Source organism: Corvus cornix, chromosome 2 (assembly GCF_000738735.6).
Source record: "Corvus cornix cornix isolate S_Up_H32 chromosome 2, ASM73873v5, whole genome shotgun sequence".
Lineage (NCBI taxonomy): Eukaryota > Metazoa > Chordata > Aves > Passeriformes > Corvidae > Corvus > Corvus cornix.
In genome coordinates this window covers 131,223,749-131,367,165 of record NC_046333.1, presented here as the reverse complement: position 1 = coordinate 131,367,165, position 143,417 = coordinate 131,223,749, and the positions used below count along the sequence as shown (strand labels likewise).

The window sequence follows — 143,417 nt, the reverse complement described above, 5'->3', positions numbered from 1 at the left end:
AAGATCCATGCAGCAGTAAGATCCATGCAGTATTTTGTTGCAGAAATTTAAAGCTATGGAGACAATGACACAGACAACTATAATTAAAGATGGTATCATAAAGCATTAGTTGCAAGGACAGCCTTAATTTTGATGTTTTTCAACTTCAAGCACTTTGTTTTGTAGCTTGAATGTTTTTATAGCAAAGGTTTTTTTAATGTTGTTCTTAATATATAATGCCCAACGTGTCCCATTTAACTAATTTCTGTTGTCTGGCCCTGGAAATCTGTACCTATATGAGGAATGCTTACAGACATGAAAAAATCACCAGAATTAGCTGACACCACTTATCACCTCCTAACTTATGGGAGTAAACAGATCCTGAAGTACTTGCCCATTTAATTCACCGAACATGCTAAAGTTAGTCCAGATTTGTGTGCAATTAATGAAAGTATTTTAAAACAGTATCTGCTACCTCTTGCCTGCTTCTACTTTATTGTTCAGATATAAATATATTTTAAATAAATATATATTCCAACAGCAAGTGAGCATCTGTCTGTGTCATCACAGCTATCTGGGTTTTTTGCATTTCTGTTGCTCTCTCTGTTGGTGTTGCTTTTGCCTTCTCAGGATGGAACTGGATCCAGAGCCAAAAGAATTAAATAAAGATGTGTCCAGGTTATGCATGTTTCAGCATATTTATTCCAATTTCAGGATATACATCCTGTGAGCATCAAAACAAATTAGTCTACAGTACAAGGAGAGTCCATGGTCTGGCTGTTTTCAAGAGAAAATGCAGCTGGACTTTTCATGCTAGAGAGAAAGCTTCATTTTCCTGCAGCAAGCTTTTATTTTTTGAGTCTAATTGCAAACTCCTCAGGTATGTAGAAAGGCTGCTTCTTAGGGGTGAAATGAAATAATAACCACTGTCCCTCAGAGCTTGTAGAACAGTCTCCAGGGGAAGTCTGGTACCTGGGTGAGAAGGACCACCATGCCATGAGGTGGTGTGGTGTGGGGCTTCCCCGGGCTGGAGTATCCCTAATTTTGGGTTTCTTAAATCAAAGAGTACTTAGTACACATGTTCTCAATAATGACCAGCTTTCTAAGATAGTAAAATGGCAATTATGCAGGGCTGCAAGCAAGGGATAGATTCTGAATGAGAGAAAAGTGGTTCAAAGCATGTGATTAAATAGTAGTAGGCTTAAGGTCTTAATTCTCATCTCCCCCTATGTGAAGCAGGAGTAACTCATTTGTAGTCAGTGAAGCTACAGAGATGTAAAACAGCATTGAAGGAGAATCAAGCCATTGTTCTCTGCAAAACTCACTGATAAGACATTAATTACTAAATAGAAAATGCCGTCAAAGTATTTTAAATGCTTTGCAGAATTCAGGAGACAAACTCATTAAATGCTATGTCATACAGGGAATTAGTTCCAAATTTGTGAATGTGGAGAAGGCAAATGCTGCACTACAGATAAATGAAAGATTGTCTTGAAAGCCTTCTTCAGAAGACCACTTGCTTTTGGAGTGAGAGCCAACCCCACACATTACATCCAGAGATGTGAAACAATTCCAGATAAAATAAATCAGCCTGAACCTTGATCCATCTCACATACTGAATCCCAGCCAACTGCAGTTGTTTAAGGTTTGTAGAAGTTCACTGGACTCTGTTTCCTGCCCAGCCTGTCTCCCCTTCCTCCCCTCCACTCATAGCTCTTGTCTTAGGTCAAGCAAATCTTGGAAGCTGAAAAGTTAAACACCAGTCAGACAGCACCATGTGCGGTCTTTTTAACTGAACACCCAGTTAAGGCATAAGAAATCTCTGGGGGAAATCCCACCTCCAGGGATTTGATAAAATCTATGGTAAAATTCTCATTTGATCTCTCCAAGGGCAAGATTTTACCCTCCTCCTCAGGATAATGCCCAGACAGTTTTTCAGACCCTAACTGCAGAGATAGGTGACCAAGGATTTGAAGATTCTGATGTCTTTTTGAACAAAAGCTCTGAGCAGTTAACCCTCAATTAAATCCTCCATGGAGGAGATGAAGCGTATTAGTATACAAGAAGGAGCAGCAGAGGAGTTATTAAAATGACCATGTCACCGGGGACAGTGCTGCAAGCCCCAGCCACCACATTGTGCTGTGCCCTGCTGGGGGATCCTGGATGCTGAGGGTCTCAGTCCAGCATCATGGTTGTCTTGAAGGCACATTTTTCCCCCAGGCTATTTGCTCCTGGCATGGGCAAAACCCTGTGGCAAGATGCTGGGAGTCAGGCTTCTCAGGCTGAGTTCCACATCGGGCTGTGTGACGGAACAAGGGAAGCAGGACTAGAAGATATACTTGTCACATGAGACAGGGGCAAGGTGAAGATGCCATGACAGTATGTCCCTAATACATGACCTGTGTGCAGCACTGTCCTGGGATCTGATGGGGTGACTGCATTCCTCTCATGAGATCTGTGTGAAGGAGAGAGCCCTTTGAATGTCCCTTACATTCCAGCTCTTTCTTGTCACTGTTGTTCAAGCCCAGCCACTCAAAGCAGGAGAAGGGTCACACTATGCTATTGGCGTCATTGTGTACTGATCATACTTTGGGACTGGTGGCAGGAGCTCAAAAGGATTATTCACAGTCCCTCGAGCTGCCAAAGAGGCTGTCCACTGCAGAGCAGCAGGAGTGGTTCCCTGGCTCACAGGAGAATGCGTCTGCCAGGACAGCAATGTCCTCAGCTGCGGGACACGTCTGCCAGGACAGCAGTGTCCTCAACTGCAGGACTTGCCTTGTCATCACCATCCCGTCCTGGGCACCTGCAGTTTAAATTTCTGGGTGACAAGAAGCATAACAGGTGGTTATAGCAGTGGTCAAAGTGGTCATAAGAACACAGTTTCACTCCTCAAAACAGAGGTAACTTATGCATCGACCAGAGACTGCTCTGATTTTGTCTCTCAGTGGATGGTGCTGCTGCCTCACAGATGTAATTTCCATCTTGAGTGGCACAGTGAAACTGTTGCCTTTCCCTTGCACTTTGGGATGGGTGCTCTCCTACTACCAGATAGTTCAGACTTCTCCTACACCAGGTAATCTTTGAGTTTCCATGGTTTGGATGCACTTGGTTTGGAGCATTGCAGCTGTCAACCCTGTGGTATAATTCTGGGCAATAGTGCAGATGCTCAAGGAGATCAAGTCTGACCAAGTGAGTGTAACCACAGAGGCTCACAGGCAGAGTCCCTGGAGCTGCAAAGTCTTAGACACAATGTGCAGATTGACCTGAAGGGTGTCCAGCTACACAGTTTGAAGAGGGTAGAGGTTTTGGTTGTCCTGTTACAGTGGTAATGGTAGCTGTGAGCACACTGGTGCCAGACTGCGTTGCTCACTCAGGCAGCATGTGCCCAGGCTGGCTGACTGCAGGTGTTTGAGACCATGGTGAGAAAGGAAATGTGTGCCATTGGCTAGAGAGATGTACAGCATGAGGCCCTTCAATGAAGATAGCCACTGTCTACGTGGAGCATGGTTGACCTGGCCTCTGTTGCCTGTGATTTCCTGAGGCAGCGAGAACATGTGGTCCTGGATCAGGGTAGAACCCAGAGAAGGTGTGGGCCAGAGGAACCATCTAGTGATTCTGGGGAGGACCAGAAGTCAAGACATATATCAAAGGTCAGGAAAAGGCTTAGCCACAGCCACAATGGGCTTAATTTAACAAGCGTATGAATTGCAAGCACCGCCTGGAGCAGCTGATCATCACACCAACATGCAGCTCCAAGGCTAGCCAGGAGAGTGTCCTTATCCAAGAGCAGGTCACAGATCGAGGAGACATAGTAGAGTGTCTTCTTTTGTGAATGATATATTTTGAATCCAAATCTACATGGGACCTATTTTAATAGTAAATTTATACTAAATTGAGGAAAATCATAGAGGTATCCTTTTACTGTTCTTGAAAAGGCATCTTTTCAAAACAGGCCAAAAAATGGATTAATAGTATGGAATAAAAAAGAATTAAAACAGCAAATGTCTGTGCTGCTGCAGTGTTTCATCAGTGGGCATCAGCTTGCTGGAACTGTGTCCATCCCAGTGTTTTGTTAAAACACTGCATTGGGAACAGTAATTAAACAGATTCTGATGATGGTTTTTAACACATGCCAGCTGGCTCCCAGCCAATGTCGAAGCAGAAACATTGTGGAAACTCATGGTCAATGATGACTTTGATCTTTGAAGGGCTTTGTAGTGGCGGAAGGAAATGGGAGGATAGGAGGGAGGGAGGGAGAAGGATGCAAGCACTAGGGAGAAAAAAGACTAATATTCATTGGAGTGGGAATTATCACCTTGACAGAGGCAGTGGGTGCTTTCTTCCTTCCCCTCTTTCTTTACACGGGGTAGTAGGCACAGTCATAAACTTTATGATAAAGACTCATGTTTGTTAATGGCAACCCATATGAGCAACAGAAGTCTCTTGAATATTCCCACGTGTGTGTCACTGGGATTGCTCTGTGAGTGCCTTCCTCTGCACACCAGCTTGCAGTGGCAGGCCCTGCCAGCACATTAGTTTGCATTGGACACTGCGTAGTGTTGGAGTCCTTCAGGACAGGATCCAGGACAAAGGTGAAGAACCACTCTTCTGCAGCCAAGAAAATCATAAACACACATGCTGTTCAAATTATCTGCTTAGACATTGCCTGAAATGCTACAACAGCTCTTTAGGCACAAGGAATATTATTGCTTCTGTCCCACAAGGTTCACTGCTTAGACGTTTCATGAATGAGGAACAGGGATAATGGACAGCTACATCTGGGATGAACGAGAACAGAGGGATGTTTCTACAGTTTTGACCAGTTAGTTGAAATTTGGTATGACTTTCCCATGTTAACAGCAATAGGCACGAAGAAGGAGAATCATATTGTCCTTTTTAAGCCTTAGAGACTTAAAGAGGTAGAGGATGTTGCTGATTTTCAGGTGTAGTGCCAGCTGTGACTCGGTCAGAAATGAGCCCATGTTCCCAGCCTGTGCTGGAAGGCTCTGAATACTGGTGTGGTCTCTCTAAAGTAAACCTCACTTCTGAGATCACAGGTGCTTTCACACTATTGTCCTTAGGAAATTCTTTACAGAGTAAGATTTGCTTGACAGTACGAGATGCAATGCCTCTGTAGAACCCCAGAAAAGCTGGAAAAACTTGCAAATATCTTCACATTGGAAAAAAAAATCTATTTGCCTTCCAAATTCTTCAATAATGTTAGACGGTGACACTTGAAGATTTTTCTTTCTTTCTTCTTTTCGGTAGTGAACAACATTTTAAATTCATTGAATTCCAACTCTAGAAGGACACATTTAGCAGCTGCAGGGTTTTGGTGCAACTCCTAAGAATTTCAAATAAAAAAGTCCTTAATGAGTTCTCCTGTGCTTTTGCACACACAAAAGATGCTGTCAGTGAGAATAACCTTTATTTTAGTTCAAGGGCTCCAGCAGATAACTGAGTTAAGTAACTAACCTTGCATCAGCTGAGCTCCTAAAGACGTCAGTAATCATTTATGTGCACTCCTCACCTGCTCTAATTGCAAGGTGAGGCAACTCAGCATGAACTCTGGTGGGAGCATTTTAAGCTAAAGCATTTCCTCCAGAACTGAATGACAGTAGTTCAGTTTTGTATCTGAGTCATAAGAAAACAATAAGCTGGAAAAGATAACCCTGTTGTTTACAGGATGGTGTCTGGCCCCACTGCGAAGAGACCTTGAACTGGAATGAAAGTACAAGCAATCTGAGAATCATTCTTGCCTTTTATATCAACCTGTGTGGACATATTTAATTGATTTACAAATTACTAATAGCAAAGAAATTTATGTAAATCAGTTATAAAATAATTTAAGTGTGCAAGATATATCTCATCCTCTTAATTAAAAACCTATTAATTAATGTAATTTTTTTTGGTGTTTATACAATACATATTGGAAACTTTTTCATGTAGTCTACCTTGAACTCTGACTGCAAAAACAACCATGGCATTAAATGCCCCAGCAATAGGCAGAACTACAAATGCCATGCCCAGAAAAAAACATCCTGGCAATTACACCCACCATGGACTCTTAGGTAAGATATTTTTCTGTGTGCTTCTCCAATGTGCCTCACATAACTTGAGCATCCGTGCTTTCTGAATTTGTTTGTATGCTGAGGCAGGCCTGCAGAGATGTGAGAAAGGAGGGCAGCAGGAACTCAGAGGTGCTTCCTCAACAAATGGAGCATGTAGCCACTTGGTCTCCCTGTTGCCTTGCAGGAAAGAGACTTGTAATCATAGCAGAGCTAACTAAAATGCTCAGCCTCTTGGTCATTATTTCAGTGTTATGACAAAATCCTTGTTTAAAAAACTGAAAATAAAGAATAACTGTAGCTGCTGCAGTAGTAAGGACTGAAGCAGGTCAGCAGCCACTGCTGGAGAAGCAGCCTCTTCCTACGGGGCTCCCGCCTCCTCTCACTCCCAGGTCAGCAGCCATGGGTGCTTCCAGGCCCCTGACATAGGACAAACCCCCTTAATTTTACCCACCCTGTGAAGAGCCAGGCCTGCAGCACAACCAAAGGAGTAACTCTTTTCAGAGGGTGCATGGGTGCCTCTGTCTGTCCCAGGACACTGCTGCCAGCACTGGGAGGAGCTGCAGGGCTGCACTGCAGATGGAGTACTGGCCACCTGCATTTTTAATTGGGTTTCTCCCAGGTGGGTAGACATTTAGCTGATTTTCTACAGCAAGGTGTGGTTTTGCTAAGTGAAGACAGTAAGGCAGAGAATCTTGGTTGGAAGCAAGGGCTTGTTTACTGCAGGTGCGAAAGGGAAACAAGGCCAGGATAATAATCTTCTACACCACTGCCCGTGAAGCCACTCTGACACCAGCCAGGCCTGGGGATGCATGGCAGGAGGGGCTTGTACCTGTGGGGAAGTACAGGCATAGTTGTGCTGTCCACAGACAGCTGAGGCCGTGTGTCACTGTGGGAAGGGGTCCGTGGCACAGGCAGGGGAGTGACAGCCACACGTGGCTTAGAACAGCCTTGTTGCGAGACCTCAGCACCAGGCTGGGAGCTCTGACCTCGGGCCTCTGCCCTGCCAGGAGCACCTACTGTGAGGCTGAGCCTTCAGGTAGCTCAGCTGCAGGTGGAAGGACAAGGAGTGGGAACACTTCTCTACTGCACAGGAAGAAACAGGGACAGCGCACTGTAGGCTGAGAGGCTGTCATGTAGCAGGAGCAAAGTGTCTACAGCTTTGTGTTTTGTTGGAAGTCACAGTATGATTGTCTAAAAACTCACATCTGCATCCCAGTGCAGAGCTAGACAAAGCCCAGTAAGAGTAGCATTTCTTGATGAGCCTTCCTTCCTTAGCTAAGTATTATTTCCCAAAATTATGAAACTAGAGTCACCATTTTGCTTGGAAAACTAGGTTGCTGCTACCCTCATTCTTCTGGACTGCTGCTTTATCCATGTGAGAGGTGAAAGGGAGTTCCTAGGAGATCTTTAGTCACAGTTTAAACAGACCTTGCTTTTTCAGTGGAGTGTGATGTCTCACAGAAAGTTACTCCTCCCTTAATGAGCCCCTGGGGATCCAGTTGTGTATTTTTTCAAGATCTGTGATGCACATATGTATCTATATGGCATAGTCCCAAATCCTTTCAAAGATTAAATGTGAGATGAACATCTGGTTTGCACTATTACAATCCTTATTAAACACTAATTTCTTCTTCAGAAAAGCACCATCTGCCACAGCTCAAGCCCTTGTTTTCTAACATGGGTTTTTCCTCAGAAGTACACAATGAAATAAATCTTCACCAGTTATCGTCCCCAGAAATTTCCTGAGATGAAAAAGCACAGTGACAGTAGTAGACTCCAAGAATTGAATTGTTTCAAAAATCCTACATTATTATTTTACTTCGTAAGAAACCATATTATCAAGGATACTAGCTCCACATTATAAGGAGTTCATTTAAATGTTTTGATAAATCCCTTGCTGAAGGATTTGATACTTTTTCAGCAGCTTAGAGCACTACAACTTCAAGCCTTAATAGCCAAGGTGCGGATTTAACAAAATCTCTCTTGTTTCTCACAAAATTTCTGGAAAAGAGATACAGCTTGTTATAGATATTAGAAAGGCAATTTTCATGCCAGTTCAGTCTGTCTTTATGACCCCTGTTCTTCAGCCCAGCAGTACCAAAAAAACAGGAGAGGACAACACCTCTGGGCCATCCATCATCTGCTGCCTCGTTCAGAGGCAACAGGATTCCCTGCATTTCCTGTGGTTCTGAGTCTCTCAGGTCTTTTACATGACATTGGAAGATTCACCTCACTCTGCTCAGGAGCTTGAGTGTCTAAAAGGATTATAGTCCCCTGGGCTCTTAGGCCCTTATTCTTGCCCGTTACTAAAGCAAATCTAAATAAATGCTATTAAGAAGCTAAATTCAATTTGCTGTCTCTTGGTGTTCTGGTATTACACCAGTGAGAAGCTGTGTGCATATCACTCTGTGCCCAGGGAGCACCACATAATCAGCACCCTTAAAGGCCTTTGTAAAGTGCTGAGTCCACAATGTCATGGTGCTGGGCAGCGATGGTGCATGACTCCAACCTCTGCAGTCAGTCCTGCCTGAAGAAGATAAAGCTGAATGAGCATGTTTAGCCTGATTTCAACCCTGCTCAGGTACTGGCAGCTGGAGGGATTTTCACAGAAAGAGCTACTGCCAGGCTCAATGTTGGATTTAGATAGGAAAGGAGGAAGACCAAGGTGGACTCAGTCCCTCCACCTGTAGATGGCTGAGGATCTGACTTGATGAGGCCAGACAAGCCCCTGTAGGGAGTCCTTCTCCAAACATGATACTATGGGTCCTTTCTCTCAAAAGAGACCCCAAACCTGCTGAATGGCTGGTGTCAATGGCAGGAGAGAGTATAGCTGAACTCCACAAATGCCTCACGATGATGCTTTTCCTCATGTCAACATCCAAGACCAGCTTACTGGACTCCCAGATCTCTCTGATGCCAACATGCAGCTACTTTTGTGTTTGAAAATTCTTGCTGCATTTTGATGCCTCTGTAATTCCCAGGTGTTGTGTGGTCCACGGTGCAGCACAATATGAGCTCAGCCATGGAGACCAGGCCTCCTGCTCTTCTCTGCAGCCTGCTCTGCTGAGCTGCCTGTCCTGCCTGCACACCTCTCCCAGGAGTTTATGGTCATGGCAGCAACAAAAAGGAAATAAGAAAAGTAACCTCACTGTGATACACCTCTGTGGTGTTAAAGGATATTCTACATACTACAAAAGCCACATTTTTCTATTCTGGACCTCCGCTTCGAAGATTATTAGAAAGCTGTACCAAGTAGTGACAGTGCAAGAGATGAGGGTTGTGCCTTTTTAATGTAAATCTGAAATTGATCCCAAATGTGCTGCTGATAAAAGTGCTTCAAGAAGAATGCTTGGGAGGTATAAACAGTGTAGGGATTTTCACCTGTTGGGTGGAGGTTCACATCTGTGTCAGCTTGACAGTAAATTTTACAAAAATGAGGGATTAACAGGTAGAAACTGTGATTATAAAGAGTGGGTGAGCATCATATGGAGCCAGAAATGCCTGCTCACACCATGGCGAACATGAGGAAGGCACAAGTGCTGGCGTGCCGACTTAAAGGAAACTGTACTTTTTCCTGCAGATCTGTATCTGATCCAAAATCTGTACACCTGAGGGGAGAGAAAGGTTCAGCCTCACATGGAAATTGACACCAGCAAGAAAGGGTCAAGGGAGACCCAGGAATGGCCACAGCTATCTCAGGAAAGAATGACCCTTTCTTAGTGGTCCCTGGATTTCAGTGTTGATCCAGCTCAGATAGTCCTCACTTGCCCTCTGGCGCCTGAACCAGACCCTGAGGTAAGGTTCAAGAGAGCAGATGAACCACTGCACCGCTCCTGTTGGACACTCTGCCCATGGTGCTGCCCCTTCAAGAACCATACTGCTGCAGAGCAATTTCAGAAGCTCTGTATTTATCTCAGCAGGAAATGGGGCCAAAATCACAGTGGATTCAGCGCATTGGTATCTTCTCCAGCTGTGCCTATTGCATAAAAATCCTCCTGTTGTTCCTCCAGTGATACATCTTTGCCAAACAGCCAGGGGTCTCAGTATACCTGCTACTAAAACTGAAACACAGGCAGGTGGGAAAATTTGCTTCAGAACCACAGGAAATCCTGTTTTTGAGGGTGGCACTGGCAGAGCAGCACAGGGCTGGCAGGCTGCTGCTCCGCCCATCACCCAGCCGGGTTCTTTAGGGGAAGGGAGGTCAGAGGTGGAGGTCGCCTCTGTGTCACCCTCCAGGTCAGGGATCAATCCTGTGGCATTCCTTGAAAAACAGAAGAGTGAATGTGTAACCTTAGCAATGTCACCAAAATTCCTTTTGACCATTAAACAAAATGAAAGAGCCATCCAGAGCCACTGGAGTTACTGTGCCTGAGAATTACCTATGCAACACTGTTGTATGGTTGTTACCAGCTGATGGATTTTCACTGCAGTTTTACGTACCCCAAGTGTGAAAAATCCAGTACAAACCCAAATTCCTCAGGACTTATTTCACAGCAATTTCAATTTTAAATGGCTCTTGCACACAGGCAGACTTTGAATGAGAAGCATATGTCCAGAACTGATACCTTTCGTGAAGCCCATGCATAGGACGATGAGGCACAAAGCAACAAACTCTGAACTGTGTGACCTGAGTTGGTTGTGTGAGCCACTTCCATGCGCTGAGCTGAGAGTTTACAGGAACTTACTGCACTGACTAATTCCAGCAGGGTACGAGGAGTTTCATCCCATTGCCTGAGGGAGGTTTGATTACTCTGTACTGCATGTTGCAATCCTCAATCAAAACGTTTCACTACATTCAGTTCACCGAATGGGAACATCTGGCAATTTACAGCAGAACGTCTTGTAGCATTTAATGCCCAAGTATCTCTCTCCTACAACCTATTTTCATTTTACTGAACAGAGACCCAATTTCCTGAATTTTTAACCAGACTTGCTAACATAATCAAATTACCATGACTCCTCGGCAGTGATTTCAAAACGTCGTAAAAGCGCTGTTCTGGCTTTGCAGTGAATCCCTATTACATGTAGAAGATTTTGTAAACACTTTAAATAGAATGCTTTTAATTCAATCAGACGAGTAAACAGTGTTTGGTTTTGACTATTCAATGTATTTGAGCCACAAGCATTTTTTCAAGTGAGTGGCTATGGGAGTTTGTAATGCAACACAAAGCAAACACTGCGAATAAAAAATCACACTTGTTCAAACAGGATTAGAGAGTTTATTCTAGCAGAGTTTCCAAGGATTTCAAAGAGAAAATAGCAAATTTTTTTTTGCTTAGAAAGGTGGAAAATATGTGATGCCTGGTCAGTGATTGTACTTGGTAGAATCCCAGCAATACTGCGCAGTGGTTCTTGCTGGGTAGCAGGGCAGGGATGCCATTCAGTTTTTAGTCTCCCAGCCCTTTGCATCTGTCTCCAGTTCTGGCTTTGCTCAGCAATTGCTTTCATTGTATTTCGTTAGCATGAACTGGAAGCCGGCAAAGAACTAAAAGCCTATTTCTGGCATGCATACAGCAGTTGCTGAAAATAGGAACTACTCCACGTGTCTTCATGTGTGCTTTTTGCTTGCCATGTGTAAGATATGGTGGTAAGAAAGGGAGCAGTTTCCTTGTCCTGGGGCGTGGGTACAGTGCCTCAGCCCTTGCTTGGGCAATAGCTCTTGCTCCCATGCCCACGCCCCTGTACCACTCCCTGCATCCCTCCTCCCTCACCATTCCACCCTGTGGCTCTAGCAAAGGTCTCCAGGTACCTTTTGCCAGCATTTCCCAGCAAAACATCCTACACAGCACTGGAAATATCCAAAAGGATAGAGTGAGCATCATCCCTCCTCCACTTTCAGCTGTGTTGGACTGCATGGTGTCTGGCCATCCCCTCTCCCACAGCCTTGCTCCCCAAGGCAGTGGTACATCAGGGTGATATCAGAGCTTCATAGGAAATGACTGCAAAAACCTCACCCCGTTCAAAATATTAGGCAACACAGAGAGGTCACTGCAGACTGCTCTAAAAGTATTTATTTCCTAGGTACTGCATTCCAATTTTCCACGATAGTAAAGTAGATGTTGTGGGGGTATGTCAATCCTTTATCCTGGATGGTGGTTAGCAGGTCAGCTTGTGAGCCCTCACCCATTTCTTCAGAGGTGCTTGTTATTTGTAAGCTGACACTGAATTTCTTGAACACGATTTGTAGAGTATGGGTTGTGCACAAACTTCTTGTTTGTTTGTTTCACCCGCTCACAATTCAGGACTTACTTTGTGCAATTGGCAATTTAAGTGACACAGTGTCATTTCTGATCCTGGATTAGATGGCTGAAGTATTTTAAAGAAAAGAGGCGAGAACAGCAGACAGAATACAATGCCATTCTGCTGTGAAGACAATTTCTTCTACAGCTCATCATCAATTTCCATGGAATTTTTGTAGGCATGAACAGTGGTCCAAATACTGTCAAAATGTCAGTAAGACAATTCCACTGGACCCAGAGTATTAAAAAAATATATTAAAAATGTAGATTTCTTTTACCAACTGGCCTCATGTGCCTGCATACACACCCACATTTGTATAGGGACACGTGTGGATGCAAAATCAGAAAAAAAGTATTAACCTTGTGCAAATACCATATGCACAAACAGTTTCTAGGCATTTACTGTAAAAATATACAATTTTGAGACCCCTCTGCACAGTTTGAGGAAATGTTTAGTGTTACTAAACTAAATAATTTAGTTACAAACTATATTATTGTGCAGAATCTCTAAATGCTGCCTAGATTTAGTACTCTGTTAGCAGCCTAAAAGCCTTATCAAAAAAGGTTAGAGAGCTGCATTTTTATTGTCAATTTCCTTAAAGTTGATGTTTAGAATCAAATAATATTTAGCCACTGCAGTGGTACCTAATTATTTCTCCTTTTGTTCAGGACACTGGAGTGCTCTAGAGAGCCTGGGTAATACGAGTGAAAATTTATGAGTCATTACCATTAACAGCAGCTCTGATGTAAGATAAAACCAGCTATTCCACAGAGGTATTTCCAAAATAGGGTCAAAGTCATCCCAGGCATTTTGGGTCTGGGCAGCAATTCACTGTGCCATGCCCCCCTCACTGCTCCCCAGCTCTTCATGGTGAGGGCTGAGCAGCTCCAGTGCCCAGCAGGATTTCGAGGCTGTGGAAAAGCAAAAGCTTGGCAGTGCATCCTCCCTGCAAGTCCTCCCCACATCAGCAGGTTCCAGAGCTAACAAAAAGTGAAGGTTAGGGTTCCTTTTCACCTCATTGATGATCTAATGCTCATTTCCATTTGACCAAACTAGGAAGGATGTGCTTAAAATAGGGGAAGTGAATGCCTCCACTGGAATATTTAGATTCTGAAGAGTTATCAAATATATTTGTCACACGGGTGGGAGAATTTCCCCATACAGCTTGCACGATGATACTGCAAAAAGACTACTTATAAGGGTAATATTGGGCAATAGTCATATTTTTAGCAACATTTAAAATAATTTAGCATCTGGAAGTAAGGAGAGAGAATCACTCCCAAGTGATTAATATTGGAGGATCTGCTTTGTAGGCCAGAGTTTGGGATGCTCTCTGCTGTCAGTAGTTATTTCTGCAACAGGCTCCAGTGTGATACCATGAGTCATTCAGCACCAGTGTTTAGTGCTTTCTCAACAGCCTATACCCATGTCAGACCTTTCTTAGAACCCAACTGCAATGGCAAAGCTTGCACAATAGGATCTTCAGATATGAGACTGTCTCAGCCTAGAAAATAACCTTGTTCACAAATCTAATGGCGAGGAATTCCTTAACTTTTTTCTCAGCTGTCTGCATGGCATTCCTTTGACACTGGGGGGACGTGAGAAAGTCTATGGCCCTAAACAATGGTAGTGGAGTGAGTTAAATCGTAACAGTTCTCCTGCTGGAAGACCTCTTGCAGCTTTTCAATCTCTTTTTCTTGGTTATTTTTATTTAGGTAAGTGCAATATAAATTAGCAAAAGAATTAGAGAATATTTTGGAAACAAATTTCAAAACTTTATAACCAGCTGATATAGTTGGCTGTTTACAAAATACTGAAGCAATGAGGTTCTCATTGCATTTGTTAAAAAAGGGAGGGCTAGGGTATCTATAGAATTTATTTTTCCCTGACCAAACCCATGCTCACAGCACATTACATGCCTTGTACCCAGGTGTCAATCATATTTTTTTTCTAGATCAAAGCCCTGGTAGGGTAGGATTGCACCATATCAAGATCACATAAAATAAATGAAACCCTCCTTTTCCAAAGCTGGATGTTACAGCATCCATGGTGCCCACTGCCGGGGCCTCCAGTCGAGGCCAGCAATTCACTGACACAACAATTTAGATGGGGACACTGGCAGCTAGTTAGGCACAGTATGAAACTTTCAATTCCTGCCTTTTATCATTTTATCTCATCACCTTGTCGTGGAGGCAGCATTTTATTGGTACGCTTTGGAAGCCAGTAAATAACACTGTTTAGAAAAGTGGTGTGAATCCTAATTGCCAGTGGGCTGAGATTTCAACAACCTCTGCAGATGGTAGAAGCAGGAGATAGGCACTGGGATGTCTGCCTTTTTTTTTTTTTTTAAGTTTTGTTTTGGTTTGGGTTTGAGGTTTTTTTGTTTAAACTGCTGCAGGTTGTGTCGTTCAGTTGCAATTAAAGTACCAAAGACCAAGTGGCCCCAGGAACAAAGTCATTTCCGATTGTGCCAGTGAAAGACAAGATTGCTGAAATTTCAGTAAATGTTATTCATAGCCTCTTACTTATCAAAAGAACCATGCTATTTAGAGGTAACTAATGGATAAAATATGAACAAAGATTAAACTACAAAGGCTAAAAAGACTATTTAGAGTATTACCATTATGCAAAGTCCTGACATTAATATTTAGACACTCATGAATCCTTACATAACTGCAGCTTATTTTTAATGGTTTTCTATCTTGCTTTGACAACAGGCTGCCAAAATGTAATTTAGGACTATAAGCTGTGAGCCCCACATGGAGAAGAAAAGCCTGTAGTTCACATCATGCACAGGCTTTTAAGACTTAAGAGACGATAGCAATTGTATGGCAGAGTGCAGCTTGCAGGGCAATATCCATTTACATGCCATTCGAGCCCCTCAGGCTACACGAAGCGCTGCAGAGTGCGTCATTAAAAAAATGGGATGAAAAGAAGCCGGTTTAGTTACAAGTGAGCTGACAGGAAGGCAAATTAATTCGAAAGGTAAGAGGAAGAAAAGAAGTCCTGGTTCTGTCAGTGCGGCCACATACCCACTGACTCGGGCACATCTGTGACTTCACTTTTTGTTGTTGATTCATCACACCAGATTTTCTGTCCTTCCCTTGGTATAAAACTGCAGGAAGGGGGTAAAGCATCAGACCAGTGTTTCCCAGGCAAATAGAAAGTCAAGCAGAGCCAATGTTTTAGAAAAACCTGTGGTTTGTGTGTACTAGGAAATCAAGGTTATTAGTTAACATTTGTTTTTTCCTCATCCAGCCTGAAGTTAATAATTATTAAGCCTGTTTTGAGAAAGACAGGGCCAGGGCTTGACCCCTGCTAAGCATGGATGCCACCAGTAATTAGCCAGGGCCAACTCTGATGTGATCCCTGGGAACTCAGTGTGGGTGACGGGCTGCAGAGGTGCTGCTGCAGCACCTGAGTGGCTGATCTGCCTCTGGTTTGCATTGCTGCAGCTGTTTTGCTCTTGGAGGAATCTGTTAGTGGTTCCCTGAGAAAGACCCTCAACCCCCCATGTGTGATTGTGCTCTGAAGTTTGCGGGTGAAGCGCTGCTCCTGCTGTCCACACTCGGGTGCAAGGAGTCGGGCACACAGGGTTGCGGACACTGAGACCAGGTGGCTGCTGCAAAGAGAGGAGCCCCAGCCACCCTGGGGTGAGGGCTGATGCTGCTGCTGTGCTGGGGCATGTCCAAGGGTGGCTGGTGGGATGTGCCACCTTCCCCTTGGTTAGTCCTCTCAGGAGCCAGTGACCTCTGAGGAGTTGAATGGGAGTCCCATCTCTTTGTTTGTCATGGTATGTCCTGTTTGTCTCCAGTTTTATGGCCACATGATTTGGCCTTGAATTTATATGCATAAAAATAAGTGTTTATATTCCCACTCTAACAAAGGTTGGCTTTACTCAGGGATTGCAAGCAAGAGAGGGTGAGTAGAAAAGTAAGATGAAGACAGAAGAGATGACCACACTTAAATGCACAGTTATACATATCTGCCATCAGTCAAGGTCTTTTGGTGCACTACATTTCCAACCTACTTCCCAACCTAAACTGCCAGTGGATACTCATGGTGGCATGTCGATCTGGGTCTTGGACACTCTGGGAGAGACCTCAGACATTGTTCATCTCCTTCTCCCAGAGCTCATCAGGGAGCTGAGCAAGGCTCTGGTTCAGTGCCAGGCTCTCTTTAGCCAAGCCCTGGAGCCTGGGCTGCAGATCACCACCGGTGGCCAGCACTTTCCACTCCTCATCCTCTTTTATGGGTAATGAGCTCTCAGATGGGCTGTTTGCTTTATGCTGGCTTTGCAATAACTGGTTTCATCAACACCTTCATCCACTGTGTTTGGCTACAGATGGAATGAAGCAACAGGCAAGATTACAATCCCTCTGTGTGACCTCCAGGCCTGCCTACCACCTAGCACATTCCAGACCAGCATAGGTGTCCTGAAACTGGCTGAGACCTGGCTCTTCCTTTTGTTGATGGAACCCTTCTTAGGAAAACAGCCCTCTAGAAGGTGCTTCGTGGCCTCACAGCTTTACCAGATCACTGAGATGGTGCAGTCCATCTCCATAGTTAAAAGAGGCCTAATAACAGTGGTGACATGCTAAAGAGGTGTTTGCCTCAGTGTCCATGCAAACTGGAGGGGGGATTTGGGACAATCTTGGTGGATTCATCTGGGAGAAGGATGGGCACCTGTGCTTTCTGCTGAGGCTGCTGGAGAACACCCTTCCCCTGAAGATATACTTGAGATTTCCATAGGATTACATCACTTGTCATTTGGGCAGTTCAGCCCAAGGGTGTGATCTTAAGACAGACATGATGTGATCATATGGCTGCCTCCCTCAGCTCCTGCTGCCAGCAGATAACACAGGCATCTCCTGAAGGACTGACTCTCCCAGATCAACCACTGCTACAGAGAGGACAGTGGCTGATGGCTCTTTGTGGTGTTAATGCAATAGTGTGGTGGTGTAACTTCATGAGTCTCAACATGCCACTGTGTTATTGTATAAAAATGGCTGTGAGAAAAACTTCACATCTGACAGTTGTAATTTCTTTCTTCACTCCTTGCTATAAAGACAAACCCTTCCTCTCCCATCCTTTTCTGATCATCTTTACTGAGAGGACTTGTGTCTTGAAGACATTTGTAGTAGGGAGCCAGAAGCCTCCTGTTTAATGCGTGACAGGCAAAGGAAATCGCCCAATGCAAAATTAACTTTACAGAGGACAGGCTGACCTGGTCCTGCAGCTGCAGCAGGCACTGCTACAGCTCTGTCAGAAAAGAGGCATCAGGCAGAAAATCTGGGGAGCCTGAACTGGGGTTGCACACAGAAACAGCACCACATGGTACAAGCTGGGAATAGCTACATTGCCCTACACGGAGTCATATGTGGCGGCCATTGAGCCTATGAAACAAGGGACAAAGAGAGGCCACTAGTAGGAGAGTCCCTAAGATCAGAGAGCCTCCCGAGGTTAGGATGAACAGAAAAGGCTTCCCCCAGACGGCTCTGCTTTGGTATGCTAATGTACCCCAGTTCTGATTCCCTGGCCGGCCCGTTGGCCTCCCCGCCCCTTTGTACCTGATATGTCCCTGCCCTAGAAAGTTCTGCACTCCCGGTTTCTCCCATTGGCCTTTGCCCCTCCCCAGTGCCTCAGAGTTTCCCCATTGGCTCCCATTCCCCAGTCCCGCCTTCGTACCGCTCCCGTGCCATCAGAGCATTGGGCCCTGGGGCTCGATCCGCTCCCGGACTTAAACCTGGGCGCTCCATTGTTCTTTGTCTTCGTCCCTGGAACCTTTTACGGTGTGGTTGCAATAAACCTCATCCGCGGAACCCCATACAGAGACCCTTCCCGGCTCTCTGTCGTCCATCCATTCGTGGAGCTATCCATGTGTGTGTGTGTGAGCGTGTGCTGGGAGTGGCTTCGCTTTGGAGACGCTTTTAGGAAGGTCGCGGCATCTCGTGCTCTGGCATCGACAAGCCGCGCGGTCCGCGACAGTCATAGGAAACAATAGGACAACTACAGGTTCTCCACCCATCAAGGGTTATTGTGGAGAGCATGTCCTAAACCTGGAGGGTGTCTGTCATGTCCCTGCCCAGAGGGCTGCTGCTTTGGAGCAACAGAGAATGCTGAAAACGGGGTGAACAAACCATCAGCTGTGAAGAAGATGAACATCTGCACAGAAAGTGGAGAAAGTGATTGGAGGTGTTTGCTCAGGCTGTATGAGGATGTCACCTTGGGTGTGCAAAGTTTCAACTTCTCCAGACTGCAGGAGGGGGAAGAAATGCTCCTGAGATAGTCACTCTGCCTGAGAAGGCTCCAGAGACAGCCGTGGCTGCTGGTGATCTTATGCCTGACAACATGATGTGATGTGGCGTTACAGAACTGAGCTAATGAGCTCCCTCCCCAATGATACCAGGTAAGCCTCACAGGTCATGAGACTGGACAGCTGCTGCCTGCCCTTGGACCAGGAGCCTAAATCCCACCAGAAGTACCAATTCTGGGAAGGAGGAGGCAAGAAACTCTTGAGCCTTCACTGACATCTTGGGCAAACATGGCAAATTACAAGGTTTTTTAATATGTGTTAGGATTTCTGTTGTGTTACTAATAATAATATTAGTGACTTTTTGGTTAGGCTGGAAAGGGCAAGGAAGAGGTTGGTGACGGCCCTACAAGAGGCCCATCAGAGCCAATTGCTGTCTTGTGCAGCAGCTCATGTTAGCCCTTGTTATGTGGTTTTGACTCAGACTCAGCAGAAGCATATTGGTGATGATTCTGTTGCTAAAAGAGGTTTCTAAGCACCACATCTATAACCTGCTTATATTTTTATGTGTGTAAAAACATAAGTGTATCACTCCAGTTCCGGACAAACTATGCAAAAGTCACAGGTAGAGTGGCTGTTAGCCCAAGCACTTCAGCAGATTTGGAAGAGGGATGACAAGAGATGCTGGGGACTGCACTCATTTTTCCTGGGCTCTTAGGAAGCTGGTTGTTGGTGCTGTTTGTGAAGTTTATGTCAGTGCCGTATTCTCAACACAAGGTAGTCCATTAAATATCAGATCACAAATCAATGATGTGCAAATGCTGTGTGCCACAGAGAGACTTCTGCTCATTTCCTGTGTGAAACTGTTTATTTATTTCCTTCAAAACCTGTAGACTGGAAATTCAGGTTTCTAAATAGAAAGTAATTCTTCCATCACAGCAGGATAGCTATCATATTCTCCACAAAACCATCTGTAGTAATAAAAATACAACATAAACTCAAGCCTCACAATGAAAAGTCCTCCTCATTTTTTAAACCTTCTTCTTTGCAATAGTGATACTCTTCACTTCCCTCTTGCTTACTGGTACTGAGAGCCCAGATATGTCTGCCAAACTGGCTTAATTTTCTCTTTGGAATATGAAAAATATTTGCTACCAGGCATACATTGTTTTTAACCTGCTAAAGAAGGACTCCTTCCACAGTATGACAGCTGCTGCTTTCTTCTGTCAATCTGAGTTAACTTCTCTGTTTATGATGGACTGCACACCAGAGGAAGGGAAATATTTTGGGGTGCTGCAGAGTAAGATGTTTCAAGGATGTTTGGCTATAGGAGTGTTGATCTGCTGGAGGGTAGGAAGGCCAAGGCTGGGCCAAGGCCAGTGTGTGAGGTTCCATAAGATGAAGTGAGGAGTTCTGCACTTGTGTCACAAGTGCTACAGGCAGTGCTACAGGCTGGGGACAGAGTGGCTGGAAAGTGACTCATTGGAAAGGCCCTGGAGGTGCTGGTTGGCAGTGGCTGGATGTGAGCCAGCATGTGTCCAGGTAGTTAAGAAGGCCAATGGCATCCTGGCCTGTATCAGAAACAGTGTGGCCAGCAGGACCAGGGCAGTGATTGTCCGCCTGTACTGGGCACTGGTGAGACTACAACTTGAATTCAGTTCAGCGTTCAGTTTTGGGCCCCTCATTACACAAAAGACTGGTGTCAGAAAAGGGTAACAGGGCTGGTGAAGGGTCTGAGAAGCAGCCGAGGGAGCTGGGGAGCTGGGAGCTGAGTCTGGAGAAAATGAGGCTCAGGGGTGACCTTTTCACTCTCTACAACTGCCTGAAAGGAGTTTGTAGTGAGGAGAGGGTCAGTCTCCTCTTCCAAGTAATAATCTCTATGACAAAAGGAAATGGCTTCAAATTGTGCGAGGGGACGTTTAGATTGGATATTAGGAAAAACTTCTTCACTAAAAGGGTTGTCAAGCATTGGAACAGGGTGCTCAGAGAAGTGGTGGAGTCATCATCCGTAGAGGTATTTAAAAGACGTGTAGATGTGGCATTTAGTTTAATGGTGCACTTGGCAGTTCCAAGTTAATGGTTGGACTTTATGATCTTAGAGGTCTTTTCCAACATAAACAATTCTATAACTATTTATTTTAAACATTTCTTTCCTTGGTCACTCCTCAGCTGTCAGACCACAGGGCAACATGGTCAAGGAAGCCCCACATGAGTCTTGTCCCCACCGTGGTCTGCAGAGCAGCACAAGTAACTAGTGAGAGCCCTTGCTGCTCAGATGCCTGAAACTTCACTCCTTCCTGAGGTCCTGAACTCATCTGGGGCATCCCCATGCTACAAGCTTGATGCTTCACTGTGTCAATGGAAATTGAGTCTTTCTGGGGGAAGAAAAAGCTTTTGTTTGGGTCCATGAATATCCTCTGAGTCCGCTTCATTAGGTTTCCGGTAGGCAATTTTGCCTTGGATTTCATCAGGGATTTATCTTGATGCTCTCTGGGTCATTTCCTTGGCTTTACCCACTGGCGTCAGGACTGTGGCTAGAGGCAAATTGATTCTCTGATGTCCTTGCAAATGAATTAAAAAATCATTTCAAATACAGTTGAGAAAGGTTTTTCAGGTTCCTGTGACCACCGACCTTTCAATGCTAAATGATTCCGGCTCCAAATCTTTTCCTTGAAAATACCTTGAAAATAAACACAGCGTCTCATAAAATCATTTAACTTGAGTAAGACTGAATGCATAATTGCTGTTCATAATAAATGACTAATCCAATGAAGGAAATTTTAGCATTAGCTCTGTTTTAATTTTCAAAATAGAAAATTATATCAAATAATAAAATGGAATTGTTTTTCTAACACAGAAATTACAGGGATGGATTTCCCCCTCCTTTACACAGACCTGGAGTCCCTCTGGGTGAGTGCAGTATCCATAAGGGGAGAGCCTAACTTACAGGTTCAGGTGTAACCAGACCCAGGCCTGCTGCAGTCAGTAGGATGTTGCCCTTCACTTCGGGATGTGCAGACTCTGAGTTTTAGATGTACGTTTTCCTTTAAAGCAGTTGCACACCAGTTAATTGTTTGTGTGTGTATGTGTGTGTATGTGGACCAGATGCACAGATTTGCAGACCCCAGAGAATATCAATGCTTTCAAAGGATGTGATGTAAAATTCTGTACACTAAATTTATTTCTTCCCATGCAACTGTGTACAATCAGTTCTAATAGGAACTAGACACTTCCTGCACGTCTGTTTTTTAATGGAATCTGCTAAGTTTTACAAGGGCCATATTTAGCTGTACATCCTCTCAACTGTTAACTGTATTATCCTTTTAAGGAAGTCATTAGCTGCTTACTAAACACTCTTCCTATAGTGGTTTTACAATGCATGCACATCAAAATGTAGTGCTCTGCAGGCTAAATAGTTCTCCGTAGTAAAAGAGTGCATATGTATGTGACTAGAATAAATAAGGAGAACCTCTAAAATGTATGGCACAATTAGCAAATGATTCCTTCCTCTATACGCTCCAACAGCTCCTAAAACAAACTTAATATGCTTAAATAATTTCCTTTTTTTTTATTCTGATCCCAGGACTTCTGCTCATGCCACCCAGACATTATATTTTCTGCTACATTTTTGTTTCAGCTTGAAGGAGAGGAATGATTTTCACATCCTGACTGGTTCAGCATTTGCAGCTGAAGCTGTTTTCTTCCTTGTGTCATTCTGGACTAGCTTCTACATTTCATCTCACACCATTCTGTTACGCTTTGCATGTACAAAGTGGAACCATCAACTTTCAGCCTAAAAGGTCTATTTTAATATGCAGGGGAAATAAAATGAGGAAGATCATAAGTGAAGTCTCTATGAAGAAGTTCACTGCACTTCCTCTTTCTGAAAACAAACTGGAGGCTGCCTCTGGCAAATACGAGGTTTGTTTTAATGTGACTGTACAGGAAAGACCTTACTCCTTGAACCTGCCACAGTCCTGCTCTGTGAAGTCTGCATAAAGTTTACATGGGAGTTATAAATCCGGAGGAGAGAGCACTGAAATAAATGGTCTTTACTTCCTATGGGATAATGGTATTGTACTCTGCCAAACTGCATGTTGGATTTTTGCTGTACCTCTTATTCCCTTGAATAATCAAATACCAAGAAATTAGAATCCACCTTCCTTTCTTTACTTACCTGCATCCGCTTCCTTTACAAAAGCAAAAAATAAAGACCCCACCAGATCTTACTTTCCAATGTATATGTTTTTGTTCTAAGTTTTGTGGTTCTTCCTCCCTCTAACTGAGACTTGTGGAAGTATGTGAGCAGGTGCCTAAACAATTTCAAGCATTCCCACATCAGGAAAACTTCCCTTTCCGACTCTGGGGGACTCTGCAGCCCCTGCAGAGTCAGTGGCAACAGGAACTGCCCATGGTCTTGTATAATCCACCTACTCTGCTGTTCACTTTTGTGGACTTCTCCCACAGCAGTGGTAGACAGTAGACAAAAATAAATGGCAGAAAAATTATTCTACCTTACATTTTTGAGAATTTTTATGTTTGGGCTCTTTCATCCTGTCTGAGTCTGTCATGGGCAGGTCAAGGATGGATGGGGTCACAGTCCCAGAGCAGAAGCAAAATGCTGAGGCATGGACACAAAAACAAGACCTGCTCTCCCAGTTGGCTGGCAACATGTATTTGGAGATACAGTGAAGGGGCTGGGGAGGATGAAACCTTGACAGTGTGTGTGCTCAGAACAGGCTAGTAATGAGCCTTGGGCTCACCCTAGGATGCTGGTGGCATTGTGACCTCAGTGTGATTTGTGCTCTGACGTGCTCTAACCAGCACAGGGGACAGGGAAGTGGGAAGGAGCTGGTAAGTCTTGTCTTCAGTCTGGCAAAAGGACACCTCATGCACTCAGCCTCTGTGAAGCCAAGGGGCCACACCACATCATTCCTCCCGAAAATGCAAATCCCAGGAGTCTGATAACTGGGAAAATCCAGGGTAAAACATGAAAAAACTTAGAGAGTTTTGCCTTCATCTGCATTTTTAGGAGGTGTGATCAAGCTCTCAAGGTTGTTAGCCTGACATTTGGCATCCATTAAAAAAGTATTTATTTTCATCATCCACATAAACAGGATCTTTTTTTTTCCCCCTCCCTTCTGAAAGAAAAAAATACTGGCTGATACGTTTCTAGGAAGCTAACAAGGTCAAGAGTGCATACGAAGCTGGATATGTCCACTTCCCACAAAGTTCTGCTGAGTTCTGGTGTTTGGAAGACTTGGTCCTTTATGAATGAAAACAAGAGAAATTAATTGAATTCAACATGACTTAAAGCAAAGATTCCTGGAGAAACAATGTTAGAACAATGAAAAGAAAGTATTTCCATTTTTACAGAATTATGGAAAAAACCACTTTCCAAAAAATCCCCAAGCTTCTTTTCAAAAAATCAGAAGTCAGAATTAGTCAGAACCTAATTTTTCAAAAATTCTTGTATGTTTTGTTTTGCTAGTTGGAGACTACACCCCTTGATGGAGCAAGGAAAATATCAGGATCGCCATGTGTGTAGCAGACATGATTCCAGTCACACAGAGGACTGTCATCTCCATGTTAGGCTTCCAGGGAGAACCCAGGGGCCTCATTCACAGCTTGGACCCCTCCAAACTAGGCCCTGCATAAACTCCCTGAGACATGCACAGCCAATTTACTTTAAAGAGCAGAAATATACAGCAAGTCATTATTATTATTATTATTATTATTATACAATAGGAAATGGATGTGGAGGGTACAGTTTTGATTAAGGAGCAGGAATAGATGACTACACAGAGTGGAGCAATGGAGAAAACAGTCTTTTTGATGGAGATCTTCGGTCTAAAAGCCAAAGGTTGGTGTTTAGGGTAAAGGCAGATCCCTGCATGACGGAGCTGGTGGAGAAACCACTGTGCACTGACTCTTGGCAGATGCAAAGGATGAGACTGCCTTGCTTCTTGACCAAAGGCTTCTGACAATACTCCCCACTAGAGCCCTCAGGCAACTGCAGGCTTGGTTAAAAGAAAGGAAACAAACCACAACTTTTTTACAATGGAGGAAGGTCACCGAAAGACTAGCAATTTGTGCTGGGACCTGCTGATCAATAGACTCACAAATGACCTAGGCAGAGAGGTGGGCAGCAAGACGAGAGCATTGTCAGATGATAGTAAGTATTCAGGATAGCAAGGCAGCCTGCATTTCCCAGGGCAGGGTTATAAAGTTCAACCTGATGCATAAAACACATGAGATACAAACTGAACATGCATTGCCTAGTGGCAATGCTGGTAGCTCTAGACTGCCAGTGGTGTGTTGTATGCATAACTACACTGTAAATAGATTTATTTCAGTTTATATTTTAATTAAATTCATGTCTGTAAGCTGCAAAACCGAAATACTTCCTGGGGACTCAGAGGAGCTGTGCCGGATGGAATGACGTTCTTCAGCTTTGAATCAGATCTCTTGGCTAGTGAAAGAGTATGATTAAGAAAGACTAAAACATCTGGAAAACAGCTGATGATGATGTCCCCCCAGGGGACATCATCAAAATATCCTGAAAGAATATTTTTGTTGCAGAAGCAAGGCCAGTATCGCACACACAGAAGTATTTTTTCTTGGGAAAATAAAAACCCGTCCTCATCCAGGAGTTTTTTTCTTCTCTCTATTAAAATTCAGGAAAAAAAAGTGAAATAGCAATTCCTCTTTTTTGGGATAATGAAAACAAATGCTTACTAATATTTCCATATTTAGACAGGACAGTATACTTGGGGGATACAGTCACTCATTTGGTATCAAGGGTTCCTTTGTTTGAAGAAGCAAAAATAGCATTTCAATGACCCTCATGGACACTTGGGCCTTCAAGCATAACGTAGCTGTAATACAAAATTGCAAGTAATTCAAACCCCCTTTGAAATTTATGTTGAGATTCAGCTCATTGAAAAGTTGCTGGAGGGGCTGGCTCAGGAGGGGTTTGCAGGGTGTTTGGGTGTCCATCAGCCAAGTCCCCTCAGGTTCATTCCCAGAGCTGCGCCTCTGGCTGGTACAGTGGCTCAGGCGATGGCTAGCAGCCTTCTGCAGGACAGCCCTCACTAGCCTTGCTTCTTAATTGGACAGAGAGATAACTGGACATCATAACTGCACATCAAAGCTCCTTCCACAAAGGAAGAGTGACCTGCTGCTCTTGTCTTTAAGGCCTGAACTCGTTTCCTCCCTGGCAGAGTCAGACACTTCCTCTTGTTCAGTGACACAGGGCTCAGCTCTGCCCTCCACGGCCACGTGCTCGTGGGATGACACAGAGCCAGCATGTCACCAGCACAGCTGGTCAGGACAGAAGCAGCACAGCTAGACAGCTCTTTGACCTCCATAATGAAGGGAGTAACACCTCAAAAGCTTCCTGAAGAGCATTTCCACCCCTCTGGCTTTCTGGCTGTCTCAGTCTCCTCTTAATAGACAGGAATGCATGAGGCTGGCTGCTTCAGCTTAACAAAGTGAGACCTTGGCTGCTGCTCTCTGTAAATTCTTACCTCACCATCCAAGGACATGGAGGTCATGGGTCAGCTTCCTAGTTGGGCAGTAGGGACAAAATAAGCTGATGAGTTTTAAGATGGAGCTTGATCCTTTTAGTGAAGGACTTCAGTGAGTTGTTGGACCTAGGAGACCCAAGTTCCTAGGAAGCTACGGGCTTTGTGTTTTTCCATCTACATGGTACCAGCTGTGTTCGCCGAGGATCAGACAGCTGTCTCATGGAGTGTTGTACAGGGTCACAGAAATGCTGGCCAATACTGTTTTCAGATATTAACCTTTGATGATGGCATTTAGTCAATCATTGCCCTTATGTGGCATCAAAAGGCTCCTCCTTATTCCTCATTATGGGTATTGTTGAGTTCTCTTCTATTTCTAAGGTAGTTTTCTCCACTTCTTTTACATTTTCAAAGAGGAAACCAATTATTCAAATGGCCTTAAACCAACCTTTTTTCAGCATGGTATTTTTCCATTATGTCTTGTGGTCAGCAGCCTCTTGTGCCTGCCTCCGTGGGATGTGTTTATCCCCTCATGGCAGTATTAAGTTTATACAATCCTGCCCTTACCTGCAGTGTTTCCAAGATGAGTCAGGTAATTTTGGTGGGATCTCAGAAGCAGGCATCATAGGCTGCAGCAATTTCTGGCACATGGCAAGTACCCCATTCCAACCTGCCAGAAGCAATTATCTCTTTAATGCAAAGTTAGTCTCCAGTCAAGGTAAGGGAACTGAGAAAATGGCAAGGAAACAGGAGAGCTGCAATCTAAAATTCTGTGTAGTCAGAGCCATCTGAGATCCCATGCTGTGAAGATTGGACGTGATATCTAAGGCTGCATCACTTCATGCCTCAGTCCCTCTTCACATCTTCATGCAGTTCTGCTGAAGCCAGGGATAGTCCATGCAGGTTCTGCTATTTGGAGTTTCAGGATTTTTGCCTGAGTTTCAAACAGTTACCAGAATGTAATGGGAAATGTGATCACAAGGGGTCTGGACTTGGTAGCTTTCCTATTTAGTTAATAAACCCATTTATTTAGACTTAGAAATTTCCTGTGGTCTGCAGCATATTTCCAGAAAGGAAACTCAAGTGCTGCTGTACAACTGCTGTCTATAAGCAGCACCACAGAAAGACAATACACAAGCCACTTTTATTTATTTCACAATTCGGAAGTAATCACACTCCTTTGTAGTCATGTGCTTTTTACTCAAAGCTCTCTGTGTACTTCCCCTCAACACAAAGTCATGTTCTGTTGCTAAAATTAATGCTTCCTGAATAGTGATCTCATGCAAGAAGAGCTGGTAACACCACTGAGTCTGAGCCACCCGCATACATCACTCCGCCCAGCCAGCACCTTGCCAGAAGAAGTCAAACTGGCCCTCAGTTGCAAGCTGACCCATGCAGAGTCCATTCCCCAGCACCCTACCCAAGGTTCCTAATAACCTGCTTTGTTTCCAGCCCCATAGCACAGCACTCACACTGTCTTAGTCCATAAAGAGGTACCCAAAAGAAGATTTGACTCAGCCTGTCCAAGCTGGGTGTAGGACTGATGGCCTCCTGATTTCCAGCCGTGAGTTAAATTCCCACCTGTACTACAGTGGTGTTTATTTAAAACAATAACAAACTCTCAAAATAGTGTAGCATCCTGTTGTCTAAAACCAATCCATTTATGAAGAAGAGCATCATCACTCAAGACTACAAAAATAAATAGAAAAGGATAGTTACTTGGGGTATGTTACAACTGGTTGCCAGCTCCAGGCAGCTCATGCTGTGCCATCAGACCTTCTCTGAGTTCATCCCTATAACACCAATTAAATCAGTTGTCAATAATCTGGCTAAAGACGGCCCATGGGGATGAGTTAAAACAGAGGAAAGAAAACTACAGCAATAAAGAAAAGTGAATCTGAGATAATATCCATAACAGTAAACAGCAAGAAACCTGGCTCCTCTTTTCAACACCATAAACGGTTATGAAAATTCCGTGTGATCATTACGGGGGTGTGTGTGTGCACGGAGGAAGCGTCAAATACTTACAATCCAAATTCTTGCAGAAGATGTCAGCTTTTAATGCAGGCACTGCTGAGAATAACCCAAAATGCTGTGCTGACTTCCCATGTCGCTGGCCCTGTGCAAGCCTACACTCCAAAGTACTGGTAGTTTGGCATGGGGAAGTCTGGGAAAGGATCTCGAAAACATGTTCACAAAGATGTTATTTAAGACAAAGAAATTCAAACCAGCAAATTTGTGGCCAGATTTTATCATAATACTTGTATTTATTGCTTACCCAGAAAACAGACTAATTAACAATTCTTCCTGTATCCACAGTAACTGAAGTATTTGCACAATTTCAGTGACTCTGAAACCAAGCTGAAGTTTGAATTTCTAGCCAAGGCTCTTCACTGAGACCTTTGCCAGTGGTGGCTTTGGAGTGAAACAATCTCCCCATCCTTCCTTGGAAAGACTGTCTCTTAAGCCCTGAATATGCCACATCCTCTCTTCTTTTCCCTGTTGTTCCCACACCATCTCTGCACGTACTGCCACCAAGACTTACGATTCCTTGCCAGTGGCAACTACTCCTCATGGGGAACTGATGGGAGTGAGAAGAGCAGGCCCCAGCTGAAGGGAAAAATATTGCCCAGGGTCAAGCACCTGAGGCCAGCCCCAGTCTTACCCATGCTGTTGGATACAAACAAGATGCCTCATTTAGGCTGGCTAGCAGTGGGGCAGGAGCAGGTTAGGTACCTGGGAACTTCCACAGGCTGGTGTGGATGGCACCCAGCCAGGCAGGCCCTGCCTCTATCCATCCCAGCAGCCACAGACAGGATGTGCTCACCCACAGCAGCTGGAGCTGCTCAGAGCTGGGGATAAGCAAGGACACCAGTGGCCTAGTAATTGGAGAAATATTGACACATGGGTGGACTTTAATTGGTGCAGGCAAACTCTAAATATCACTGAATTGAGGGCAATTGCATACTGTTCCTGCTTTTCCAATTAGTCTGAGGTAATTTCATTGGAAAGCACTTGGTTTCTCACATGGGGGTTTTTGGGGTTTTCTCTGAAGCATAGACTGGGAGGGACTTTTAACTGGCTTTTGAGGGTTCCCCCAGGGGGCTCCATGGGAGGAGAGTCTGAAGGTGCTGAGCATCACTGTGTGGATGCTGTTTTATATACGTGTGGCGTTAGCAATGCTATCCCTCCACACACAGCAGAGCAGGCTGTCTTTCATGTGCCTTTCCAAGCCATCACAGCATTTTATTTCTGCTTTTAGCCTTAGAGAAGATTGAAATATTTTCTCCAAGAGCAGCCAGGTTATGGATCTAAACCTTAGCTTCATTTGGTGCAGAAGTCCAACCAAAAGGAAAGTGGCATTACAAAAAACTTGTCTTCATACTATTATTGCTGTCTCCTTTTCTTCTCAGGCTAAGGATTTGTACTTAGGTTAACTCTACATTTCTAACTGTCTTTTTGATTTAACAGGGTTGGCAGGGAAGGGAAGAGCTGTCATAAATTGTTTCACCATCCTTTTTTTTTAATTCTAAATCAAACAAACTCTGGAGGAAATTGTTTTACTAACAACAAAAAAATCTTTAATAAAACTTGGAGAGCTGTCGTGTCCCAGTTTCACACTGATTTCTGGAGCAGTCACTCACACATAAAAATATGCGTGTAAAATGCTGAAGAGGATCTGGTTCTGGAAAACTTCATCTAACCTATGTCTTGGAAAGTATGTTATATTATGAATGCTAAATATAAATATACATATAAGATTTTCAGGCCAGTACTAATACCCAGGATGTTAAAAGATGGCCCATTGTGTCCATTTCATGCAACAGAAAAATTGACAGGTGATTGCTACCATTTTCCTCATGCTTGGGTCTGAAATCACCTCCTCTGTTTGCAAATGCTTTGGAAGAGGTTGCTTAAGAAGAGAAGGTGTGAAGTAAAACCCAGCTTGTAAGACATTAACACTCGTTGGATTCAGAAGAGAAACTACAATGGCAATTAGATTTGGCCATTGACAATGGAGCAGCTAATCACCAAAGCTAAAATCAGATTACCCAAAATGAAAATCGTGCCTGGCTGCAGCTGAGTTTCAGATGTTCTTATTGTAAGTGTACCAAGAGGAATTGCAATCCTGTTATCCCGACAAGGACCAAAAGCCCAAATCAAATTCCAGACAGATTAAACTGTGGCTTCCCATGTCCCCTCCCTTCTGCTGAGCCCAGAGCCAGGCACTGCCCCTCCTTGGACATCTCCTGCCAGGCACTGCCTTCAGCTCTCCACCAGCAGCCTCTGAGCCAACTCACAACACCAACCTGCAGATCCAGTTTAAAAGATGATGTAAATTCAAACTGGAAACTTTTTGTCTCGTTGGTCTCCTCAGCTTTTCCACTCTTTGTGTTCACACATTGGTTGCAAGATTGCACATAAATTCAACAGCAAATTTTGTCCTCTGCTGGACAGGCACACTGCAGTCAGAGATGGTGCAATATCATGTTGGCAAACATTTGAGCCCTTGGTATTTTTGTAAATTTATTAGTATTCAGCCAAAGTTTGCAGAAGGGTTTAACTAAAAGGTCAATGAAAGAATATCTGCATATTGTAAATCTAATAATCAGAGAAGAAGTAATTTGTGTAAATTTGTAAAAAGCCAAAGTAAACACTTTTAAGAAATTGCTCATATATCTGAGGCTAGAGTTGGGGTAATAAAAATAGAAATTATGTACATAGGACCTATTGTGGTACAGAAACTGAACCTCAACATATTGATCGAGGCAGTTCTTTTCCCTGAATTAATATATGCCTACAAGTGAGTATTTGTTTTAGGAAAGTTAAATAGAAAGGCCATGAATAAATATAAAGGCTGAGATGAAATAGCCATCTGGACTACATTAGCCCAAAATACGTAATTGAAGCAAAGAGAGCATGCATCCTTTGATCCAGTCACGCACAACTGAAATGAAAGTCAATGGGCAATTCCTCTTATCTAATCATCGGAGAAGAGTTTGCAGCACATGTGGGTGAGAAGGACCACAGGAGGGCTCCAGCTGGGGCCACCTCTGCAGCAGGAGGACACCAGGTACACAGCAACAGGTGTCCTCATGTCTGGTGCTCCATCAGGGCCAGGACTTCAGTGCAAGCCCTAGCTAGGCTTATGTTTAAACTGCTAAAACCACGTGTCCAGCCTTAGTATCGCTGCAGTTCCACACAATTAGCAGCAGACCCATATGGCACAGCAAGCTTGGCTCTGTGCAGCTGGAAGAGGTGGGGTGGCTTTGCAGTGCTCTGTTCAGCCAAGGTGGGGACACCCACACAGTGAGCCAGGGTGGGCAGCCAAGAAAGGAAACACCAGCCCTGTTTTAATCGAGACTGGTCTTGCAAGCAATAGCATGGAGAGGGGACATGCAGTGTTGTACTGCTGCCTTGGAGTATCCTCCATTTGGTTAAAAGTGAGGACATGGAAATGGGATTGTCAAAAAAATGATAATGGGAGTGAGAGCTTGTACTTCCAGAGCTTGAATTCTGCCTCAGCCTTAGAATTCAGGGCTGGCTCTGGTCTTCAAAGTGCACAGGTGCAATTAACACTAAGGTGAAGGAGCGGACAGAATTGAGGTCTTTGAATAGGATTTGTAACCTACTGTTGAAATCCCAGCCAGCTCCTGAGTGAGCTATAAACTAATCAGAAACTGCCTTCAGTAAGCTCTGCTTCCCTGAGCACCGCCACCTCTTTGCCCAGGCCATACACGGCCCATCATCAGACCAAAGCCTGGAGAAGGTGGCTCTGCCTCCTGGCCCCTTGGTCTCTTGGTCAAAGATGTCCTGCTTGTCAGGGCTGTGAGTACCCCTGGTCCTAGATCAACAGTGTTGTGCTGGCAGAAGTCTAGTGTCAAGCCATCAGAGCGTAAGAAACTTTTCACTGCTTTAGATGGCTCAAGGGGACCGAATGGGGGGCTGGTAGTCAGGGCACAGCAGGGGGCCAGGAGGCAGAGGCACCTGCTTGAGAGCCAAGCAGGAATAAGATGCCTGTTGATTTGGTGATGGGCAGCACGCTGCCTGAGTGAGGAGACAGTGGGGCTCAGGAAAGCAAAGCTTGCTGAACGCAGCTTTGATTAGTTTTTCACTCGCTCAGGAGCTGGCTGGGATTTCAACAGCTGGTTCAACCACAGTGAACCAAACTGTCTCCTAGCAGAGGCCTGTCTGGAAAGGGGTAAGAAGAAATTTAGTTGAATCCAAGGAAATAATTTTTCAAGATCCTGTTGTCAACTGCCAGCTTCTTGAATAGCTTTTCCATTTCTCCTGTGCTCCTCAGTTCTGTGCCTGTGGTTAATGTGAACAGGCAGAATGTAAAGTCAGCCCTTCTGTGCCGAGAACAGCGGCTCTGTGGCCAACAGCATAATATTATCTAATAATCTTTCTTCATTATCTTCCCAGCTCACAGAACAAGGGAAATGATATGCAATTGTTCACATATATATGCACACACATACACACACCCCTCTATATATATATGTATTTTCTGACATTACAACATTAAATATTCATGTGGAGAGTTTATTTCCCAAGTTCAAGCCGAAATATCTTAAATGGGTTTGTCTCACTTACATTATGTAGAGAATGTTATAGTTTTTAAGAGATAGAGATGATAATTCCAGAAAAAAAATGAAAAAGAAATGCCAGAGCCTGCTGATTTTGAGAGTGGAAAGCTTTTAAAAATTAAAATTTCAAATTCTTGAAAAACTCTTCATTGAGTAACTTTCAGACTAAGACAGACCCGTTCCAACTAGCTATGTTTTGCAGTGGCAAAACTGCCTGAGTAATTGAGAGATGTGTTTGATATCGCTCTCTTAATGCTATCAAAAATTATATAATGAGTCCTGTACATACTGGTCATGATCGATATTCTTTGGTAACAACCACCAGTCGAGTGAATGTGCGTGCTGTCTTCCAGTTAGTTAGGAAAGTCTGTGTGCCAGGCTGTTACATCCAGAGTAAAGACCCAGCAGTACAGAAAGGGCAGCTGAAAAAATACACTACACCTTTGAATAACAGCTCTGAGTCCTGACAGCTCCCTTATTTAAATCCAAGCTGGAAAATAAGATGAAACAAGTTTTCTGTCTGGGACTGTATCACCCACTATTCTGTCCATCCTCTCATTGGAGGATGTCTTCCCTTTGTCCTCAACAGTTTGTAAGAATGCTTCTTTTTTTGCCATTGGCATTTCACCATATTAAATGAGTAAAACTTGCACTAGGGTTCAGAAGAAAAGAGGATGCCCCATATCCCTGCACTCGCTCTTTCCCACAGAGCCTGGCCACCCTCCTGCACTGTCCATCTGCCAAGTAAAATTCAACATCTCGGAGACAAATGGCAAGGGGGGAAGATTTTTCATGAGAAATGGTGAATTTTCAGAGCAAATATTATATTCATATTTGTCAGGAACAAAAAGTACCATTTATAGCCACGTGTGGTTGAATATAAATGAGTTTGCACAGCTGAGTTAACTTTAACCCTGATGGGGAGGAAGAGATTTAGCTCAAATGGAAAACCCCACATCAGATTTCTCCAGCCACAGCCCCATGCACTCCTGTACTGGCCCTTTTGGTCACACCACTGCAATCTGCCAGCAGCCTGAAAGATTTGTAAATGAAATACCATACTCCAGGGGAAAGAAATACAGTTGAAGATTTTTTGTACCCCATTGAATCCAAGCCGAAATGCATTTGCAAACCTACCAGGAAAGCCCTCAGTGCTCTTACCCAGACTTCATCGTGGTTCCAGGAAATCTGAAAATGTTGTCTGAAAATGAGGTCAGGGTGACCCATCTGAAACACGAAGGGTGAAGTCAGAGGGCAAGGCAAACAAACACAATTGCTACCTTTTGTCCCATTTCCAAGTCAATCTCTCAGGGTCTATAGTTTCTCATCTGGAGGTGTGGCTTCAAGTTCCTGCTCTGACCCAGCTGTTGCCATAGGCGTTTCTGATAGAGCTGGCTGGTTTCTTGGCCTGCTCTAGCACTCACAGCACCTCTACCCACCCGTGAGGTAGCTGGCTCTGCTGCTTGGTCAACAAGACCCTGTTTCACTCCTGCAGCCTCCCATCAGGCCTGGAGAATAACCCAAGCCTGATTTGGGGCTCCCTGGTAGGACTCCCCACTGCTGCTGTGGAGCTGTGTGTGCCAGGCTGGAGAGAGGATGTCTGCATGTGACAGTGGCTGAGTGTGTCACGGGGAAGCCCAGGGGAGACCACAGGGTCTCTTTGATGAGGTTCAAGCTCCGCCACTTTCTTCACCATTTGTCGAGGAACAGCTGGAGATACTCAGGATACACTGTGATTAGCTGATGTGGATTCACTATCAGTCAAACACAGGCTGCCAGAGGAAAGATTCAGGGATAGAAAAGAAGGGGAAAACAATGTATCTGGAATTTGTCCTCTTTCCACCCCTCTGCATGTTGCCTGTGTTGAGTTTCAAGGCTTTGTACATGTGCCTGGCTGCCAGCTGAGAGCAGGAGCAGCAGCTAGGCTGTGACATCCTGCAGTGCTGGGGGTGTGCAAGCTCCAGAGCAGCGCAGGACAGGAGGTCCCAAGCTTTCTGGGCATGGCTGTCTCCCCCGCTCTGGCTGGGCCCGCTCAGGAAGGCAGCAGCTGCTCTACAAGGAAAGGCGTTTGTGTGGCTGTAGGCTGGGGGAGCTGATGCAGTCATCCCTGTGGAGCTCGTAGGTCTGATGTTGCTGGAGACATTGAGCTGTGATATCAGTCAAGTGTCACAGGCACCAGATGACAACCTTGCATTAAGCAACTTCCCCTGCCACCCCGCAGGGAGAAACAGGTTTGAAAGAGAACGTCTTCAGGACAGTACATCTTCTAGTTCATTCTTTGAATCAAAGCTAGTAAGCTGTGCGTGTAAATAGGTGACCCAAGTAACTTGGCCTCAGAATGCACATGGATGGATGGATGGATGGATGGATGGATGGATCCACCTTTGGTACAAGTCCCCCAGCGTTGGTGGCCTTGTCCTAGATCAGCAGCTGTCCACATCTGGTTCCAGCTTGCTGACCGCTGGAAAGGCTGTGATTCCCCTAAGAGTTGGACCTGATGATCCTTGTGGGTCACTTCCAACTCAGAATATTCTATGATTTTGTGATGGAGGAGCTTCTCCAGAGTTTTAGTCTGTCCAAGGCCACTTGAACATCAACCATTAAAGTACATGCAGTCCCTAGAGGGAAGGTGGAGCCCTGGACTCAGCAGGGGAGCTGGCAGGCACTGATTTAGTCCTTGATCCCTACACAAGAGAGGAAATACAGGAAAGCAAAGAACAGTTTTTCACAAGAAAAAGAAAAAGAAAAAGGGAGGGGGAACAGTGAACTTGCACACATGATTTTTATATCGAGATGCACTTGTCAGGAGCCATGAAACCAACACTTCACTAAGAAAGCAGAAGCCATGAAGGGCTCATTTGCTGACAGGCTCAGTCTCCTGTGGCCATTGAACTCAAGACCTACAGGGAGGTGAGGTACAATCATTTTCATTGTTCAAAAAACCACTGGCTTTATCATGGGCTGCCACAGGAGTACAGACACCTACAGATCTGGGAGTGTAGCTCAGATCAATGGCAAGACTAGAAAGGAGGGAAAACTTCCCTGGGGGTACTGAAAGCAAAACAGCCCCCCAGTCTTCAAAGGCAGCTCAGCAAGAGAAACAGATCCCACAAATTGATTTCTGCAGGCTCTGCTTATCTTTTCCAGTGCTGGAGGTTTCACACTTTAAAGACTGACTTCCTCTACGGTGCTCACACAACATCAGTATAATAATATTTCCCCCTCCTCCCTGGTGTCAGTCATTATCTTCCAGCTTCCCATATGTCTTACCCAGATCACACTCTTTGTGGGCTCTTCTGCAGAGTCACCCCTTCACACAGACAAACAATAAATAAATGCAAATCATTCCCAAGGTTTGTTTTCCCGGTGCTGCCAGATTTTCTCAAACACTATAAAAACCATGCAAAATGACTCATCCTGACCCATGGGCAGTGATGCTCATGGCAAGGGAGCTGTTAACTGCAGCCTGCCATTCTCTCCTCCCCCTTTCCATCCACTCAGGTGTCTGTCTGTCCGTCCTGCTGTTGTCTGTCAACCCACAGCCCCTGGCTTTTGGGCAGTCAGGGGTCTGGCAGAGGTGGCATGGGAAACCAGGCAAAAATCCTGCTCTTCACCCCTTCACATGCATCCATGAAAATGTTACAGATAGTAGTCCTGATATTTTCCTTGCTTTCAGAAGGCTTTCATGGTCTGGGAATGCACAGCTCTGCCCCTTTCTAAGTCATCCTTCCTTTTAAGAAAGTTGAAAGCCCACTGTTTTGTATGTCATGTGCAGAGACAGACAGAACAGACTGGGTCCTCTGCAGAAGAAAGACAACACAAGAAAATTAGTAATGTTTGGGGTGACTTTACCCAACCTATTAAGAACTGTAGTTCTGACAAAAGATAAATTACCAGAAACTGAAGATGGCATAAAAAGGAGGACCTGAAATATCCTATATTAGCATGTGTGTTGGCTCAGTAAATTATCTAATTTCTGGTTTTTGGTCTTTTGTCCCTGCCTATCCACTGCACTACTTCATGCAATAATAAATATTTTTCTAAATAAAATTTTTAGCTTTCTAAATAAAGCTCCAAGCCCAAAGAACCCACTCTGGGTAAATTAATGGAAGCAAACAAGCAAGCAGCTAACTGGAGCTAATTATACATCTGCCAGCAGCCTTGCTTTTAAGCGCCTTACAGGTGAACATTTTAATTACTTAATGTGCTCTATTGTTCTGGAATTAGATATAAGAAAAATAACATTGATCCAATCCTTTTTTATTTTTACACACTGGAGTTGGAAGGCAAGTGGCTTTGTAAGGGGATTATGCATGCATTAATCCTCTTTAGCTATGATAAAGTTCTGTGCTTCCTAGTGAGGTTGTTTAACCCTCTTCTAACAGCTGAAGGAAGCTGGAGAAGATGAGTTACAGCTTGGGAGAGTTGAAAGCAGAAAGAAAGAAATGTTTGTTTCTTATATTTTGCCATGCTGAATATTACTTATCACACTAGTAGGAATCCAGCCTCAAATTTAGCAGGTCCTGTAAGAAAGCAGGTGAATGTCATGCCAGCACGGAACCCTTAGTTTCCTTTTTATGCTGTAATGGGCTCAGAGTATCAGCACCATTGGGAAGAGGGGTGGCACGTAATTCCCATCTCATCAGGTGGAATTATCCATTGCTGAAGTACATTATTCCTGCATTTGGAAAACAGCATCATGCTGTGAGGACCAATGGGCAAAAGAGATGGATGCCTCAAATCAATGGAGCAAAGGGAGCACGTGCCTGGACTCATCCCTGGTAATTTGGGTGCTTGCAGGAGGTGATGCAGTGTGAAGGTTGGTATAGCTGCATGTCTGCTCTCAGCAGTGGAGGCTCCTTCGGAGGCCACCTACAACTCCAGAGGATGATTAAATCATCTACAACCTCCCTTGCTCTTTGAAGGTGCCTATGGAATATTCTTGACTGGCAAGGAAGGCTATGGGGACTCTGCACCTAATTAAGGCTCTTCTGTCAATTGTCTTAAGTGGAGATGAATCCAAGCATCCCATCCTGCTGCTGGGAGAGGCTGACTGCCAGGACACATCTATCACCCACTGAAAGCTGAAGACTTGTGGGACCACATTAGGTGGAATGACAGAGATGAGCCAGGAACCCAGCTCAGAAACCAATGCTTTATTTTAGTTCCTTTTTCTTTTCACTTTAAAATGGCTGTTATCCTCTTATCAATCAAAAAGTAATTAGTCCTTAATGAAAGATCTCTGATGTGTCAAGGCAGAAGAGCATGGCTGATGGAAACAAACACCAGGGTCTGAACAGGTTCAAGAACAGTATTTAAAAAGAAGAAATTGAAATTTTTAACCTGGTACAAAGACACTTGGGTCATCATCTCTTTAATTCTTGCTATAACAAAACAGTGAAAACACCCTGATGCAAAGAGGATCAGTCCACTCAGCAATTACAATAAATGCAAAACCAAAACCAAGAGGGCCTTATAGTCCTGGTGTCAGTGGTAGGGCTTTACCAAACCATCCACTTTTACAAATTACAGTTTCTTCATGCAGGAAGGCATTGCATGCCTGGGTAAAAAACCCACAGCAAACAGGTTTCTCTGGAGATGTCCAACCAAGAACTGTACTCCGCACTCCAGGTGGGGTCTCACCAGAGCAGACTAGATGGGCAGAATCCCCTCCCTTGCCCTGCTGGCCACACTGCTTTGGATGCAGCCCAGGACACAACTGGCTTTCTGGGCTGCAAGCACACACTGCTGGGTCATGTCCAGTTTTTAATCCACCAGAACCCCTAAGTCCTCCTCCACAGGACTATTCTCAATGAGTTCTCCCAGTTTGTATGCAAGACCTACTTTGTCCTATGTGTGTTGATCCACCTTTTGCAAACCCTAATTTTACATCAACAGCCAAGGTATTGGTCATGAAAGCTCACTGGAAAAGGCAGGTAAAGCAAAGTAAGCCAGTGAAACAAAATGAAATGAAGATCACAATACAAGAATGGAGGGGGTTTCACCTTGCTCCTATTCCATCTTGCATTGTATTTTCATTTTTAAGGACTAAGAGACATGGATAACATTCTTGGATTTACTACAGAAGCCCTTTTTTCAGGAAGTCCCATGGTAATTTTCAGGTAACAGCATGGAACCCAAAGGTCTGGAATTTTACTCTTCTCTTTGTCTTCAGCTTCCTGGGGAAATGCAGACAAGTGACTTACCCTTTGTCCCCATTTCTGTTCTTTAATGTGAACTTACTGGCCACTCCCCCCATCAGGTTTGCAATGTCCTATGCATTGTTTCAAAGAAATTTCTTCAACATGGAACTGGTATGAGAAAAAAAACTCTACAGCATGAAAGATCATTACTGGTAATCATGTTACCATCCCGTGAGAAGCACTGGAGCTGAATGAACAGCGTGTACTGCTGAAACCTGAAGTCACCAAGTGGAACATTTCACCCTGAGAAATATTTTGGGATGTTTAGAGAACATGTCACCAGGAAACTGCAATTCAGCTCTATCTGGTTTCTCCACACCCAACTTCTGTCCCGGTATTCCAGATGCATTTTAAGTGTGGGCACATGGAATGCATAGATGTGGATTTGGGAGCCAAATATGGCAAAGTCAGCAAAAGGGCAGAAATAATAATATTTAAAAAGTTATAAGCATCATTTTGCATCACCTACAGCCCTTACAGCACATAAATAAGAAAAAATGCAACGCTAAATGTCTCAGCTAATGTAATAAAAGGTCTTGGTTTTCTTCCAGGTTATTTGATTAATGGAAATACATATCTCTTAGCAATATTTGTCACTGCATTCTTTTTCCTCTCCATTATGTACTGGAGTCAGGCTACAACAAAACCAATACAGGTTTACTTGTATTAGTGGCTGCCCCCTATGCAGAACCAGACTGAGAAGAATAAGGACACTGTTTCCGGCTGCAAGGAATGAGGGCTGCAATTTCGTCTTCCAGCTGACCATATAAAAGTTAAATGATTTTCCCCCCCAATAGCCATCTTAACATTAAGAGATAGAAGTCGTAGTAATTGGTACAAGTTGGGTGCCTTGTTGAGGTTTGAGACCAGAAGGATTTTCCAAATCTTTAGAAAAAATGGCACTTAATGGAAAAATGGGAATTCTTTGCAGATGGTATGAAGTTCTGAATACTTGCTGATATATACTCTGAGCCATCCAAAACTCTGAGCCACATAAACACATGAAGCAGTAACAATCTGCACCCAGTGGCTTCCTTGTCCCAAAGAGATTGGTGGGGATGAGGGACAGGCTCATCTGAAAGGAGATAAACTCACAACTTTATGGCTACAGACACAAACTCAAGGGAATGGGTAGCACTGGAGAGCATGCCCTGGGTTCAGCCAAGTTCCTGGGAGCAAAAACCAAACCACCTTTTCAAACAGCAGTCATCCTATCCCAGCCAATGCCCTACACAAAGGCCAGTGGAAACAGGAGGAAAGCCAGAAGAACCCTGCCCAGAACTTCATCCCAAAGATCCTCTGGAGAAAGTAGTGCTCCCTTCAAATCGGGAAGGTACTCAGACAAGAAATTGGTAGTCTGTGTATGGTGGAAACCAGAACAGAAGTCTATTGCTCTTGCTCTCCAAAGACTAGAGCTATCTTTAACACTTTAATTAAAAGTCTTCTCAAAGCTACTAATTTGATTTTATTTTGCTTTGGTTATTCTGTAGCAAGTTTGACAACACTGGCACTTTGCAGGACTGTGCGCATGGCACTTGTAATTAAAGTCAACGGGAGTGATGAAATCTTTAAAACCGAGCCAGGGTGGCTAAAGCCAGTAGCCCAAATTTAGAAGCAACATTTGAAAATCCAGTTCACATTCTCTGTGTGTCAGTGTTACAGCATCACCTAGGGGCTGCAAATGAAATTAATGCCTACTCCTCCTGGACCTTCCCGGGGTACAGACAAGACTTGGATGCTTCCAAATGTTCAGGCATACTGTAGTCATTGTCACAGAGACTGTACTGAACCAGGCTCTGAGCATTTTGATGAGGAAGTTCATCTGTAGATTTATATGTACATATACAAACACACACAAGTATTTTATGCATGTTTTTTTGAGCAAGAACCACTAAAATACTGAACGGGAGGGCACAGCAGTTGCAGAACATACTTTGGATCACAGCCATAGGAATGCTGCTGCTGTAAATTCCCCTACTCTAAAAACATTAAATAAGCTATCCAGTTATTTCATGATCATCTGAAAACTGAGATCCTCAAAAACGATGAAAATTGAACCCATGTGTATCCTTAGTATAGTCTGGCACTTACATTGTTGCTGATTATAGGAATTCAATGTTTATAATTTACATTCTTTCCCACACTTGCTTTTTTTTTCCCACATTGAAGTAAAAACTCATTTGGTCTTACCATAATATAATTTAGACTGTTGAGGGCAAGGCTGCTCTTTTGTGAGAGAAACAAAATCCAAGCATGAGAGACCAATTCTTGTCTTTCACTGAGAAATGATGGAAACAGAAGATACAGTTCAAATTAAAGACACAGGAAGGAGCTGGAAATAAAAATTAATACCCCAAATTTCCAAAGTCCTTTGAGATAATCATGACCTGGACTCAGAGTATGAAGGAACTTGATAAATTTTGAGCAGCTGTCCAAAGTGAACACAGGGGTGACAAACATACAACAGAAGACTCGTGCAGGATCTACTCTTTGTGATGTTCTTCAGATGGATAGCATATTGCCAAAAGCAATCCTCCAGAAACAAACAAAACAAACAAAAGTACTTTCTCCAGGCCCAAACCAGGTTCCTAGAGCTAACCTGATGCTTTATGCATACAGCTCTCATGTACAGGGAGGTTACTGGCTTCATTGGTACAATATAACTGCGAGCAAGCCTGAAAGCCTACTCACTATCTTCACACTGTCAATGGTAAGCTGTGCTGACAAGTCTGAAAGGTGTATCACTTAGTCCAAAAAAAGCTGGAAGTAGCAGAGCCTGATTACCAGCTGGCTTCTGGGGGGGCTCATACAAATGAAACCAGCACAGGGGAAGGCACCTGAGGTGCACCTGCAGCCATAGCACTGACAGATGAGTGAGCAGGCATAAAGATAACAGACCACATACCCTGCTGGGCATAAGCCAGGAGTCTGGTTGTCTTTGTACTTTTCAGGCCACTGTATGAAGAGCTTATGCTTTTCTAGTCCTACTTTCTTTCAGTAATATGCATGTGCCCAGTTCCTGACAAGACACACTAAAGCTAAAGCAAAGTGAGTAATGTGAGCAAGGTGTTTGTCCAAAACACATTTCCACTCAACTGAGAAACTGCACCTTTAGGGAACTACCTTAAGTTGCTGAATTAGGACCAGGGCCTGCCATGGCTCCAGAGAACAAAACTGTGGTGTGGATAAGAAGGAAGAATACACTTGCAGACAAAGGGAGCCAGAGTACTGCAGGAGGTGTTTTGAGCACACAAGAACTAAAATCAGCTCAGAAACCTCTGGTTAAACCTGTGTGTTCCTTAGAGTGCTCCAGCATATACCAGAGGGAACAGGCGGCCCAGGAGAGCAGTGCTTAGGCCCATGCCTATGTTAACAGGATGTAGCTGAATGTGAGCACTCAGACACCAAAGTAGGCACACCAACACCTGTTTCAATGATGATGCCAGCTTTTGGCTCCAGCTTCTAGTCTGTGCTGAATCATATGAGCTTAATAGTGTGCAAGTTGTGCCAGAGGGCGACTGAGCACAAATGAAGCCACTAGGCCCATGTGACACTGCTGATTAAGCTACACCCTCAACAACTAAGAAGACAAAACAAAGATTGATCCTTCAAATGTAGTAGAGCTCCATGCTTCTAAAGGAGCACATTTTTGAAGTGTTGCTTCTTAAATAAAGTTTCTTCCACTGTTCCAATTTTTTTTCCCAGTATTTTTAATGCTTTAATGAAGAATGAAAAGATAAACACTCCTCCCTCCCCAAAGTAGTAAGCAGTGTTCTGAGAGAGGTCGCTCTCATAAATTTTTTAATCAGGTAGTCTCCCAGCCTTCAGAAGAGGTTTACAAACTGAACACTTGACTTTTACCTGTTCTTCCTAGACCGTGAACGAGCTTAAGTCCTTAAGTTAGGCTATTCCTAACTTAACTACAACCTCAGAATTTATGGCCTCTCTGTAAACCAGTATTCTAAAAGAGAAGTCATGTTGAAGAAAAGCCCTTCCCAGCAAATCAGAAAGTCATGTTATTCAATGTCTATACAGCGAATGAACTGAGGAAGAAAAGGAAAGCCATGCTGCTTTACAAACTGTACATCTTACATCTGGCTCTGAAGAACAATCAACACCTCACAAGAGGTTCTAGGTATAACAAAACTGGAAACTGCTGTTGTGGGAACTGTCAGCAGTGGAAGCCAAAGAGTGCCAGTGGCACCTTTATACTGGCTGTTTACTTGACGACAGCCTGTCCTATAGTCCTTGTAGAGAAGGCCTCATTTCTTCTTTGAAGGTCTGTCATGAGACCATCTTGCAACTCAGCTCTCCCATCCAATAGTAAATAAAATCCAAAAAGAGCAGTTAAGACAAGAACTTATCTTGTACACTAGAAAAACTTCAGAAGCGATAATGCAACTGTTCACATTATCAGATCTGCTGCTCCAAAATAATAAATTAGAGCAAAACCTTAGAGTGCACTGTAGGCTGCTCAGGAACCACTGCATTTTTCAAAATTCATTTACTTAGAATAAAACATAACAGCTTCTAAAGGCAGTATGTCATCATTTCCTATGCCTTACAGGTACAGACAAACACACACTGGGTGACATGGGTTGATTTACTCAATTATTGCAAAATACAATACTTTGCAATCAATACAGAGCAATTCTATTCAAAAATTATTAAATATGTGGTAACATCTGTGTCCTCTTGTGATAACAAAGTAAAAAAAATTAAAGTTTTAACAGCTGGAACATCAAGTGATGATCTTCACAGAAGAGTAACAAAAGTATTGGTCAAAACCACGCTCCAAACATTTAATTAGATGTGGTGTATGATCTATGCAGCAACATTAATACTGGAATTCAGTATTCAACATGAGCTCTGGTTCATTGTATACCTGTATTTTAAAACTCCCCATTTTTTATTTAATCTACTACTTAAAGTTCTTGCCACTACCCTCTGCTTACACCATGCTGCCTCGAATTAGCCTCCCTTCAATGACTGACATTGATGGACAGCCTCTGGAGGGCCAATTCCGATCTCTCCATAGCAGCACGGGAGATCACTAGAGGGCAGAGAAAGAAAAGAACATCAGAAGCAGGGAAGTAGGAATAAGAGGCTGTGACAGAACAAGTAGTTAAAAACAGGACAGTGCATCCACGACTGCTACAAAACACTGTTCAAGCAGCAGAACTCACACATGGATGCTTGATGTTTAACAGCTCAGTGATTTGTCATTATAGGTGTTACACACATACAGAATTCCGCAACAGCACAGTAATTGACAAAACTCAGATCACTAATTTTACAGCAGTGATCAAAAGCACCTTTCCAACGCCTTTCAGTGCAAAGCTCACATCCAAAGTGATGGGCTGAAAATACAGTTGTCAGTCAGTGGAGGACTTGTGAGAACACATGTGAATTCCAGCCAGAACTGCTGACAGAGGAGACGAAATGCCTTTTTTCAAGCAGCATGTGAATAGTTTACTTAAGTTTCCCTTCTCCCTAGCCACCTCTCTCTTAATGTGAAAAAAAGAAAAAACCCCAACAAACCCCCCCAAAAAAACCAAAATAAACCAACCCAAGAAAACAAACCTCCAAAACAAACAACAAAAAAACCCCCAAACCAACACCCTCCCAACCCCCGCCAAACCAAACACCACACAACAACCAAAAAAACCCAACAAAACACAAAAAATTTAAAGTAAAAAGACTTAACTGGAAATAATTTAAAGGTGTTGTCAAACAACATTTTTTCAAGGCCAAGGTGTTGTGTTAGTATACAGAAGTCAGCTTCCAAAAAGATGACATTTCAATATTTCTCTTTCCAGTATTTTTAGGGTGCAGTTCAGCAATGTGAGCACCAGGTCTGCATTTACAAAATGTGTGCTTGTCCCCACAGGCAGGTAGATGTTGTAGTTCAGCATCTGTTTACACATGTAAGCTTTGTATACATAGTTGGTGTGTATACCCCTTGCATGTACAAAATAGGTTCTTGTGGGATATGCCCAGCCACTGCCCTGGAGGGATGTCTGCTGAGATAAGAGATTTCGCAACCGCCCAGCAGGACTCCCTGGAAAGGACTTTTGAGTCATGGCGAGGAAAGGTAGACCCACAATCCTTTGGGATACCCTATGCAGATCATTCTGTAACCCACTGGTCTATCCCAGACCCTCTGTAATCCATTGGTCCCCTTGCTGATCCCCTGTATCCCTGTAAAAGAAGACCAATTCGCCTCTGTGGGGGGAGAGCTCGTCCCTGGCTTCCCTTCACCGGAGGGGACCCATAATAAAGCTCCCTTCGTGCGGAACCAGCCATACGGGTCTCTCGTCTCTCTCTCCGGTCTGGTTTGGCCTAGAGGCTGCCCTGCAGAGCTGAGCTGGAATCATGAGCCGATATCACTAAAGAGCTGACAGCTTCTGCAAGGGCTCCTCTGCCAGCAGCTGAGAGGAAGACACCGGACCCCGGGAAGGCGATTCCTTTCGGGACCATCTCCCCGGACCGGTCATCTCTTCCTGGGTCACAGCCACGGACCCCACCACCAGCTGTAATAGGTTCTCACCTTCGAAAACCACAGTACTTAAAATACCTAAACCATCAGACTTCAAACCTCTTGCTTTGGTATTGAATCAATAGAAAATTTACAATGCCATTCTTCAGTCTTACACAGACTGAGTTTTTAACCAAGGAAATAAAAAAAGTAACAAGTCTCAGTATCCAAAGAAATCCACAAATACATTCAGCAGTATGTAGTACATTACAAGTACGAAGGCAGTATATGGAATTGCTATAGTATGAATGAAAACCAAATAGTTGTAGGAGAGCCTAAAAGTCTTCCTAACATATTTTTTCATGAAACATTAAATGTCACTGCAGCAATGATGATATAGCAGCTTCTACTTCATTACTTTCCAAGATGTACACTCCATGTTTGATTGAAAAGCAGGGTAGGAAATTAAAGGCCTCTGAGGAACTCAGCAGCAACACTTAAGTGCATTGAAAACACTGATCATCTATGGCACATAGGAATTGATGGATTACACAGGATACTTTCTTCTATTTACAGTATCATACACTTGTATAAAGTCTCTGCTGCATTTTTTCTTTAGTACTTAGCCTGAGGCAAATCACAGTAACATTACTCAAAGAAAAAGGAAATCCCATTTTCTCATAAAGACTAAGTAACTAATGGGTATTACTTATCCTTGCTTAAGCTACCTACCCCTCTGAATGCCTTGAGTCCCAAAATTTAATTGGCACTAAAACATTTTGATAACTTAGTACAGAAACTGATTGCTCATGATTGCCTACCTCTTGACTTAATCATTACATTCACTGCTGGAGAATTATCCACTTTGCTGGATGTCACAGTTAATACATTAAAAAAACTCAAAAGAACACCCAGACAAAAAGTAAACCACCCCTCTCAAAAAAAAACCTGCAAGAAAGAGCGACTTTGCTGTTGAGTATCTGATGCGTCACAGGAAACACCAAAAAAATGGGGTATATCACAGTGACATCATGCTGCCTCTCAGACACCAAAGACTACAGCAAATCTTCACAAATAATTATGTTTATGGAGACAGTAAGCAACTCAGATTCAGCAAAAAACTGCCTTATCACCAAGCTCAGTAGGGCATGCGAGCCTTCAAAGCAGTTCCTGATATCAGTCTGAAGACAATAGGATTTCTGGGTCCAGCTGGGATGGAAGCAAATAGAAGGAAGTAGGAAGAAATATTGTACACAATGTGGCACAGATGACAAATGACATATTTACATTTGAAAATGCAAAACATACTACAATAGAAGAGGCAAAACAATGAAATAACATGGCCTCTGTCTCTGAGGACAGGAGGCACGGCCCTGTACTAAGAAGCAGATTTTTATGTATGTATTTTAAAAATTAAAAAAAATTGAATGTGCATGAATCAAGCAGGACAACAATGTAGAACAAAAAAACCTCCTGTGTTTGAAGATCAATTTCACATCCTTTACAAGAAACCCGGACACAAGGCCTAAAGACCCTTTAAAGAAAAGCAAGCAATATGAAATTTTTAAATACTTACTAACAGTTGTATGGAAAAGTTTTGTTGTGAGACTGAGAAAGAAAGGCAGAGTTGCTTTTAGTCAAAGGGTTGCATACTCTTCTAGAAAACAATTAACACAGTAAAACAACCCCAAAAAAATTCAATCAACTATGTCAACTGACTATCAGTTTACTAACCTTTGGGTATAAGTCCTCAACTAAGATATTAAAAATGAACTTGCAACACCTGAACACAAAATAGGGAGTACCTGCTATGACAAAATATCATTTTTTTCCAGTATACCCTTCATGAACTTTTGGTGCCACATGCTGAAGAAAATAGATTTACATCAGTGAATGGGAAGTATCGTCAGGCAATGACCTGCATGACACTGGTAGCTCCATCTTCATCATCCTTTTCTTCAACACTTCCTTTTTTAAACTTTAATTTTAGAATTGATCTTCCATTTGGTAATTCAGAGCCAGGTCTGATCATCTTTGTCACCTCTGGTCACACTGTAGGATGTCTTTAGATACCATTCTTATTTCTTGCCAATTCCATTTGATACTTTTGATTTGGAATGTCGATTCCTCCTTCTAGATGAATGGCTTTCACTATTGACTGAATGTTTTGGTGGGCTACTGTCATCACCTGCTGAGAAATAAATATTTATTTAATACATATACATATTTATATAGTTGACATTGACAAGCTGCTATCTGAAAGACAGTAAGGCTTTTTAGAGCTACAGTGTTTACAGTATGGATTGTTTCAGGCAAATACAAACTGGTTGATACTTGTACTCCATCTAGTGGCCTATTTTTTTAAAGCAATTCTCCTGTAAAATTCCACCCCCACCAAAAATCAGAAATTTGCTACAGCAGAGGATAGCGGTGAAACATCTTCCATTTTAAATCATATCAATAATTAAACCTCCACATCTTTCTTAGTGGCAGGTACTACTATCAGAAATTAAGAACTATGTAAGCAAGGTCTTTTAAGGATCTTTCAAGAGTACACTTCTAGATTTCAGTCTTTCATATGACAGAACATAAGTTTGATTCTGAGAAAAAAAAGACAGACAGTGGGGACCAAAACAAGGAATCAAGAACAAAATGTGAAAGAAGCTGAAGCCTGTAATTAATGAAGTAACAGGAAGTTGCAGAGAAAGAGTTTTTTTGGTCAGATTTCTCCAGCATGCATAAACGGGAAAAACATTCTGAGTGCAAATGATTTTTCCCCAAAATATAAAAGTCCACAAATTTACTAAACTGAGACTAAACATCCAGAAAAATCATGTATGAAATATAAAGAAGATCTGCTGTAGGTGCTTTTCAAGTAGATGATAAATAGGAAATATTTTTAACTATACAAATACCTGGAACATAAACTCTGACAGATAACTTCCATGTGTGAATTTCTGATATTTGTTCAATAAGCAAGACCACCCGAAAAAGCCAGTGGAGGAGAGAGATAACTGACCTCTAGTGTAGGGAAAAGTAGTCAGAAAGAAGCTGCCTTTGCTTAGTGCAGAGAAAGCAGCTTATGATCATAGCACTGCACTGACAAGGTAACTGTCAGTAAGAACACCCGCTCCAGGGCACATTGCTGACTATTTCTTAACAACAACAAATAAAAGTACAGTTCACATTCATGTGTTTCAAATCAAACATGCAAGGTTCAGAGAGAAAACCTGTCCGCAACAGTTATGAAATGCACCTACACCTACAATAATGGCCTGGAGGAACAGGAGAAAAAATCAGTTGATACATTAAAAAATAAATACATTTCCAAGAATCAGAATTTTAAAAAGGCAGTGAAGCAAAAAAGCTTTGCAGATGATTTATCTGCATTGCTCCTGCAGAGATGTTAAAACAAGACCAGCTGAAACTAGGTAAGTTTCTCAAGCCTCGTTTTCTAGTGCTGAGCCTTAATGATATCATTTCAGGAATATAACTACAGAAGTACCAATACCTCTGCTGAATTTAGAATGAAGCCAGGAAGCATCTGGACTGTATGGACTGTCTTCACTTTCTGATAAGGTCTGCAAAAACAAGGACACATGTCATTGGGATGTTGGTAGTTCTTGTCATCAGTACTCCTCCCATTTGCAACTGGACTTATAAACTGTGGCAGAAGTCCTCACAAAACATTCAGACAGTACTTGGGACTTTTCCCTTCCTAGTTAGAAGGCACCACATAGATGACACAATAACAACTCACCACTTGCCATGTGATCTGTTGTGTAACCAAGTATTCTTAATATTCCTCTAGCATTCCACCTGTACAATGGGAACATTAGCTAACCATTCATCCTTGAACGCTTTGCTAAAATTACAGCCTCATTTTGAGTAACTAAGAGGACAGCATTCTTTAGAAACCACAGTGTAATTTGGGATCTGTCCAAGGACTGCTGAATTCAGAGTTCTTTCTATTGACTTCAGTTACACTCCAGACCATCCCCCCTTATCCGCATTTATGCTAGCTCTGGTAAAGAATTCCAATACCTAAGGCTTTGGAGTTTTAATTCTGGAATAAAACAAAACCAGGTTTCTTTTGTATAGGTACCTTTTCTCGGTAGCCGTAGTACTCTGCGTACCAAACCATACCATATAAACACAGGAAAGTCGTGAAGGCCTAAACAAGGAAGGAGAAGAAGAAGAACAAAAACAACAAAAAAATCTGTAAAACTTTTTCCAAATTCCTTGCTGATTCAAGGCCTCAGAGTCACTGGAGACACTGCATTTAGACTTTCATGCTCTGTTTCTCCCTGCATCTTCTGTCAGGATGAGTAATACTCATGCATCAACTTCAAGCTACACATAGATCCTGCCACCATGGGGTATGGAGAACAATTCTCAATGGGAGCAGGAAAATACATCCAGATCACCCACAGGAAACACTACCAGCAGGATTTCTGTCCACACTCTGCACAGTCCTCATACAAAGGCAGTTGGTAGGCACTTGTAGGTATATTATCAGGAACAACCAGTATGGGAGAAAATCGAATTCTCCTTCTCCCGGCCCCATGCTTCAGGCTACATTATGTACTTGGTTTTGTGGTGCTCTGATTTGAGAAGCAATTCAATACTTTTCTCCTCTGAAGTTTCAGGAATAAAATCATCATGCTAAACAAGAGAACAATAAATTCTGACTCCCCATCACCTGTTCAAACTGTGCTCCCAATTAGAAGGGAGAAATATTTATCTGTCAGCCCATTATAAATGCCTTATTTTTCACTGACCATGAAAAATGTGTTTGGCATCAGAGGTACAAGTCTGGCAGGAGAAACGTCCATTTACTGTTATAAAATGGGCATTTCATGCTGCATTTGCAGTAATCACACAAGTACAGAAAGTTGCAGGCTTAGTTAGAATGATTTTCTTGATAAATGAGGGCTGTTTATGTAGCTGTTAGACTTGAGTGTGGCACAATATGCATTGCTTATTAACACTATCCATTAACTCCTGTTCATTTCCAGCAGGCACTACAGCAAGCTCCACCAAAGTTAGCCTCAACTGAACTGACATCATCTCTCATAAAGATAAAGCACCCTATAACTAGTGTTTGTTTCATTGTTAAGCACCAGTAATCTGCTATGTCAAGAAATGAGAAAAAGAGTTATTCTACTCCCTTCAAAGTGAGTTCTAAGCAATCTAGCATTTGCTTTTCCTAGGACATGCACAAAGCTCTTTACCAGCATTCCCCCACAATGATCCCCTGCTGCCAATGTTCCAGAGAGGAAGCTATTTAGATGCTCTCAATGCTTTTGTCATGCTTTATGTTTCACATGAGAAATCTCACTTACCACACAGAGAAGCCAAAACACAACATACAGTATTTGTGTTTTGGAAAAAAGATCTTGTCCAAACTTTATGCACACAATAGCTTCGAGGAAGGCAATTACCCTGTGGGTAAATGAAAGCAGGGGGGAGAGTGATTAAAAACACTAAGGATTTAACTCACATGTTCACAACTCAGACCCCAGACTGTCAACTCTGAACAAGCACTACCCTCTAGTGAGCACACACCTCCCTGACATCACCATTAACTGAAATTCTTTGAAAAATGTCTTTCCTTTCTATACTTTTTTCAGCATAAACAGCACACAAAAAGTGATTGACTGGCAGTTCACTGTTCCATGGGGCTCCAGGGAAAAAGAAGGAGAGTGTGCCAATAGCAGAGAATCTTTGTGCCTACCAGTGTGCTTCAGCTCTCACCAGATACAAATTTCTTTTCCATGCTGAACATCCAACAGACTCCCTTGTTGGATGAACTAGAACTGTGCTTTGTTTATTTCTCAACTAGATATAAATTTACTACAATTCTAAATTGTCTACTTGTTTGCTTCATATGTATTTCCCATATTTTCACATATGAGAAAATTCATATGAAACAACATTTCAAATTCCCTGAGAATCCATGCATTTGCTCTGGTTTATCTGTAAACTCAGAGGATTTGGGGAGAAATGTGAGAGGAAAAAATCCAGTTTTTACTTTCCTCTCTAACATCAAAAGAATCAAAAAAAGTATCTTCATCTCTCTCCCTGCTACCAGGTGTTTACATCTTTTCAGGTTCAAAGCTATGAAGGCTTGTCCACCACTTGTTTATGAATCCAAAGTTTCTATCATCTGCCATGGAAATAAATTTAGTTTGTATAGGTCCTGAAGAGAAAGCTCTGTACATTTAACAACACAAGTGTAGAAACGTGACACTGAAAATGAGCAGTAAAAGTGTAGAAAACTGACTCATCTCAATTTGACATCTCAATCTGAAGCAAATAATGAAAAACACTATTGAAATGTAATACTTTTAGCTTCTTCAGTAGAGACTTCAGGGTTGTACATCTGAGCAATGCATGAAAACTCCTCCTCACCTACATGCAGACACACTTAACATCAGGTCAAGTGTTCCAGTCTTCCAAGCTTGACACTGCAGGACACATTCCCTAGCAGCATTCTCCATAACCAGTTCACAAAAATGGCTCTACTGCCTCTCAGAGAAGACTCAGTTTCCCCCATGAAAGGGGGAGGAAAGATGTGTGCCTGACTAAACCACTGGTATTGCAGAGATGGTCCTGCTACAAGTAATAAATGACAGCTTTCCCTGTACTATTTAATGTGACTTGCAGCATGATGAGTGGGGCCAAAACTTAAAACTGTGGAAGTTAACACCCAATTGACCAATATACAAATTAATGAGATGCATATTAGCAAAAAATTGAGAGCAGTATTACTCTCCTGGGTCACCAACTATTTTTCTTTCTTGGTTTTACATTATTCTAACTGATCCAGCTGCAGAGCAAAAAATAATTAAACCAACTACAGGAGCAGGAAGAGAAAGACCACCATCAGGTAACAAATGTGTCATAGGGTTATGATATACTCAAAGGTATAAACAAAACAATAGCCTATTTTCAATAAGGACTCAAAAAAAAAAAATACAGCTGTTTGCCCTGCACTTATACATTCTTTCTGTTATTCCTGTCAAGAATACTTGGGTTAAGCACATTTTACAATAGGGCAGCTGTTACAGTTTATGAAGTGGTAAATCAAGAGAAGGAAGCATGCTAACAGTGAAAGGTGTTAGTGTCCTACTGAAGGGTGATGAGAGTACTCCATAGAACTAAATATGCTAAGTTTTTATTCAGTCAAAATGGTCTTGTAATATCCTAACATATTCCTTTTTGAAAGGCTTCATCTTAATGAAAATAGTGCAATTTCAGCAGGGCTGTTGCATTGGCCTTGTTCATGCCTTACATCACTTACTGTGCATCTATCAAGAGTGATGCAATAGTATATGTCAAGTTGAAAGGAAACAGTTTCATACAAATGAAAGGCACTAATTTTAATTATACCCATAGTTAGGCTGTTAAAAATTCCATTTTTGCCTTTAGAACTGTCTTGGTTACCACAGATATGAATATTCTATCTACTTCTTTTAATTGCTTCAGAAATTATCTTCTAGATAGTTAAAATTACTGGAAAATTTCCTATTTTTCAGCAATCAACAGGAACTCCTAGTGATGCTCTGTTTTTTTCTAGCAGATTACAGAAGTAAGCAGTAGGAAGGAGAACAGTTATTCCACACACACTTCCCACTATTAGATCAGACTGTGGGTGGATGTTCTATTGCAGTTCTTGTTAGGTGATCATACAGACATATTTGGGTATCTATTTATTGACACACATGACATTAACGTGTTCAGTGAGAGCTTTCAGCCAAGGATGATGGGTTCTGTAATCCTTAACCATTTTTCAGAAGCAACCACGCAAACTTTTCATTTAAAGGTGTCCTCTAAGAGACAAAGAGATTGCAGCCAAGGTCACCATGGCTCATAGTACACTCAGAAATACTGGATAACTGTGGTTTGTTTCACTGTCCTCTGCTGTGATGCTGCTAACAGCAGCAATGCCCACCTTGGCAGACAGGGAAACATTATTCTCACAACAATGAAGCAAAGGCAAGCTTTGCCTTTGCAAATCAAGCAGAGGCAGAAGATTTGTCCTTCTCACCTGACTGAGAATATGGGCAGAAAGGCCAATGCTACTTTGAAGGAGCCTAGCTTTATCCAGCAGTTCCTAGTTCTTCCTTCTGTTGTCCTTACTCATTCCACCACTTCCCATGATCTACCTCCAAATTCAGAATTTTCCTTTCCTCTGAACTTGCAAAACCAAACCAAGACAAAGACTGGCTTCATGGGAACTGCCTGTTCCTGTGCTGGACCCATACTTAACATTTGTCCAAGTGCTTCAGAAATGCAGCAAGAACACTTACCCGAACACCCAGCACTGAGTTCCCACCCTCTTGCACTGTGTGTCTGTGAGGTAAGCATAATATTGCCTGAGAAGGGAAGCAAGAAAATTATTCAGTGAAGTTGAAAGTCCCCAGAATATTTACATTTAGAAAGCAACTTTGTGTTACAGACATATCTATAGTGAAAATGAAGTGCTGATGGTTAAATTCAAATGCAATCATTCTGGATGTCTACCAGATGGTTTCAATTCTAGCAGGACAGATTATCACATATATCAAATAGCTTGAGACAACACAGAAAACAATCCTGAGAGCAAAGACTGGGAAAGTACCCAAACTAGTAGGCTAGCAACATTTGTCTCCTGCCTCTCCACTGAGTCTCCAATTCTTACAGGCAAACTGCAACAGCTTCAAAAGAATTAAGAGCATCCCTAATTTTTTTCCACAGTTTGTCTTTTATTTATTAACAACTGCATTTTCTTGAGAAATGTGGGTTTGAATCTTGAAAGAATATGGCTATTCCATATCCTGTTTGAATGGTCTAACCACTGACATATTTTTCTCTCAAGAACAGTAGAATTTTTCACTATTTTGAAAACAATATGGAAACCATTCTGCTCTGTTCTCTATGCTCCAGACATTTAAGAATTTAGAGAGTGGAATTCCAAAGAAATGGAATCAAAGTTCTTGTTCTCAGTTTCTGATTTCCACTGACAGATGGGGAAGACAAGTGTTATTACTCCAACAATACAAGGATGGCCAAAAATAAAGACTTCTATAGGTGTGCAAGTGCTACAAAGAAAAAAAAAACCTTAGAAGTCCACCTATACTAGAGCTCACAGGGTGTTTAGTGTGATTTAATTAATAGTGTGAAATCACTGCACATAACTTAAGACACTAACAACAGTATCTGAGGAATAAACCAATTAGTGGCTGCCATTTAGCTGTCCAAGGTAACATCGCTTTTTACATGAATGGGGAATTCTCTGCTTCTAACTTCAGATCTGTGTGCATTCCGTCTACCTCCAACTATGTAATGGGGAAAAAAAAGAAAATTAAGGGACTTTGCTAACAAGGTAAAATCCCACACGTGACCAAAAGCAGATCCATGTTCCTATACAGCTGTTAATCCTGCATATATAGTGTTCTGTTCTTACAATAAGCTACTGCTTGATCTTTTCTTACAACATGCTACTATTTCCTGTAGACAAACAGAATAAGGAGCTGTTAGAAAAACCAACAGCTCTACTTTTCCTCATCTACATTTTTGGGAGCACCTGACTCATTAACTTGAATACTTTCATATGCAGCCCTCGAGGATAACATATGCAGCTAACTCACAAAACAGGGAGATGCTACACAAACAGGAGAAGGAGCAGACTGGTTCTGCATCCCTATGGCAACACAGTTGTTTATGCACATTTTACCTCATCAGTTTATTTGTCAGGAAATACATTTTATTGAAAAGAGATGATTTCTTTTTTATCTTTGCTGGTGGCAAAAGCATGCCTTTCGTGAAATGTGCCATACTTATTCACAAATGATATGTAGTTCTTGGATATCTAGAAGTTAAGTCACTTTAAACTGAAAAAAAACCACCAAAGCAAAAAATTACCTTACAGTGGGTGCCGTAATGATTCCTATGAAGAGAATTCTCCCCCAGCTTAAAGGGTGGCTTGCTTGGAACACAAAGATATGTTTCAAAAAGAATGTGTTCAACTCAGTTAGCTAGATTAAAAAAAAAAAAAGCTGGTTAATAGTGTTCAACTTATATAACTCCTAATGAGTTAGTACAGAAAATATGCAAAGATTAATATGGAAACTAAAACATAGAAAGAAATCTATTTATATTCTACAATAGTCCTGCTGGTTAGATTGAACATTGAAAGAGTAATTCCTGCTCTAGGACAAGCAAGTAATATACTAGTAAAACAAAAAATTCTCCCCTAGACACCTCTATGAAAGTATTTTCCCTCTTTCCAGAAACTCATTAAGGGACCAGACATTAATGCACACTGCAGAGGTCTTCTGATAACTTGCATATCCTAAATCAGATATGAATGACCAAGGCAACTTTGGGAGAAAAGCAGAAGAGATCATATATTAAAAATTAAAAACCTCCATAAACTATATTTATGGTTTTCCTTTAAAAAACTAAATCAAGAAATTTTTAAAAAATCACAAAAGTTTTAGTTTAAAGTTATCAAAGCATTTGTGACATATTATAGTCTTGCTGGATTGATGACGATATTCTGAGTATCACTGATCCATTCAACAGTCAATGGGAAAGGAAAGAAATAATCCAAAAAAACCAAGGCCAAACAAACAAAAAAACACCCCCCACAAGAACCAAACAAACCCCCCCAAATCAACACAACAAAATCAAAATAAATCACCATCCCAAACCCCCACTGTCTAGAAGTTTTTAAATCTGTGTCAAATGCAAAATGCCAATATAGCAACATTTGGCTTTTTCCACAGACTCTGTAATTACACTCCTGAACTACCACGAAACTCCCGTGAAAGCACCGTGACCAATTCTACATTATCAATTCATTTAACTGTGTATTTCAATAACAGACATACATTGCATTAGAATATTTTTTAGTCTAACATAGCCAACAAGTAAGTGAGCTGATGGCAGCTTTGACTTATGGAATATATTTCTTACCTGCCAAATGATCATGAAAAGGTAGATTCCAGCCACTCTCTGAAATGAAGACTTTGGGTCAAACCAGCGGACATATGTCCAGCTGGCTGGGGTGAACTGTAATACAGCTCTTTTGATTTTCCCTGTGGTTGTGTGAATGTCCCTGGAAAAAAATAAGGGCTGGAGTAAATATAATGAATATGCCAGAAGGGAAAAACAAAAAGGCAACAGCCCTGTTACTGATGTTTTTGAACAATCACTTTTTTTGATCAACAGCAGAGATCTTCACAGACACAACTATATACCAGGCAAGGGGAAATTCAGAAAAATAATCTATTAAGCATTTCAGTCAAGGTGCGTATTCTGCTATGAAAGTCCACTCTTCTCTATCCTCAGTCAGTAACTAACTAACTACACAACACATTATCATTCTCTTCACAAAGAAACAAGGACAGCAATTCTGCAACCTCCTTGGAAGATCTAGATGTTTTTTCTTCCTAGTCTATGTTGCCACTGCTCTTACCCCAAACACTCCTTGTTCTAGAGCTCTCTGACATCAATCCTTCAAGAATCTGTCAGATTCATTATTCATTAACTGTATAAGGGGCTGGCTCCACAAGTTTAATAATACTACACTTCCAGCACATATAACCCCTGCTGTTTTGACATTAGATGCATGTGGACCTCCTGGAGAGGTGTGATAGCACTGCTAAAAACTAGAAAGCATTTAAATTCCATTTTGAGAGGGGATCTTAATGGAGGCTCATCTGACACGTATTACCGATTCTTGCTTTTGATAATATTAATTCAGATGAGCAACAGCATCCAAAGAACAGGGAATCTAAGAAAAACTCAGAGCTTCCTTTGCTGAATGAAGACTAGTAGGACTAGAAGTCAGTTTTCATCCTGTTATTCCTCTGGCCCTTCTGGACAAAAAAAGACTCAGATTTCATATTTCCAGTATTTGTGTTCTTCTAGGCTGGAGGGAGCTTAGGTTAGGGAGAATCTTCTAAACTTTAAGATCTCTATCTATTAAATGAAAAAAAAAAGAAAAAGGAATTAAAAGGGCACAAGCTTCTTATTTTTGCAGCACCTTCATGTTGAAGGTCAGAAAAATCTACTCATGCATTTAAAAGAACATGAGGAAAATTATTCCACAAAGACAATAAAGACTAGTGCCATAGTTAGTCTGTTGTTTCAACTTTCAGTGAATTCTCTAAAAATAGAAGGACCATCAACTCTGATAGAAATGCAGGAAAACTGAATTCAGACTAAAGGCTGGATGGTTCTTAGAGTAGTTAACAAAACTATGAGTAAAAAAAGCAAGCAGTACAGAGATTCACACAAGGTACAAATTTGGAAGTCGAGATCTGAGTTCCTTTTCCATCTCTCAAGGCAATTCACTGCACTTGATCCTGTTTCATCTATACCATTGGTAATGGGCAGATAACCACACTTGCTACCAGCTAGCAGGGAAGAAGGCAGGAGAGGGGCCAAAAGCTATGGAAGAAACCACACCTGGACAGCTAGGAACCGACACTTACTAGGTCATAAGCTGTTGCCCTTTTACACAACAAATGCCTCTTTATTTTACAAGTACTCCATTTATTTTAGAGGGTCAGCAATGAGGCAAGGCAATTAACAGCACGAGTACAATCAGCCCCATGCCCCTCCTGCAATTACAACTAGTGCTGACAGATTGCCACACTAATGCATCACCAAGGTGAGCCCAAATCTAGTTTAAAAATGTATGATGAGAAAACCATCACAATTTGTTTTGCTCCCTGACTTCCTCAAAGTTTTATGTATACAAAAGAAACTGAAAATGCAAATAGCTTTAACTATTTTGTCTTGTCTATCGGCATCAATGCTTGTAACTTAAAATTGCAAAAGAAAATCATATATACAGTCATATTTACAAACATATGCTGTACAGGAACATTACTATGAGATTGACATTTAACATGTAGAATAAAATTGCAGCACTGTTAGCACAGGCAGATTCCATGCTATTTTTATACATGCAAAACAATGTTTATCAAGCTTTAATTTAGACCTACTTGAAGCTTGCCCAGTGATAGGTCCTCATCTCCAAGAAACGACAAACTACCATGCCCAACCAGATGCCACCCCCGTTACAAAGCAGGATGTCCAAAATGACTTGATCCCACCAGCATTCAGCAAAATTAGGCAGAAGGTGCATGAAGAAGAGCTATAGAATACAGCAAAAAGATTCTGGGTGAGGAACAGCACAGAATTCATATAAATTTAGTTTTTAAGTACACATTAAAAAATCAGCTTTTCTGTTCACAGCATACTTCAAGGACGTGAGCCACAGCCACTGAAATTTGATGGACATCCTCCCATTAACTTCAGAAGGCCTTGGACAGAACCACGAAAGACATCAGAAGTTTCCTTCTCACTGTTTTTTGTTGAGGCTATGCTGTATATAAGGGTATCATCAGCTGTTGGCCTCTCAAAGATGATACACCATACATTAATAGAAATGTATGAAACAAGCAGAACTACTGAGTTTCTTGGAGGAAATAAGGTGGTTTGTGCTTAAAAAAAATAAAATGAAGAGAATCTTTGTTTCATTTTTGCTAAATAGTTTTAAGCAGTATGTTTTCCAAACCAGCAACAAGATGCAGCAAGTAAAATGGATGCATTTGTAACAGCTGTCAGTACTAAAGCATGGTGGTGCTCAGGATTTAAGATTTTCTATTTCAAAACTCTTTCATTTATTATTTTCAGAAAACTTAGTGAACGCAAAAAGATTAAAAGTTCAACAACATTTCAGACAACATTTCAGCAAGCTTTGCTGCTATACTTGATACAGAATGGCTCAAGAATTTAAGAGGACATTCCACTCTACTGATGGAGTGAGGAGAACAACTAGCTGAAGTTAAGGCAAGATATAAACATATTTTACCCAGAGCTAGAAATGTATTCAGTGCCTCTCTTTCTCCTTTAAGAAAAAATAATTCTCTTTTTCTATGAGAAAAAACACTGCAATCCAAAAAATAGACTGGAAAAATTACCTATGGACAGGAAATCTAGGTAGCCATGTGTTAAGCAGTCCCTCTGCAATACTCAAGGAGATAATTAACAAAACACACAGCAAACTAAAAAATGTATCTCCAGAAAAACAGTACAATTTTTGTCAGTTAATGTACATACACTGAGGCTGTGGAAGATTATTGGTATGATTTTGTAATAAAGCATCTTTTGTTAAGAGATGTAAGCATGAAGTATTGAAAAAATCAGATTTGAGAAAAGGAACAAGAATATTTTCTGTATACAACAAGAATGAATGCTGGCCCATTTACAGTACATTACAGTGACTAATGCTGGCAATGACAATTCCTTTGAAAACTCTTGCAAAAGTGTACTAAACCCACTTGTTTTTCTTTGACTAAGCTATGTGAATGTCAACCTTTTCAAAAAAGAAAATTTGAATTTCTCTTCAAGACGCGAGGGATACAGTGTTGTTCATTATCCTGTTAAAGTTTCCTTTTCATCTTTCTAATTAATTTAACCTGAGAGGGGCGATAGCCTACAAATGTCAGTCAGATCCAAGCAAAGACACCAGAAGTTACAGACAAAAAGGCAGCAAAACCCAGAGCACAGGTGTTTGCCTGACAGTCTCTAAGGTTCTCTAGCTGCTTCCTCGGAATGAGAGACCAAGATCTGCCTGCATCCCAACTTTAATCCAACAGTATGGCGCATGAGCCAAGTTTCCCATTTCGGAACATGGAGGTGGCTGAAATCCATTAATGTGAATAGAAGCTGCTCAGCTCAATCCCTGTGTAACGGCCCTGATAACTTCTGGAGGTTTCTAATTACTCTCCTGAATTATCTAATTCATCAAAAATCCATTTGAGTGGTGATAACATATCTGTATGTTGAACATTGTCCAACATGTTGTCTGTTCCAGTAATCTGCCTTTCAACAAGGGGAATATTAGACACCTGATGCTGTGTCAAATTGAAGACAAGGGTTGTGAGATGAACAGGAAGAGTATGAGTGAAACAAATCCAAATATATTCTTTTGCAGAGGGAAAAAATGAGTACAATAACTAGCTAAGGTGTTTTTTGCAACTGGGTACTTGTGAAATCCCTATCTTAAGCAATCTTAAGCAGCACAGTATCCGTCAATGCCACAGAACAAAAACATGTTTTGAAGAGGAACTCATGGCACCAGGATTTTCAAACCCAAAAGTTTAATTTTAGACGAATACATTCTTATCTACGTCTCTGAATTAGAAATGCTTTGTCAGATAAGCCAAGCATTCTCAAGACAGCAAGCTTTACAGAAAACTGATTTTAAAGACTAAGTTCAGGTGTTTACATCAAGAAAATCCCTCAGCTCCATTTCACTTGTACGTAATGCATGACTGTACACAATGTGTGATATTGTTGTATGTGAGCTAAAGGGACCATGACAGTAGATCACAGATACTGCAAGGTGAAAAAGGAGAACAGTTGCTCTGAATCAGGAAATATGTGAAGTAGAAAATGTAGCATGATCCCCATAACAGCAGAAAAATAAATTATGAATGGCACAAATAGGCTGGCGTAGACTTCCCTTCTATTCAAGCAGTAATAAATCACTTACCTAAAACCCAGCTTGCTACTGTCTGCTAATTCAACTGCATCAATTACTCAGCATCTGGTTTATAAGACTTAAAATGTAAATCTATACTGAGAAGTAGAGAGTCATCCTTCTAGTAACAGTCACGCTTCCCCCAAGAACAATTCACATCTTGTATCTTTGCTGATAATTAAGACAAAAGAGGGGCGTACCTCAGTGAGTTCCCAGGTGATGCTAATAGTCCAGCACAGCCCATAGCTGCGGATCAGCAAAGCCTTCATAGCCCAGCCCCAGAAATGTCCAAAAGCAAATATATCAAAGTGGCTGAGGATTCTCTCCCAGGTGATAACATGACAGTTCACTGCATACTCCTGTCATGAAAATAAAAAACCCACAACAAAATTACTCCATCGACACACAACTTCAGAAAGAAGAAACATCTTTCTATTCAGTGCAACAAGCCTGGAATTATAAGTGTATTAAAATTAGCATTATTTCATGTTCTTATCCTTCTAAACTCTGGCAGAAAAATTCCAGTATTAAGACTCAGTGCCACCATGGTACAGCTCTAATTTAAAGGGAAATAGAATAGACCTTGGTGCCTGAAGAAGCATGTAAGTAACAGAGAAGCAACAAAAATAATAACAATAAAACCAGCAAACAATACTCCAGAAAATACTTATTTGCCTTTCTTTCGAGTTCGATTTGAAACCACCTTTCCCCACATTCATGCTGTCTGGTATTCAGATGTGGCTCATCAGTGGCTAATCCTCCCCAGTTTCTGATGTAATGTTACTCATGCCAGTGTTTACTTGAGTATCTTTTGTGTCTTATTTTCTTCATGAAAGCAATTTCCCAGAACCCATTCATATCAAGGAAGTTCAGTCACAGGCCTGGACTGAAAAAAAAAATTAGGAAAAAATCAAAGGGAACTTGCAACTGTTTTGTCACAGATGAGCAGCAGATTCCTTAAGAATATTAATTAATATTCTAGTCAACAATGACAAAGGAATTGGGTTCTCTTAACATGTTGCATAGCAAGTGCTAGAAATCACTGCCCAACAAGAAAAAGAATTTGTATGCCAGCAGGAGGCTGCAACTGTGGGGTTCTGTCTTGTCACTGAACACAAACTGAACTATTGCTAACAGGAAACACACATTTTAAAAAAATCTCTGCTCTTCAATCCTCCTAAAATACACATTGCCACCTGCAGGTGACAACGCAGCACTGCTCAGTGCTATTGAACCAAGAATTGTCCTTCAGGCCACAACTATTGCTAATCCTGCACCAATGAACACTGATCACGTTGAAAAGGAGATAGCAGAGAAAGATTTAAATCATGAAGAGAAAAACGCACAATTTCACACAAAATCTTCTATCAGCAGACAGATAAGTCCCACTACGGGATGATAGAGGTTATATAAGCTACTATAAGTAACCCTTACTGCTGGTGCTTTCTCCAGCACGCCTGTGCTGCTGGTCAGAGAAAGGTGCACCGCCTGTTCTAAGGATGGCAAACCTGCAGCTTTAGTGCACCAAGAGAACTGAAACTGGCTCATTTGCCAGCACAAGAAGCATGGAATGCACAACAGAAGGTGCTGGCTCCTTGCTACACCACCATACCTATGATCAGTGAACACAATGAGGCTACTCCAAAAGTAAGTTTTTTTCCAGAGCTCTTGCTTTTTTGATTTTATTTTTACTGGGGCTTTTCCCTCTCTATTTTATCTTTCCAGATGCAGTTCTGCCAGCCATACAGGGAAATGTGTTGAACTTTTGTTTATACCCAAGCAACTTTGCCAGTCCTGTGCAAGCGACCAAGCTGCGGCCTTCATTATAGCTGAGCTTCAAAACTTTACTCCAATTTTAAATGACAATGTCAGGATTGCAAAGCAGACCAGGGCAAGTTTCCACTGACTGCCACAGTCAGGGAATCTGCTGTACTGTGGTTCAGTGCCAGTAGTAATACTAGTCCTCCTCTAGTTAGAATCTATTTCTAATTTAAATGACAGGAGAGCCAGGTGAATCTGATAAACCAACAGATTCCTTGTCTCAGCTCCCTTTTGTTGCTCAGCAACACCACTGATGCCTGTGCTGGGGCTCCATTTACCCACATGTCCTCCCCCCATCCTAAGGGCAGGCTTCCCATGCCTCTCCACCACCACAGGTGGTTCCTGCAGAGCCCAAAGTCACCGTCCTACTCCTCATGCTGGAGTTGCACAACACGTACTGCTGACAGGCTGAGGTCCATTCCCTGAAGCATCGGGTTTTCCAGGCAAGGAGGCTGCACGCAGCTCTCACTACCAATCAACTAATGTAAGCTTACTGCACCGTAAAGATTTCCATTCCCCCATGTGCTACAGGGCAGGAGTTTGCAGCCACTGCTGATAAGGTGCTGTGCACTGGTTTGCATAAGCAGTAAATTGCCACGTGTGAAAGACAACCACTGAATTTCCCTACTTATGAGGAATGAGCCCTATAAGAGCACTATACAACAGGTGACCATGGTGGACAGATGCACAAACCCAAGATCCAGGGAGCATATTGGTCAGGTGGTGAGGAGTAACTTGATGCAATAGTGAGGAGGGCAAGACTGGCAACTATTTCCTCCCCATACAGTAACCCTCTTCTGCTTGGTGCCCAACCGCTCACACAGTGTTCTGTTTGCCTCCCTATAAAACTCACACCCTTCTCCCACGCCTCCTTTTACAACCTCAGCTCTCTGTGTTTCTGTCCCCACCTGAAGGGGAATGTTCTTTGTATGGAAAACTCTTTGCAAGCTGCTCAGTAAGCAAAAGAACAAGCCTGGCTTTCTGTGCCACTCCAGATTATTGTCTATGGAAATAATTTCCCAATGGTAACAGCATCAGTGCTCAGCTGACTGACTGGAAGGGAGCAGAGTCCTGCAGTTTCCATACATACACATGCTCCACAAGCTCCACAGCATGACAGTAATGTACTAAGCTCAGAGCAACAAGGCAAGACCAAAGTTCTTTGACTGCAGCATTGTGGCATCAAAAAACCTGATCTGGGACACACACCATACAGGCTTCATTTAGAAACTACCTTGCTAAGTCTGTTTTCAGTATCCCTGCTCATATATATTACCAAAAGGAATCCAAAGCCACCCCACTGCAAACATATATCATATTGCACACTCATCCAAACATCTACATTACAAAAACCAAAATACTGAGAAGACTGTTTTTCACATCAGCTGATTTCAAAGTAAATAAATTGTAGTTGACACAAAGGACTTGTTAACTGTCAAGTATAGGAACAAACTTGCACTGCTCATGCCAGCAAATTCAGATTTATCCCTTCCTACTCATGTAAAACATGCCTAAAGCATGTACAATGAAGTGCATGGATACATACCATAATATCTGCTTCCCTTGTGGCATATCGAAGATTAGGGTCCAGCCAGTACATCACTGCTTTTACCTGCTCAAAGTTAAGGAAGAGCACGAACACCAGGAACAGAAAATAGAGCACACTGAGACCTGCAAAAAGACTCAGTTTTAAAATCATGTTCACTCACAAAACTGCTTGGAACACAGAGTCCAAAAATCTGCTTTCAAACAGTTGTTCTACAAATGAATTCCTATATGCAGCACCTACATGCAGAAAAGCTGAAGAGACACCAGTCAGATGGCAATGCCTGAGCACTCAGCCCTTCATATCCCCTCCTCTGACAAGTGATATAATACATGGTCGACTGCATGAACCCAATCAAAACAAAATCAGTCTAATCAGTTTAGACATGTGTAGTACAAGGCTGTGATCAGGAAGCTCTTCAGTAAGAGATACATTAGGATCCAGGATTGCATTAGCTCTGTCCCTTTGCTTTAAGTATTCTTGGTCTCACTAACGCAAATCACTAAGCCTTTATGCAGATTTCAATATAAAGATCAACTTAATAATGCCACCTGGAAATTCTGAGCTGCTCTGGCAACATACAATAATTATAAATATACACTAATGCATATCTGAGTTACTTTTGTGAGCTGGAAAATTTGCTTCTTGAACCTTTTAAAGATAAATATGATCATTATTTATTTTCACACCATTATAAATTATTAAACACTATTGCATTTGGGAGTACCAGTTCTCTCCTCCCTGTCTGAATATGAATTTTTTTTTTTAAAGAAAAACTTGTTACAAGTTGAGTCCTAGGTGCAGATCTGTGGGTAGCTGAAGCTGCTGTTGGGAGCGTATCTTTACATTATTCACAAGTTCACAGATATCCAAGACCACATTTGGAGGAGGTGTATAACCACTATTTCCACAGCCTCAAGCTTACTTGTATCCTGCAGCAATGTCACGGAAAGCAGAAAGATTAACGTGAATAAACTTAGGATCTGCCATCCAAGATAAATTACAGCAGTCCTAAAAAGGCATTTTAAGCTATAACCAGGACTCACATGTTGGTAGTCCCCAGCACATGCTAGAAAGCAACTTTTGTTCAGAAGGAAATATCTATATGGTCCTCTGCAGTCGCAGAAACACAAGGGAAACAAATGTCACCCTGCTAAAGGAAGCACAGCCTGCAGGCCAGGGTGCATCTGGAAAGGTTGAGGACACACCAGTCTTGCCCTTCGTCTACCGAAGGGGCCTGAGAACTGAAGCACGGCTAAATGAACCATGCCAGAAGAAGAGGAATTACACAGGGAAAAATGCTGCTCCTGATTTTGCATGCAGCCTTTTCCCAAAAGTACAGGGGTCAAGCTCTGACAGTATCAACATTGAGAATGACCTTTTACTTTACATGTGCTGAAACTTGCAGTGAGCAGTAGGATCTGTGTTTCCCAAACTTCCCAAGAAGCAGGTTTGTTTAACAAATACTGTCTCATCAGCAGTATCCTCTCACTGTCAACAGATGAGTAATCAGCTACTTTGGGAAGCTACTTATTTTTAGATATAAGGTGGCAGGAGAGAGAAACATTCAGTCTGCCTAAAAATGATCAAATGTGCAGTCTAGCATATATTCTGTGAACCCTGAATTATTTGAAAATAAAATTCCTCATGTTTTTGCTGTGTAATTCAGATGTTTAAGGAGCAGGATTTCACTTGGTTAGTTTTGTGGCTAACAGAATTATTTTTCAAAGCATGAAGGCAACTGATATTTACAAGTACTTTTAATGCAATAAGTTAAGAATATGAATATATACATGTCAAGAATATTAATAAATGTAATGCTATGCAATGATACAATTTAATAAGCATATAAAGTAATAGCATATTTTGCTAATAATGAAAAGAAACCACCTACGCAACTGGATTTAGAAGTCAGACAGTATATGGAGAAGCTGGGCTTGGAAGAGATGACAGTAGGGAAAAGTGTGGGGGAAGGAGATTAGGAAGCACAAAACAGGATTAAAACAGAGTATCAGAATGAATGATCCCTTTTTGGTGATTTCATTTACACCATCCTGACACAGAGGAACTACAACAATATTCCCAAACATTACTAAGAATAGATTATAAGCAACTGCTCAGAAGTGGGAGGGAAGTGACATTCACACAAGTTTGATGCACAATTATGTTTCATGACAATTCCATTCATCAGAAAGTTAAAAAGGCAGGTCCTGCAAAATCAATGCAAAAGTCAGAAACACAAACTTACCAAAAACCATCCTCCATATAGCAGGGTGAGGACGCGTAAAGGGTCCTATAGACAGTAAACAAAAAGAAAACAGTTAGTAAGAACCACAAAATTTATTTTTGAGTATGTCTCATGTGAGTACTTGGCATGAGCATGGATCAGTTCTTCATCAAACTATGTAATACACCCAAAAGCTGGAGCTCTACGTTGTTGAAAAACAAAAGAACAGCAGATTTCAGAGTGGAAAAAGAAGACTGCCAATTGGTAACATGAACACAATTTTTCACTGTTTTTATGGAGTCATTTCCAGAACAGTAGCGTGCTGTTTGTTCAGCTGACACCACATCTCAGGTGTCACCTGAGGATGTCCTGACCTGGTTTCCAGACTGCAGCTTGCTCCCAGTTAAGACATCCCACACAAATTTGTCTGTGTTAACAAAGAAAGATGGTGCTTAGCCTTCAGACCAACAAGAAATGTTACCAAACAGGCCTCCCGAAATTTCCAAAATGAACATCATATATAGCTGACAAGAAGGAAGACACCTATGCTCTTTACCAGTGTCAAGTTTTATTTACTTTAGAGCCAGTGATGAAACTGATTTATTAGATTAAAAACCTCTCAGCTAACGTGAAGAGCAGAGAAGTGAAGAGCAGAGAAGGTAAGTCTGGTGAAACTGGAAAACATCTAAAGATGAATCGTACATTTAGGTAGCAAGAAATGGCTCAACAAGTATTTTCTGCACATGCTGCAGGCCACTCTTTCATAAAGTTTGTTTTTCTCTGGCATTCAGTTTTTCAGGCAGCACTTTGTGAAAAGTGTGCATATAGGATTTTTAACATATAGGAAAAACATGTCCCAACTCTGTAGTACAAAGCTGTCCTGAACACAATTACTGTTTTTTCCTGAACACTGCCAATTGTGAGACAGTTTAGACTTGAGCAAAGAATCATGATTTTGCTGACAGCAATAAGTAAAAATTAAAAAACTAAAACAGACAAATCAGGTAGAAACATTTCTTTCACAGAATTAAGTGACACACGAACTTTCTTACATTTTTGCACATTCTGCTCCTCACATAACTACAAAAACTTTTGTCCAACTTGAACTTCTACTGGGCAACTGTGGTTTTACATTGTAATGCAACTTAAACCATTTTTTCTATCACTATCTTCTGGTACGGTGCTTTATGTAAGGTGTTGTGTCTGAGAATTTTTAGAATTACACTTCTGTTAAAACACACTGAGGCAAAGTCCTCAAACATTATTTAAGGGTCTGTTAGCATCATTACTTAGCAATCTGAGCTGCAACTGCACATCTGCAAATAGAACACTGATTTTGAGAACTCAACTTCCTTGTTAAATACAGACTATAAATAATAAGCTATAAATAACACTTATCTCTGCTCAGTATGACTACAACCCATTTTAGACTGTTCCTTAATATAAAGCAATTCAAAAGAGTAAAGAAAAAATACCCTGAAAATTGGTATTTAAATAAAAGTCAAAGTAAATATAGTGGCAATAAAGAGTAATTCACATTTAAAAAACATGAAGTATAAGCTGTGTAAACCTTACTCACCATTAGGAAAAGCTAGAACACTGATGATTAGAAAGAAGAAAATCACAGAGAGGATACCCCTCCAAATATTATCCTCTGGTACCGAATCATCCCTAAAGAGACAGACAACACAGTGTTGAAGTACATTATAAGAATGAAGTCAAAGGCTCTCAAGATATATTATTTAAATAAAGAATAGATGGAAATTAAATCTAAGAAATATGCATGCTAATTATATAACAAGATAGTAATTGCACTGAATGATTTTCACACTACACTTCTGGGTGTCCCTTTCTTACAAGAGGGTTAAATATTTAATAAACACATGCAAGCCATTTAGCACTGTTAGAAGTCAGTGTAGAAGCAATGACCAAATTTAACATACGGTGAAAAAAATCTTCCTGCTTTAATGTTTATAGAAACATCATCAAATTACTTTTGCACAGCAAACAGACCTAAACTAAACCCTCTGGAATCCTGGATGCAATTCCTAGGTTTCCCTCTGCTGTTTTGGTGCTACTTGCAAAACCTTTCACTTCCCTTTGCCTATCCCCAATGCCAAATGCCTGAGATGAGGGAAAAAATAATGATCACAATCAGTCTTTAGAAATAATGAATATACATCTTAGAATCTGTAACAGAGACAGCACAACTTAAAAGACCCAAGGAAAAATATCAATTTGCTTTTAGATCTATTAAGCCAAAGCTCTGAATATAATATCAGGTATTATTTGTGCTACTGTTACATTATAGCCAGAAGAGAGACCTACGAATTCAGTTTGGAATGCCAAGGCAAACTTGACAGAGCTCTTTCTTTTCAGGCAAGTAGAATATGGTAGCAAGATTAACAAAATAACCCTCACCCAACTCTTCTAACCAGCAGACAGCTTCTGGGATAATAATACAAACAGAAACAAACTTCAGAGTATCGTAGTATAAACAGCAAATATTTCATAATGTATCACCACTACAACTGAAGTCAAAGTTTTACCATCTGGATAGTTTTCATGTACTTAGGATCAGTTTATCCATTTAAGTATATTTCTTTATTTAGTCCCAACACAAGAACAAAAAACTTCCCAGCAACTTTAAAGATATAAAGCTGTTCCTGGCAGAGCACCTGTCACATTTCTGGATGGTTCAGTAAAGAATCCATGACAGCCTAAATGCTCTCCACATAAGATACTTGCTGCAGTTACAAAATATTTCTCACTTAGCCAAATTATTTCTCTTTTCCTTAAAACTGAACCTTAAGAGCTCCACAGCAGGCTTTCATCACTGTGAGGCATTTAAGCACTGTGTTAGTTTAAATGTATGGAAGGAAAAAGTGCATTAAACACGAATGGTTTCTCTGCAGGCCTGTGGGACTCCCCACAGCATTTTTTTAAAACCAGCTGAGTCCAGCTTTACCAGTCATTTTCCAGCAGCCATGCTGCACATGCTGACAGTTTATACCAGCTATAAACCCCAAGTCCCAGAGCTTAACTCTGGCTCCCTTGGGAATCCCAAGAGCCTTATGCCATCCAGTGCTCTTCCCAGCCAGAGCCTCCGGCTCTGATGGCTCAGACAGCAAAACCACATCCCTCTTTTAACACATGCAAATAACACACGGGAATGTGCTGTCATGGCTGCCACCAAGAGGATGACTTTTTTTTTTTTTTTTGGATAGTACAAATAACTACAGTCTCATCACAACAATTCATCATAGCCAAGAAAGAAGTGAAAGACATTGTGATCACATCACGTAATTGCTGCACCAGGTGGGATGAAAGGTCCTCACCTTTGCATATCAGGATTCTGAGTATTACTCAGCTTCAGGAAAGCTGTCTTAGTCACATTGGCACCACTTCCCCCCAAAATCAACAAAGATGTTTGCAGTGTTAAACTGCATTTCATTCCAAGTGAGTGGCAAGGCTTGCATTTGGCTTGCAGATACATTTCACACGGGACAGATACCTCATCTTCTTGCCAGAAGCAGGTAAGAACAGGTGGGACCAAGAAACTTGCTGCTGTGCACTAGCTGGTATAAGAATTATAGTGTTTATGTGGAAAAACTATTTTGGGGAATGCCAAAGGGAAAGATACAATCACAACAAGCTGCAATCAAGAAAATGTGCTAAATCATCTCCTCACTTAGCCCCAGAAACGTTGACTCTGATTTTGAAATACAAGCATTCATGCAGCAAAACCAATGTTTCTAATGCTTATGTGGGAGGATAGATGGAAATTCTCTCAATTTTAACCCACTTTACAAAGGCATTTTTCAATTCTGTGGCTTTTTAGAGAAGAAATAATAAAAACAAAAGTGTATAATAACTGCATAATCTTTATCCCTCTTCTGTTCTTCTCCAGAGCACTAGATCACAAAAACGTCAACTAGTGAGTTATTATATCACACACAAAAAAACAAACAAAAGAAAGAGGATACTCAATCAAGGAAAAAACCTAGGACACTAAATTTGGAATGTGGGAGAGGGAGAAAAAAGTCTTCCATAAACTCAACCAAACCTAGATACACAATAATCCAGTTTAATCAAGTCCATTAATCTAGGGACATGGAAGGCAAAAGCCCTACATTCTCATAGGTCTTACTCCTGCTTCTACAAACCCCTGCACCTTCACACCAGAAGCCACTAGTCTGTCACTTTCCTCAGTCCTATTGTGTCCCACAAAATATCCCCTCCAGCACTCACTCCTGCTAGTTGCCTCTGGGCTCAGAGAAGGCCACATATCTCTATCTAGGGTAGAAGAGGACAGGGAAAGCCAAAGCCACTCCACATCTCTGCCCCAAGGTGCAGGATGGAAGCAGAGGAGCCTGCGTCTGGCTCACTGAGCAGGAAACCAAGGAAGCTGCAGCCATTGTCAGAAGCACTGGAAGTATGTGCTTTAAACAGAATATCCTCTATTCCCCACTTTAACATAGAAAAATTAAACACACATTTCTTGTTCTAGATTATTATTATCATCATACCTGAAGATTACCGCTATCTGAAGTTCAGTATCACCCTTATCAAAGACAGTATCAGCCACACTCAGTGATCCTAAGGAGGACTTCATGTTATGTATGGCTTGCTACATACAAGGGAAAAGCATTTTCTAAGTTTCTCAGAACCTTCCACATACTTCTGAGACAAAACAATTATAGAAGAGACAAGAAAGACTTTAAGGAACACAGCATTTCCTCTGTCTATGGTGAAGTTCCTGAAAAAATAAATTTTACTTCACAACATCAGCGTGAATCTATCATAGAAAATCCCCCACTCAACAAACTGACCACGAGAGCTACAGAGCCACTGACAGCACAGGGGAAGCAAAGAATCACTTGTGACACCGTACTGGGAAGTCTACAGTGCCTTGTGCCCAGGAAGTGGAAAAATGAACAGTCAGTGTAGACTCAAAGCCATAAGCTGATGGAAACAGAAAGACCAGACCTGGGAGAACAGATTGTAAAAGCATGTGGGGAAGATCTCCTCTTCCCCAGTTTCTCAAAGAGTGCATATGGTTTGGATAGTGCCCCAAATAAGGCACAGAGGCAGCACTCTGATATCATTCAGGAGATTTATGAAACTCCTATAATAGTTGAAAATAGCAGAAGGAAGAGAGGGGAGAAAGTAACATCAGTGTACCTTCCACAACCTGAGGAGAAATAGAGAAGAGTTAAAGAGAAGTCAACTGGTATTTAAACACAGGAAGTGAGACAGAGATAGAGGGAAGAAAATGAAACTGAAGAAGTCAGTTAGAGAGATAGCAAAACAAATGGAAAGACAAACCAGCAATCCTCTTGGAAAAATCCAAACAAACATCTCAGAAGTGAAGCAATTTTATTTGGGCCTAGAAGACTCAATAGTGCTAAAATTGCTTCTTGGCTCATCCTCTGCTTGAAAGAATTAATGGCAAAATTCCTTCCCCAAAGGTGAGCAACCAGTACCATTAATCCTTCAGAATGACATAGTGATGAGAATCTCTTAGTGACTCACAAGTTTGACCTAAATTAGCCCTTCAGGGAGAAAAGTGATCAGGCAAGTGAAATGAGGGCATGAGGAGCACTTGTAGCAAAGGTCTGTAATTAAACATTGTAGCAGAGCACAGAAATATGTCTCTGATTTTAGAGTTAGAAGGGATCCAAGCAGAACAAGGGATGTGCTCACCGAAAGTATCTTCCTTCGGGCCATACACATGTAGAAACAAGAAAAGGCATACCTCAGACCATTTGCAGTTACACTGTTTTACTTTTCCTTATGCTCCTGTCTCAACTTCAGCCAGGTTTGGCCATTATTTCACAGCTGATGAAAACTATACATTTGTATTCTTAGAATAAAATATAAGATTACACACTGAACTGTGTATCAGGTTAGCGACAAATAATGATTTTTCTTATATCAAATGGAGAGTTGTTATGAAGAAACATTTTAAGGTCACTTTTAAGGGGAGAATTCACCACCATAAGAGTTTAAGCCACAGGACCATTGAAATCCGTGATTGTGTATACACAATGCCACAAAAGTTTAAATGAGCCTAAAACATACTGCACTACCTAGCCAAAACCTCTCAGGAATCACTGCCTACAGACCACACAATTTAATCTAAAGGATGATTATGCAATCATCTTCACATCCAGTAGGAGGCAATAAAAAGTATGCACAACTTCAAAAAAATGCAAGATACCCAGACTGCACTGCTATACCCTTTGCTTTCCAGTAAGGCTCCCGAAAAACCTGTCCATGTCTAGCAGTACTGCCATGAATGACTGCAGGGGTGATGCCCACAGAGCCTTTCGTGTGGTGCGCAAAGGATGTGGCAAAGCCCATCCGTGCCAGCGCCTGAGCCAACCTGAGACTAGCCACAGCCAGTGTGGGGTACAGAAGTGATGCCACAGAACAGTCACTGCCGTCCACTGCACACCTGGTAAATCATCTACATGAGTGATGTTACTGCGGGGCTGCTCGATAGCCTAATAAAGCCCACTTTTGGCAACTCCTTGTAACACACATTTTAGTAGAGACTTCAACAGAGATCCTCAAAAGAATTAACAAGTTCTCGGGAAACCCAGTGGGGATAAACCGCTCTGGAAAGGAGGGGAGGATGCCCGCTCTCCACCACGGGCCTGCCGAGCAGGGGGCGCGGGGCGCCCGGCGGTGCAGCACCCGCCCGGGGAGCGCCCCGCAGGCCCGGCACGGCCCGGCAGGAGCCGCGCTGCCCCTGCTCGCCCCGGGGCCGGGCACCGACCGCCCCCCATTCCCTGCCCGGGAACCCCCTGCGCCCCGGGGCTGCCGGCACCCAGGGGCGGGGCTGCGGCTCCCCGCGGCGGCCGCGTACCTGGTGAAGGCGAAGGCCATGAGGCTGAGGATGGTGAAGCTGAGGAGGGTGATGGTGTGCGGACGGTAGAAGAACTCCAGTGTGATGTCCTCCACCTGCTGCTCGTTGATCATGCGGAAGTGCAGGCGGTAGTTTACGTCGTCCTTGCTCAGGGTCCGGCTCCCCACGCACGACGCCATCTCGCCCCCTCTCTCCCCTCGTCTCAGAGCAGCTCTGGTTGCGCGGGGCGGCGCGGCTCGAACCAGCCCGGCCGCCCGCGCCGCGTCCCGCCGAGCGCAGCCGAGCGCAGCCGAGCGGGCCGAGCCGGGCAGCCGCGCCCGCCGCGCCGAGGGGCGGAGCTCGCCCTGCCGCGCCCACGCGGCTAGGGAGGGAGCAACGGAGCGCGGGAGGGGGGAGGCGGGGCCGCACAACAACAGCAGGCAGAGAAGGATGCTGCGGCCTGCTCCCCCTCGTTTCCTCCCGAGTGGTCTCGCCCGGGCTGGGCGGGCAGCGGGGCGCACACGTGGGCCGGGCCGCGCGGCGCAGGTGAGGCGATGGCGGCTCCCGCTGGGCCCGGGCCGGTCCCGGGCACTGCCCCTTCTCCCGCAGGCTGCGCGCAGCTGCTGCCGGCGTGGGGAGGGCGGCGAGCGCGGCCCAACCCAGCCTTCCCGCCCTGTGGCGAGTGTGCGGTGACGCGGCTTTACGCGGAGGGCCCCGTCCCCCCGGGAGGGTTTAGGCCCTGGCTGGGCTTCCCCCGTGCTCCCAAGGGAACGGCTGTTGTGCAGGGCGGCGGGCGGTGGCCTTCAGACCCGGCTCCTCCGTTTGTCGCCCGTTCAAACCCTTGAGGCAGCTACCTGTGCTTTTGTAGTGAGGAATTGCTGTAACGACCAGGGGATTCACGCTGCCGACTCTACGGCGAGGCAGGCAGCGCCTGTGTCACTGCGCACTCCTTTTCTCCCAGCAGGATGCTGTGCTGAGGTGCAGGATGGCTGTGTGGGCTCGGCAGGTCTCCCGCTGGCGCTGCCTGCTGAATTCGGCCCGTGCTGTTGAGTTTACTCGGAGGCTCAGGAGTCGCGGCTGCACCGCACAGGCCTGCCGTGAGCTTGCCTCGCTGGCTGTGCTGCCCGCTGGAAACGAGGATGTTCTGTGGAGACTGCAGGCATGCAGGCACGTTTCTGTAGGAAGCTGTTCCCCGCCCGACAGCGCCAGGGATGGATCCTTCTCTTCTCCCGAAAGTAACTTGCCTTCAGTACAGCTGGAACAAGGAAAAGCAGAAACATTACCTGATCTGAATGCAAAAGCACTGGACGAAGGTAAGAGGCTTTAAGGGATACCATTTCTCCCGAATCTTCAAATTATGTTTTTAGTATGCTGCGGTTTAACCCCATCTGGGTTCTCCTTTTTTGGCCTGCTTGCCTAGAATATGTATCTGGAGTTCCTGACTTTCACTTCTTATTAGCTTCGTAGTTAATTCAGATTTTTATGGTCAATGGAGCATGCAAAGAATACCTTTAAAGTGATATAAACTGTATAACGTTTTGGGTAAAAATGTAGGTCTGGAGCTGCCGTTTGAAGGACTTTTCATAACCCTACCTGCATCAGCTCAGCGTTTGCCTTTTCCTCACAGATGTACTGGTACAAACAAAAGGGTTTTGGTTTGGGGTTTTTAGGGTGTTTGGTTTTGGTTTTTTCATTTGAGCGAGGCTGGGAGATTCCACGCCTCAAGCAGCTCACACAACACAGCCGTTTGAGTGATCAAGGATGAACAACAGGAGGCAGCAGTGTAAAGCCTCCTTAAGCACTGCCCTGATGAGAAATGCTCGTCCAACTGTCTTCTGAGGAAAGGAGACGAAAGGAGATAAACACAACATTGCCTTCGTGTTGTTGCCCTGAGGAAATTTACTCACTTTTTTTCCTACTTCTATCTAAATGAGGATTATAACATTTCCATTCTTTCAAATTACTTTGGGTATGCTGAGGAAACTTGCTCTGAATTACTAAGCAGCCTTGTATGTTCAGATTCTGCTTTGAGCCCAGCCAACTTGGATTGTACAGAGCTTATTTTTGGCCTGTTTCAATGCTGCAGTGGAGACCTGTCTGTGTAGCTGGTTCTGAAACAGTTCTGGTCCAGAATGATGGGTCAGCCAGCTTGTGTGTGGCTGCATCTGTGGTGCAGTTTATCCACATGCCAGATTTTTATCTGCCAGCAGACTGACTGGAGAATGTGTGTGTGTGTGTGTGTGTAGTGTTTTGCCCAGTTGACAGTCTATATAATGGAATAAACACAATTGATAACTTTTGAGGGTTTTGGTAACTTGAAGTATGATTCCCAATAGGAAGTATAAAGACCTTAAAGTGGCAATAAAAGACATGCATGCTTCTGGAATTGACTATATTGTATATTGGTTCAATCCTCAATAAGTTGAAAGAAAACACTTGATATTCCTATAGATTCCTAGGAAGTTCCTGTCTAATGTGTAAACGTTGCTGAAAACATTTTATTGTGCTTTTGTTTCTGAGGCTGTGAGAAAAAGAAGTGACAAGACTTTCAACAGCTATCGAGCTAGTCTGTGCAACTCTTCCTGGAACATTAGGCACATCCTAATTACTTTGGAATCTGCATGAGTAGAGTTCTGGTGTGCCTTTGTTTTCTTGACATGCAAGAGTGTTACCCTGGTCTCTAGGAAGCCATTATATAAAGGTACAGGGCACAGAAAATCCCTTTCCTGAGGAGTTTATAATCAGGGCATCTGATCAGTAATCAAAGTGATGATTGAGGTGGATGCTAGCAGCCAGCCTGCAAATGGTAATCTTAATCTTACTGCTGTGAGCTCCCATCAATGGAAAAATAGATCTGTTTAGAGAATTTTTTTTTTTTTAAAGACACTGAGTTCTGTGACTTGGAACACTTAAGGGGAAACAAGCATAATAATGTTTGCTTTGAAACCTTAGTGAGTAGGAAATTGTTCCTTTTGCTATTAGAGATAGTGGCAGTCAGCTGCCTTTCTGTAATGGATAAGACACGATAGTTTGGCTGGAGTTGGCTATGAAAGTTAAAATAGCTGCATTTCAGGCATCAGATTCAGGAAAGCCACAAAGTAGTGGGCTTGTCAGGTTATGAAAAATAATCTTTGCAGTAGCCTTTTATCTGGCTATGATCAAGCAAGAGTGCACTTGTGAAGACATGAAAGACCTTTTGCAGAAGGTGATGTGATCTGTTGTCTGCAGTAGTCTAGGCAGCAGGATGAAGGCAGGCTTGCTGGGTACTACTCTCAGATTTGGCCATATGAGTAAAAGTTGATGGGCAGTGACCAGGAGATGGAACAGAGACAAAAACTGGGAGTAGAGTCTATGTTTTTATGTTTTCAAATAATAGGTTGGCTGTTTATCACATGTACACTGTTCCTGCATTTTGAAAAGGATTTTAAGAGATCTGTGTAGCATTTGGTGGGAGCAACTTTCTTTCACAAAAAGCATTTGGGTCTTCTATATTTGTTTCTTAGACTGGGATGACATCCCACCTTCATCTGCTTTGGAAGTGATTTCCGAGGAAGAAGCTGTACAGATCATTGCAGAACCTCTTCTCCCCATTCAGTCTTCCACGCTCCGAGATTATGTTGATCACTCAGAAACCCTTGAGAAACTTGTCCACCTAGGTATGTGTGATTTTGTTTGTGTGGTCTGCCTATAACAGGAGCTTTGGAGATCTTTTGTGCTTTGCTTTTACTGGTTACCTTGTAAACTTGAAAATGGGAACAGTGACCAATAGCAAAAAGCAACAGGATGTTATCCAGGGTAGATGGACAAAGAGAGGGGACTGTGTCACTAGCAATGCCATACTACTGGGAAACAAAGCACCTTTGTGCTCTGGGTGATAGAAGGAGGCATCTCCCACAGCTTCAGGAGGTGGGGAGGACTGTGTAACTTAATTGGTCTTTCTTCTTTTGGGCTGGTTAAGGATGCTTTAATTGGCTGCAAAAGAATTTGCAGCTCTCCATCCTTGGAAGGAAGGAAAGAGCATGGTTGGTATGCATAATCTTAGGAGTGAGGCACAGCACACTGGAGAGGCAAGAGGGAAGGGATTGAAGAGAACCTTACTTCTCATCAAAAAAATACTTGGACTACACAGATACCTGAGTTCAAGGTTGTTGACCACCTTCTTCCCCAAATGTGCAAGGAATACTAGAAAGAGGTTGGAGAAATTATTATTTGAGAGGGGGAATCTGTCCTCACGTAGTAACAAATTGCTGTGTGTGTCAGTATACAAAGTCAGTTCACTACAAAATTGTCCCCTTCCCTTTTGTAACAGATTGGGAAATTTCATGCACACAAACTTCTGTGCAACAAGAGCAGGTCTCTAAATGTGGCACGTGCAGGATTCACTGCAAATGTCTTCCTTCAAAAAATAAACTCAGCAAAAGCTTCTAAAATGACTGCTTATTTTATCTGGGGTCTTTCCACAATAAACAAGGTGTTGTGGCCTTGCTGTGTTGAGCAATAAAAGTATGCAAAATCAGTGCAAAAAATTGAGTAGTCCTATAAATTCCAACGTGCCTTTGTGAAACATTTACAGAAAGCAGGGTCTGTGTTTAATTAAAACAATTTCTGTTTGTTGTAGGGGTTGACTTATCCCAAGTGGAGAAACGTCAAAAGGCAGGTCAGCTCTTACTGACCTTGGACTTTGAAAAAGATATAAAAAAAATACTTCTGTTTCTTAAGGATGTGGGTGTAGAAGACAATCAGCTGGGACCTTTCCTGACCAAAAATCCATATATCCTTGCTGAAGACCTGGAATCTTTAGAAACCAGGTGAGCCTTTTAAGTAGCAGCAGGGTGTTAAGCCCCTTGGCTTGAAGATCTGGTTTCCCAGTTGGCTTAACCTTGTCTGAAGGAACCTGTGCTGCCTCTGTTCTTACTCAATCTCTGGCTCCATGTTCTTGTGCCTCCCTATCTGCTGGCACTAACATGTGGTGGTATCATAAGTCAGCACCTTCATCCACCTGAAAACTGCCTATCAACAAATTTTACTGCTCATCCCTGTCTCTCTGCCACAGGGGAAGCAGTTTGCCATCTTAGGCCACTTGCTTTACTCATGTCAGCTTTCATTCCAAAATGTCATCCCTGAGGCTTTACATAAATTTGTAGAACAATATTAAACTCTTCAATCACAATTTGAAATCATGAATTCTGCAATAAAAGAAGCAGACCAGATCTCTTCTGTGTTGACATCTAATAGCAGCAGGAGGTTTTGGTGATGTTTTTTTCCTGTTGTCCAGCTGAAACTGAACACAGCACTACAATGAACTAATTTGTGTGTGTCTGTGTTCATTCACACTTGTATGGCCCGTAACTGTTCTTCAGTCCTTAAAATTAACTTTTATTTATAATATTACTCCAAATTCAATGGTTTTTTTCAGAACAACTCGTGTGTATGTACATGCCTTTCTTAATGAACTCAAAACTTCCCAGTATTCAAAAATCCCAGAGAAGAAAATCTGTTGTCTTGGCTCTTGCAGGTAGTAGCATTTCTGTCTGAAACAGAAGTCTGGAAGTACAGATATTTAGAAATAGGCACATGAGTAGACTCTTGTGTAACGTAGACCTGACTTCTTTCCCCTCTGTTCTTCTAACCTCCTGTTCAGTAAGTGGCCTTTCAGAAACAATATTAAAAAAACCCCAAAAAACCCTGTGTCATTTTCCAGCAGTAGTTTTGAGTCTAGATATCAGAGCATATAGCTTATGCTCTTCTGAAGAGAGGTGGTTTTTTGTGTTTTTTTTGTGATAAATATCCTAACTCTTCCATGAAGTCATATTTTATTTTCAGTGACACTCCTGTGGTGGTGGCTGGTTAGTGAAGTAGGGGCTAAACAGAGCAATCTGATTCTTGCTAATTTTCTGCAGTATGATTCTTCAGTAAGTTTGCCACTGGTGAATGCTTTCCTGCAAGCTTTAAAATAAGTGTGCTGTAAAGGCTGTGAAGAGAGTGTGTCTCAAATAGCTGTCTTTTGAAAGCTGAGTATCACCTTTGCATAAACAGTTCGGTGCAAATGGATGTGGTATTGGTTACATCACTCTGGAATGTTTTATTGCTATGGATTCCATGTTGCCAGGAAACAAAACACAAATTTCAATAGGTTTGGCATTTTACTTCAGATAAACACTGTAAAAGTCAAAACATTCCATAATTCCTAACAATTTTGACAGTTGCAAATCAGTGTCTGTACTGCAGCTGCACCAGATGCTTTGTTTTACACTGGTGTTAATGATGACTTAAAACTGTTAACATGCTACATAGAACTGCTGATCCCTGCAGTAGAACGAGGGCTAACCTTGGTGCCAGCACTCACACATGTATCTCAAACTTTGGCCACGTTGGATAGTTGTGTTCCTTTAACATACTAGTTTCTCGAGTCAGGTTGTTACAATCTTGCCATCCCTCTTTTAGGTTTCTTGCCTTTCCAGGAAGAAATGCTTCAGGAATGAATTTTAATGACTTGTTAACAGAAAGCGAGTGGAGTCAGGACAGACGAAAGATTTTATTTTTAATCTGTTCATTTAGCTGTTTCTGGGATGCTTGGAAGCTGTGCCAGTTCCATTGTCATTGTCTGGAGCCTAGGCTGCTACCTTCTGTGGTGGGGTGCCTGCTCAGTTAGGAATTGGTCCTCTAGAGCTTGGTCTTATATCTTCCGTCTGGAAGTTTTTGGCTTGTGATAGCTTCGTTTTTGAGCATTTGTGGAAAGAGGGAAGTTGTAGTGACTGGAAGGTAATTTTATTTTTTTTCTCTCCACAAGACATGGTTTAACAGAGAGCCCATTTTTTGCTGAATATCTGCTTCTGCAGAATTTTCTGCAATCCATTTAGTATTTTAATTACTACCAGATAAAACCAATTCTTGTATGCTCTAAGTTGATCTGACTGCAAATATTTCTCGTATTGCAATTACTCTTGTATATAACCAGATGAAACCTCTCCAAATTGTACTTTAGTTTTTTATGTGGTGGTATGTGGCTAAATTGTGTCTCTTTGTGTGCTGTATTTCCCCTCTTCATTCCTTTTTTTCTGGAGCTATGATAATCATCTACTACAAGTAGTACTTGGTATAGGATTTCACTTTCACTGAATTCAACAAAGTTTGGAAAAAGTTTTGACTTGGAAAGAAAGAAAGAAAGCAAGCAAACTCTGCTGAACTTCAAAACTTTAGTCAACTCCTTTTGCTTTCTGATGACCAGATGTTTGTTACTCACTCATTAGACCAGTGACTGAAAGTATGGACCTATTACAGCAAATGTAACTTCAGCTGATGAAGAAATGTATTTTTCAACAATATCTCTACACATAGCATCATTGTATGATTATTGCTACTCCAAGGCAAAACAGGGATGTATGAGGTATAGTACTCCGTTCTTTCAGCAGTAGAAATGGAATTCATTAAAATAGCAAAATGCTGTATATATTTTCTTGTCCGTACCCTATGATGATCTATTAATGTGTTTGCAATCTAGGAGACAGGCTGGTAGTTAAATGTAGGTTAACACAGTTATCTGCTTAAGTACAGCTGGAAGGAATTAAAATCTGTCTTCAGTATTGACATTCTGCTCTGAGGTTTATTTTTCTTCTAATTAATTGGAAGGGAGGGTATTTTGCTTTTACGATAACTGCAGATTTCACTCTAATTATTTTTGGCAGGGTTGCATGTTAATGCTAGAACATCTGTCCGTTTATAAGATATCACTGAGGAATTTAAGCAAGTACTGAATAAATGGAGGCAATAAAATTTTCATCACAGGATTTTATTTTGTTTTTGTTCTCTTTCTAGAGTGGCTTACCTAAAATCAAAAAAATTTGGTAAGTCAGAAATTGCTCAGATGGTCTCAAGAGCTCCATATTTGCTGTTGTTTTCAGTGGAAAGACTGGATAACAGACTGGGTTTCTTCAAAAATGAACTTGGTCTCAGTGCAAAAAAGGTAAAGACTGAAGTGTTTAGGTATTTTTTTAGTGACAGTTGTAAGGTCTTGGAATATGAATAACTCCAAGTGTTTGGACGTTATCAACAAACACGGTGTTATAATCAGTAATGTCACCAGAGGGTTACAGGAGGGTAACATGGTTTTAACTGTCTGTGGAAGTGATATGGACACCTAACATTCAAAGGACCTGAAGTACAGTTTCTGAAGATGACCTGCTACAGGTTAGTGTCAAATAAGCATGTGTATGTCGAGTTTTATTATTTGAGGTGGGTCAGAGGACTGAATTAATTACTGAAGCAGCAAGCAGCTTTTTTAACTTCTGGAAAATTATTTGGTGCTCTTCATCTCTTTAAGATACTGTAACATACTTAACTCATTATTTAAAAAATACTCTAATCTGTGAATATTATATCAAGATAAATGCCAAATTATATGCTCAGCTCACCAAGAGTGACCTCTGGGTTTGCTCATGAGTGCATACCACATTAAGTGCTCAGCAGGTATTCAGCACCTTGCTTTGGGATCTTCAAGGGAGGTAGTAGCTGCACTTGCCTGGAGTGAGTGGGTGGTGTTAGTTGTGTCCTGCAGTAGGTGGGGATTGCAATGAAGGTAAAATTCCAAGTGGAATCTGGGGTTCTTCTATTGGCTTCTATTAGCTGAGCAGCCATAGCTGTTACAGTGCCTGTTGCTGGCCTTTCCATGTTTGAGGTAAAAGAACTCCCCAGAAAAGGGTTTAGTCACTACCTTGTACTCAGGGTGGATTACAAGCAATCAGACACCTTAGGGAATGTGGAGTAATTTCCTGTAGTGCTGCTAAACTGTGGCCTAACCAGATCCTGAAGTTAGCTCCACTGCCACTGGAAAACCCTTTTATAGCCTCTATTGTGTAGTGTGTTGTTTATTTTTTCTAAAAAGATGGGAAGAAACAACTTGAGGGCTGAGAGAAAATGGGCACTTGAGCATACTTTCTCCTTTTGATGCATGCTTTTACTCCCTCTTCCTGTCTGCTTTACAACAATTGTATTATTTTTGTTTTCCAAAACACATTTGAGTAATATTTTGCATCTTAATATACTGCTGCTTCATGCAAATTCATCTTTGGTGTACACATAAAATAAAATACATCCCTCTTCCAGCTGCAAAAAAAAGTTTATATAGGATCTTTCTTTCACAGATAAATTTACAAACAAGCTTTCAGTAATACTCTTTTGTTTATGTGTTTTTTTCTGATTGTAGACAAAGGATCTGGTAATTCGTCTTCCAAGACTACTGACTGGCAAATTGGAGCCTGTAAAAGAAAATCTTCAGGTGAGCTTAGGAATAGATATTAGAAGTGTATTGTATACCCATATGGTTTAAGAGTTGTCAGAAGATAAAATTCCTGGAGGGGATCGTGCACAGAAAGAATTTAATGAAATGGTTTTAGTGGTGATATAAAATAACTGAAGATTTTGTTAAACAATTTATTTTCCTCTATAGTGTGCAAGCTTACCCAATACATGGAGCATTATCTTACTCTGTCTTCTACTGTGACGTAGTGCCTTCCTGCAAAAAGTTGCTATATGATGACATAAATTGTTACCCATTTTTTAATGAGTAGAAAAATACTCAGTCTTTTTTTCTCCCCCTTAATTATTATGGTCTTTTTCAAGGATTGTTCGTAAGTATTTAGGAGCAAGAAATGTGCAGTTGATTCTTCTCCTGGCAGGTAACTAGTCTGCCAAAATGTGCATTTGACACCTATTGTCTGATAGCAGATGGTCGTTATTAACAACTGTTGGGTAAATAACTTCAAACCCATGGGGACTCCTTTCCCTTTTGAAAATGTAACCATGTATTGGTTTAATTACTGTGCTGTAAAGCCATTGAGGCCAAACAGCATGATGTAGTGTAACAATTTGTGAAATTCCATTATCCTATAACAAATAACTATGAATCAAAATGTAAAATTTTCAGACAGACTCTCTGCTCTGAAACTATTAAACACTAGAAATCTTGCAATCTGAAATGTGTGTGTGGTAAGGGAGGAGACTGGAAATTAGCAGACTGTTCTAATTAATAGCGCTTTCTTTTTAACACAGTGTTTCCAAAGGCTAGGGTTCCATTATTAAAATTAATGTGTTTTTAAGATCCTCAGTTCTATGTGACTATCTTGTTTACCTACCAAGAAATACGCAGTGTAGCACCTCTATTTTTAAAATGTGTGAGAGAGGGAAAGAGAGGAAGGATTTTTAGGTCCTCACTGTTGGAATCTACTATTTCTTAAAAGCTCAAGCCTTTCAAGGGGTTGGATTCAGAATCTGTGTTCAGACCTGTATGTCCTAAACTGGTGATGGGAGGGACAGTACTTGGAAAGTGAAATCGTGTACCAACAGCTCAGAAATGATGAGGTTGTATCCCTCATTCTGAATGGACTGTTATTTAGAAACAAGTGCCGTAGCTGATAACGCTTATCATAAGATACCAGTCGTGGACTAAATGTGCTGAAGGATGGCTTAGTCCATCCTCTGAGGGTTTTATCAAGCACAATTACAGATTCACTGACAGGGTAGAACCTGAAAGCTTGCATTTCTACTGCTTATTGTGGGAATAATACATACTTTGTTGAGTATTGCTGAGGCTTACACAGTAAGGATATTAGCATGTGTCGCCTAGAGAGTTATTGAATATTAAATATGATTGCTGTCAAACTGAGTGCAGTCAAAGCAACTTACACTTGAGCTCACCGATCATGTCAAGAGGGAGCTGTTTCACATCACAGAGTAGAAGATAAAAGGTCAAGATTCTTGCAACAATTACCTCTACTGTGGGCCCAGCTTTACATCTGCTGTGATTTAACACAGGGGTTTTAACTCCCGTTGTGTACCTTGATGCAGGAAGTTACCCCTGCCAACTCAGGTCCATGGAAGATACCACTCGTGGGCAAACACTTATTTTCATACTTGAATGCTGTCTTAGTTGATTGGTATTTTGTGTGGTGCACAAATATTTATAAAGCAGAAAAGTTAAAACCAGGAGTTAAAAGACCTGATTATAGTTGCCTCTAGAAACATTTCCCTGTAAGTCCTAAGGTAAATTTGAAACCCAGATTGTAAGCCCTTCCCTTTGACTTTTACAAGCAGTTTTGGAAAAGAGCTGCAGTCCTGGCACATCAAACTGGGCAAACAAAAACACTACCTTCTTGCCATTCGAAGTGCCTTAGTTTGATATGAAAGTCTGGTTATGTTAACTGGCAAGCACACCCACTTCATAACTGAAAACAAGCTGCTTGTAAGTGTCACTGGAGGATAGAAGAAATGACTGAGTTAACAGATACTCTTGTATGCTGAATTCTTTCTCAACAACTCAATGAATTGCTTGCCATTCTGCACTTTGGGAGGAGTGCTCATGAATTTATTGAAAAAATGTGTTTTGTTTTCCTTTTGGGAAATCATAATTGAAGTCAAAGCAGTCTCTGAAAAAGACATCTTACTTTAGACATTAATGAACTGTAGAATAAATTGAATACACCACATATTCTACACATCTCTTTTAGGTTCAGCAGTCTTAAGTTGAAGACTATAGAAATTATACTCCCTATTATAAAAATGTAACTTGGATACATTAGCAAAAGAGGCAACACATTAGCAAAAGTAGGCGCTAGCTATTTGATTGTTGTGTTTTACAGAGCTCAACAGCTTCATAAGAAGAAAGTCTCTTGACAGCTTGGTATTGAAAATTATAAAGGACTCCTAGGAGAGAATTTTTATGCTTGTAACTGCCATACATATGGAGATGCATTTTTTTTCTTCATATCTCAGACAAGCTGAAAAATACATAACATTCACAGCAGTCATCTTTATTTTGGGGATATTCTATAAACAAATTACCCTTTAATCCAGAATGATAAATAATTTGCATTGTCTGACTTGAGAAGAACTGGACTGGCAGATATTACTGTGGTTTGCCTTCTTGTTGCTGTTTGACAAAGGGTAGAAGAATTTTGCATTAGTTTATTTCAGTGGTGCATTAAAATAAGCTAAGTTTCCTGTAGCTGACTTATGAAGACAAAATTGTGCTCTTTTTCAGGTTTGTCAAATTGAACTTGGTTTTCAACGTAATGAAATTCAACAGATTGTGTATAAAACTCCCAAGATTTTAACTGCAAGTAAAAAGAGACTCAAACAGACATTTGACTACTTACACAACATAATGGGTATTCCCCACCACATGCTTACTCGCTTTCCTCAGGTGAGCTGTTAATCTGGGAATAAACTGTAGGTGCTCTTGTCACAGCCGCTTCACTAATGTGCTGAAGGTGGAGCTTTGCTGTATGCAGGACATATGTGAATTCTTCAACTAGCCTGTGGCTTTTACTCTAATTGGGATAATTTTTATTAGCAATCCAGAAACCATTGAAGATTTCAGTGTGGAAGAGCTGCTTTTTTTCCCATAGCGTATGTGACATCACTACCCCCACTCTTGTGAATTTTTATGTTTTCAACAGAAGTAGTCATGCTCATCTCTTCTGTATTCATGCAAGAGAGATTACTGCCTACTTAGGGGTTTGCCTGTCGTGAAATCCTGCCTAAGAGACACAAGAGAAGACAGATTATGCAGATCTGTTCATTAGATAACATATATATATATATATATATATATATATATATATACACACACACATATTAACATTTCTTTTAGGTCCGTCTACTTAAAAAATAAGCTTTAGAGATTTTAGGATCTGAAAATACAGTGTAAAGGTAAGAGAAGTTCTGTCCATTAGGCAGTCAGATTCTCATTGGTCTTCTTATTGCTGCAGTAATTGCTAAAATACCACAGGATTGAAAATAGATTAGTTCCCTGATTACTATTTTGGGGTCTTTTTTCTACCTCCTCATTACTGTTACTTCCTCACAAATTAAAATCTGAAAGTGTTAGTCACTTCATTCAATGCTGACATGCAGTTGCACTATCTTCTTACCAGGTAAAAATGAAAGCACAAATTACAGCTTCTGAACAGCAGTAATTTTCTTTCTAAAGCAAGTCCAATAGACGATCTAAGCGGCTAGAAAGCCAAAATTGTATGGGGGAATAAAACTGTTCCTCAGGCTTTTGATTATCTTGCTATTTAATATATCTTTAGTTAACAAGGATGCTTCCTCCAATGCTCACCTGTGTCACTTTGCCCTCCTTGATCTGTAAGTGGCCACAAATTTTGCTCACTTCCTTCTCAGTTGTCTTATTGTTGGCTTTGTGGTGGTTCACCTCATTATTTTTCTTCCCTTTGTTTGGAAGGGTAAGTGGAGAATTTCCTCTCTTCCTTGTTCTTGGCACATTCACTCCCTCTCTTTCCTGTTCTTCCCTTTCATCCTCAAAAACTGTGAGTTCCAGGATACAGGTAGTGCATGTCAGTCTGTATATGGTTGGGCCTCTAACTTGTGCATTCACAAATGCGTATTTGTCTCCATATGTACTTGCTTCTATCCTGAATGACAGTAATGTTGAAAATAGGAAGTATACAGGATTTTTTTGGGGTCAAATTCTCTCTGATGTTACAGCTGCTCTTGTAACCATTCTTTCTGTCAGCTATCTCCATAAATGGTGGTTAAGTGTTGTTTGTTTGGGGTTTTTTTTGTTCTCCTGTCTTCTGACTCCCTCTTAAAATTCAAGGAAGGCATAGGAGGAACAGTAGTTTTGTTTTTCCCTCCTTTTTCAAATTGGTTTGCATCCTTATGGAATTCTTCTTTCATCAATGTAGCCTCTTCTTTTAGTAAAATCTCTGCTTGCTCTGTATAACATTCCCATTTGCACCATTATCTCCTCTATAGCATCTCTCTCTATTCTGTTGTACTGCTCAGAAATGAACTTAGATCTTTGCTTTTATGACTTAGCTGTGCATCTCGTCTTCCGCACTTCCCTCTCTTTTTAGATGTTCTGCTGATTTCTTTGTGTTTCCCCTACTATTGTTCTCATTTTTGACTGTCTAGATTTTTTTTTTTTTGTGGCAGGTATCTTCAAAGGTAGGCATTGCTGTGCAGCAGAAGACAAAGGGTTGTTTTGAACCACCACACTGTGCCTTTTTGGCTGTGTTATCATGACAGGAGTCACAGCCACTCACCTCTGCCCTTGCCACTGTGCTATTTTGTTGTTTGTCTTATGCCATGTGGTCACCTCTTCATGCCGTCCTTGTAACAATGCTCATTTGAATCTGATGCTACAGGGAAATGTTCCCTGTTTCTGAATATCTCCACTTTCTTGGCTTTGATTACACAAAAGTAATATAGTTGTTCTATAGAAACAACTCTCAAGCACAGTAGGTTTTTTGTATTACTCCCTGTTTTCTGTTGTGTGTGTATGTCAGCATATTGTATTGAAGTATTTTTTTAGAGTTTAGATAACTTATGTATAAATGTAACCTACCTGGTGTTTGACATAAATTAAAGGAAAATAAGTGTATTATTTGTTTTCTTCCTAGATCTTCAGTTTGTCTAAAAAAGGCTCTTATTTTCGATGCCTCAGAGTCTGAAATTTAGACAACCTAAAAACTTCTTTCCTTTTTTCTTCTTAGGTTTTCAACTCAAAGCTATTACGGATCAGAGAGAGGCATATGTTTCTTGCATTCTTGGGAAGGGCCCAGTATGACCCAGCACAACCCAGCTACATCTCTCTGGATCAGCTAGTATCCTTGCCTGATGAGGTGTTTTGTACAGAGATGGCCAAAGCTTCTATGCAGGACTTTGAAAAGTTCTTAAAAACACTTTAATTTTTTACGTGTGTTACTAATTATAGAATTAAGTTAGGAAATAAACATACTTTATAAAACTACTTCCCTTTAAGGTCTCTTAAGTTTTTAATTACTGGTTTAAGAAGTGTGTAGGATTTAAAGGCTCACAGTAATACTGATAGTAACTTAAAAACATATTTCAGAAGGATTGAGTGAATATGTTGATTGCTACTAATGCAAGCCTTGTAATTAATCTCTAACTTAATTCAGAGTGGATGATGCAGCATGCTAACTGAAAGGTAAATTCGAATGGATTCTTCTTTTTTACTTTCGATAATGGCAGAATTTTGGGAGATTGGAAAACTGGCTAGTGATTTATTCCCTGTCTTGCGCTCTGTTGTCTTCTTTCACCCTCTTCCCCAAAAGTTAGGATAGCAAGATACTGGGGTAGTGAGGTAGTGTTGTGTTTACCTGCTTGAGGTAATAATGTTATTATTTTCCTTGTAAGGTAGAAAGAATCACACCATCACATGTGTGAAGCTCCTCATACAGAAAGGAACTCTTTCAATAGGTTACAAAGGTGTTTCCTTGTGAAGCTGGCTGCCGAAATTAGTATCCTAAAAGCTGGTTAGCAATGTAAAAAAAGAAAACCAGCAAACTGAATTTCAGGCAAATTATAGAAAGAAAATAAAACTGTTAGTGTCCCTGAAATCTAGAAGGACATTATTTTAGTTACTTTTCCCCTTGTTCAGTTTTTTCCCCCACATACCAATGAGATTTGTGTGGCTTTAATATACAAGTAAAGATATGAAAAGAGGCTGTAGTATATATTAAGGTGATAGAGTTAATCTGTTGTAAAAGCTGAAGTAAATGCTGACATTGGGCATCATGGGAGTATTAAAAATACTTAATCTTATCATTAAACAAAGCACTTTAATACCGAATTATCAAATGCTTCCCACTGTATGTGGGAAAAATTAAAAAGCTGCCTAAATCCACACACAAACTGTCTGATATTGTTTAGAAGTTTCCATGCCTTCAGTAAAAACAGTTCAGGAAACTGAAATGCAGATGTTTTAATTTGGATTGAAGTTTATTTAATGAAAAACCTCTACATTTTAAAACTTCATTGTTGAAGCTAAAACTAGCAATTTTTATGCACACAGCAGAATAAAATTCAAAAGGTTAAATTCTACTAATAGGTGGGAAATAAAGTAAGGTTAAAGAGATTTAAAGAATGAGAATAGTAGTGATCTCTGGATTATGACTTTGGATAAATTCTTATTGATCCAAATTAAGAATTTGAAAAAGACGTGCTTGAAACACATTGAAAAACCACATTCATTGTCTGCAATATATATCTGAGATGTTCTCTTTTGTCTTTTTTCTCATGTTTCCTATTCCGTTGGCCTGGGATGATTGTTTGAAATCCTCTATTAAATAGACTGTTCTTGGTGGAGATACATAACAAATTTCATGGTGGCTGAAATGTGATGGCTAAGCACTTTCCCCCATTTCCTTCTGTTAAATAAAAGTATCCAAGCCCAATATGCTTATTTGGATTTTTGATTGTATGAAATGCTAATAAGAAACTGTAATCTTCAAACAATCTTGTAAAAAATAATGTTTATAGTAAAAATGTTAATAGGAAGTATGTGGGTTCATGTTTGAGTTAACTTTTGCAGATTTGCTCCACTAGCCTTATTACTATGTATTACCATGTCATAAACCATTGTAATAGAAATTATATTGCAAAGTGTGTATATTTTGAATGTCTCAAACATTGAGCTTTAAATTCCTGTAATATTTTTAAACGTAGAAATGATTGCTGCCACAGTTAAACCAATTTCTTTGAAATGTTAAATGCACAAGCTTCTGCCACAATAGCTTCCCAGAACCACGATGAAGAGTGGAAGCAAAGCATTTAATGGGAGTGCTAAAAAGGAAGGGGAGAGAGGAAAGAAGAACTTTTTGTGGACCATGCCAAAAACTTTGTAGCTTTACAATTAAAAAAAAAAAAAAAATCTTGAGCAGAAAGGTTTGGCGTGGAATTCTCCCCCCGTCCCCTCCCTTACTGAAGGGGGCTCTTCTCGGCCAGGGCTAGAGCCGCCTGCAGCTGAGCGCCTGAACTCAGCCCCTTAGGCTCGCTGGGTGCAGTAGGGCACCGCCCGCGCCCTGGGCTGCAGCCGGGGCCCTGCTCTTTGCTCTCCGGACAGGCACTGCCCCCTGCGTTGCCTACCCCTTATTTCTGGGCTACCTCCACCTCCGCATTTTGGCTTTTTTCAAAACCCAGTGGTCCCTTCCTCAAGGAATGGCGGGGCAGAGGCAGCCATCTGTACCTCAGAACGCAGAGCCGCTCAGCTGGCGGCTGCGATACCTGAGCAGAAATAGGTTTCCGCTTCTTGGCGTGACCCATTGGTGCTTTGTTTATTGTGCTTTACAAAGCTGAATTTTACTGTGTTACTACTTTGTAGCTGTCACCCCTAGCCGCTACCCCCCTCGCCACGGCGCATGCGCGGATGCCCGGGGCACCATTGGCAGCCCCGCTCCGCCCCGCGCGTTACCCAGGAGGCCGCGCGCCGTGCCGAGGTCAAGATGGCGGCGAGGGCGTCTGGTGAGGCGGCGGGGGCGCTGGGGTGCGCAGCGGGGCTGAGCCCGACCCCGACCTGCCTGCGGCGCTGGGCTCGCCCCGGCCCGCGCCGGGCAGCGAGGCGGGCCCGTGACGGGAGAGGGGGAGCCGGGGAGCCCGTGTGCACCGTGTGCCCTTGACGGGGACAGCGACTGCCGCTGCCACAGTCGCTGGGCGAGTCTCCTCGCCGGCCCTTCTGTGGCAGCGGAGGGAGCCTGGCTCCGATACTTGAGTTTTCTGAGTGCAGAGAGTGCTCGGGAGCACTAGAGGAGCCCGTGGCCTGCTCATGAGGGGCCTCGGGGATCGCTGTCCTGCGCGGACACCGACTCCGCGCACAGTTGGTCTAAGGTTATTCCTTGTCTGGCCCTAAAGGACGAAGGAGTAACTAACTGGCCTGCTGAGGTAGTGCTCTAATGACGTACTGGTATCACACGGAGCACTGGGGCTTTTGGAGTGTGTTGTGCCGTTCGTGGGCTTCTAGACCCCTTGTTGAGGTACTCGATTATGTGTAAAAGCACCTCTGCCATCCCAAACCACATTTAAGGAAAGATTAACATGTATATGTGGTGTGGAGGTTTTATTTTTTGTTTGGTTGGGGGGTTTTTTTTGAGGTTTCAGTGTTGGTTTCGTGGTTGACTTTGGCAGCTCCTTGAAAAAGGAATAGCATTCAAGTATCTGGAGAGGAGAGCAGAAGGTTAGCAGTATAATAACCAGTGGCCTTGAAGTCGCATTAACCCATAGCGAAAGTCAGGGAGGTTAGATAAATTATTTGAAAAGCCTGATGGTTTTATGTAGACAGTATGGGTTTGGCTCATGTAAGTGTTATGGAGCCTAAAAGTTTTGTTGCTATCTTTGACGAGGAATTGGTAGCATTTTTCTAAGTCTTAAAGCAGCCCAATATTCAAATTTAGTGAAATGGGTCAAATTCTTGCATGTAATGAGTGTCCTTCAACCTATTTAGTGTCACTTACGGGAGACTGAGAAGTAGAGGCCAAGTCATATATCATCAAATTCAAACTTGATGCAGTGTTACATTAATACATGTGAAAGAGGCCAGCAAATGTTTGCATACTGCCATAGTAACATGTAAATGTTGAATTTTACCTTGCTGTGCAACTGATGATGGTCGCATTCAGTTGCAGGAGGTGGTCGCATGCTAGACAGGCTTCGCAAGTGGTATTACAATGCAGCTGGGTTCAACAAACTTGGTAAGTGTTTCATTGAGTTTTAAAAGCTGTACATGTAACAGTTCTCAAACTAGTTATGGTTTATAACTGCCATATGTTTGTGCAGGTTGGCGTGTTTTTGATCAAAATTAGTTATGACTTCTGTAGGGAAGAAAGTTGGCAAGAGCTTCAGTTATTGCGATTTAAACCTTTTCTGTTATTTCGGTGTTTGCTTGTGTTCCAGCGAACTGACTTACAACAGCTACGGTCAAGCTAGGGTAGTTGAAAAAACTTTCACAAAGCAGTCCTGAAAGCTCAGTTATTTGCATTTCCCCACCAAGTCGCTTTCACTGGCCAGTCTCTTCTAACCCAAAGAAGCTGGGGGGGTTCCCACTGATAGTAGTCAGCCTATCTGCAGTCCTTATGTAAAGTATCCAAAGGGCAAATAAGATTAAAGTTAGTTTTGCCCTTTGTGTCACCATAACTTCAGCTGGCATGGCTCTGGCCTGCACGGTGGTGGAATAGGTGTCAAAACAGGGCTTCCTTAAGGAGAAGAGGCTGCCTTAACAGTATTTTCTTCAGTTTATTCAGAGCTGTCACCAAGTTTGTCTCAACCATCTAGATTGAATGGATGACAAGAATGGAGTATTCTTGGATGACAAGAATCTGAATATTCAGATGCTGCAATTTATTGCTCACCACAATACAAGCAAATCTTTTAAAGGAAGTTAACATTCCTGCCCTGGGGGCGTTAGAAAAAATTACAAGAAAACTGTAGATGAGGAACCTTAGATCCTTCCTCCAAAGATGGAGTGATTAATTCCTCTTTGATAATGCCTGTCTGCTGAAATTCTTACTTCTGCTGCTTTTCTGGAAATGCAAGTAAAAAAATTAGAGAAGCACCAAATTTAATACAGTGATTAAACTAGCAGCAGTGCTCTCTGTGCCTTTGAAATAAATTACAAAGCTGAATTTCAGAATACATGACTCAAAAGAAATTTTTGTTTTATTGAGACAGTACTGCCAAATCGGTCACATGAGATGAAAACCTTTAACCACAAGTCAGTAGGTATCTTGTAGTAATCTGCATCATCTTGGAATGCTACAGAAGTAGTATTTTGTCCTGTTTGTTAATACTGAACCTTACAGAAAAGTTGGTTGAGTTTCAAGAATCCTTTGTTCCACAGAAGGTGTGGGAGTGTTCTTGGTTTTGAGAAGACTGGGTGCTTCTCCCTGATTTAACTTCTGATTTGCAACTCACACACCAACACAGAGCTCCAGGTTTCCATAGCTTCATATGGTCAGCAGAGATTTGGTTATCATGAACAGGGGAGTTTAAAGAATAATTCTTCAGTACTGAAAGAGTCTCATCTGTGGCTGACTGATTCTAATGGATTCAAAAACCCTTAACATGGACAGTCATCGTAAATAGAGATATAAAATTCAATGCACATAAGTTCACCCCTTAGATCCAGAGAAGGTTTTGTTCTGTATACGTATTGTCTCACGAAACACATTGATTTAAGTACCCATTTTCCTTATTCCTCTTTAACAAAAGGACTAAAAAAAGTAAATAGAGTATGTGAAAGTCAGCATTTAGGATTGCATGTTTTCTGTGAGCAATTAGTGGCTATCGTGGATTGGTTTTGTTTTTCTTCATAATTTTTCATTGGAAGTATTTTGCCCATGGTACTTGAGTCAATGCTAAATCTTAGGGAAGAACATTTATTCAGTGATACTGTAAATTCTTCTTGGTACAGGGTTAATGCGAGATGATACATTGAATGAAGATGATGATGTAAAAGAAGCATTGAAGAGACTTCCAGAACATCTTTACAATGAAAGAGTATTTCGCATAAAGCGAGCGCTAGACTTAAGCTTGAAACATCAGATCCTTCCAAAAGACCAGTGGGTGAAGTATGAAGAGGTACGTGCACGGAGTGTTTCCAAGGTGTAGGTCTTAAATGGCACTGCTGTGGTTGGCGATTGGGCTTTTCATTCCCTGAGGAGATACATGCTTACATGTCCTTCATAGTGAGTAAATGAGTCAGTATCTCATGGAATACCTCTGGAAAACACTGCCGATTGCAGTTTAAAAATCTGTTTTTCAGTACAAATTACTGAATTTTTCTCAAGATGACAGAAGCTTAAGCTGAAGCTCAGAATCACAGCATATTTGCATTTAGGCAAAATATTTCTTCTATCAGATAAAGAAATACAGTGTAAATAGCTTTGGGATTCTTACAGAAGGTCTCCTGCTTTTCTGATTAATTTCTTGATCTTATAGAAAATCTTGAGCCAAAGTTTTTATTCATGAAGGTGCCAGGGAAGAATAATTTGAAGGGAAATCTTGCATTAAAATAAGTGTCATCTTGTAATTTAAAAAATAAACTACACTTTCCTTATCAGATGTAACTACGTTTTATTTTTTGGTTGTGAATTGATTCACAGACTTTGCATCACTGTCCACCTCAGCTTTCTCCAGACTATCAGGCAGAGAGGAATTTTTTTGTTAAACTTTTGACTATAGGAGAGTATAAAGGTATTAATGCATCTCTGAATAAGCAGAGGCTGTTTCTTGTGGTCTCATGGGTCATATTTAGGTAACTGCTGCATTGAATGACTGGTTGCCTATTTCCTCAAGCAGCAGTTTGGTTTGTGTTAAACATGGTCAGGGTGCTCTATCAAATACAAGTTTACAGTGCTGGTTAGAAGCTCAAAACGAGACTATCTGGAGTATTATTGTTGGGCTTTGAACTATTCAAAGTGGCTATTGTACATTACTGTAGTTGGACTTTGAACTAATTAAAGTGGATCTTGCACATTTGGTTTTCTGCCAAAAGAACACTGTTTTAAAGGTATAGCTGGAAGCATCGCTTTGCCTGTTAATGTTAATGAGGCATTAGGAATTAGTGGTTACTGCAGTAGAGAACTTGTCACTGCAGACTTGGCAGATAAAAAGTTCACCTTTTCAGGGTAAGTAAGGCTGGATTTCCTTTTTTTTTTTCTTGATAGGTTGGTGTTTAGTCAAACCTGGGGAGGAATGAGAAACAAATAGTCTGTAGGAATGACTTGAGATGTTTCTGGACCTTGCTTTAAGTTTAAGTATATTCTCTTCTTTTTCAGGATCACCATTATCTTGAACCATACCTAAAAGAAGTAATCCGTGAAAGACATGAAAGGGAAGCATGGAACAAGAAGTAACTATTGAACTACTTCATGCAAATATCCGTGTATTTCTGATATTTTTAAACATTTGGTTGTATAAGTCCATAGGGAGGCAATTGTGAGGCTGAGGAATACTGTTTCAGCTTGTTCATTGAGTCTGATCATCCAACTAAAATAAACATGTCAAACTATAAAAATCTTGGAAGAGTTCTTTCTAAATGTTAACAAGCTAATGTTCGAATCTCTCCTGTGAGCATATACATTACACATTAGTGGTATGCAGTCTTCATTCCAGCTTTTGATTCTTACTCTTTTCATCATACAGCTGTTTTCTGCAGTAGAAGAGTTAGGTAAGAAACGTTCAAGGCTGTTGGTGCTAGTTGCTCTCATAAACTAAAAAGGATTTGGTATTCATTCGTCACTTGTCACTGTGGACAACAATACTGAACCAGTGTTTGATGTCACAATGGTATTGTGAGACAGCAGAATGTAATGTTCTGTGCACCCAAGCAGATATGTATTGTAAAAATGGAAAATAAAGATGATTCCTTAATCATAAAATAGGATATGTTTCATTAACTTTTTATACCATATACATTGTTAAGCCTTAAAAACTCTTTTCCTGTAAACTGTAATGACTGTCTCACTTCAGCTTTTTGAGACTTTTTATTCTTGAAAAGAGTAAAAGTGATACTCTGATGTGCTTTAAACAACATAGCACTTAACACAGTTGACTTCTCATGTATTTTTCTTCATCACCTAAAGCATGCTCAAGTTATTAGTGATCGGTATCCGGAAAATACTGGCCCTTACTGGCTGAAGACCTGGAGTTTAGTCTTCCATAGTTTAATGGTAGTGTTAATTTGAGGGAGATATTGATGTTAGACATGAAATTCAAAGCCTGTCATATAACCTCCTGTACAAAGTACACAATCTTGCATGATGGCCTCAAGGTTTGCGTTTTTCCTTTTGTTATGCATGCTTGTCTGCCAAATGCAATACTCGGTTTACCAAAAGAAAAAGGAGCAAACCGCATCTGCAGTTTTGAGTTGGTATGACCAGATAAATAAAATACTGGATTAGAAGCTTTTAGCTTTGCTCATCACTCTGTTACTAACCTTCACCTGCTTGCCAAAGTCCCTTACATCTGTAGGATGAATGCAGTGATCCTTGGGTGAAATACCTCAAAACTTGACAGCCTGATGTGGCAAAACAAAATTCTGCAAAAATATCTGCACTGCCAATATTCCTTTAAAGTCTCTGTGGAGATTGTATTAAGAATTTGAGGTTTCTTTTTTTTTTCCTGTAATAAAAATCTAATGATTGAATCATACATAATTTGATGTATTTTTGGGAACTTTCCTTTTTTTTTCCAAGAGACAAATAGGGCATGAAGTTTCACACTTCTCTTTATGGAATTATTAGAATATAGTTTTCTAATGAAATTAGAAGTATTTCATTATCCGATAGAATTATATTAGAAGACTTAATTATATAGTGAAAATAGTACTTGAAAAGCATAGCTGGTCAAATTTCTACAAAAGCTAGAATTCTGTGGAAAGACTGTGTCTGCTTACTTGAACACAGGTTTGAATAAAGAAAAACAGTCTCTCAAAAATTACTTGGTGTAGACAAAAGGGCTTTGTTGGCATTCGGCACTTAAAAATAGGCTGACCTTTGAGTGAAGTGCAAAGCAGCCATGCCCCAATTGGCCTAAAGCATCTGAAATCACTGACCCTCTTACTCTTCGGATGTAACATATTCAAAGAGGCAGAGGTGAGTAGTAGAAGTTAATAGAAAAGTCTTTCTGAGTGATCTTTATGGCAGTTCAAGGGGAAGAGGAGAAAGGAAGCCATGTTAAGAGCTTGCCTGCTTGCTGAGGCTTGATTTAGATGAGTTTTCAGATGCTTCTGACTTGGATTGATAATTTTTAACTTTAAATTTCCATAATGTGCAGTAGTCTTCTGTTGAAGTATTTTTTGAAATTTACTGATTCTTGTCTAGTTGTATCTTAGAAGGCTATTAGTAAGGAAGTTGTTATTTGCCGTTTTTTGGCAGAGATGGGTGTGTATTTGAAACGTTCAGGAGTATCTAAAACTGGATCATATTCTTTGTGCAGGCTGGGTGCCCCTCTGAATGATTCCAGCCTGTGCAGCCATTAGCTTGCTATCTGCGAAGTTGCCTCATTTTAAGGAAAAGCTTGGTAACGGTAAAGGGGGTCAAATAGCTAGAGGTGAAAAGAAAAAAAAGTCTGATGAGGAAGGAAAGAGCATTCTGCTTTGGAGAACTGGAATTTCTTTCTTCTGCTGTCACAAGGTTCTTCTGTAATAGTAAGGAAGACACTTGGTTCACAGAAGCTCTCTAAGAATTTTGCTAAGTGTTTAATATCTAGGTGTCTGGAGCTACATCTGCAGAAGTGCAGAGTGATCACATCTATGTTTAGGTTCAGTTCATTGGTTCTGAAAATATTAGGTGCTTATTATTGGTGTTTATCCATACACACAATGGTTACTACAGGTGGTAGTACCAGGAGCAAATTTCACAGGGATTCTCACAATCCGTATTTCTCTGGTGGTAAGTGCAAACATACTTACATGGAAGATTACATATTTGTGGCCTGTACCTAATAACTTTCAGAAAGCAAGGTTGAGTCATGCACTGAAGAGGTTTGAAAAGAATTCCTGAATGAGAAGGGTGCCTGTTGGGTAAAATGTGAACCTGCAATTTAAGGTCATATCATCATGTACAATGCAACAGCAAATCTTGCATTTCCTTATTCCTGATTTTGAAGCCTTCATCTTGGTTAACGTTTTTTTGATATAAATTTTATCGGGATTCCATAAATTACTGAGGTGTTTCTATAGTTTTAGTTCACTACATCCAGATTGTGTGTGTAAAATTAAGAGTCAGAGCTGACATTGCTAATCCTGCAGTTTGATGACAGTTTTAGCTTAAATTATTCATTGCTTTTGTGCTTCACTTGAAGTTCTTTTATTAAATACATAGTGAAATATAAGAATACGTTTTGATTGCTGAAGATCATGCTTGTTATGTCAGACTGATTTCTTTAAATTTTGAATTGGTCAACCCCAAAACAATGGATTTTTTTCAGCACTGTAACAAGAAGCATATGCTTGTTTTACATCCAACTTCCATCCGAACGAGAGCTACAGCAGATAAAAATCCCATAAGAATTTTGATGAAACATCATGCTTGTCATTTTAATGGAAGTGTTTTAGCATTAATATGGTAAACACATTCTGACTTGAGGCATTTTCTCTCTAGATAGCAAAGGTCAAAGATGACCTTCAGGATTTCTCCACAGTGTTTGAGGTCAGTTTTCATGGACTGAAACTGTGGCCAGGGCAAGGGCTGCTCCTGGGCAGCAGAACAGACAGAGGCAACTCCTCCAGAGTGACACCAGGGTGACTTCCTTTGTCATAGCCTCTCTTAGCTGGTGCACGGCCCAAAGGGCTAACATCTTGAAAAATTGTAGTCCACAAACTTCATTGAAACGGTTTGTGTTATCATCTAAGTACCCTTGAATGGGGCCTTGATCCCAAAACTGTTTCCTCAAACTCCACTGCAGGCCATGTGGAGCTGTAAGCTTCCTGCAGTGTCAAGTAGTTCCTGACTCACCCAGAGCCTCTGCTGGTGTTGCTGGGATGCAGTGACAGGCAAGTCTGGTGTCCCAAGGGGCCAGAAAGCATCTGCACCTCTCCCTTCCTGGCAAGGTGGGTGTTAACACACGTCTGGAGAAGGAGCTCACTGGTGATTTAATGCTAGCTTATGCTGGCAGCCTGTCAGTTCAATGCCTTTTTCTTCACAAAAGATGTGGATTCACAGTTCCCTTCTCTGTGAATATTTACATATTTTTTCATATTTTCTGGGGTGGAAGTGGGGCTATTAGTCCTTTTGGCTGACTCTCTTCTGCTATGAAAGATTGATAAACTGTACCAGGAGACGCTAGGACTCGAATTGGTTGGTCAGAGCTGTTTTCTAGGCTGGTTTATGAGCTGCTTCAAAATAAGGGCAAAGCCTGACTCCACCTGCCTAGAGGCACTTGCCTGCTTGGGCAATTACTGCCCACCAGCTTCTGCCCTGCTCTCTCCTGTAGTACTTGAGCTGTGGCGCTGGATCAGGGAGATACGTCAAGGGCTTGAGTGAGGAATGCAGAGTGGGTGAGGGGTTGAGGTAGACCCAAGATTAGGAAACCATGTGCAGGGATCTGAAGGAAGTATAAGGAAAATAAATTTACCTCAATCCCCTTTACTTGCTTTGGGGGTGCATGGTGTGGATGAGGTGGAGTTGATGCATTTATGTGCAAAGGTATGGTTTAATGCATTTTGGGAAATGGGACCACTGAGTATGAGTATGTGGAGAGAGGTATGAGGTGGTTTGACAAAGGCAAGGGTGCTTTTCAGGCCACTGCACAGGGTGACACCTGTGTGTCTTAACTTTGGGAATGCCAAGTTCATGGCACTCATTGAGGCTTACATTTTCCCTAAAGAATATTTAAAGATCGTCCATTGAACCTTATTGTGAGTGGAATCCAAGCTGTCCTTGTCCTGCCTCCAGGGTGCCTGGACATGGCCAAAGTGTCCATCTCCTGTGGCTCAACCTCATCTGTTTCTTTCACAAAAACCAGAACATCTTCAAGAAGATGCCCCCGCAGCTACAGGGTAGGTTTGAGTTTTGGGTGCTCACATCTCTGCAGCAAAAGAGGAGCACTGGATCTTTCTCTTCCAAAGCCTAAGCAAGTGCTGGAATTGCTGTTGCTGTTTTATGAGAGTGTGCTGTTTTGGTTCCTGTGCTGGGAAAGGATCTGGAGCCTGAAACCTGATCAGAAGGAAGCAACTCAGCACAGCTGGGCTGTGCTCTTCTCAACCCTTCCTGAAGCAGTTCCCCACTGGCCTGCATGGATCTGGTTCTTTGTGTCTAAATCTTCTGGATTGGAAGAGTAGGCTGGATAGTGAGACACGGAGTTAAGCGCTGCTGCACTCAGTATTACAACACCTAAGCCCTTTTATGAAGCCTCATACTCCCACTGCGGCCTAGCAGACTGAAATGATTGTTTATAAGCAGCAAAGTTCAGAGCCCAAAGCTCAGATCTCTTCAAGGCTCTTCAGAGGGTTTTCTGTCTGCAAGTTGTGTTCCCCAGTGGAGTATTAGTTTAAAAAGATACTATTATGAAATAGTCATAAAAGCAGCTTGATCTGTTTGGTTTACTTCAATTAACTAAAACTTCTCCAAGTTCTCCATGTTTCTCAGCTGCAGTCTCTCATCCTGAAGAAGATGGACTAAAACTCCATCAATGTGCAAGTGGGCCCCCAGCAGTGCTCTGCACTCAGCCTGCCTGCTGGAGCTCACCAGACTGTCATGGCAGTGTAGAGGTGGCTCTGATAAAAAGCAAGATGCATCCTGCTGCCAGGTGAGGCTTGGCTCAGCTCTGCTCTGCGCTCTGCAAAAGCCAAGGTACCAGAGGAGGGGTGAGATCATAATTTCGGAGCTCTATCAAAGCAGTCATCCCTGTCTAGGAGTGCTTAGGCTCCTAGGGCAGGGCAAAATCAGGACATGGGGCTGCGCTGACAGCAACTAGACATGCTTTATTTATATATTTTTAAAAAGCAACAACAGCAAAAAAACTTCTCAGGAAAAAGTTTCAAAAGTAACAGAGCATATTTCTGTTCAGAATTACAGCTGTCTTTCTTACAGGCTGCTATTCCCAGTATAAGACTGGTGATGCAATTATGACAGATCAGACAGTTAGAGCTGTATTTTAATGTTTGCATGAAGTAGTTCATGTTTACCTCCAAGAGCATTGTTATCACCCCTTCTGTTGCCCAGATCTTCAGGACTACCGCTGGAAGCAGCATCTTCTGCTGGACGACTTTCAGGTTTGCAGCCATTCCCCAGAGCTGGTCCTTGGTACAGAGCTTGGATAGCAGAGTGCCTGGCTTCACACAGCTTTGTTCTTATCTGGTCACAGACTCTTGCTCTTTTTCATGGAATGGAGGGATGTAGTCACCTTCACCTCTGGAACTCTGGGGGATCTCTTTCATGAATTTCCATCCTTAGCTTTTCATAAGTATATCAAACCCAGTGGTGTGTCTGGGCATGTCCAAAACAGCCATTAAAGCCTTATTCAACAAGCTACTTCAAAAAGAACATGAGGACATATGCTTTGAAAGGGGACTTCTCCTCCAGCTGCTTCCACCCAGCACTTTAAAAACACATAAGACACAATAAAGCATGTGTTGACATAAGTGAGCCTCAAAAAAACGATTGGATTATTTTGAAGGAGTATAATCATAAGCGGGGAGAGTTATCATCCTTCACCCAGCAAAACAATTACATCAGTGCAGCTTGGACTGGGATCTGCCTTAAGATCTCCCAGATGTTGCAAATGGTTTAGTTGCCGATCAGTTGCTCTGGGTAATTATAAACTGTCAGATGGAGGAGGGGAGGTTGGTTCTCAGAGGAAACAACATAAAAGCTTTTTGGGGAATTGTAGAGAGGAAGATCCACTGTTCGCAGCTGACACCCAGAGCCACAACAGTCTCTGCTTATGCCTGTCTTTGCCAGACCAGTATCATGGACATGTCTCAGAGCCTGTCTTAGGCCTGAGCTGTGGCATGCTGCATAGAGATGAGCCCTGCAGCAAGGGGTTTGCTGTGGACTGATCCTAGCAAATCTGCTCAGAAATCATTTCAGCAGAATCTCCTAGCCTGGAATGAGGGACCTGCTGCCCACCTCACCAGCAGAAGCCCATCTGATCCTGAGGCAGCAGACGGCAGCCCTGACGCTTAAATGGAAGGAGGGAACCTGGGTAAAAACTGCCACCTTGCTGGCCCTGGGGGAAAACAGCTTTCCCAGCCACAGGGCCGGTTCCCTGCTCAGACCTGGCCTGTGCAGCTGGAGGATGGAGCCCCAGATGAGGTGTTGGTGCTCTGCTGCAGCACAACAAGAGTTCAAGACTCTGGGACCTGCAAGAAGATGGGGAGCAGGTCCTTGACGCTGTAGCTGGGTGGCTCAAACACTTGCCAGAGCCTGTCCCCAGCTCAAAGGTTCATTTTTGTGCCATTTCTCTGAAGCATTTGTTGTTTGTAGCACAAAGAAGCTGTGGGCATGGTGAGCTTATTCCAGGAATAAGCCCTGGCTCCTCTCATTGCAGGTGACTGCTACCTCCCTTAAACACACCAGCAGGTCACTGGGCTCATGGAGCAAGCTCAGCTCACTGGTGACCCTCTGCTCTGACCTTTGAAGGACACGGGAAGGCATCAGCATCATGAATAGCCTTTGGGAATCAGCTGGGAGATGCTTTGGTCTCAGAAAGAGAGGCGATTTTGGAAATCCCCCGTGCTGGTGTTTCCATGGTGAACTGCCTTTCCGAGGTCCCTTCTGAGAGTCACAGAACACAGTCCCCCTGGGCTCCAGCCATGCCATCTCTCCAAGTGGTGAGTAGCTGGGGTGTCCATCCAGCTCCCTGCAGTCCAGGGCATGTGACAGAGCCACATTTTCCAGCTTGCAGCAGTACATCAGGCTGTGAACAAGGACAAGTGAAAACATGGCGAGGGTGAGGAGGTTGGGTGGGCAGCAACCACCCCCACATGCCCTGCCTGGGCGGTGAGCAGCAAACAATGCCAGCAGCCAACGCTGCCCAGTGCCACGGCAGAGGGAGCACAGGCTCCCAGCCCACGGCTCCGGCCTCTGTGACCAGCACGTGTCTGCCCCATCAGCACCTGCTCAGAGGGGCTGCTGACCCCCGGGGCAGACAGGGGTGTGTGCAGGGAGGGTGTGCTCAGCCACCCCCCTTGCAAGGGCTGCGCAGTGCCAGAGGTGCAGGTGGCTTCATCAGCACACAAGGGTGACAAGCTCAGCAGCAGGTCAGCTACACAAAAACGAACCCCTGGCGATGCCAGTGCCCCAGGTGGAGGGGTGGCTTTGTCCTGGACACAATGATAACAGTGGGGAAAAACACATCACCCATCTCCAGCATCACCCATCACGGCCAGCTCACCCTGACACAAGGGGGGACTGTGCTGTAACAGTACAAGCACCACCAGAATGTCCTGGCATTGTCTTCTTCCCTTTTTTAATTTCATTTTTCAGGATGACAACACTTTAGAGGTTTATGACCAACAGGAGAATTTACTACTAAGTCATGTACTGATGTAATGAAATCTAATATATGCTGTGTAATGAGTTATGAGATGTTATTTAGTTTCAGGGTTTTATTACTTCAATCAGTTATGACCATATTTCCTTTTATATGATTGCTCACTCTTTAAACACACCAGATGACTGTATAAAGAACACCTAATAAAGTCTGGAGATGTTAAAATATAAATGTTTTAATTTTTGCCATAAATTTGTTTCAATTCTACCAATCATGCCTTTTGCAGTGGAAGTGGAGCAGTCCTTGTTAGCAGTGCAGACCCTGGTAGTGTTGACTTGTTCCTTTGTAGGAAGGAGCTGGACAACTGTGCTTCATTATAAAGCACAGTTAGTCACCAGCGCTCATCCGTGGTGATTATACACAGAAATGGAAAGGCTTTTAGAATATAAACAAGTGAAAGACAACACTGATCTGTGATATTATCTTAATTGACCTCCCATATTTACCCTTGCAATTGCAACGTAAGTATGCCCTGGTTTCTACCAGTCTTCAAGAAGGGAGAATCAGGCTTGTGGTCTTCAGCATCAAGATCAAATCCAGGGATGTTCTGCCCATGTATCATTTGGCAATCCTCCTAATTTTTCCTCATTTATGCATTGTATTTTAAAGTCTTTTGGAATAACATCACAACAGTGGAATTATATAGCTGTGAAATAAGATCAGGATCAAGTCTTTAATAAATCAATGTTTTAGCAAGCAAAGGACAATTGCAGGAGTAGAGTCTCAGTTGTGATGTGTTCATAGTGAGTGTGGAGTTCTCAGAAATTATTGTAGAACATATTTTATGATGTTAACAGCTCCACAGTAAGAGTTTGTGTCTGAGTGGACACTGACTGTGGCCACTGTAAGACTGTAACACATGGCTGCTGTCTGGTGAGCCACCCACTTGTGGGAATGCAGAGGTCTCCAGCGCTGCTGGCTGGGGTCCTGCATGGGTGTCACCTGCCTGGAGATGACACCTGCATATAACACATCTAATTACAACGTTCTAATTTCCTCCCCACCTCTGCAACAGGCAGCACTTGCATGATTTGCTGAGCCTGGTGGAAGTCCCCGCTGCCAGGTCCGGGGCAGGGGAAGTCAGATGCTGCACTGGCTCGGAGGCTGCACTGCTGCTGAGCTGGGAGGAAGAGCCTGGTAAACCTGGGCCACTGTAGAGGTTTGCTTGGCCAGCTTCAAGGGAGAGAAAACTGCCTTTTAGTTACACCTTAATTTAGAATTTGCGGCAACCAGAAATATTTCGTCATGCTGTGGCTGTGGCTGCCATGTATGTCATGACCCAAGGATGTCTTTGTTTATAGGGATGATCCCTGCTGTTCTATTTCCTGCAGCATAAAGGTACCAGAGGCCCAATTTGGCAGACATTCCATGCCCATCTTCATCCCAGGCTCTGAGTCCTGTCCCTGACCAGCCTGTGCATTGTTTTAGCTGGGGGTTAGTATTGCTGCCATATGTATTCCCTTCCTTCCGATTCTGCAAGGCAGGGCGCCATCTCAGGACAGTCCCTCTGGACAGCTGTTTATCAATTCAATTGTTTTACTTGTACATAAATCAATATGCTGTACTTCTCCCAGTATTTATTCAATTATTGATAGAGATACTAACAGAAGGGAAAAACTTCTAAATGATCCATCTTTCTTCTCCATTCTATTAATATCTCTATCGCTAATTGAGTAAGTTTTAGGAGAACTACAGCAAGTAATGAAATAAAGACTTTACTATTCACAATTCCTGGCTAATAATTCAGGCAAAGAGAATCATACATCAAATAAATGGCCAAGCATACTTAAAATGTGTCTTTGTACAGTAACAAGGCAAAATTTAATCCCATTAAGAAAATGTTGGCAGTGGCTCAATGTTTGGGAATATGCCACTGAACTGTCCTGCTGTAACCTTGGATGCAGGAAAAGTTGAGACAAAGCAGCATATGCACTTTGACACATCTTTGCCCTTTAGGTCCTTAATGATGAAGTGATTTACTGCAACATTTAATATTGTTTAGCTGCAGAAATTGTCTCATATGTGGAAGCTAAGCAATAACATGCTTGCTGAATGTGCCCTATCTGCTGCTTCATAAGCCAAGGTTTTTTGCAACTCCATAAAACACAGATTTCTAAGCTATCTCATAACAGCAAGTCCACATATTAATTTGTAAGAAACAAAATATTTGTTCTATATATCTTATTTTAAGTACAAAAAGAGAGGTAGGTTGGTTTCTCACTAACCAAGAATTTAAGAAAAACATTGGGGTTTTTTCCTCAGCTTTTAGTTTTCATCTGAGTTACTCTGCTTTTACTTTGCCCCCATTATTCTCAGTAGGGTCTGGAGTACTTCTCTATTCTCCAGGTACTTTGTATGTGACACTCTGCTGCCAAAACAATTGACTTCTTTCTAATTAAGAAGGATTTTATATTTACGATAGAAAAAATTGTATGGCCAGATGCATTTCTCATGACCACATATTGTATCCTTGGAGTTTTAGCTATGGATCTTGGAAAAAATGCTGTGTGAATGGTTTAAAGCATTCGATTTTCAGGACGAAATCACAGCTCATTCAGTATAACCTACATCTAGCAGCATGAGGGCCTGCTGGTGTGGAGTGCTCCCCACAGTGCAGCTGCTCCTCCCCCACACACACAGCTTCCTTCCCATCGGCTGGTGTGGCACCTCCCCGATTCTCTAAGCGCGGAAGGAAAACGGGTGCTTTGAGTGTTATTAAAATACACAAACACTGTGAGTCAGAAGTATCAATATTCAGTGCCTTCCACTGGTCCTCCATTAAAGTCTTGCTCTTAAAGTATCACCTGTGTGGTTTCCCTCCACTGTTACTTGCAATATCACGTTGTCGTGTGGAATGAACCACTTGACAGAGCTTTGTGTCTCTTTGTGCTGTAACAGCTTCCAGAAAAATTCAAACTGGCAGTTTCTGTAATAAGGCGTGAGGAAATGTATTTGAATATATGTGTTTTGTAGTGTAAGGTCAGAAAATACCAATATATCGCAGGCTACAATGGGGAAAAAGAGGATAACTATAGATATATGCATAACACACAAACATGAGTGATTATCTTTTAGCTCTTGATCCATCCTCTGGCATTTGCTGTCAAACCAGAGGGAAAAAAATGCTGTCTCCTTTCTGTGTGATTGTAGGAGTTTTCTGTGGTTCAGAAACCACAGGAAACAAATAGTGTGGCCCACAGCGTTGGGGTGGCCCCATTTTTCTTGCACGAGTCACAGTGCTAAGGAAGTAGCACAGATGCACAAAGAGGCTGTGCTCCCATGCTGGCAGCCCCATGGTCATGGCCAGGATGGGGTAACCATGATGCTTCCAGCAGATTTACTTCACGGAGCAGAGAAGCAGCGCAGCATGGTGGGGTGATGTACCATAGCAGGGCTCAGCACCAGCACCAGCTACTAAGTGGCTCTTTGCTGCTGACAACCTGGTGTTGATGTTTTAAGGGCAGCTTGCTGTCAGTAGGAGTAATATGACAAAAAATTAGGTAGGCAAGAGGGATTAAAACATGTACAATATTGCAGAACTTGTTAGGCTCAATTACACGAGTCAGGAACTAGTAAAGTGTTTGAAGACCTGGAAATAATTCCAATTTGTCATACCAGGAGACTCCTTCCCAGAAACCGGCTGTGTAAGCACAGGCAAGTCCACCATATGGAGAACAGATGTCTCAAGGGAGCTGAAAAGAAGATACTTTGCTAGTACTAAAAATATTCAGTATGAGGAGGTGATAACAAGTGCTTCTAAAGAAGAAGCAACTATTTATCATTGAGTAAACAGTTTTTACTGTTTCCTAGAACACAAACCTGTATGCTCAAATAATCTCAGACTGTCACAGTGAAGAGGCACTGATTCACAGCTTGGGGTAGAAACTATAATAATAAGCAGGTTGCACATCTTGTTTAACCATCTGATTTTTAAAGCATGTTTTATCGCAGGCTGTATCACACTGAAAAAAAAGTGAAGGGAAGTCAGAAGACAATGAGTTATCGGTGTGCAGTTGTTTTAATGTACAAAGCAGTAAGGTTGCCTTTGCCATTTGCAGCTTGGATGTTTTACTTTTTCCCCTTTAATTAGGAACTGTCATGGAGGTTGACTCAGTTTATAACTCAGTCCTGTGGTGTTAGAGTGGTGCCTGTGAGAGCTGCCTCCAAGGACCAAATCTGCTAAACCATCAGGAATGAGACTTGAGAGAAGCATTTCATCACTGCCTTTGAGCGCCTTAGGACATGTGCTAAGGGAAGATCCAATTGAGTGAGGAAGCCCAAGGACTGCTTGAATTGGAGCTCTGCAGTGACTTGCTCCATAAGCAAAGGCATGCAGCTGTGGCTAATGCCTGTGTAGGAGCCAGCCATGGAACTTACACATGCCCCAGGTAGGTGGCTGAGTTTTCCTCCTGATGGAGCTGTTCTGCTTCCTGAGCAGCAGAAAAGGAGCTATTGGCACAGATCCTTTGGCTCCTGCAGAACTCCAGCAAATTACTGCAGGGAAAGGTAAAGCAGTACCAGCAAGGTAGGGCCCGGTGGCTTTTTTCCTGGTGCTGAAGTGAGAAGAACTGTAACTGACTGTCTGCAACAGCCATTCATCTGATCTGTTCTTAAAAACCTCTAATGACTGCACTCCCTCAGTTCACAAAGGCAGCCTGCTCCTGACCTTATACTTCATTATAGCTGGGTAGTTTGTCCTACTATCTAATCTAAATCTCCATTGCATCCTGTTAACTCCATCACTCCTCATGTCCACTCTCAGTGGATATAAAGATAACAGATTTTCATCCTCTTTACACAAAAAATTTGAAGGCTGTTATCCTGTTCCCTTTGGACCTATCTATCTTCTCTTCACTAGACTAAACAACTCCAAGATCTTTCAATCTCTCCTCACAGGTCAGATTTTACAAACCTTATAATACCCTTGACAGTGTCTCAGGGCTTTCTTATTTCATTTATGTCCTTCCTAAAAGGTGATGTCCAGCTGCTGGATGCAACACTTGAGGAGAGAAGTTCCCAATGCCATGAAGTTACCACCCAGCCCTCAGCTTTCATATCCCCACGTGTACCCTGTGGGTGTCACTGTGGTCAGCCGGGGTGTGTTTACCTCCAGGTCTCTTCGGCTGCCTGGTTGGTCACTTCTTGTTTTAATACGAGTCCTTTTGACCTCCTAGCACTTTGCATGCATCTCTCTTTGGTTCCATTTGTTGATTCTGGAAAACCTCTCCAATCTTTCAAAGCTATTTTGAGTTTTAATCCTGGGCCCCAATATGCTCACAATCCTCCTGGCTTAGTGTGATGGGCTGATTTTATAAGCATACTTTATTCCATTATCCGAGTTACTAATGAAAATATCAAACTGAAACAGACCCCGAACAGACCCCGGGTGACCCTATTAAAAATGAATTTTCAGTTTGATGACAAACCATGATAAGTTTGGCTTGTTTTCCAACCACTTGTGCACCCACTAACTAATGATTTCATCTCACCTTAGCTGTCTGTATGAGAAAGTCATGGGGGACACAGTCAAACGCCCCACTCAGTTGGGCAATCGCCATTTTAAAGCTGTAATAAACATTAAATACACTGTCTTTTTCTGCTGCTCAGTGCTGGGGTCTGCAGTGATCATGAGTCTGTAATGCACCAAGCACCCAAAGAAACGGCTTAGAAGGGAGGGAGGAGAACAAGGCAGCATCCTCTGCAGGGAGCAGCCTGTACTGGGGCTCCTTCCCTCTCATCCTGCATCTGCACATGGGTGCTCCAAATCAAAACCCATCATCTCTGGTAGCCAGCTGTGAGAGCAGCAGCACCCACAGCCCCGGAAAGGCCAAGGGATTGTTACCTATTCAAGGCAAGAAACATTCTCCTTGATTCAAGAAAGGGTTAGCATTTCCATGCAGCCCTCACATGCATGGGGAACCCTCCTTCAGTGGAGGATCCATCAAGGGGAAAAGAAATACCCTCCTGGGAGAGCACAGGAGGAGTTTGTCTGTGCTTTTCAGGCTCAAGCTTGAGGAGGATGGTCCAGGAGCGACAGAACTCTATTGCTAGGGAAGAGAGAAATAGTTTTTAGTACACATTTTGGTTGCGTGGGGTTGGGTGTGTATTGGGTGCCACAGCGGCTTCTGCAGCCGCAGGATTCAGGGCAGAGCCTTTTCTGCTGGTAGCTCTGGGCTATGTATATAACACCTTTACATTCAATTTGATACTGCCTTTAGCCTGCTGGCCCCCTGCCAGTGCAGCTGCAGAGAAGTTGAGGAAGTTTGCCATAATTTACTTGGGAATTCTTGTGGAAAGTAAGTTTCACCTACTGCAGTAGAAGTGGATAGGTTTAAGGGGTTTGAGTTTCTTTTTGTCCTGAAATGTTCATCCTCACTTAGAAGTGAGGTGGAGTTTAACATTAAAATATGCCAGCTTGAACATACAGGACAACAGGAAATCAGTGTTGAAGACAGTTCAGAAAATACACTGAACTTATGCCTGAGATTAAAACAAGGCAAATGTTACTTTAACCAAGATCCTGTTGATGTTGCTAATACCAGTGAAGAAGAAGAGCCTCTCAACCCAGGTTTTGGTGGACACTTTCAAAAAGCACCAAGATGGGTGTCCTAGTCACTGCTCAGCCAGAAGCCCAAGCTCAGCCCAAGTGGGGCTTAGGGCAGCCTTGCCCACGTACTGCCTGGCCAGCAGCCAGTCTTCCCCTGCCTTCAAGGAGTGACGTCCCAGCACTAAAACCTCTGCTGGCACCAAGAGCCCTGGCTGCTACACCCTCCAACTGCAACAGGGGTCTATCAAGCCTAGAGGAAGAGGATGGCAAGGGTATGGACAATTAGAGACACACTGGACTTTTATCTGTTTCCTATCAGGAAAAGCATAAATGATGTTTTAGGTTTTCAAGAATACCCTAACTCAGCATTTTGCTGCAGCAGGGTGGTCACTGGGCTTTGGACTGCAGCCCAGCCAAACAGAATGGAGCTTTTTGTCAGTTAAAGTCCAAGAAGGGAATAATGATCTCAGAGTTTTGTATTTATCATTGGACTTGGCCTCCTGACCCTCCTAAAGAAAGGCAATGACTTGAAACAGTTTTCACGAAGCCAAGACATAAATGGTTGCAGTAAAAATTAATTTTATCCTGATCTCTCTTTTTTTTTTCCTCCAGATACACAATTTCTGTTATGTTTGGATAAATCCTGCCTGCCCTGGTTCTGTCGGAATGGTCAATGCAGTTCTCCACTGGAAATTTATGCTGGCCCAAAGATGTCACTATCTTGGCAATGGCTCACACAGCCCTAAACAGGGCTATGTGGAGTTTTATGGAGTTTTGTATGATTCAGCAGCAGCAAGTGTGAAAAGGCTGAAACTGCTAGCGCTCGCCCTTCCTCAACCTTTTCATATTCCTGGCACTCCCTGCGAGCATTGCTGGCTGCAGATATTTAAAGAGCAAAAAGAGCAAGTACTGAAGTTAACTTTTTTTTTTTCCACTCAGCATTTTTCCTTCTTTTTTCATTTAGGCAGATATTTATGCTTTTATGGTCATGAAAATCTTCCCCTGGTTTACTAGCACCAGCACGGAACATCTTGTTCTCCCAGCAAGCACCGTGCAGTGATGAGCAATACTCCTTGTCCCAGCAGCCTTTCTCCTCACAGTAGGCACTTTCCCCCCTTACCCAAGAAAACATGCAGGATTTGTGTGGAGGAAGCACAGGGACTTTTCTGTCAGGAACTGGGTGCACATTCAGCATGGTGAGGCACAAGCACTGGCTGAAGTGATGAGGTATCTTATATGTTTCCCTTTACAAGCTGCACTATACCCGGAGGTTCTGCACTTTTGTCACAAGGCTGGACATTACTGCTCTCCGAAAACCTAAGGACCTCCACATAAAAAACCCCAAAACCATAACATAAAAAAAAATCTGAGAAAAGACTAAGGGATTTCTATGCTTCCCAGTACACCTACAGAAAATGGAGACAAAATCTTTCCATGCTACACCTACAAAGGCAGGTACAAGATTCCTTTATGCCTGCCACATCTCGAAGCTCCGTGTTTCTTCCTTCTAGCATAATTCTTCTGGTATGAAACAGGAGCAAGATCTAGGTAACCTAAAGCACAACTAAATTGGGACTTCAGGCTCAAAAATCCACCTGATCCTAGGCTGTGATTTAGTCTCCAGGGCTGTATTCTTCGAAGAGGTACTTAGATTAATTGGGTACTTCCCAGGCCACTGGCACCTAACTTCTGACATCCATGAGTCCCTCAGGCAAAATAGAAATTGTTAATCAATGTTAAATTGATTTGGTGGTGGCTAGAGGTTTTGAGGAAGGGAGTTCAGAGAGTCAAAACTGCTGTGACAGGCAGCATTCCTGTCCACCTGCATTGGCTGCCTCGGCAGAGGTGCCGGTGATTAAACAGACAGAGCCTCATCTCTCAGCCAAAGATGGCCTTTCCAGGTGCCCAGTGAACAGCACAGCTTGCTGCTGAATGCAGAGCTGAATTCACTGTCAGATGAAAGCAAATTCACCTACAGTCCTGACAGTGAAAGAAATCACTTGCTTAGAGACCAACCAGATGTATATTTGGTTTTATTCTTCTTTCCCACAACATACATGATTGCTGGAAATTCTTTCCTGTGCACAATCTTTTCTTTTTCTGTTTATTTTTCCTTATTCAAAGCTAACAGCTGGTTTTACCTATGAGAACCAGCTCACAGATGCACTTCAGGATATAAAGCACATTTATGATAAGACACCTGATAAATCCCTTTATGTTCCATATCTTTCCTGTAAAGCTGGGGGGGGGGGAGGAGTGGAGAAGGAGAAAAGACCTGCTTTAGGATGATGTCATAGCTGTCGGGCACATCTGCCCCAAATTATATTACCATCTAAAGGGCTTATTTCTCAAACATATTTCTTTTCAGCTTGGAAGGAGACATAAAGCAGTGTATCCCTTCAGTCTGCATTTGGGGAGTCTGAAAATTTGGGATCACCCTCCACGGTATGCCAGCAAGATTTACTAGTGCTGAGCCTCTCAGGTGATGATGTTGTACAAGTTGCATGAAAAATGAATCTTTCTCGGTTCCTTGATTAAGTTGTGACTCATAATAAATCTTCCAGAGACATCAAGCCTGTCTTGCTAAAAGCATGAGGGACCTTTGCAAAGCCCTCTAAGAAGGTGTGAGAAAGAGGTCTCACCTTCAAGAATAAAGCTTTAAAAAGTGAACCTGTTCGAATTTTAAAATATTCATTCTCAATCTTTCACAGTAAACTCTATGTGGATGCCAGAACTGGAAGACAAAAATGCAGAATGCATAGAAATAAACAACGTTTAAACACACCAAGGATGAAACATTTGCAAAATACTCATGGTGGAAAAGCCCCGTGTGACAAGGGAACCATTTTTTTTCTCCTGAGCAGACCTCTTGGATGCAGTGGCCATGACAGAGCTGTGCATGTGTGTGGCATCTGCTGCACTGGAGGAATAGATGCAGCACATGCCACACACATGCACAGCCTCATAACTGCCTCGTAACCTGTGTTGCCTCTTTCAAAGCCCCTGCCCAACAGCATCAGAATGCAGCAAAACCTGTCAGCCCATCTAGAAACCATGGCCCTGGTTTTCCAGCACTCTACCAGCTGGTGGAGTTATGCTCATTTACACCAGCTGAGGAACTGTTCCTACATTTCCACCTGGTTCCTGAAGATTTATATACTAATTCCCTGCAAAGCATTACAGTGGGGGAAAAAAAAAAAAATAAAAAAGCCTAACGGGGTTCACAAGCCCTATTTCATAAGTGAGTTATCCCAGCCTTGCTGGGTCAGATCTTACTGAGAGGACGATACATCCAGAGCTGTCATGTAAATCATTTCCTTTTGAATACTTATGTCTAATCAACTTCAGACCTTGTTTTGGACACATTGTATGTTTCATAAGCTGAAGAACTCTCTCTGATGAAATCCTTGCCTCCTGACCCCAAAATACATCTGAACAAAATTGTCCCATCGGGAGTTCAGATAATTGCTTGGCCTTTTCTGTCAGTCATAAACCAGACAGATGCAACTTTTTTGGACATTCCCCACACTTGAATGTGCTTTTCAAACATATTCCAAACAGCATAAGAGAATAGGAATGGTTTCTTTTATAAATGTGTGGTAGTTCATATGCTTAAGCAAAGAAAACAGTGACTCTCTTTGCTGGTGCCATATGTATTACTGTGTGATAAAAATTTACCAGCATGTAGTTCTGAAATTATTGTTCTTACAGCTCCATTAGTCTTTAATCTTATTTATAACTGTGGACTTTTTTCTTTCACTGGAAGTCCCAGGCTCTCCCTTTTCTTGCAACAAATCTTACAAAGCACCAAGCAGTCCAGGTACAATTTGAAGACTCCATCTTTCTCACGCCCAGAGAGAGTGAGTTTAAGAGTGGTCTTTCTGCTTCCACCCACAAACCCCTTCTGGATCTGCAGCCGTGCAGTTCTGTGGATCCAGCAGAGATGGCCAGTGGCTGACCCCGCAGGACATGGGCACTGAGCGAGGTTCACACCCTCTGCCTGGCCACGGCAGCATCCACCTGACGGCGCTGCAGCTCACAACAGGGACAGCCTAACTGAGGGCTGAGCTGGGACACTTCCCAAGCACTGGCAGGGTCAGCAGGGAAGGCACAGCATGGTCTCTGCAAAAGCAGGTGAAAAGTTTTCTGCTGACTTCTGAGAGGATCACGATTTTCTTCTCCTTGCCCTCCTTGGCAGCCTGCTGGTCTACATAGGAGAGCTTGGAGAGGTGAGAAAAATTTGCTGGAGGAAGCCTGGAACATATCTGCTGGTGAATGGCAAGTCACCCCATGCACTTGGATGGAGCTAAATCCTGAACAATGAGAAGTATTACAAATATTCAGACATCATAGACAAGGGTTTACAGAGATCACAGTCTTGAGTTGAAAGCCTGGGAATTCCTCAAGGAGAAGGTGTGGTCTGGGGCAGCGCATGTGAGCCAAGAACTTTCCAAGTGCCTCTGCAGCTCTCAACATCTGATGAGAAAATAAAGTTCATGGGCAAAACACATTGTGAAAACAGAAAGCAGGCTGCTATATTCATCAGTAAGTTGAAAGAACAGAATGTATGTGAATGTTAGAAAAGAAAAATCCTTATAAGTTCATTCTACAGCAAGAAGAAAACTTTCCAAAAAGTGGAGAAGAAGGACTTGCAGGGCTCGGGTGCGTGGAAGAACCTCATTCTGCACCTGAGTCCTGGGCATGCAGGCAGAGCTGCAGAACCATACGTATCATCTCACAGACCATTTGGATGCTAAGCCTCGTTCCTGCAGACAGACAGGCTGTGTTAGACATTACTGTGCCTCTTTGAGTTGCCAGCCTCTTGGTGGTTTGATGGAAGTCATTGCTATCTAGCAGAGGTGACAAAACTGAACATAAGACGACTCCATCTGCCACTGTTGTGGTCTAGCACTTTACACCTGCAGCAAAAAGTAATCTGGAAACACAAGTGGTGTTTCTGACACTGGTGAGTGACACATGGGGCAGGGTTTGGTTCCAGCACAGCCTCATGACAATATCTGCCCATGAGTTTCAGGTCTGTGTGAGTTACAGAACCCTCTGAAGCTCATTCTGGCTTTATCATTTTGCGGGGTACCTTTGTGAGCCTGTAGCCTCCGCAGAGCTCATACAGAGTTTATAAAACTGTCCTGTGAGGACATGGAAAAAACCATGAATCATTGGAAAAATTGTATTCTCTGCAGGAGCACCTGCAGCAAAGGCAGCAGGAGTCCCTTGGGTAGCTGCTGCACCCATCAGGTTGCCAACACCCACAGAGCGGGACATAATGAGCTGCTTCTTTACAAACTTTTCACTCTTTCCGGACTTATGGTAAGTGTAGGAAAATAACTTTCAGTTTTTCATATCTTTGCATTTCTCCTCTTCATTATTGTGAGAAAAGCCCTTATCTCATCATTCTGCTGTGCTGTGTGATTTAGGCTGGACGCCCACTGTTTCAGCTTGTACCTTCTTGTTTCCTCACCTCGGACGCTCTCTGTAGCTGCTTCATGCCTGTGCTGTCATTCCTGCTGGATCCTCACAGCATGCAAGGCAAGCATCATATGGGAAAATCAGTCTGTGGGCTTCTGCTTTGGGGACTGGGATGAGCATGTGGAACAATTGAATACAAAAAGGAGGTCAGAAATTTTTGAGAAGTGGAGGCACTCCAGCAGGACAGCCCCAGGGGCAGCCCCGCCCCAGGGAATGGAAACAAAATTAAGGAAACCGTTCTCGAAAATGCCCGTGTGACTGTCACAGCGGCGCTCGGGGACACTCACAGCGGTGAGTGCGCCTGTGTCCCAGCTGGAGTCCCAGCTGGAGTCCCCACTGGAGTCCCCGCTGGAGTCCCCGCTGGAGTCCCCACTGGAGTCCCAGCTGGAGTCCCCGCTGGAGTCCCAGCTGGAGTCCCCGCTGGAGTCCCCGCTGGAGTCCCCGCTGGAGTCCCCCACTGGAGTCCCAGCTGGAGTCCCAGCTGGAGTCCCCGCTGGGAGAACGCACCTGAGGGGTGGGGGGAGGGGCTCCCGGGGCCGGCAGCGCAGCTCGCTCCGGCCGCCAGGTGGCGCTGTCGCCCTGGGCATGGCCTGGGAGAGGCGGGGGAGCGAGGCTGCCCCGGGAGCGGGGCCGGAGCGGGGCCGGAGCGGGGCCGGAGCGGGGCCGGAGCGGGGCCGGAGCGGGACGGGGGCGGCACCGGAGCGGGGCCGGAACGGGGCCGGAGCGGGGCCGGGGGCGGCACCGGAGTGGGACCGGAGCGGGACCGGAGCGGAGCCGGAGCGGGACCGGAGCGGAGCCGGAGCGGAGACGGGGGCGGCACCGGAGCGGGACGGGGGCGGCACCGGAGCGGGACCGGAGCGGAGCCGGAGCGGGGACGGGGGCGGCACCCGAGCGGGACCGGAGAGGGACGGGGGCGGCACTGGAGCGGGGACGGGGGCGGCACCGCAGCAGCACCAGAGCGGGGACGGGAGCGGGGACGGGGGCGGCACCGGAGCGGGGACTCTGTCCCGGTAACTGCGGGGAAGGGGCCACCCCTGCTCTCCTCTGGCCGGAGATCAGAGCACGCCAGGCCTTCCGGGCCGTCCGCAAGCTGGATGTGCGAGGAGGAGGTCAGGAAACTGGAGCAGAGTCCTTACGCCGTGTGCCCCCCGCCAAGGCCGTGCACACCTCAGATCTTGGCCTTAAGGGGGAAAAGGGGAAAAGTCTGCTCGGAGCCCAAATACCAGTCCCACAGAGCGCATTTCGTGTCACCCAGTGGTGACACCCGTCAGGTGCCAGTACGATCCCTATTTTCACTCAAACATCTCCCTCCGAGGATGTTCATTCACAGACTGCCCGGGTTTTCCCTTGGGTGGTGGTAGTTCCTTTGGAGTGATGCATGGAATGAGTCGGTGATCCTCCCAAGGACCCCCTGAGTAGCAATTTCTCTTGGAAAAAAAAGCCTTATCCCCATACATTGCCTCGTACAAGCCTCTGAAATACACGATGTAGCTCAGTCCTGCTGGTTTGGTTGTACTATTCACTGGCTCTCCATAGACAAGCGCATTTCTTGTCTCTTCCCTGTGATCATTTAACCTGTGCTGGTGGCTCTGAGTTTACATCTCTGCTCAAAGCACATGCAGCAGCTTCGTTTGGTGAGGGCTTACTTCAGTTCAGAGACATTTGGGATTGAAGCAAGCCCACCACTCAGAAGTCCTTCACAGTCCAGACACATTCCCCTAAAACTAGAGACCAGGTCCCCATCCCAGGTCTCTGCAGTCACCAAGCCCAGCCAGCATTTCACTGCCCACCAGTTTTCTCCACAGCTCACTGATACGGGCACTGCCAGGTGATGTGCTTGGCTCCCTTCCCAGGCCGCTCATCAAAGGGCAGCCTGTGACATTTTCCAAACACCATCTGCTAGTGTTTATTTTGGCCCTTCAACAGGTGTTTCCAAATTATTTTGTGGGAGAACAGGGAAAACATGATTTAGGGGAATCCATTGAAGGAGTTGGGAGACTGAAGGTGAAAACTCCCTCGGTGACATCTGCTCTTTTTGCGGCCTCAGTGCTCCATCCTGCCTTGCTCTGACCCTCGTTACGAATGTCCGGTGCTGAGTCCCTCGGGAGAGGCAAAGCCCATCCACCGTCCTCAAAACAACGGCTTAGGAGTTTATTCAGAATGCAACCTCTGCTCTGGAAAACCTGTGACTCTGGAGACAAGTGGGATTTGGGGAGGCTGAAAATGCAACAAGAGAAGCAGATTTTCTTCAGATGTGTGGATGCTGTTGTAGGCTTCATGAGCCATCAGTAAATGAAAAATGAAGTTATTTTAGTAAACAAAAATGCACATGTTAGCATTGAAAGGTGAAGTCAGAAGTTTGGAGTCAGTTTGCATTTTAACAGGCACAGAAATAACAATGAACTGAGGAAACATGCTTGTTTATAAGGCTGCCTGAGCAAAACCATACAAGTCAGACAGAGAGCCATCAAACTCAGTTATGGTGAATAATATCCCATTACTCCCTGGACAAATAAGCCAGTCCTCACAGGAGCTATCAAGGAATACTATTCCAGTAAATTATATACAATTCTGAACTTGCTTTTCATACACTTTTTGCGAGGGTACGAAGTCCATTACGTTATTTTTGGTAATGCCCTCTTTTTCTATAGGTCTGATAAAGCTAAGTTAAAGTTTCTTCAGCTACCTCAGGGCAAGTGCTGACATTAGCAGGAAGCAAGTAGTGCTAAAGAAAGAAATAAGTGAAAGCCTGGGCTGAGATTACATGCGATGAAATGGAAGATGCCCAGACAAACATTAAAATGTTTCTGCTGACTTAGCGTGGAACTTAGTTCTTTTGCTGAAGAACTACTGTGGGATTTCAGGTACAGTTGAGTCTTGAGTGAGGCAAAATTTGATTTTGATTAATTATTTGGTAAGTTCTGAAAATTACATACACACGGGGGAAGTCTCCCTGTAACATGCGTTTCTCTGGTTTCCATTCCTCGTTGTGCTGCTGTTGGGGATATTGAACACCTCCAGTTGTGGAATCCCTGCCCCGGGAAAAGGACGATGTCAACTAAGCACAGGCATTGCTGAGATTTATAGAGAAGTAAAGACAACTTCTGATATTAAGCAAAGAAAGCTGAGCTGGATAAAAAGCTTGCTTGAGTAAAATGAAGCTTTTATTTTTTTTTCTTCTTCCTCTTTTTGTTTCTTAAGCTTAACAAAAAAGAAAAATAGAAAATCCCCACTGATTGCATCCAGCTGTTAAAATTTTATGATACTGAGATCCCCAGTTGTCATGACCACTTCATGTAGTTTAATATGCAGTCGTATTCTTTTCAGTTTCATTTTCTTCCCCAACTTCAGTTAATAAAACACCTTTCAGACAGCCTGTTCTTAGCAGTTATAGAGTGCCTGGCCTTCTTTTATAAAGAGGAGAAATGTGTGCAGCTTTAAGAACTAATGCGTGTACATACACCCAGGTCGTTACCTGTGGGATGCCTTGGCACATGAGAAAGTTAAACTGCAACTATAATTCCCATTACTGTCAGTGAGAGCATCACTGATGCAAAGGCGATGCAGGCTGAATGGCAGCAGGATTATTCTGATCACCATAGACCAGCCCTGCAATAAAAAGGGCAGCTCTCTGCCCCAGCCAAGACTCCCCTTGCCTGCAGATGGCTTTGGGCTCACGCTCAAAATGAGCAAATCTCTCCAAACTGCAGAAATTCAGAGGCAGCACCTCCCAAACTATTGTACATTTACTCTGTTTGATCCACAGCGAGCATGAGGGTTGTTATCTACACTGTTTGCAGAGTTTCAGCTTGGCTTTTATAAAGGACTTTTTTGCTGCTTGATTGGCACAGATAAAATACCGAGGATAAAGGCCATGCCCAGATTTTTTACTTGTAAATGCACTAATATTCTTATTCTGCCATCACTCCCAGCTCTCTCCTGACTCACTGGTGTCTGCCCACACCAGCAGCCATGCATGTATAGGAGGTGTGGAAGTGATTCCCCGTGCCAGGGCAGCATTGGCATCAGTGAGGAGGAAGAATACTCCAACACTTCTGCTTTAGAGCTCCTTGTTTGGTACAGCATGGCATTGCTCTGGCTTGCTACCACTGCTCTTGTATATAGAAAAACCCACCATACATTAAGAAAGAATAAATGTACACATTAGCAGCTCAAGGATCAGACCTTAATTAATTAAATCAAGCTGATTTAATTAATCCCAGAACAAGCATTTTAAATAAGAGAATTCAGAATTATGATTAAGTTGCAAAGGAAACAAAATATGCTACAGGCAAGAGGGTTTTGCTGTGCTCTAGCTGGTGCATTCTTCTTTTTGAGCCTTTGCATTCTTTTGTGTCTTTTGCCTTTGTGGTGTTGAAAATGGTTTGGGCAATCTATTTAATGATGCAGTTTTATATAATAGGTAACCACATTACACATTAAATATAAAGCAGTCAGAGGAACTGAAAATAAACGGGTCGATTTCCTAAAAGATAGCACTGATAAACACTTTGGTCAACCAATGCATCTTGTGGACAATGTTAAAGGCAATATTATCTTCTGACATGCTTAGCTTGAGGAAGCTTTATCCTTCCTATACCAGTATTTATAGTCATAGTTTAATAGGAAGCCTCTAATGATAACAACTTACCGCTTGTTTAATCATCTTTTACTGAGCAAAATAGCTGAGTTAATTTGGGACCTATAAAGGACGGACACTGTGGCTGGCTGGGATAGGAGCATGGAGCCTCCCGGTGGCAGCTGGCAGGCATGGGACTGTGTTGTAGCACTGCCCCTTGGAGAAATACTTCAAGGGTTTCTCCAGGGCAAGTCATCAGCTTCCATTTGCTGTGCCTGCCTCTCTTGTGACAGGGATAGGAAAAGTGGCTTTTCAAAACTGCAGAGATTTTAAAAAGCATAAAAAGAAATGTAAAGGGAAAGGAACGCTTGCAGCATGTGGGGATGTTTTCTGAGATGGAGTAGAACTCACATCAAGTCCCTTCATTTAGTAGGGAAGATCCATCTGACAGCTAACCTTTTGATATAAAACCACTATCAGCTTGCTTTTTCCTGTCTTTCCTTGATCCCCTCCTCCTCCCCTCTATATATTTCGCTCCCTCCTCAGTAAACCAAACAAAAAGGAAGGGGAAAAGAGTGGAATTACTGTGACAGCTTCATCATCAGAGTTCAGCCTGTGCCTCTCCCACCCCTGCCACCATCCTCAGGCACAACTTCCCTGGATGAGGGAATGTCCCCAGCCTGAAGACTGCTGCAACCCATCTCCTTCCAGTATCAAAGCATTGCCAAGGGTTAAAATGAATTTTATACTTCCCATGAGTTTGTTCTGTTTGCCAGAGGCTATTTCATTGCCCCCCCCCTGGTTTGGACCCATATGCAGTGACTCTCCTGCATTGCTCCTAAAGGGTTTCTCCAAGCCAAATGGCTCCAGGTCCTGGTCTGGGAACACAGTAAGTAACACCCAGCAGGCTCGGCAGAACTAGTACTGGTGGATTGCTTTGAGCTAACATAAGGAAGAATTAAATTTTCCCTATCAAGAAAAAATTAAATAGCAGTGGCATGGTGGAATGCAGATCCTGTGCTGAAGAGTTTGAAACAAGGAATGAGGCAGAAACAACATTAAGGAGAGATGCAGTGACACTCCTGAGGTAGTGTGAGTGGGGATGAGATTGGTACCCACATCTTCGTGGTGTCAGATAAGTGCTCATTTGCATCCCAGAACTGTTAACTGAACAGTAACCAAGATATCTTGAAGTTATCTCAGGGTCTGTGAGAAAACCCAGCTGCCAAGCTCCAAGGGGCCATGCAGTTCTGAAGTGACAAGAGGGAAGTGAAGGAAAAAGAGATGAGTGAGAAAGGAATTGTAAAATAAAAGGATGCAAATAAATTTCTTTGTGCTATTAGGCCAGACTGCAATGACACAACACTTTGTACAGACTCCTTCACCTTCTTTTGAAAGAAATTTGGTGTGTGTCCCTGTCCCTCTGCAGTCAGAACGTGTGGTTATGATCATTCATAATAGCAAACACATCATTTAATAGTAGCAGCCTGAGTGAAGCCAAACCTGGAAGCCTGACCTGAGTTATTCACCCCAAAAAAAACCCCAAATGCACAGTTAAATCTAGTTTATCAAAACTGTAAGTATTCTTACATAGAAGGGAAAAGTGAAAAAAAAAATCTGCAAACCATTTCACCTTTTTTCTAAGATGTGAAGTTACTGTGCATATATGAGCTCCTGCACTTCCTGAGGCAAAGAACAGCCCTAGACATATGGCCACTCAGTATTAAAGACAAAAAATAATGTAATTCAGCCCACAAACTGAGGGCTGAATCCTGCTGGATCTGAGTTCCTTTTGTGTCCTATAAAATTAGGAATTGTGTATATCAAAGAAAAAATGCTGACTATCCTCCAGGGCTGGTTCATAGCCTTGTGGAAAGTCAGACTAAAAAGAAAACAACAAATTAAAGTCACACAAAATTCCTCAGAACAAAGAAAACTGCATCGAAGCAACAGCTTTCACTTTTACCCCCCCAAGAGCTGAATAAGCATGCACTGAGGTGGTAAGCAGTTCTCATCCTGCCACCAGCAGCAGGATATACATTCTTTAGAAACACCAGAAATTGTCTGATTTAGCAGAGTAGCTGAACAAATTAGAAATGATGGTGTGAGTGGGAGTTCGCTTTATATAGCTGGAGTTCCAAGACAGAAATACAAATTATGACAGGTTAATGGAGACTGTGACATTCCCTATACATGTAAATAAACACTGAATTTGAGAACCTCTGTTTTCCCCAAGCACTAGTAAATAAAGTATAAGAGAGACTTCGTGTAAAGTAACCATATGCTTATAATTATACAAACATTGTAGATCCCCTGTGTGAAATTTCACATCTTTATTGCGTCTATTTTAATGTTTACAAAGTTAGCAGTAATTTTGCAAAATCAAATCTATCCTGAACAGGAAAAACAATTTCCTACACCATTTTAATTTTCTACGCCAGAGCAAATGAAAGCAGAATCACTGTTGCAAAGTTCTTCCCTTTCTCCTGATCTATACGCTGCAATTTGTTTTCCTGATGTCAGGATGTGTTTTGATGCACCAAGAATGCTGGAGTGGCTTCACTCTTCACATCCATATATTAAGTTTTTAACTGTGAGTGAGAGACAATGTGGTTCTAATCTAAGACAGTGACAAAAATGCCGAGAGCTTGCAGAGAAGCAAAGTTGCCACTGGTTTGTGGCAAAATAAAACACTGTAAAAAGCAACAGTGTTGCATAGGGTGAGCCCTGCTCCTTCTACCGACTTTTGTTGTGAAAAGACTAACAGCCAAAAGTAGGAGCGAAAGGAAGAGAGATGGGAAAGCCTGTCCCCACACTGTGGGGCCGCACAAGCCTCCACTGAGCTGGAACATGGGGGACTCATCTGGAAGAGCTCTGCAGGCTGCGGGGCGCTGGGAAAGGTGTAGATCCCTTGCGGGATGCTTGGAAAGTGAAACAGAACTTTCTTTGGAGGATCACAATGCGGGAGGTACTTCAGACTCTCCTAAAGCAACCCTATTTATTTGGGTATGCTCCTTTGTCTCCTGTTAGTTCACATGCCATAGTTTTGTCAGTTAAAAATCTTGATCTACTAAGACTTTTGAGGTTTATGTTGACAGTTTGGAAATGGGGCATGCTGAAATAAATATGTTTAGAAAAAAGTGATGGTTTTCTGTGATATATATATATATATATATATATATGATGGTCTAGAATGCCAGTAGCAGAGAAGGAGCTTTGTGCTCCATCTCAGAAGATGCTCTCAGCAAAGAGCAGGGCAGCCCGGCCGGGAGGGAGGCAGGGAGAGGAGCTGGCCCATGACCCATAAGGGAAGATCCATCTGGGGAAAGGGAAACAACTCCTGGGTCAAAATAAACCTACTGAAAAATAAATATTCCTGCCAGTATGAAGCACTGAAAACCTTTTCAGGAGCACTGCAGAAAAGATTAGAGGTACTAAAAATGCTAAGGCTAAAAGGATGAGAATTTAATGCCTCAGAATCAGGGCCTTTGAAAGACAATTCCCATTTTCAAAGCTCAGGCTGGTGGAGGCTGGTGTTTTGCTGAAAACCAGCACATATGGACTACACGGGCATTTTGGAAAATGTGCTAACTGCCGTGCCGGTAGGAATCCCTGCCCCCGATTGTGTGGTGTAACCACGGCCTTTTTGGAGCCTATTGTGCTAAAGCAGAGGAAAGCCCATAGTTTGAGGGCATACATTTTCTAGTCATCCTAATAAAGAATGATTTTGATTCACAGAAATAAAAATCCTACAACAGATCGTTCATGTTAAAACAAGCATCAACCTAGACACAAAAAAAAAAGGAAAAATACAAGAAGGAATGTCTACAAACCGATGAACTCTGTACTCATACCCCTTATGCACCACAGTTAACTCTTACAAATGGCCGCAAAACAGAGGTGAAATGAGTGATGCTTATGTCTTGGCTTGACCACTTTGCAGGGATGAATTTTAACCTCTGACATTCTTCCTCAACGTCGCTGCTCGTGTTATGGTTATAGCAAGAGAAATTTCCATTAAACTTCCAGATGAAAAAAATCACATCTGATTTGGACTGCTTCCCGACTTTCAAATTTGCCATTTTTCTTTTCCCCAGAATAGCGAATTCTCTGAAAGAAAAAGTGTGAAAGTTGTGAAAATATGTGCACTAGTGCTAGGAAATTAATGAAACTGGGTTTAAAACTGCATTTTTGCAGTCTCCAAATTGCTTTAGTTCAGAGAAACATATTTGAAATTAAAATACTGTTACAAAATATGTATCATGCAATTATAATCTGAAATCTGGCCAACTTTTATTGTTGAGAAAACTGAAAAGGAAATAATTTTTAAAAATGCTATTCTTCTTTTCTGGTGGCTGCTATTATTTTACTCTTTTTATTGTTGCTGCCATTATTACACTCTTTGCCATGCACTGAAGCGGGGATCCCAAGTGTCTCACAGGCGCTGATTCATTCTCATGCGTGTCCACTCCTGCCTGCAGTTCCCAGGTCCAGTGCCACACAGTTTTCTCAGTGACAATCAAACCCAAAACTTCTTAAGATGGTTCAATATATTCAAGTCCCTCGCAGTGGCCTGACTGTGTAGCTCCATGGGGAGTCACAACTGCTATATCCCCACAGTTCCCTACTCTGTCATTCCCTTAAGTGACTGTCTTGACAATTACCTGTATTGAACAACGACATTGTCTTCCAAAATGGCAAGGGGACACCCTGAGCAACCTAAGGGTTAGAGAAACGGGCCAGAACAGAACACTGCTGATTTATGGCTGTTACTACTACCTTCGTACACTCTCACCTGCTAAGCAACACTGTCTTGGGGCGCTACCATGGGGGCATCTGCCTTAGCAGGGCCTCAGCCTCCACACTGCCTGAAAGGTCACAAGAGCCAGAGGAAAGTCCCCTGTTAGCTGCAGAGGGCTTCAATTCAGGCCCCTGATAAAGAAGTGACAGTGCAAAGCAGCCATCCAAGTCAATTTCAGAGAATGTGTTATAATATGCAAAAGCAGCAGCTAGAAATTAAATCAGGCTGATGGAAGTTGCTCTCGAGACCTTGCAGCTTTGCATTAGTATGAAACCACCTCCCCTTGGGAGAGGAGGAGGCCGAGGGAGGAAAAAGCCGAGAACAAAGAGGGAAGAGGAGAGACAGACTGAGAGACAAAGGCAGGAAGGGAACAGACACTCTGGGAGCACCAGAGGGGACCCTGGAAACCAGTGGAGTGAGAGTGGAAAAGGGCAGCCGTGCAGCAGCAGCATTTGGGACCACAAGGAGGGGATGTGGGAAGTGGGAACAATATCAGAAAAGAAAAATAGGACAATGAAATACAGCAGGAGAGAAAAGAAAGAGCCTGGGGGGCTAGGGTTGGGCAGAAGTTGACTGAGGAGAAACTGGAGCTGGGCAGCTGATTGGAGATAGCCAGCAGGAGCATGGAATAAGTGAATAGGACACAAAAGGGGCAGAAGGAAACAAAAAAGTGATGATAAGGCTCCGGAAGGAACTGGGTCATGGCAAGAAAAAAGTAGCCAAAATGCTAAGTACAGAGCAGAAAGGATGGGAGTGGCAAAGGGGAGCAGAAGTAACAAAAGTAAGGCATCAGAAAAGTGAAGCCAAAGGGACAGGAGGAGGGGGGAAGGTCCCAGTGCAGAAAGCAGCGATGAAAAGGAAGGATAGTGGTCAGGAGGGTGTCTGTGAATCCAGAGGATAGGCAGGAGGAGTGAAAGCACAATAAATAAAAGGGGGTGAAGAAACGGGATGGAATGAAGTGGGAATTGGTTTTGCAGAACACTTGCCTCATTTCTGCACTGTCACTGATACTTTTTTGTAGCCCTGTCTCTTCGCAGCTCATCTGCCAGCATCTTGCAGTACATCTATCCTGCTAAAAAGAAGCCAAGACAATGATGGGCCCCATTCTCTAATCCCAGCTGTACGATGTGTCGCACATCCACATGGTCACATCCAATGGACAGCCCCTGGCACAAGCCATACTTGTAACAGGCTGGGAAAGTGCTAGTTGGCATGGGCCAAAACCACACCAGGGAGCTCTCTAAGCCATGTATGGAGGGCTACAGGGTAGTGTGAGCTCCTGTCTTGGAATTCTCTCGTTTGCTAGCAGAGATGCAGCTGGGTTCACTTGGAACATGAGCCCGTCACTCGCTCTGAACATTCCCCTCATGTTCCTCACTGTCCCTAGCATCTCTCCATAGGAGATGGGAGCACAGTGGGACTACAGGCAAACTGGGATGTGCCAGGCTAGAAACCTGCTCTATATGCCCTGTCAGGGTTTGCCTCATCTCACTGATCCTGTGCTGCACTGGGAGTGGTGCCAAAAGCCCAGGTATGAGTTGCTCTCTCTTGGCAGAAAATGGGAACAGGGAAGAAAAAGACAAGTCCAGTGTGTGACTGCATGAAAAATGGCAGCTGATGGAGGAGCATGGTCGGAGATCTCAGATTCAATGTGGGATGAATGCCAGATTCCCTTTATTTACTATGGATCAAGCTTTCACAGCTAAACACACATGATCTCTTACTGGAATGAGAGGAAAATCCACCAGTGGCAGAGCTGGGGCAGACAGGAGAGGTAAAAAGAAGTGGACAGTGGGAGACCAGGACAGGAAAGGAGGAAAGCTCAGCACAGGGCAGAGAAAAGCCACACGGGGAAGTGGAGGAGGGTGGCTTGTAGCTGCCTGCAGCAGCAGAGCCATGGTTCAGGCAGGAGGATGAGAAGGTGAAGGAGAAACAAGGAGTGATCAGGACAGGTAGAGTAATGCAAGCATGTTATCACACTTTGTCCATGGCTTTGAACCCTAGACAGGTGGTTGGATGAAACCACTGGAGAACTGACAGCAGTTTTATGCTGGAGGATGCACCTCTGAAAAGCCGAATGAAAAGGGGTGGGTGAGTTTCTGAATCCTGATACTTTTGCTCCACTGCTGTCTTTTGCATGACCAGCACAAGGCAAATGTGTGCCCTGCTTTGAGGAATCTTTCCTGCCTGCCCCAGGCTACCCTGATTATCTTGACAGTGCTGCCTGCTCAGTAGTGCCCGGCGCTGCCTTTTGCCAGGCCCCAGCCTGGCACTGTGCTCCACTTGGGCTGGTGGCCTCTTGGTAGCAGATTTGCAGATTTTAAGACAAAGGAGAATGGTCTCTGGCTCTTCCTATGCTTTCCCTTCCTTCTCTGATGGGTGGCAGGGCCTGCCTGAAGGCTGCCAGCTAGATGGGCCCTGGCACATCCCAAGGTGAGACCCTCACTGTCCGCCACATTCTCCTTCTTTTAAGACCCCTGCTTTGTGCCAAGCTTCCAGGCACATGGCCACGGGAATACAGAGAGCCTCAAGCAAAATCATTAGCTTCGCATGAGTCTGCCCCCACTCAGCACTGGAGAACCTGTGAGGCACCTGAACACATGACAGCTCCGGTGGGTTGATGAGAAGCGGTACCCGAGAGGTGGCAGCAAGACGCGCGGCATCTCTCTCCGGCCCTCGTGCCCACCTCCCGCGTGAAGCACACAGCGAGGAGGGAGCAGAGGGACCCCCAAGCACCCGACCGCGGGGTGTCCCGCCCCGCCGCGGACCGCCCCGCGGGGCGGGCTGGGTGCCCCCACAGGGCGGTGCGCGGCGGGGCGGTACCCACGGGGCGGGGCGGGCGGCTGCGGGCTGAGCCCGCCCGGGTGCAGTCGCCGCTCCGCGCCACGCCGCCGCGCAGTCCCCGCGCCGCTCCGTGGGCCGCCGGAGCCGCACGTCGGGCCGCCCTCCTCTTCCTCCTCACCGCCGCCGCCTCTCGCTATGAATGCACGCCGGGCCCTGCTCTCCGCCGCCTTGCTCGCCAGCCTCCTCTGGGATTTACCTTGCTGCCTCCCGGCTTCCCTCCCTGCCTCCTCGGAGCTCGCCGCCTCTTCCAAAGGTGGTCGCAGCCGCAGAGTGCCGCGGTCCCCACGGGAGAACCGCCCGCGGCAAGGGGGACACGCCATCGGCAGGGCGCTCCCACGGGCGGAACCCCACGAGTACATGCTGTCTCTGTTCAGGACTTACTCTATCGCGGAGAAACTGGGCATCAACGCCAGCTTTTTTCAGTCGTCCAAATCCGCCAACACCATCACTAGTTTTGTAGACAGGGGACGAGGTAAGTTCTGCCCCCCCTCGCTCCTCACGGTCCCCCCGGGGCTGCGGGTGCCGCTTCCCGCGGCTCTCCATGGTACGAGGCTGCCGTCCCGCGGAGCCTGGTGCTGGGGAGGTGGGGAGCGCGCTGCAGTGGTCACCGGTGCTGTTCCCCGCCCCGGTATTGCAGGAAAGTGCAGATGTGTCGGTAAATTGGGAGTCGCGTTGTTTTATTTTAAAGCAAACGGCCCCGCGGCGTTGAACCCGAGCCGCGGCAGCCCTAAGTGCTGCGTGCGAGAAACACGAGTGTTCCTCCCCGAATCGTCATGGGGTGGTGGAAAACACGCCCCAGCTTTGCAAGGCGGAATTTGGGTATAAATTCAACCTTGGAAAAAAAAAATTAAATATCGCTCTTCTGGTTTCTTTCCGCCCGCCGGAGAAAGGGCGGCTCTTACGACACGGCTGCACGGCAAAAAGTTTAAACTGACCGAGGGCAATCATCTGCTGCCTGAGGCTGCTCTCGCCTCGGGTCCCGTTATCGGGCTTACCTGGAAGAGCCCCCGCCCCGTCCGAGCGCGCTGGGACTGGGACCCTCCGGCTCCGCTTGCGGGGGCAGCGTGCAGCCCAGGTACCTCCCGGTACCGGGACTCAGCGAGGGGCTGCCGGACTTGACGTCTGCTCCGGAGCCGCGTCCTTTGAGCCCTGTGTGGGGTTGGTCCTCACGCACCCCCGGGCCCCGGGGTTGGCAGCGGGGCCCTCTACCCCGGGCCGCAGATCTTCCCGGGCAGCGTCGGTGCCGGGGGGCTCCCGGGACCCCTCCGTGACCTGCAGCCCTGGCCGGGGCCCTCCTTTGCTTTTCTCTCGTTGTATCGCTCGTACCCGGGGCCACGGGTGCACGTTTCTCGTCGATCCAGAGTCAAATTTCCCTTCCATAAAAACGCCCCCCCCCCCCGCCCCTTTTATTCCTCCCCTTTTTTCGTTACCCTGGTTGTAAACCATTAAGAACAGACTAATTAACAGGTTCTTAATGAAGATTGTGCTTTCGTTCCTCCCCCTCTCCCACATCTGAAGACCCTCCCCTCCGTCCGCGTCTCCCCGGGCACTGGTGTACCTGCCGGTGCCGGGACCCGGGGCAGCTCGCCGCCCTCCCGCCGTGTCCCAGCCGTTTTAGGGCAAAACAGAGCGCCGGGGAAATCACACGGCTCCCTGGAGGTACAGGAGCCGATCGCCCCAAACCGAACCGAACCGAACCGAACCCGAACTGACCCCCTTCACCGCCTCCCCGCGCCGGAAGCCTCTCCCCGCCCACGGCACCCAAGGCTCAACCCCTTGCCCCATCGCTACCCCTGGCTTGGGGGATTCTTTTCCGCCGAGGGAGCTCGGGGGGGCTCTTCGCCTCCCGCATCGGTGCCCGTCGCGCCCCTTCCCACGTGGAAGGATGCGTGGAAGCGCCCACAGTATGTGCCCCTCGCGGTCGGAAACGCGCAGAGGTTTTCGAGGGGAAAGGGGACACGGGGTTTTGCTCTCCGCCTTCACTTTATGGGGGTTGTTTTCTTCGTTGCGGGGGTGGGGGGAAGAGGACTCGCTTTCTAGAAATATGGTTTCGAAAACTCAGCCGTCAGAAAGGAGCTGGACCGCTCCCCCTTGACGGAGAGGAAACGGGGCACTAACTCTGCGAGCCGCAGGAAATGGAGCCGCGTTCGATATCATCTTATTCTTGATAACCAGAAGAAAGACAGTTAATTTAACAAATTTAGCTCATCTCGCTGCATGTGAGATTCTACCTCGGGGGAAGTGATTTGCTAACAGAAGTCCTGGTTTGATTAAGGAAAAGCCTCACTTTTCCCCATTGATTTTGATTTGATGTGTCACAGGCTGTGACCTTCTGCTGGACCTTCTGAGGGTTGCTTAGCATCAAGCCACTGATTGGAGTATTTCAACTCAGTGATCTAATTGAGTGTTCATGTCATAACATATCAAATATTGTCTAGTCTCCCATAATGAAGTGGACCAGCCAATGGCACATCACCAAAAAACTTCAAGAGAGCTTCCGTTCCTCTGAAGTGGTAGCTATTTTACTGCCCACCTCCCCGTGGGCTCCTAGCCCAGTTAATTGGCGAGCTGGAGTTGTGCTGATGATGAACAGTCTTTGCTCAGAGAAAGCGGGGAAGGGGGGACAGATTTTCTGTCAATTCATTTGCAGACAGTATAGCCGCCCAAATTGACCCAATTAGATGGGCTGCTCTTCGCCTAAGATGCAGCTCCGGGGGGGTATGACGGTGGCCGTCCCACCTGCCGCACGCCATCCTGCATGGCAGCATTTCGGGGGGACAGAAGCCAGCAGAGGAGCGGGAAGCAACTTTTAATCCTGCCGAGAAATACTCTTCCCGTACGAGGCGGGCTGCGGTGCCTGCGTGTCCATGAGAGCGGCCGGCGGGGCTGCTCGGCGCTCGGCTCTGACCGGCAGCAGCTCCCGGCCGCAGCAATCCCAAGCCCGCCGGTCCCACCGCCCTCAGAGGCTGCGGGCAGAGCATTTCGGTGCAGACACCGACAGCCGCTCCCCTTTGAGTCGTTTCTTCCCTTCCCGCTTGAAGCTAATAAGATCGTTTTCAGGGTAGCTCGAGAGGGAGTGAAGCCACGCTACCGCTTAATACATACATAATTTTCCCCCCATCGGTAGAAAAAGAGAGGAGAAAGGGGGGAAAGAGTTTGCGCTTCCCCCCTCTCCACCCCCTCCCGCCCCCCACTCGCTCCCCCTTGTTACGGTCGCAAGATCAGACAGGACCTAGCTGAATGTAGGAAAATTACTGTTGGCACATGAAGTAACTCATTAAAACGCAGATGGTGCTCTCACTGGCCTCAGGACCCCCAGCATTGGAACTCCACAGTAAGGCAGGACAATTAGGAGCTGCAAGGACTCCACCAGGCAGGAAAAAAAAAAAAAAAAAAAAAAAAAAAGGAGGGAGCGGGAGGGAGCTGGAGAAGGGAGCTGTAAACAAGCAATTCCAAAGCTACGCGGCACGACTGGGAGCAAATCGAAAACAAAAAAGAAATAGCCGGGGTGCAAGGGAGCGCGATTTTCGGAAGGATCTCCCGTGGGAAGGGATTGCCACGAGTGGCTGCTGCCAGTGTCCCTCGCCTCTCGCTTTTGTGTCTGCAGAGCTGCGCGCAGCACCGGGACCACGGCAGGGCTCCCGCATACGAAATGCGGCAGTCCGCGCCTAAGGGACGGGGAAATCGAAATAGGTCGAGATCTTCTCCTTTTTCCCTCCCCGTTTTCTTTGTGCAGTTTCGCGTTCCAATTGGGAGGCAGCTGATTCGCATGGGCAGGAATCCGAATATCGTTATTTTGGTCTTGCCATGAGGGTCGTGAGGGTGGTGAATAGAGGGCTAGGACGAAAGGGGGATCCCGTGTGCAGAAACTGAAAATGGCCCGGCCGTGCATGTGGCAAACGAAAAGAGTGTAAATCCCACTTGAAGTTCATCTAGTACAACATATTTATGCAAAACAGCGGGTTTCTGGGTGGACCGAAAGCTGCAATGTAGTGTAATCTGTGCAGCGCCTTTGCCCAGGCAGTGTTGTCGTTGGCAGAAGGAAAATGAAATATAAACAGGGAAGTATTTTAATGGGAAAGGAGGGAATTCACAACTGTTAATTATTTGGTGACCTTGTATTCGATTTGTTTGAGCCCCTTATAAAAACACTAATGCAGACCAGACGGCCGGAGCGCGGCAGCGAGCTGCCGCTCCACATCCCCGCCGTGCACCCGGGAAAGGAGCGAGCGGCCCGGCCCGGCCCGGCCCGGCGGGGCCTCCGCGCCCGCGGAGCCGGTGGCGCGGGGGCGGGCGGGGCGTGCGCGGCGGCTCCGCGTGCCGGGAGGTGTTTCGGGGGTTGCTGTTTTATCCCCCGCGCCGCGGGAGCTGCGGGAGGGAGCGGAGCGCAGGGCCGGGGCGCAGGCAGAGCTGGGCGCCGGCGGCGTGGAGCGCAGCGTCCCCTCGGCGGCTGGGGCTGCACCTCTCTCCTTTTCCCAGTGAAAATGGGGGCTGTCGGCGGGGGGAGTATTTTTAAATTTATCTTTCGTTTGTTTGTTGTCCCTTGAGAAGGCGCGGGGGCTTGCGCACGCAGCGCCGCGGGACGGGAGGGCGGTCCGGGGAAGCGGCGCCGGGAGCTCCGTGGATTAGGCAGCTCGGCTGGGCGGTGCGCGGCCGCGGAGCCGCTCTGCTAACGGGACGAGTAATTAACACCTATCAAACCATTCCGGTGGCTCATTTCGGACATGGTCCTGATTTTTTTCGTTATTATTATTATTATTATTATTTTTTAATCCAGAAATCCTCCCGAGGGGCTTGCTAAGAGGCTGCATTTGATTTTTTTGAGGGGGGGACACGGGGGAGACGGATGACCGAGCCCTCCACCTCGGAGCTGTGGAGTTTCCGCCGCCCGCGGGGAGATGCTGTGCCGCAGCTGGGCTGGCCTCAACCGGCAGCCGAGTGGCCCGCGGGGAGAAAATCCGGCGCAGGCCGGGGCCACTCGGCGCTGGGCACGGTTGCGGGCGCGCCTCGCCCTCCTCATTTACTTCCTCCCTTCATAGTGGAAAAAAACCCCAAAACGGTCGATCGGAGAAAACTCTCCTTTCCTTGCAATCTCGGGGCAGGCTGAAACTGAGGTTAGGAGTCCTCCCGTGCCTGAAGTCTGATTTATGAGCGAAAGAGGACGTTTCAGTCTTTGCTAGTTATGGCCAGATCTGTATGCTCTGTTGCTGTATCTTAGCGCTTCCACATATATCGCTCAGAAATATCCTCCAAAGCGTCCCCTCGCTTCATTTCTTAGCTCCAAGAACTGGGAATATTCAGGCCGATTTTCTCAACACGAATAATTTCGGAGGAATTATTTCTCCTCCGTCAAAGTATTTCGGGTAGCGTAACCGCCGCAAATGGGGAAAGGGAAAGATACTGGGTTAAGGTCTGTTACAGCAGGTAGAAATTCCCCAAGGAAGCTCCTCTGCGCCTCGGCGCATCTCCCGGGGCGATGCCGACAGCCGAGGGCCCGGAGCCTTGCGGGATGTCCCGTCGGTGTTGCAGCGGTCCCTCTGAGCCCGAGGGCCGAGAGTTGCTCGTGGGAAGCGGGGAGGTGGCGGAGAGTGGGGCAAGGGCAGGCAGCCTTCCCGGAGCAGGTACGGTACAGCGGTGATCAAAGGTACATCACAGCCAGGTGCCTCCTCGCTCCGAGGAGGAAAAAAAAAAAAAAAAAAAAGGAGGAAGCAGCCCTCCAACAGCTAGTTAGCGTTTTTGGCAGGACTGGGGATTCGTCCGAGGAAGGTGTGGTCTTTCTCGGTTACTCGATAGCGAAGTGAACGATACATTTAAATCTAGTCACTCGGTGTAATAAAAAACCGCGGCGAGGCCGGCGCTGGGAGATGTGGAATTGAAACCCGGAAAAATACCACACATGGAGAGTCAGCCCCTTGTTTCCAGCTTGGGTAATGCTCCTAAAGAAATACCTGTCAGCCTTGCTACTCTGCAGACAACGTGTGGGCAGACCTTCGCAATTAGGGACAATATATGTTTTAATTTCCAGATTATTGTTGTGCGAGTGTCTGCAAAGTGTCTTTAAACTAAAAATGTGCTTTTGGTTTGCAAGTTTAAATATGGCTTGAAAGAGAATTTGGGAATGGGAAAATTCTTCTTGAATGTGGTTTGGGTATAATTTGCAGTGATGTAAAGTTAAGATCTGAGCCCTGATGAATTGGCTGGGAGCCCAGTACCTGATCTGCCATGAAAAGCGAAACTTTGTGTAGCCTTCGTTAACCCCCGTCTCTCCTCAAAGCCCAGACTGCGGCGAGAAAGCGACCCGGTAAGCGGGAGAGGCTTCACACAGGGAATTGAGGGAAACGTCCCAACCCAGTCATTCATTTGGCTTCGGAGATGCTGAAACCGCAGCCACCGCACCGCGGAGAAAAGCGTGGGGGAAGGCGGGCTGGGGCCCGGCGCAGCCCCCCCGGCCCGGCCCTGCCCTCCCGCCTGCCGGAGCACCGGGCACGCCGCTGCCCGAGCGTCTCGGGAGGGGCAGAGCGGAGTGGGGCTGCTCTCTCCCCCCGCCACTGACACATCCTTAAATTTTAGGTAGACCTACTCCTGCCTTCTGTCCCTCCTTCCCGCTCCTAATATTTTTTTTTTTCCCGAAAAAAAGAATAAACTACGCGGAGTCGAAATAGAACTAATACTCACTGCGGAACTAACATTCATCTACATTAACGTTACAAATAAAAACACACCTCCCCGGTGCATTTTCTGCAGTGTGGCTTTCCCCGGTCCAGCAGGGATGACTTTGCTGTTCTCACCAAGTATTTCGGTAACGGGAATATCTGTAAGGATACCTTCAACTGGCCTGAGAAAAAGGCAGATCTCGAGCTGGCTGTTAGAAATCCCGGGTTGCACCCCAGTCGCTCCTGGGGTTTAAAGAAAAACTGAAGAGGACAAGCCCCTCTCCTTATGTACTGCTCACAGGGAGAGAGAGGGACGGCCAGGGTGTCTCCACGCCGTCTCTGCTGCCGCTCTTTGTGTGTCGGCAAGGCAGCAGCTTCGCTGGAACAAAGGGTCCCCAACCTAGACCCGTCTCTCCCCGTTTTGTGGAGGTTCCGGAGGTCCCGCTTTCCCTCCCCGCCCTCTGCTGCTTTTCCCACCCTCTCGACTGCGCTGGGAGCGAGCCAGTACTGGTTTAGGATTATGTATTCATCTGGAATTATTAGGTTACAAGAGTGAATAAATAGCGTTTATCTGATCGGATTCAAAGCTGCTCATTTGAAACAACCGGCAGCCCTGCCCCTTTCCCTGCCCTCCCGAGAGAGGCACGGGAGCCGGCAGCCGCCTGAGCCAGTGGGACTTTTCCAGCACAGAGTTTCGGTGCTGTTGAAACCCGTCTCAGAGATTCGCTTGACCGGGGACACATTTGTCTGCAAATCTGCCGTGTCCCCAGCGTGCCATGCCACCGAGCAACCCGGACCAGCCGTGCAACGCCCCAAACCCTCAAACTGGAGTCTCAAATTTGCTGCTTGGGGAGCATCCCTGAGCAAGCCTTTTGGCACCCACAGTGCCGGAGCTGGTTGCCTCCCGCACCGCCGTGTGACAGGGTCTGCAAACCCTTTAAAGCCCATTTTCAGCAGCCAGGACATGCGGGGAATTCAGCCTCCCCCCGCTTCCCTCCCGTCATACCTGCATGCCTGGATGTTACCCCTGAATGGGATTTCCTGTGCCGCGGCAGGCCACCTGCGTGATGGTTCCTCGGGAAGGGGAGAGGCGCTTCGTGTCCCCGCCATCCCTCGGGAAAGGGCTACCCTTTCCCTGAAAGCTAAGTCTGCTGGGCAGTGCTGCCTTGCTCCTGCACCCCGGCAGAGATGTGGGGGACCCCAGGACCGTGGTGCTGGCCAAGAATAGGACAAGGAGGAGCTTGTGTGTGGGGTGTCTTCTCCGGAGGGACAGCGGCCTGGAGACAGCACTCTCCTCATCCCCACGCCATGGCGACTGGGAGTATCAAAGACAGCGAGCATCTCTCTTCGAAACCAAGTATGACACCCGCCTCTCCATCCCCTAAGCAACGAGAGCTATTAAAAGCGAATCTGTGCCCAGGCCCGGCTCTGCCCACACCCCGAAGCTGGGGATAGGGGCAGGGGAAGGCGCTGATCTAGTTTCCTCGACAGTCGCTGGAGCCCTTGAACGAAGGTGTGAGGCATCTCGGCAGGGCCAGGAGATCTGCCTGTGCCCTGTCGCATGCCCGGGTATCTGACAGTTGTGGGACGCAGAAAAAAACCCCAAAGACGACGAGAAAGGGGAGAAGGAGGAGGAGGACCTGCGCTTTCTTACCGGAGGGATGGGCATCCTCTTCTGTCTGAAGTTTCCGGGATCCCCTTGAAGGAGGGGGCAATGATACCAGAGATCTCCTGAGCTATTGGACCCTCCTCCCGCAACCAAGTGCACCTCAGCCCCTGGCCCCGACGGCCCGCGCCTGTGAAGGGGAGAATTACCCCCACGCCTCCCCAAAACCCACAAGAGACTCATGGACCGAATCCTGGTCTGTACTTGCAGTGCTGATGAAACTCTAGGCACCTCTAGGCAGGTCCCGGTGGGTTTCACTTTTATTTTCAGCAGCTCCAGAGAGCATCTGTTGTCGTCACCTGGGCTGTGACGATATTCTTCGGGCTCTGCGCGTGTTTTTTCAGTCTCCTCCCGCCCTCCCCGAGCGGGGTGCACGACCGGGCTGGCTCTTGCCCCTCGCTGGGGAAAGAGCAGCCCCATCGAGAGCAAACAGACAAGCCTGAAGTGGGAGGCGGAGGCGGGGATGCGAAAGGCCTGGGTTCAAATTCTCCGGGATGCCTGAAGGGCCTGACCCATTCCGCATCGCTCCCGCCGGCGAGCAGCCCCGGGGAGGCGGGGAAGATCCGGCTCTGGAATTCCCTCTCCCTGCTGACTCCTCGTGCCACGCCGGGCGGGGGAGGGACCGCGGCCATGCTCCGGCCGCCTGGCCCGGGCGCAGGGCAGGTGTGCGGGGCCCGGCGAGCGCCCAGCTCCGCAGCCTGGGATGCCGAGTGGGTGCGCGGCGCGGTCCGGGCGGGCGACGGAGCCTCCCACGGCGGCTCCCTGCGGGGCGGGGGGGGGACGCGCTCGGCAGGCAGCCAGGCTCCGCCGCAGGATCCTGTGGCCTGGCTGCGGGGCAGGTCTTTTCCCCAGCAATTCCCGCTATCCCTGCTGCACTCCACGCTCCATCTCCCTGCTAACGTCTAGGGGAACACGCAGCGATGCAGGGCAACTGTCGAATGTGTTAATCCGCACTGATTAACTGCACGTTAATCCGCATTGATTTTTACATCGCCGTGGTCCGTCTGAAGGTTTTGGTTTGCATAAATCATCCCCTTGTCTCTCCTGCCCCGCAGGAGGTTCCCCGAGACCTGTCAGGTAGAGCCGAGGTTGTGAAACATACTGATTAGGAACCGCAATGACCTTTGATATCGATAAATAACAGGCGGGTGTATATTTCTTTAGTCTCTGTTTCTACCCCCGGGGCGGGCTGATTTTGGAAAAGCGGTGAGGGGCTGCTAAACAGAGGCTCCAGTGGCACTTTTACAATAGAAATCTACACAAGCTTTACTGGCTTCTGGGGAAACACAGGGGCTTTGGGAATTTTTGTATTTGAGGGGTTGTAAACATTTTATTGGAAAGCAGCTCAGGGGAATCTGGTTTGCTTTCTACTCTGCACTTTGTACATCGATGTGTCAAAAAAGAAGTCCAGGTTTTTCTCAGAGAAGAACAGATACGTGTATATGGGGCTGATAGGCAGAGGATGTGGATGGAGTAGGGTCTGCCTCTAGCGCTGGAGACCTGTCTCCTATCTGGTGAGGGTCTTTCCATACTTCCTTTCCTTTCCATATTCTTCCCTTCTCCTTCTTTCTTCTCTCCCTACCCTCCCCCGGTCCCGGTCAGGCTGGGGGTGGGGGGTGAGGTGGGCAGGAGCGGCCCCGGCCGGGCAAGCCGGCGGTGCTCCCTCCCTTCCGCGCCTCAGAGACCTCTCGGCAGATCCCCCCGAGCGCAACTGACTGTAATTATTTTTATCTCGCAGACGATCTCTCGCCCGCTCCCTTGAGGCGGCAGCAGTATGTGTTTGATGTGTCGACCCTCTCGGAGACGGAGGAGCTCGTGGGGCCGAGCTGCGGCTGTTCCGCCGGGCCCCCCGCGGCCGCCCGCCGCCCGCCGCCCCGCTGCACGTGCAGCTCTCCGCCTGCCTCTCGCCGCGCCCGCTGGACTCCCGCGCCCTGGACCCGCGAGCGGCCTCGTCCGCCGGCTGGGAGGTGTTCGACGTGCGGCAGGGCCTGCGGGAGCAGCGTCCCTGGAAGCGCTTGTGCCTGGAGCTGCGGGCCTCGGCGGACCGCGGGCCGCGGCGCTGGCTCGACCTGCGGGGCCTGGGCTTTGCGCGCCGGCCGCGGCCGCCGCAGGAGCGGGCGCTGCTGGTGGTCTTCACCCGCGCCCGGCGGCGGAGCTTCCTCGGGGAGCTGCGCGCCGAGCTGGGCGCACCCCCGCCGCCGCCGCCCGCTGCCCGCCGCCCGCCGGCCCGGCGCCAGCGCCGCACCGCCTTCGCCAGCCGGCACGGCAAGCGGCACGGCAAGAAGTCCCGGCTGCGCTGCAGCAAGAAGCCGCTGCACGTCAACTTCAAGGAGCTGGGCTGGGACGACTGGATCATCGCCCCGCTGGAATACGAGGCCCACCACTGCGAGGGGGTCTGCGACTTCCCGCTGCGCTCCCACCTGGAGCCTACAAACCACGCCATCATCCAGACCCTCATGAACTCCATGGACCCCGGCTCCACGCCGCCCAGCTGCTGCGTCCCCACCAAACTGACCCCCATCAGCATCCTCTACATCGACGCGGGCAACAACGTGGTGTACAAGCAGTACGAGGACATGGTGGTGGAGTCCTGCGGCTGCAGGTAGCGGGCGGGACGCCCCTCGGCGGCAGCTGGGTCTGCGTCTGGCGGAGGTGCGGCGGCAGCGGCGAGCGGGGCCCCGTCCCGCGCCCGGCCGAGCGCGGCTGGGGCCGAGGGGACCGGCGGAGGGGCGGGCGGCGGCCCGGCGCCGGGGTTCCGCGGCGGCTGCCCGCGGTGGTGGCGGGGCCTGCGGGGGCTGCGGCAGCGGCGGCCCGCGGCTGCCGGCAGGGAAGGGCGAGCGGGCCCGGCAGGCGGCGAGGCCCCCGCCCGGTCCCTTCCCCGCTCCCCTCTCCTCCCCCGAGGTTTATCTGGCGATCTATCCTCCTCCCTCCAAAGGTGAAGGCAATTTACCAAGTACAAAAAGAGTCGGGGGAGGGAGAGGGAGCAGACTGATCCCTCTCTCTGAAGTTGCTCTGAAGAGGGCTGTTTCATTTCTGCCCTCTCTCTTTCACATTCCTGCAAGCTTACCAGCCAGAAATAGCCTACGGCCCCCCCCCCTCCCCCCCACCCCAAGGGAAAAAAAAAGAAAGAGAAAAGGAGAAAAAAAAAATCAAGAATTGCTTAAGATTGTAATTACCAGCTAGGTTTTATTTTAAGACAGCAAAGAAAAACTGTGAAGAGCGAAGTGTTGCAGAAAGCACAACCGGGGTGGATTGGAAAGGAAGCTCCTTCGGGTCTCACGAAGAGTGCAAGGATGCCATTGCCAGGTCTCTGGGTAGCTCTGTCTCGGCAGCCCTCGCAACTTGCAGCAGTATTATACGCAAATGTTGTGCTGGAAAAGGCGTTTTCTGTAAGAGTTCTGTTTCTTTCCCACCTTTGGTCTCAGCTGTGGCCTCACCTGAGGAAAGTGCACTTCAAAGCTATGCCTAGCCCTTTCTTAATGTAATTATTATGTTCGTAGTTTCAGGCTTTTCCCCACCGATTTCTAGAATTGTTGGCTTATCTGGTTTTGCAGAGCTACAAACTTGTGGAAAAAAAAGTAAAAAAGAGAAGAGAATAATAATATAAAATGCTAATAAAAAGACTCGACCAGGAGCATTAATTTAAAATGCACATTTTGCTTTGGATGCACTGTTGTTCATATAAAAGTTGTAAATATTTGTTTATTTAAACAGACTGAAAAGTGCAAAATGGAGATGAACAACATGCATTTCTTTTTTAATGTACAAAACATGATATGCACTCGAAATGTTATAATTTCTAATATTTTTAAAAGTTTATATTTGAGTTGTACAGAATTAAGCATTAATCAAATATTTCATCCTTACTTAACATTATCATTTCCTTAAGATATTATTACAAGATTTAAAGTCTGCGCTAATAATGGAGAAAAGATTTTTTTTTTACTGTCTACCTCAATATAATGCAAGTATTTACAACTCTAAAGTTATCTGAGGTAAATTAATATTCAGAACATTTTTACAATACACCTTTACTGGACGATACTACAACTATTATTGTATTATTAAACATTCTTTTTTCCAAAAAGTCAGCTTGCTTTTATATGTTCTATTATTTGTTTAAGTAATTCTGAATTCTCAAGTAAATATTGGCTCTAATTCTTAAATGCTGCAGAGTTGAGTTGGATCAAGTGCCACTTGAAGGCGTGCCTAAAGCCATTCCTCCTGTCTGAAGACTTTTTGTACTCTCACAAGATCTCTAGTTTCATCTTTGGTATATGCCAGTGGCATAAAGCTGCATTATGTTTTTATGCATTTTATGCAATGATTATTGTAAGTGGGAGAATGCATTAAGGGGAAAAATTCAGGCAAGCGTTTGTAAATCTCATCTGTACTGGGGACATTAATATACACTGTATGATGATGATGATAAGCAAAAGACAATGAATGTTTTATAAATGATATTTATTTTGATGCAATGGGTAATATATTTATTAAATATTTCCTGGCTATCTCTTAGATAATGAAGAACTATTCAATGAGTAGCTGTTTCAGAAAGAGAAGGATCCTCTCTCAGTGGTGTGTGCAGAGGTGGTACAGGCAGCTTGGGGGCTTTGAGCCCCACTCTCAGGGAAAAAAATAAAAGCCTCATCTTATATGCAGAAGGGCTGAAAGAGCTGCTCACCTTGTGGAATGTGTTTGAAAACAAGGTTCCTTTCATGGAAAGTGGATTTTTTTTGCCATATCACAAGATCTGATCCCACACATTTTTCTCTGACCAGTTTTCACTTCCCTGGACTGGTGCTTGAACAAAGGAGTGCAGAATCGGGCCCGAGTGTTTGAATAGCAGCAGCTAGGAGACCTGTAGAGGACTTCAGCCTTACAGTTGGTACAACTGCCAGAGGAATATTGCTTTCAGTACGTAATAGTGTTTCAAGTTCATTACTAATAGTAGATTTGGAAATTATAGGTTTAAAAAGGGCTTCGGTTTTAAAGCCAGATTCATCATGTGCAGTTCTGACTGGTGTGGACTTTGGTTGCTGTTCTGACCACACCAGTTCAATCTTCTGCTATGGATCAAGCCTCTACTCTCTTTATGAGGTAAAGAATGGGCAAATGATGGCCAACAAGGTGCAATATACTCTTTGAGGAAAGGTAAATGAGATACATAAGACATTGTCAACTGGAAATGAACATGATGTAAAAATCCGAAATTTTACAAAATTCTCAGCTAGAGAAGGCTGAATGAATCATCCCTATATTTTGCTGTCTATTGAGCAAATGAATTATTGTGTGTACAGACAATGCTTTGGCTTAAACCATACACTGAGATTTTCAATGCAATTTCCTTTCCATGTAAAAACCAATATCGCTTCTGTTGCAAGCCCATTCATCACACACTTGGTGGCAAGCTGCGCTGTCACTGAGTTGTCCTTTCTGCTCCGCCACAGACATGGCTTTGGGGAGCTTCATCACACAAAGTTCAACTGTGGGAGGCCTCAGAAAACTTCCATCAAAGGAAGTCATTAAAGAGGCAATGTTTTTCTGTCCTGGATGTACAGTGTAGTGCAGTTTGTACCTTCTATGTTAGCTGACTTTTTGGTGATGTCTTTAATGGCCAGAAAAGGTTTGACAGCCCTTTGTCCCAGATGTCTATGGTTGGTAATCTCCAATAGAAGTGAGAGAACCTGAAAAAAAGCAAATATAGTTAGAAACTGCAGGATCTGCTTTGGAGGCACGCCTTTTGGATTTTGCTTACTGAAAGAAAACACTGGCCTTTTTGAGCGTGTGCTCTGCATGCTATAGCTAATATAATATTATCTGAGCCCATTTTGGCAAGCCTGCTATTCCTGAAGATGGGATCTCTTCTCACTTCCTTTTTAAGGTCTGCAGTATTCTTTTGCACAAACCTGAAAAGGAGCAATATGGTGCTGAGAGGGAGAAGTGAATAGGAACTGCAAAGCTGATCAATGGTCTTCTTTCCTTGTACTTCTCTTCCTCTCTCCTACCCTCCCCCAAGAGATAACCAGTAAATTGAAAATGTAGCAAAAAATACCTGTAATTATTTTTTCAGCTTTTTTACTACAAATACTGCAAGCCTTTGTTACAGAGAAATCCAAATATGGAAATGCAGTGGATGCACAGCTCGGATCTCTTTGTCCTGCCAAAGTAATATGAAGTTTCTTTTCCATTTCTCAACTCCCCATGCTCAAAATCACATTTAAAAAGGGGAAATTATTTCTTTTATTATGTTGCTGGCCAGAAGAGGGAGCAGAATCTATGAAATAGTGGGAATAGACAACAAGGGACAGAAGACAGCTGAAGTTGGTCTGGCTGATGGTGTGATACTTATCAGCAGACATTACACAATTCATCCATCACACTGGCTGTGCTGCTCAAGCACAAGAAAACCACTGACTCATCTTTGAAGTATAGATATGCTTTGGAACAAATTCTGAGTACATGAATGAAAAATCCAGCATGGGACTTAAGCCCTTACTTTATAAGTAAGCTCCTTTTTGGACCACAGAGTACCTCTTACATTTATTTGTGGGTGGGGTGTATTTTTTAATTTTTTTTTTTTGTGGAGAAAATAGCTGGAAATTCCCATGAAGAGCAGATCCTGTCTTCCTCCTTGTTATCTCCATGTAGATGAGAAGTTGGTCTGTTTACTGCATTTATAAAATAAGCATGTTTATTTTTAACAACTCAGTGTTTAACCTCAAATTTCATTTGAGCTGATCACATTGTATGAAACATCTTCCTTCATAGCCTCTTATCTTTGCTTCGGAAGCGCATCTGAAGCCTTGAGGAAGTCGAGTGAACTTCAGCCTTGTCAATCATTCAGAGGCTGGGCAGCAGGACAGCAGATATCAATAATGTGTAATTTGTTCTCTCACATAGCAGCCATGTGCTGTAAAGGAGTATACTCCCCTAGAGCAGGGTCTTCTTGTCAGCATTCAGCTATATTGTGTGATTAGATTTCCAAATATTTGTTCTTGTTTCTTTGCAGTGTCAGACCCATTGTAAACTGAGGATGTTCCAGCTGTTCATAACTGTGAGGGAGGAGAATCAACATATTGTCCCTGCTACACTCATCATCTGCCTATTCCTTGATGACTGCAGCCTTGCAAAGTACCACTGTCTTAGTTAATATACATCACTATTTAGTGTATTATGCTGTTGGGAATTAGAAAGTGTTTTCCCAAGGTTTTACCCAGACCTGAGTTTGCACAACATCAGCCCGATGCAGAGTACAGGACTTAGTATTTGTGAATGTGCTAGTATTGATAAAACTAGCATTTGTTTAGACTATGAATGCTGTCAACCCCCTCTCTGGAACTGAGAAATCTGATGTTGGACTGTGGACCTTTATCCAATAAGACTGCTTTCCTACTAACAACTTTCTGCACCATTTTTAAGGAAGACCCTAAGGAGAATCTCCATCCTATGGAGCATTGTTAAATCAGTGAAAAAAACATTGCTTTCCAGAATGTGAGAATTTTATTACTAGAGAAAAATGAGTGAAAATGCTCCTAGGACAGCAGGGTTCGAGTGAGTGGGCAGGAGAGACCTCAGGTGAGTAAGAAAAGTAGAGGTCTGGTTGACAACTCATTGCTGTGATGGAAGTGGGAAATTTCAGGAGAGCCATAGAAGAACGAAAAGGATAATGTAAGGGCAACCTGCCAAACA

At 43.9% G+C, this 143,417-nt stretch overlaps 4 protein-coding genes and 1 long non-coding RNA gene across 7 annotated transcripts; 4 read left to right on the top strand and 1 right to left on the bottom strand.

Annotated features, from left to right (window-relative positions):
* The first annotated feature begins 18,006 nt into the window (after nucleotides 1-18,006).
* On the top strand, nucleotides 18,007-22,772 carry LOC109145323. The gene is made up of 2 exons (XR_005604231.1): nucleotides 18,007-18,699; nucleotides 22,181-22,772. It is a non-coding gene; the product is annotated as an uncharacterized LOC109145323 (long non-coding RNA).
* A 22,681-nt stretch (nucleotides 22,773-45,453) lies between these two features.
* Nucleotides 45,454-73,646, bottom strand: PTDSS1 (phosphatidylserine synthase 1). Of its 2 annotated transcripts, none has more exons than XM_010404951.3 (13): nucleotides 73,359-73,646; nucleotides 68,064-68,155; nucleotides 66,506-66,550; nucleotides 64,258-64,382; nucleotides 61,091-61,249; nucleotides 58,345-58,496; nucleotides 56,306-56,447; nucleotides 55,250-55,362; nucleotides 53,656-53,721; nucleotides 50,686-50,785; nucleotides 49,446-49,514; nucleotides 48,852-48,921; nucleotides 45,454-47,531 (listed from the first exon to the last, which is right to left on the bottom strand). In XM_010404951.3, exons 1-13 carry the CDS (start codon nucleotides 73,535-73,537, stop codon nucleotides 47,419-47,421), a joined length of 1,425 nt encoding a protein of 474 aa, XP_010403253.1. In that variant the 5' UTR covers nucleotides 73,538-73,646; the 3' UTR covers nucleotides 45,454-47,418. The 2 variants fall into 2 exon arrangements, with proteins under 2 accessions (XP_010403253.1, XP_010403254.1); XM_010404952.3 differs by having other exon boundaries at nucleotides 45,454-47,528.
* Nucleotides 73,647-73,652: 6 nt separating this feature from the next.
* MTERF3 (mitochondrial transcription termination factor 3) lies at nucleotides 73,653-93,600 on the top strand. 2 transcript variants are annotated; one of them, XM_039570744.1, is made up of 10 exons: nucleotides 73,653-73,883; nucleotides 74,302-74,650; nucleotides 76,841-76,993; nucleotides 77,956-78,145; nucleotides 81,153-81,300; nucleotides 82,540-82,611; nucleotides 85,372-85,533; nucleotides 87,851-90,620; nucleotides 91,772-91,843; nucleotides 93,562-93,600. In XM_039570744.1, the coding sequence occupies exons 1-8, from the start codon at nucleotides 73,788-73,790 to the stop codon at nucleotides 88,043-88,045; spliced, it is 1,365 nt and encodes a 454-aa protein (XP_039426678.1). In that variant the 5' UTR covers nucleotides 73,653-73,787; the 3' UTR covers nucleotides 88,046-90,620; nucleotides 91,772-91,843; nucleotides 93,562-93,600. The 2 variants fall into 2 exon arrangements, with proteins under 2 accessions (XP_039426678.1, XP_039426674.1); XM_039570740.1 differs by having other exon boundaries at nucleotides 74,299-74,650.
* On the top strand, nucleotides 90,553-96,054 carry LOC104692736 (cytochrome b-c1 complex subunit 7). The gene is made up of 4 exons (XM_039570753.1): nucleotides 90,553-90,620; nucleotides 91,772-91,843; nucleotides 93,562-93,728; nucleotides 94,928-96,054. Exons 1-4 carry the CDS (start codon nucleotides 90,602-90,604, stop codon nucleotides 95,003-95,005), a joined length of 336 nt encoding a protein of 111 aa, XP_039426687.1. The 5' UTR covers nucleotides 90,553-90,601; the 3' UTR covers nucleotides 95,006-96,054.
* A 31,401-nt stretch (nucleotides 96,055-127,455) lies between these two features.
* Nucleotides 127,456-138,400, top strand: GDF6 (growth differentiation factor 6). The gene is given in 3 exon segments (XM_039550257.1): nucleotides 127,456-127,878; nucleotides 137,464-137,538; nucleotides 137,541-138,400. Coding segments are annotated over 3 exon segments (1,203 nt in total). The 5' UTR covers nucleotides 127,456-127,541; the 3' UTR covers nucleotides 138,332-138,400.
* The last annotated feature ends 5,017 nt before the right edge of the window (nucleotides 138,401-143,417 follow it).

Coding starts and splice junctions, on each gene's coding strand:
- PTDSS1 (XM_010404951.3), bottom strand. CDS start 73,537: ATGGCGTCGTGCGTGGGGAGCCGGACCCTGAGCAAGGACGACGTAAAC. Junction 61,250..64,257: donor CAAGGGAAGCAGATATTATG/GTATGTATCCAT, acceptor TTTTCATGACAG/GAGTATGCAGTGAACTGTCA. Junction 55,363..56,305: donor TTTTCATGATCATTTGGCAG/GTAAGAAATATA, acceptor TTTTTAATCTAG/CTAACTGAGTTGAACACATT.
- MTERF3 (XM_039570740.1), top strand. CDS start 73,788: ATGCTGCGGCCTGCTCCCCCTCGTTTCCTCCCGAGTGGTCTCGCCCGG. Junction 73,884..74,298: donor GGCCGGGCCGCGCGGCGCAG/GTGAGGCGATGG, acceptor CTTTTCTCCCAG/CAGGATGCTGTGCTGAGGTG. Junction 78,146..81,152: donor CTGGAATCTTTAGAAACCAG/GTGAGCCTTTTA, acceptor TTCTCTTTCTAG/AGTGGCTTACCTAAAATCAA.
- LOC104692736 (XM_039570753.1), top strand. Junction 91,844..93,561: donor AGCTGGGTTCAACAAACTTG/GTAAGTGTTTCA, acceptor TTCTTGGTACAG/GGTTAATGCGAGATGATACA. Junction 93,729..94,927: donor AGTGGGTGAAGTATGAAGAG/GTACGTGCACGG, acceptor CTTCTTTTTCAG/GATCACCATTATCTTGAACC.